The sequence below is a fragment of the Pseudorasbora parva genome, chromosome 17, assembly GCF_024679245.1.
Source record: "Pseudorasbora parva isolate DD20220531a chromosome 17, ASM2467924v1, whole genome shotgun sequence".
Classification (NCBI taxonomy): Eukaryota; Metazoa; Chordata; class Actinopteri; order Cypriniformes; family Gobionidae; genus Pseudorasbora; species Pseudorasbora parva.
In genome coordinates, this window is record NC_090188.1 from 4,672,116 (window position 1) to 4,801,943 (window position 129,828).

The 129,828-nt window shown below is 38.0% G+C and overlaps 2 protein-coding genes across 2 annotated transcripts; one reads left to right on the forward strand and one right to left on the reverse strand.

Moving 5' to 3' along the window:
- Positions 1 to 8,383: 8,383 nt before the first annotated feature.
- On the forward strand, positions 8,384 to 58,669 carry fbxo11a (F-box protein 11a). The gene is made up of 22 exons (XM_067422250.1): positions 8,384 to 8,705; positions 33,507 to 33,634; positions 35,976 to 36,057; positions 36,153 to 36,297; positions 38,546 to 38,675; positions 39,049 to 39,132; positions 42,412 to 42,544; positions 43,004 to 43,110; positions 43,308 to 43,419; positions 45,662 to 45,768; positions 45,865 to 46,002; positions 47,017 to 47,234; positions 49,232 to 49,412; positions 50,420 to 50,542; positions 50,766 to 50,851; positions 51,619 to 51,695; positions 51,783 to 51,926; positions 55,164 to 55,274; positions 55,627 to 55,734; positions 55,818 to 55,926; positions 56,011 to 56,109; positions 57,417 to 58,669. The coding sequence occupies exons 1-22, from the start codon at positions 8,618 to 8,620 to the stop codon at positions 57,544 to 57,546; spliced, it is 2,640 nt and encodes an 879-aa protein (XP_067278351.1). The 5' UTR covers positions 8,384 to 8,617; the 3' UTR covers positions 57,547 to 58,669.
- Positions 58,670 to 58,754: 85 nt separating this feature from the next.
- msh6 (mutS homolog 6 (E. coli)) lies at positions 58,755 to 77,252 on the reverse strand. Its single transcript, XM_067422251.1, has 10 exons — positions 76,844 to 77,252; positions 75,077 to 75,282; positions 74,813 to 74,988; positions 71,590 to 74,149; positions 69,235 to 69,527; positions 66,551 to 66,668; positions 66,386 to 66,475; positions 63,689 to 63,843; positions 62,897 to 63,096; positions 58,755 to 58,842 (listed from the first exon to the last, which is right to left on the reverse strand). The coding sequence occupies exons 1-10, from the start codon at positions 77,074 to 77,076 to the stop codon at positions 58,761 to 58,763; spliced, it is 4,113 nt and encodes a 1,370-aa protein (XP_067278352.1). The 5' UTR covers positions 77,077 to 77,252; the 3' UTR covers positions 58,755 to 58,760.
- Positions 77,253 to 129,828: the final 52,576 nt, after the last annotated feature.

The following is a 129,828-nucleotide window of genomic DNA, read 5'->3' on the forward strand; positions in this document are numbered from 1 at the left end:
TATGCAGTTACTAGGCTGTTCTAGATGCTAGGTGGGCAGTCCGCGTCAATAGAGCGCAACTCTCTGATATTCTGTTTTTTTTTCACTCATTTGATAATCTTTTCTATCCAAATCCTAAATTGAGCCTTTTGGGTCATTTTTAGGTTATTTTTTTCAGTGTTTGGGAAGTTTTTGTGTTATCCAAACGTAACAACCCAGGGGTTGAGTTATTTATTGTGCCATTCTCAGGCTTTTTGTGACCTCTTCATGAGAGAGCAATGTCATAGTTTATTTTGTAGTTAAGTCATGAAATTACCAAAAAGTGTTTTATTCATCAGGATTGTTCATATGCTAGGCTATATTGTATATTCACCATGGTAACTGTTGTTTTTGTTTTTATGGTAACAACATTTTTTGTGAAATAAATTTGCTTGGTTTTTATATATAGGTTTATATATATATATTTATATATATAGGTATATGTATATAAATAGGGTGAATTCAGGTTGACTGTGTGTGAGTGTGTGTGTGTGTGTGTGTGTGTGTGTGTGTGTGTGTGTGTGTGTGTGTGTGTGTGTGTGTGTGTGTGTGTGTGTGTGTGTGTGTGTTTATATATACAGTCCCTGACAAAAACCTTGTCGCTTGTGTACAAATTGACCTAAAGTGCCGCTGAAATATATTTCTAATCAAGATTTTTTTTACAAGAAATGGCTCATTTTAATCCCACCAGCTTTTGTGATAATGTTTCAGTGAAAAACTAAACTTTCAAAAAGTATTCTAATATTCACAGCTTGGTAAAGCCCATTGAGTCAATTTTTGCAAAGACATGAGTGTTGTCACCTTGTCATATGAGCTTCACCTGTGACTAATAATGGATCAATTAGGTCTCAAGTGTGTATAAAAAGAACCCCAGTACACTAGACCTTCACATCAACTGCAACTAGACCTCTGCAAACATGCCTAAGAATCCCCCTGAGACTAAAGTTTTGATTATCAAGAGGCTGAAGACCAGATCCACTGCTGATGTGGCAGACACCTTCAGTGTGTCTCAGCGTCAAGTACAGAGGATAAAAAAAAGATTTGAAGAGACTGGAGACGTTTTTGACAAGCCCAGGTCAGGCAGACCCCGCAAGACAAATGCTCGAGAGGACCGTTTGTTGGCTCGAAAATCCAAGGCCAGCCCATTTTCCACTGCAGCAGAGCTCCACGAGACCTGGTCACCTGAAGTCCCTGTGTCAACCAGAACAGTTTGTCGGATTCTGTCTCGAAATGGCCTCCATGGTCGAATCAGTGCCCAGAAGCCAGCACTAAACAAAAGACAATTGAAAAACCGTGTGGCATTTGCCAAGGCCCACAGCCTGCTAAAAGGATGGACGCAGGAAAAGTGGCAGAAGGTGGATTTTCAGATGAATCTTCTGTTGAATTACACCACAGTCGCCGCAAATATTGCAGGAGACCTACTGGAGCCAGAATGGATCCGAGATTCACCCAGAAAACAGTGAAGTTTGGTGGCGGAAAAATCATGGTCTGGGGTTACATCCAGTATGGGGGTGTGCGAGAGATCTGCAGGGTGGAAGGCAACATCAATAGTCTAAAATACCAAGAAATCTTAGCTACCTCTTATAATCCCAACCATAAAAGAGGCCAAATTCTGCAGCAGGACGGTGCTCCATCGCATGCTTCCATCTCCACATCAAAGTTCCTCAAGGCGAAGAAGATCAAGATGCTTAAGGATTGGCCAGCCCAGTCACCAGACATGAACATCATTGAGCATATGTGGGGTAGGATGAAAGAGGACGCATGGAAGACGAAACCAAAGAATATTGATGAACTCTGGGAGGCATGCAGGACTGCTTTCTTAGCTATTCCTGATGACTTCATCAATAAATTGTATGAATCCTTGCCAAACCGCATGGATGCTGTCCTTCAAGCTCATGGAAGTCATACAAGATATTAAATTTGGATCTCATAGCATCACAACTTAATTTGCTGACATATTTTTGTATTTGCAGTAAATCTGTTCCATTTCTGTATAGGCGACAAAACTTTTGTCTTGCCAAAATTTGACCTTTCTGTCTTGATTGAACGATAAATATTTTTTCTGTGAAAATTATTTATTTCAGTGCATTAAACATCATTTGGGAGGGTTTTAGCTTTTCATATGAGCTATTTCTAACACCAATTAATTAATTAAAAGTCAGGTTAATATAAGGTATTTCTAGAAAATAGATAAGCGACAAGACTTTTGTCAGGGACTGTATATATATATATATTCACACAATCAGGCATAACATTATAATTCAGCACATCCCACAGATGCTCGATTGGATTGAGATCTTGGGAATTTGGAGGCCAAGTCAACGCCTCAAACTAGTTGTTGTGCTCCTCAAACCATTCCTGAAGCATTTGTGCTGGAAGAGCCACAGCCACCAGAATACCGTTTCCATGAAAGGCTGAACATGGTCTCAGCAATGCTTAGGTGGGTGGAGCGTGTCAAAGTAACATCCACATGTATGGAGGACCCAAGGTTTCCCAGCAGAACATTGCCCAAAGCATCACACTGCCTCCGCCGGCTTGCCTTCTTCTCATAGTGCATCCTGGGGTCATGTGTTCCCCAGGTAAGCCACACACACTCCCGGCCATCCGTGATGTAAAAGAAAATGTGATTCATCAGACCAGGCCACCTTCTTCCATTGCTCCGTGGTCCAGTTCTGATGCTCACGTGCCACTGTTGGGGTTTCTATCAGAACCAGCATTAACTTCTTGAGTTTGAATTTCTTGAATTTGAGCTCCAGTAGCTCGTCTGTTTGATCGTAACACACGGCCCAGCCTTCGCTCTCAACGTGCATCAATGAGCCTTGGCTGCATGACCCTGTGGCCGTTTCTCCACTGTTCCTTCCTTGGAGCACTTTTGATAGATACTGACCACTGCAGACCAGGAACAGCCCACAAGAGCTGCAGTTTTGGAGATGCTCTGACCCAGTCGGCTAGCCGTCACAATCTGGCCTTTGTAAAACTCCAAACTCTCTTTTTCCTGCTTCCTAATGTTCACTTGCTGCCTAATATATCCCACCCGCTAACAGGTGCCGTGATGAAGAGATAATAAAAAAAAACTAAATCTGGTAAAACATGGTGCAAAAAAGCAACATCAAGGTCAAGGGTTTGAGGCATGTAAGAAAACACCTGAATGCACAACAAAAGAGTTTGACAAACGTGTCAATGCAATACATTCATTCAAAAGTTAAAAGAGAGAGGGTTTCCAATCATGCCGGTAAAGTCATTTTAAATGGACCTGAGAGGCACCAACCACAGTGAAAGAAATCTCAGTAGATCAGCTGTAGTATAGTCTTGCAGAAATGAGCAGTCTCAGTCACGGCCTTGACAACAAGCAGTTTCGGTTCCTTTAGCGCCAACCATGGGGAACTGTGCATGTGTTCAACAGTTGATGTGAGCCGACATGCCACATCCTGCTTCACACACACACAAACACAAGCAGCTTCCTGTCACTGGCAGCACCAGCTGGAGTTCACTGATAGCCGCTTTGTGTGTGCCACACCCTCAGACGTGTGTGCGGGCAGTATTAACAGTATTCTCTGACGGCAGACACATACATGCATAAAGCACTGACTGCTTCATGTAATGCAATATATTCAATATTTGACCAAAGGTTTCTGTTCACAGTCAGCTGATATATTATGTGCACAAGAGCTGGTTTAAGAAGGAAGTCATTTGCGTGTTCTCAGAGCGTTCTCGCAAGTTTTTTCTAATAGAACAGTTGTTCAGTGTCTTTATTAATGTTCTCACAACATGCATGCATTATTTATACACTGTTCATGGAAACATTTTCCTAAAACGTTTTAGTTGCACAGTCGTCTAACGTTTTCAAAATGTTAATTGTTTCGGAGTTTTCCGAGAACATTCAAAAGTAACACTCCCATTTTTAAAACATTTAGGCTACACAAAATGGACATTTTTATAATAACTTAGTGGGAACGTTAGAAATGTGTTTGCTGGTTCTGCCGCTTCCCCATATTCGAGGAACACTTGAATATATAAAACCTCTAAAACATCTGAAATCTAAAGATCAAATATGTGGTCATATGCACAGTTTCTTTGAGACCAGTGTGACTGAATCTACTTAAAAATATAAAGATACAAACAAGACTTTCATCTGATGAGGACAGAATAACACTGTAGGCTATTCGAGTCTGAAGAGTCCAGAATATCACTGAGAACTTGTGCCACAGAAAGCATACAGGCCTACACATGAGCAAAAATTAAAAATGCTAGATCATTTCTAGTTGGTCTGTTGTAATATAGTAATCTGCAGGGACATCTAGTGACCAAACTATAGAACAACAGGCCAATTTACAAGGTCAGAAATAGTTCATCTAATCTGTAATTTTTGTTTTAAATCATTGAGGCAATATATCAAGTCTATTATTTAATGTTTTTTTTGTTTGTTTTTTTGTAGGCTGTTATCATTGAAAAGGATTTGATTAACTAATAATATTGACTTATGTTACTAATGTTACTTGCATCACTCATCATTACATTTACAAGATTGATTGACTGCTGTGTTGAATGTGTTGTAAACTCACTATAACGCATGTATAACGTTATTTAAATATGTGTCATCAATTTGAAACATCAACAAACATTTGCATATGAAGGCTGTTTCATTATTAATTTCTCTCAAAACATATTGTATGATTTCATTTTATGATTGTAAGGAACTATCACCTGCTGTGCAAATGGGACACAAATGACTGGAACATTAATATTTAACCATTTATGAATAATAATATTACCATTAGCCATTTTCTTTCTAAACATAAGGGTTATGCTAAATTCACAATTGAATAGGTGTGAATTTCAACACAACTCAACACACAGGACATTGATTTTAACCAAATAACGAAAGAGCATTATCATTGTTAAACACAGCTACAATAAACTCAAGCAGCATACAATGAGAAAAAAATGAACACATAATGAGCAATGCCATGTCAGCCAAGAGCAAAGAAATAAACCAGAACTGGACCTTATCTGAGCCACAACATCTGTATATACAGAGTAATATCAGCCTTAATAAGTCTGTTAAAGGGATAGTCACCCTAAAATGAAAATGAGCCCATGATTTACTCACCCTCAAGTCATAAATGACATTCTTTTTTCAGACGAATACAATCGGAGTTATACTAAAATATGGTCTGGATCTTCCAAATGTTATAACGGCAGCCCATAAAAGTAAGTAATGTTTATCGCATGCACCTTTGGGGTCCCAAAGTGCTTTACAATAAAAATAAAATAAAAACCAATAAAATAGCAAGTATACAAATAACATCAGATACCTTAGAAACGTAACAAAAGCCAAACTATATTGTTAATAATTAAAGTCCAAAAAGATGTGTCTTTAGGTGTTTTTAAAGGATTCTACCGAGCCCATAGTTCTCAATGCTAAAAGGACGGAGTTCCAGAGCCTCAGAGCCACAACACTAAAATCTCGGTCACCTCTCGTTTTAGAGACGGGATCTTGGAATAATTAAAAGATGTTGTCCTGAAGATCTCAGAGACCGAGAAGTGTGTGCATGTAACAGATCCTAAATGTAAGCGGTGGATCTATCCATCATATAACTGCTCCACACGGCTCCGGGGGATTAATAAAAGCCTTCTGAAGCGAAGCCATGCTTTTGTTTGAGAAACATATCCATATTTAAAACTTTTCAAACTGTAATCTCTAACTACTCTGAACACGAGAGACTGGCATTCCAGCGCATGACGAAGGACGCAGGCGTAGCTTAACTTCCGGTGACGAATGCGGAAGCGCAGAGGATAGAGCAAAACAAAACTTGCACTGTTAAAAATTTATTGTAAATTAACAGGAAATTCCTGGTAACTAGTTGCCGTAAATTTACAGCAAGTAATATACAGGAATTTTACTGTTTTTTTAAAATACAATATAGTACTGTATTTATACAGCAGTGCTACTGTGATTATAGTAGCATTATTACAGTAAAATGCTGTAATTTATTGTATTTTACTGCAACTCAGTTGCCAGGAATTTCCTGTAATTTCACAGGAAAATTACAATTTAATATTGTAATTCAATATACTGTGTATATATCCTGTTATTTGTAAATATTACAATAAAAAAACAAAAACAGAACATGGTTCTGGAGAAATAGCATGTTATCACCGGAGCGTCCTACGCCATACGCTGGATGTCTCTACGACAGTTAGCATCATTTAGAGCAGGGGTTTTCAAACAAGGGCCCGGGGACCTCCAGGGGTCCTCCAGATGGTTCTAAGGGGTTCTAAGGGTGCAGCAAATTTAAAGTAAAAATTGATAAAATCTACTGAACATTCTAACTGTTTCATTTCTAAAAATTTCTCTCCTGTCTTGCCATATACCTACTTTCCAGACGTTGCGTATGAGTTTTTATCTTGCTCACTGTTTTAATTCTTGACGCAGTATGTAAAATGCTTATACATTTATTGTGAAAGTTGCTAAATCATTTTTAAATGAAAATGTTCCTCTTCAGGTTCATAGATCCAACATTAAGTATAGCCAATTTAAGTTCGGAAACAATATGTTGTATTTATAATGTCACTTACTATTTATCTAACAGTTTGAAGGTTTTTTCATACATAAAAATATATAGATTAGGAAGGGTCCCTCATAAATGATTGCAACTTTAAGGACTTCAAAAACGAGGAAACCATTCTCGGCCATTATAAAGCTCAGACTTTTTTTCTTTTTCTTTTTTTAAGGAAGTGTATGTAAGATTGTGGCCAGAAACCAGTACTGCATTCCCTCTCCCCTCTCCCCCTCCCCCTGACCCGAGGTTGCCAGATTGGCTGCAGGATCAGCAGGAGCGTTTGTAGATCTGCAGCTGTGGTAACTAGAGCAGATCTGGCAACCCGGATGAAATACTACTGACTTTGTGATTGGTCGATAGGTGGAGGGCGGAGCTTCAGGCCAAAACACAACATGTCAACATCAACATCAGTTGAGGGCTGCAACAACAACTTTTAAATGACAATATCCCGGCCGGACTACTGTTGTGTCAGTGATAGAAGTATTTGAAATTAACATGATTTCTTAATGTCTAGACTTATCAGGGCCATTTTATGATTAATTGAAATAAATTTCTTACATACAGTTCCTTTAACTCTGATTGTATTCGTCTAAAAAATACGAAGAATGTCATATACACTAAGAATGACTTGAGGGTGAGTAAATCATGGGATACATTTTCTTTTTGGGTGAACTATCCCTTTAAAAGCAGGGAACATTAACAGGGTCCATTATGGTGATCAGCTTTATTTTTGTCTTCAGTAACAGTTTATACACAACATTTGCCACAGCAAAGAAAGTAGGAGACCAGGTGATATTTGCTGACTATTGATGGTGTAATAATCATATAATAATCATATTCTCTGATCTCATCCTGTCTCAAAACCGATCATAAGAGTGTTGTACCATTAATAGGATACCTTTTGCATTACCAACAACAATGAAATCCAGCAATCAGTTAATATAAGGGATTTTAAACACATTGTGCATGAAAGATTTTTGATCTACTGTATCATCCAGACATCAACAATCAGCGTATGAATCTCAACAATGGTGACAATCAACAAAAAGCCTCATGCTGCAATGCATGCTGGGTTCCAGCATAATACAAAACTCCCAACAAGAATAAATGATGCAGCTGAACTGTCCTATTATTTTCTTCAATTCGTACTATTTGCTTTTACTCTTGCTGGTGTTTTCTTGTGACTTGTTAGCTTGTTTTGGGATGCTCATAGTTGGATCTGTTTATCTGAACGTTCTTTGTTATTATTCTTGATGTTGATATAAACATATGGTTGAAGTGTCACCTCATAAAGTTGCATTGTTTACTAACAAACTAACTGTCCAATGTTTATAAAACATAAAGTATATAGTAATAGGTATTTCATAATATATAATAGCTACATAGCCTATATATATATATATATATATATATATATATATATATATATATATATATATATATATATATTTTTTTTTTTTTTTTTTTTTTTTTTTTTTTACTGTGCCTTTACAATTATTTTACCATGTTTCTGCCACATAACAAAAATGTAGCATACTATGGCACTACTATGTTTTTTTTATTTGTTTTATTACCATGGTATAGGCCTACCATGATGTTATTCTTTGGTAGCCTACACCGATGTAGGTGTCATGGTAGCCGTATATAGTTATTGATATCATGGCACATTGGTGGTTCAAGTAACTTACCAGTATTTACTATACTATGGTAATACTATGGTATAACCATGGTACTTCTTATTAGGGAAAAATCTACTTTGATTGGTGGTGTGCTCCGCCATGTGGTTGTATATGGGAGTGAGTGAGAGTGTGTGAGTGTGTGTGTGTGTAAATGGCTCCTCCTGCCACTGAAAATCGAAATCGGAGCTCTTGGAACGGAGCGCCTGGACAGTAAAGCTTTTTCTCCGGAGCCCAGACCAAGCTGATTCTAAGTGCAATGCACCTGAGGCTTTTATTTACATTTCCCGAGCTCAGCACAGTGTAAGGATACAGAGGAAAGGGCTGCAGCGGTGTGTGTTTTAACCAGAAACCCGTCAAATGAACTCCGTCAGAGCGACTAACCGCAGACCCCGGCGAGTGTCGAGGCCGCGCCCGGTACCGCCGGACAGAAACAACGCAGAAAGGGGTGAATATATCTCTAACAAACACCAACCTGGACTTGATTCACTCCAGTCCCTCATCCTTTAGAAGGCTTGTGTAAATTTCTGCAGTATTCGTGCGGTGATGTTGTATTGTGAGGTTATTTGTGTTAATGTTCATCCGTCAGGAAACACCGAGGCTTCTGATCCCCCCGCAGGCCGCGCTTTGTTTAACGGGGCTTGATTTGCTCTCATATCTGCTGTAAAGCTTATTTAACGTGCACATTTTGACTGCATATTTCAGAATGAACAAGTCGTGATTTAAAATCTAACATGAGACTAAATGGTGGCACTGACGATTATATATTTGTGAGAAATGGCAGCGGTCAGTTGTTTTATAGCCCTGTGATGGTTAGCATCTGCTGTTAGCAGCATAACAGCTAAGCCAACAAAATACAGCACAAACCCGAGTAAACACCACTGTCACAATCATTATTTATTAGATTACAACTTAAACTCTTTATTTTGGGCATTTGCAGAGAATACACTTTGCAAAACCAGAAGTACAAAGGTGTAACTTTTAAATACTGTTGTATATGAATACGTTTTCTTTCAGTACAGTAATATACGCCTATGCACCATGGTGTTTGAACTTTTACCATGGTAATTTCCTTTACAAAGATGTACTGTGGCTGTACCATGGTATTTTGATTAATGGTACTGAAATTGGTGTAATATGGATTCTCAGGGTTGCATCATTGTACATGTCGAAGAAACTTTTGTATTACCACATCATGTCAAATTTACCACATTATGTTGGACATGTTTTATGGTAAAAGCATTGTATTCATGGAGTTACATGTAAAAATTATTATGGTAATTATAAAGAGTAACATTAGGATTATACTATCAAAGCACAATGATTCCAAACTCAATGTGTATGGTCTATCAATGTTCAACACTGTTGCCAGGTTTTGTTTTGGGTATTACAATGGTCATTTGTTTTCAGTTATGTTTTTACCATGGTGGTATTGTTTGAAGTATGTAAGCTATAGTATACATGATACTCTAATGTATTTCCAAGTGTACCATAGTAAAAGTATTGTATTAGTCTTGTACACCATAGTAAAACAATGTTTTAGGTTTTTTGCAAGAACTTCCTGTTTACTTTTTGCCTTGGTTTAATTAGTCAGCTGTGCTGGATGCTGTAAACTTAACGCCCTCATTGACTTGTTTATTGTGGTTGGGGGTTGATTGGCTTGTTGATGAGTTGTAATGACTAGTTAACAGTTTTAGTTGACCAGTACGCCTCTGGTGTTGATATTTGGGTCTTGAACCTTTCTGATGAACAGTGTTGTGTTGGTCCTGTTAATTGATTGGTTATTATAGATTAAGTGCCAGGTTGTTTGACCATCCAAATGTTTTCAAAGTTTGTCCCAACTCTAATGCACGCACAGTCCTTTTGGCCACCCAGTCAAACAGCTGTAATAGTTGGTAATTTGCTATGCAAATCTAACAGCCGGACACCTTGTTTGGGATTCAGGCAATCAAACTTGAGAGCTGGTTGTACTAACCACATCTTAACTTCTAATTAGAGTGTTGTCATGGGACTAGAGCGAGACTGAAATTGAAGGATGGTTTCAGCACATAGAGCAGCTCTGGGTATGTAAATGAATGGCTGCTGTCAGCTTATGGGAATGTTCTGTAATCAAGGTTGAGAGACAGGTGTTGCATTGAAAACGTGCTTTAAACTGCTGCCTTCGTGGAGTTGTTGAGTTGGACACGAGCTACATTTTTAAGATGGGAATGTCACTTCATATGTACGATATAGGAAGGTTGTCCTATGTTTTTACATTTAGTCAAGTGTGCATTAACAGATTCTTACAAACTATTTGCAATCTAATTGCGATTTGTGATGTGATGTAAAAGCTCCAGGTAGGGGTGTCACAGTACCAAATTTAGTATTCGGTATTAATATAAAATTTTGCAGTTCTTGGTACCAAATTTGGGACTAGAACAAAAACTGTTATATGCAGCACTTTAAAATTGTCTCGTTCAGTCATCACAGTTTATGCTTCAGTAGTGCATTTAAATACAGTTGTCAATCCAGAAACTTTGCAGTGTATTTAAAGCTAAATTTGCATTCAGATTGTGATTGTGAATTAGGGGTGGGAATCACCAGAGGCCCCACAATTCAATATTATCTTGATACTTTAAACTACGTTACGATATTATTTGCAATAACATTAATATGGCTGCTATTATGAATGGCCGTTCACATTTTACTTTCACAGAATTAGCCCCAATTCAGGAGCGGTAGTGGCTTGAATGGTGGGTTCGTAGTTGTTATTAATGAAAAACACCAACAAAACGGTACAATGACAAACTCACTTAAATAGGTGCTTACATTTTGTCACACTCAGTGACATTTCATGTCAATCTTGAGTACCTATAGAGTAGTACTGCATCCTTCATATCTCAGAAAAGTCTTTTGTTTTATAATATTTATAAAAGAAAGCTACGCTGTACCAAGTCTTTCCAGAAAAAAATTTGCGGCTGGAGACCTATCCTGTGGGCGGAGCTAAAGAATGATTCGCGCAGCTAGTGCATTGAGAGCGTCTGAAAGCAGTGACAACCTTAAACGTGGAAAAGAAAACATTCTCCTAAATAAACCATGTCTATCAATTAGATTTAACCATACATATATGTTCCAGAGTCAAATCCAGAGGCTGAAATTTAATAGGAGCAACAGCAGGATGTCTCTAAGTGGTAACGTTACTGTAACTATGCTTAGTGGCTTGTCAACATTTCTGTGTGCTTACTCAAAGTTTATGAGGACATGATTTGGTTTATGGACTATTGTATGCGACTAAATGTTAGCAGTAGCAAGCGGACCGCTCCGTCAAAAACACTAGCCTGACGTGGTCATACTCAATTCTAGTCAGAATATGAGTCTTTCACTGCTCCATTGGGCTGTAATTATGGGGCGTGTTTCAACTGAACCAGGAAAGACATCAATTGGATAGACCAATCACAGCAACCAATCACAGCAACGGAGCGATGCATAACGTTAGTTGTCAAATGTCAACAGAGCTCAACTGCTCTGTGTTGCCATGTCTGCTTTTCTTTCTGCGGGTTGTTTTCCATGTCCGTGGGTTGAAGCTAGGGATGGGACGATACACTTAAACTCACGATACGATGCACCTCCATATGCCAGGGTTACGATACGATACCTCACGATACGATATCAAAATATTTTTTTTTCTTTCCAAATCTGTGATATTTTTTTTTTTTTTTACCACCTAAGTAATGTACTTAAACGAAAGGTAGGATTTTTCTCTTTTTTTGCATTTTGGTTCTATGTTGTTTAAAAAAAAGGAGAATTTTTAGAAGTCCACGACCTCATCTTAAACAGGGGTGCCAATAATTGTGGAGGGCACTGTAGGGATGTCAATCGATTAAAATATTGAATCGCGATTAACTGCGTGATTGTCATGAGTTAACTCGCGATTAATCGCAATTTAATTGCACCTTTTTAGCAATTGTAAATGTGTCTTAAATTAAGTTTAAATTAAGTTTTTAATACTCTAATCAACATAGGTATGGACAAATATGCATGCTTTATGCAAATGTACATTTATTATTAGTGAAACCATACTTATTCAATAATAATCAATACAGCATGAAGACTAGACACATCAAAGGTCATAGATATGTTTATCTAAGAAATTGTTCATGTCTCTTAAGCCTAAACTTAAAAATAATGAGTAAGTAGTGATTTCTCACTTAGTTTTTACACTGGCAGTTTAATTCAGAGCAGGGCAAAGTTCGTATGAAAAATTGTTAATGTGTACCAGTGAGCGAACCAGAACCACACCATACCTGGAGGAGGTCCATATTACACGAGTAGGAATATAGTGCGGCCCCTTTAAGAGATCCGCATTCCGTATTGAACTGCCGGTATTTTGCGTGTGCGGGCCGAACTGGGCCGCGATTCACGTGGACAGTGTGAAGAACACGGACGACTCGGGAGCGCGCTTGTTCAGGAAAGTAACCTGTGCATTCGTTTTAGCCGATTGCAATGTATTTAGTTCAATAAAACACGTGTACTGTAAGCGGTGATGGTGTTAATGATTTACCTCAGACATGAGCGAGAGTGAGCTGCAGTGCATCGCGCTCAGACTGCAGAGAATGTGCTCAGTGAAAAAACACCCTTTTCTTTCTGGAGTCTAATAAAAGTTAAACAGAAAATATGGTAGTTTATGTAGGCAATAACTGCATTTTTGGTTTAGAATATTAATGCTAATGTAAACCACTTTTCTTTCATCCTTTGTCTGACTGCTCTCACTTTTTCCAACTACGGGCTATGCCTCAGAACAAACAGAAAATGCGCGCTGCGTTTTATTATGTTTGCCCCACACACACACACATATATTACACTAAATTATTTATTTACTACGCAAATCATGCAGCAGTGCCATCTATCTAGTTATTTCGCGATCCATTTTTTTCGACCTCGATGCGTTTCGTCACGTTTTGTATCGCGATATTTTGTCAAACGATATTTCGTCCCATCCCTAGTTGAAGCGACCTCAATTATGTGATTGATATAGACCCAGGAATGTGAATTTTAGGCAAACTTTCCAAAATTACACACATTACCCCCCAAACGCCATTTATTCAAGTCCAGACCGAACTGCATGAGCTAAAATGTTGTAGGCGGGGCTGAGTTCAGCTGGCATCCAGGATACAAAAACACACTTCATTGGTAACATTTTTTTATTTGGTGAAGTCCTGTGACTGCAGTGCAGCTGGCCTTTCCGAGCACCATTCTAATACTGTGTTTGACCCTTTCGCCTTCAGAACTGCCTTAATTCTACGTGGCATTGATTCAACAAGGTACTCAAGGCGTTCTTTAGAAATGTTGGCCCATATTAATAGGATAGCCTCTTGCAGTTGATGGAGAGCTGTGGGATGCACATCCACGACCCGAAGCTCCCGTTTCACCACATCACAAAGATGCTCTATTGGGTTGAGATCTGGTGAATGTGGGAGCCATTTTAGTACACTGAACTCATTGTCATGTTAAAGAAACCAATTTGATTCGAGCTTTGTGACATGGTGCATTATCCTGCTGGAAGTAGCCATCAGAGGATGGGTACATGGTGGTCATAAAGGGATGGACGTGGTCAGAAACAATGCTCAGGTAGGCCGTGACATTTAAACGATGCCCAGCTGGCACTAAAGTGTGCCAAGAAAACATCCCCCACACCATTACACCACCACCACCAGCCTGCACAGTGCTAACAAGGCATGATGGATCCATGTTGTCATTCGGTTTACGCCAAATTCTGACTCTACCATCTGAATGCCTTAGCAGAAATCGAGACTCATCAGACCAGGCAACATTTTTCTTCAACTGTCCAATTTTGGTGAGCTCGTGCAAATTGTAGCCTCTTTCCTATTTGTGGTGGAGATGAGTGGTACCTGGTGGGGTCTTCTGCTTTGGCTTCACAAATGCTTTGCTGCATACCTCGGTTGTAACGAGTGGTTATTTCAGTCAAAGTTGCTCTTCTACCAGCTTGAATCAGTCGGCCCATTCTCCTCTGACCTCGAGCATCAACAAGGCATTTTCGCCCTCAGGACTGCTGCATACTGGATGTTTTTCCCTTTTCACACCATTCTTTGTAAACCCTAGAAATTGTTGTGCGTGAAAATCCCAGTAACTGGACAGATTGTGAAATACTCAGATAGGCTGGTCTGGCACCAACAACCGTGCCTCGCTCAAAATTGCTTAAATCACCTTTCCCATTCTGACATTCAGTTTGGAGTTCAGGAGATTGTCTTGACCAAGACCACACCCCTAAATGCATTGAAGCAACTGCCATGTGATTGGTTGATTAGATAATTGCATTCAGTGCTGTAATTTGACGTGACTGGTGGAAGTTGGTGGCAGTCCCAACTAATTGAAAAATGATAATTGTTCTCAATGATTTTCATTATCGATTATTATTGATTTTATTGACTAGTTGTTGTAGCCCTAAAGATAACGTCTATAAAGCAATAATTAATAGTAAGTGCATTTTCTTCATTTTTCCAATCTGGTGGTCTTCTCGTAGCAGGTGCTTCACCTTCCGGAGTACTTCCTGGAAAACAATAAAAGCTGAATTTACTGTCGTGGTAATACTCCAGGATACGTTTTTTGTCAGATGTGTTTATTGCATTGGTGGTGTGCTACAGTTCGCTCCGGACACATCTTTAGGGGTTGTGAGTAACATGAATGATGCTACAGGAACTCTCACAAGGTGTGCTAAGGTGAGTCTGGCACATATTTTTATTTAGTCGTCTCCACTGGGGCACTGCGAGGGAATGTTTGGAAATAAGCCGGAATGTGTCTTTCTTACGAAAACTGGGTCAAACTGCAGCGCTTTAAAACAAGATGGGCCAGAATTGGACTGAGAGATACCAATTACTTAGAGGGTGTGTGTGGCGTTTAGTGACAGCAAAGTTTGCAACTGGCCTTTAGGAATCCTTTCTTAAATTAGGGCATGAAGTTCACACTGGGGGATTGGTAACTACTAGTTGGATGTTTCTTCTGTTTCCCAGTGGTAATCGTTTGTGTTTTCACCATTTCGCATGGCACTAGTAAGGTCATGGGTTTGATTCCTGGGGAATGCACGAACTGCAATGCAAGTCTTTCGATAAAAGCATCAAATGTGTAAATGTTTATCAATAACCTCAATTTCCATGCAAGCTCGTAATAATAATGAGTTTGCTGATGAACTGCTGCAGTAATGAACTAGTGAAGCTCACAGGCTTCATTAAGTCAAGCTGATAAGATCTAAACCCCATTCACCATCAATTCATGTGTGTCCTGTAGGGGGTCATATGTGTCTTTGAAGCTTAGTGGATGTAGCCTGAAAAGAATGTTAATGAAAGGTGGGGCGATCCTTTATTGTGATTCAGACGTTACAGATTGTTTAAGCGCTATTCAGTGAAGCTTAACATGCTGTCAGGCGTATTCCCAGCATGAGACTTTCTCAAGAAATTGGACTTTGATAGAAGCTTCTTTAGTCCTTAGGTTAAGTGGGATTTACTTGATTACTCTCCCTTTTCCTTCTGGTTTTGGATAAATAGATTTAAATTATGAAATGTTGCTTAAATAGCTAAAAGAAACAAATGTTATTCAAAAGGTCTAGTCACATGACCTGTGCATCTTTTTGTGTGTGCAACTTTTCAGCACTAATTATGTGGCAGAATAAAAAAAACAAACCTGCATTTTTTTTGCTTTTTTTATTTTATGGAAGAACATAGTTTTGGTTGTGCTTCGGCTTTGCGTGACACTATAGATGAATATGGTCCTTATTGATGTTGACTGATATTGGTTTTGGATCTTAGAGAGCTGGGTGGCCGATATGAAGCTGATATACATAATATAATATAGGCATAAAATTTATATTTTAATTAATATTTAATAAATTAGAAATTAATATGAGAAATTCTTTACAATAAACATGCTTAATACTTTAGATGGCAGCTTCTTGATACCGCAATCCTATTACAGTATTTTTCCACAAATAAAGTAATTGTTTAAAAATATACGAATGAAAAGGAAGTAAACACTGTAACTAGTAAATTTGTGTGCACTGGTCTTTTTTTTTTTTTTAAATACAGACAACGTAGCACTAATTTGACATACAGAACACAATGAAAATGGCTTTAATATGGCATTCAATTTTATATATTAAAATTAAAGATTTAATTTGATTTTCATTTGTTCGATGGCGTCTCCAGTGATAAATGTCCACATTTATTTCACACGGACCGACTGTTACACAGCTAGAGTAACACGCAATCATGCAGTCTACAAAAATCACACTTCAGGATATCTCACAACTGGATTTAATGAAATATGAAATCTGAATGTTATTAGATACACTAAAAAATTATTTAGAAAAAAAGTTCTGCTTGCCTTGGTTGCCTTAATTTTGAGTTCATTGAAATTAAATTTTTCAGTTAAAACAATGAACATTTTTGGAGATTCGACAACCTTTATTAAAAGATTTTGTAAGCATATTGGGTAATTGTGTGTGTTTTATTTCTGATGACGCAGTTAAACATGCCAAATAGTGCTATTTTCATGATTTATCAAATTTTTTATGTGGTTCAGATACAATATATTTTGAGTTTCTATTTATTAAACAAATGTCCTTTATTGTATCAACTCAAATTTTTTATTTCAATAAACTCAATTTTAAGGCAATTTTAAGGTTACTTACTTTTTTCAGTTAAACCAACAAAAAAAAAACAATATTTTTTTTACAGTGTAGAGATTTCTTTGTTGATTTGCTGAATGTTGCCTTTCTGTTACTAATAATATATAAGCAAACGCTATACTTTTTCCACACATCTTTAACTTTCTTTAACAGTTCTATCTAATAATGTATTAATAAATGTTTAATAACATTCTCAGGGCTGCCCAGCAAAATAAACATTCCTCTTCTAACACATCAACCAATCAGAAAAATGTGTTCTCCGATGCCGATATTTAAAATGCCAAATATCGGCCGATATATTGACCATAATGGTCCAGCACAGCACTACAACAACCATAATGAAATGACCCATCACAATAGATAATGCTTTACATATGGCAATTTATATGTTCAATAAAATTCCAACGGCATCTTTGAGTCGCCTTTACAACATTTCAAATCCCTCAGTTTTCACAATCTTTGAAAAGTCAAGCCAACGTTGATTCTTGTTTTAGGAGCGTTGTCTTTTCTCCAGCAGACTTGCGACTGTTGTTGTTTGTTTAAAATGGGTGATTCCCCGGTGGTTAGAGATTTAGCGCGTCAAAGCAGCCGGAGCAACTTTTCTCTATTTATGGATATGACGAATGGGTGAGTGATGTATGTACACAGTTTGCTGTGAAAACTATCCCAGCAGGTCAAAAATATAAATGCATATAATAATATGTTTTGGAAGAAGGATTGATTCAATTTAGTTAATTTTGAATATAAAAGTTACATAGTGCACCTTTAATTAAACTTGGTGGGAAATCTGAATTAATATTTTTTTAGCTCTTTTGCATAAAAACTCTTGCATTGGCAGGATTACATTTTGTTAAAGCAGCACTAGGTAACTTTTCAACCTTCATAATATAGCCTGATGGGGTCTGTATCGTTTTTAATCGTACTTTTAAACTTCGGGTTTCTGGTAGTAACCCGAGAACAAAAAGAACTACAAAATGCGACAAAATACGACTTTACGGCAAATACGTCACTTCCACCAACACCCACACTTCCTTAAATTCGGATGTGCGAGCCCAACTTTGTTCGTCGGATAATATAGTCATGTCCGAAGCAGCAGAGACAAATAAGAAAGAAAAGGTTTAGTTGGAGGAAAGCAATAAGAGGGAACGAAAAAGTGATAGGATTAAAGGCAGGATGAGGATCAACATGTGACCAGCGTTTGCTCGTCGGCGTGAGCTGAAGGAGGCGTGCCCGACCGATGCTGTCCTGCTTGTTATGGTGATTACCGACCACTCAAACATTGAACTGAAGTATCATATAGATTCTGTAAAACAGTAACCAATAGACTACTATAATGACGCTGGCTTGTAAACGTGAGCATCGCGATTATTTGGCGTTTGAAAAAAATAAAACCCATGAAATTATATTCATATGACATGCTGAAACATGCCACTGACTGTACCTGGGCTGAAGACATTTCACACGCGCCGCCAGAAGAACACCTGCATGTGAACTCCTCCTGCAGTGTTCAGGGGAACTGTTAGTGCTGCACCAACCCGCGGGATGCTTTTATGAAGTTATTTGGCCCGCCCCGCACCACTGTATATATGTTTACAACCCGCCCCGCACCCGCGACCATTAAATAGACATACGGGGTCCGCGGGTTATGAGACGACCCGCGCATCACTAGTTCAGGGCTATCAGGGCTGTCATGTCAACAAATGCACGCGCGATGGGATCCCCTGGTGTAGGATTACAGAGCTTACGACAGTAGTTAAGGACATTATTTTTTCCAAACTGTCGGGGGACCCCGAGAGCAAAAGTTGCCAAGTGCTGCTTTAAAATATTGAGTCTTTAAATTGCATAGTAATGATAAATAAATTATCAAAATGTTGTTTTAAATACTTTTTAGATGCCATGTTGGCACGCCGAAGGACACTGCTTGATTTTATTTAGTAATATCAATAATCCACATAATGTTAACAGTTTCTTTAAATGCTGGATCACCTGAGTGTGGATGATCTTTGTTTGGACACAGCATACTGTCTGTTGTGTTAAATTAGTTGGTGGGACACCGTGTTTGTAGTGGTTACTGGACTAGTAGCCCTGGAGAGCCCCCGGTGCAACCAGAGCAACAGCGCTGCGTTTGCAGGATGTGTCTCATTCACAGATGATCCTCCGTGCAGAATGGCATCCTACTTACCTGAAGGTAAACAAGAATTACTACAGGTTATACTTTAAATGCTTTATTAATAACATCCTCCCACAACATGCTTAGTATGATAAAGAGCGTTTCGTGTCACAGCTGAGCATTTGTTTAGCGGCAGTATAGTGGTAATATTGATGTTAATTTGTGGTGTTTGGATGATCATGAATATGAATTTCTCCATTTGATGCCTCTGAGGGATCTTTAATCACGCTGTTTTTAAATCAGCAGTTTCTCTTGAGTTTTTAGTAGTGGATATTATTATTATTATTAATATTATTATTATTGCTTTAAGTGACTACTCGTGCTCTACCTGCACCAGGCTTTTCAATGCACATTATTCGTTGTGTATTTGTTTTCATATGATTTTTGACTCCGTGTAGAGATACTGCCTGAACTCTCTTGCTTGGCTCTTTGAGTGTTACGTGACATCTGATGAGTTTATCAAATGTCAGACTGTCGTGGTGTTATTGATGAGAGTGATGCTACATTCATGTGAATCGCTTTGTACCTCAATCCTGACCTTTGTCCTGACGCTCCTCTCAGTGTATTGAGTTGCAAATGTCGCTGTTGGATTTGAAGGCTAAAAGCTGATAGTGAAACATGTTAGTTGTCTAAATGCACTGAAAACTGAACTTGGCAATCCACAGTACAAATTTAGAAATGCATTATGTGGTGATGTGATGTAAATCTGTGCTAACGGACTTTGGCTCTTAGGTTGTTGTATGGTGTTTCACTGTGTTACTTTTCGCTTAGGAAATCAGTGACCATCATCATGAACAAAATGTCTCTTAAATGCAGAGCCTGACTTTTGATTACTGGTGTAAAGTCTTGCATGAATGAGGCACTTTCATTGAAATAAGTGGTTCTTCTTCTCAGTTACGTCCATTAGGGTTTTTTGTTACATTTCATGTTGTTAAATGATGTGTATTGCATTATTGTCGTGTCAATTATGTTTCCATGATGTTTTTTTTATGTTTGTGTTTGACACTGTGCACCTCTTTTATATTAGTGCCTGTCGCGATTGGTCGATTCAGTTGACTGCGTTAACGCTGATAATTAGTCGACATCAATATTGCTTCGGGTGCTTTCACACCAGCACTTTTGGTGCGCACCCGGGTTCGATTGACGTCAGAGTTCGGTTCATTTGGATGATGTGAACGTGGTCTTCCGAACTTGTGTGTGCAACCGCGAACCATACCCGAGTCGGCTTAAAAAGGTGTTCTGGGGTTCGTTCATGTGAACTCTGGTACGGTTCGTTGCTGATGTGAACGCAATCATACTTAATCGTGGAAGTGAGCTATTACTGACATATGATTTGATACAAATGTGTGTGTTTCACTCATTTACCTGACTAGCATCACGGACATGCTGCAAGCAGAGAGCTGTAGATCTCATTTCTGCTCGCCTTTAGCATTTTTTAGATCCGATACCACAATTCTGGCTTTGGTACGGTACCACAATCTAATACCGAAGTACCGATATTAAATCGATACCACACGGTTTGATATTAGCGCGGGTATATTGCACGCGAATGAGTACAATTATGCAAGTTTTGAGTTTATAAAGTAGGAAATTACCAAAAATGTTTATTAGTAAATTAACCAGCAAAGCTTATCACATCAAATCAGTCATTTGAAAACATTCTTGTGAGAGAATTTCAGCAAAAATATTTTAAAATTAGAAAATTGCTTCTGGTTTCCAAAGACATTGCACTTACACTAAAGGAATCTGCATAATCCGATTCAACATTTCACGTTCGTCTCGGGATGGATAACGGAAATCATTTGAACATGCAAGCGTATTTTATAGCATTTCGTAATAACTGTTACAGGAGACATGAGCTCATAACGACACACACACACACACACACACACACGCGCCTGTAACTTAAAGCTTGCACATTACAAAGTAAGTTTCCTTAAAAAAATCAAATGCACAGAATTATGTACAAATCCCCGTCTTTAGTGAGTATTCACATAAACACAGTCGGTTGTGTCTAACGCGAATGTAAATTGCGCATTGCAAATATTATGAGATCTAAATGTCATTGGTTGAAACGAAAGCTGGAGATTTTGTGATATTCGATCTTATGTTAGGCTTATGTGTGTGCGTTGATCAGTGTATAAAGAAATTAAATGTCTAAGTTAGATGGTTTGAATGATTCACTGACCTGTCGATCTCTTATGAAGTCTTAGGCTGCATTTACACTGCAGGTCTTGATGCACAATTCCGATTTTGTGACTATATCCAACTTTTTTTTGACGACCCGCTTACATCATCTTTTCAAAAGCGACCCGTATCCGATATTTGCATTTACACTGTACACTGGCAAAACAGCCCAAGACGTTCTTAACCGGTGAAAGGAAGTAAAACAGCGTGATGCAATGGATGCAGACAAAATGATTGTACAATGTTTTGCTGTCTGCACTGTTCCACACATCTTTAAAGGTCGGCAAAACATTTCTCTCGTAAGGCGGAGAAAAAGAGGAGAGCCCTTGACAGGGTTGCCAGGTTTTCACAACAAAACCCGTCCAATTGCAACTCAAAACTGTGTTAAAGTAGCCCAATTCCGCCTGAAAACCGCAGACTTGGCAACACTGGCCCTTGATCGCAGTTTACGTCCACCTGAGTTGAAGTCAATCGCCTCAGTCCTTTTTTTAATGACGTACGACTTGCATTTACTGGGGAATATCCGATTTGACCGCTTACATGGCAGACGCTAATGCACGCATCCGAATCATATCGGATTTATTACCACATATGAGTGAGGCCTAAATCCGATCTGAGGATATCGGAATTCATGCGTTTTTTTACTGCTTACACGTTCACATGTCATATCTGATCTGTGCCACATGAGAGGAAAAAATCGGAATTGGGTCACTTGAACCATGCAGTGTAAATGGGGCATACTGAGCTTTTTACACTGTTAAAGACTTGGATTCCCATCCTAAACATAGACAAAGTTTCAAAAACTAATGTTGGACATTTGATGGAGTATTTCTGTGTTAAAAATACTCCTTCCGGTATCTCACAAGTTTCGGAGAGTTTTTTTCGAGTATGGGTCGACTTGACGTTAATAGAGCGGAAGGTCCTTGTACGGGCCGTACGGGCTCTTCTCCCGGTAGGGTGCGCGCGCGTGACTAGAGCAAGAGAGGAAATGCACGGCCGTAAACAGTCTCTCAGGTGCAGATCCAGTCATCCGTGAACACTTATGACGCGCCGCGCTCCACTTTATTCCGATGGGTGACAGTTCTACGTATAACGTTACACTAGTCTGACGTGCAAAACCGTTTTGCTTGCTACTGCTAAGGTTTAGTTGCATACAATAGTCCATAAACCGAATCATGTCCTCATAAACTGCGAGTAAAGACACACAAATGTTGACAGGCCACTAAATACAGTCCATACCACAGAGACGGACGTCCTGCTGTTGCTCTTTCTCCTGTTCAATTTATTTCAGCCTCCGAATCTGATTCTAGATCATATATCTATTAGCTGAGATCAATAGCCATGAGTTTGTCCACGCTTGAGGACGTCACCGCTTTGTGTGTGCTCATCATTCTTTAGCTCCGCCCACACGATACGCCTCCAGGCGCTCGGTTTTTTCCGGAAAGACTCGGTACAGCCCATATTTCTTTTACAAATATAATAAAACTAAAGACTTTTCGGAGATATGAAGGATGCAATACTACTCTATAGGTACTCAAGATTGACATGAGATTGACTGAAACTGAGTGTTTCACCACCCCTTTAAAGTCAGAATAGTGGTAGATGCTTCTTGGCTAGGTTTGATGGTTCTTCATCAGTTTTATAAGCAAAGTAATTACAAACTTCTACTCCTCTCTTTATTTATTCGTTTTGGGCATCTTGAGTGAGATTCAACTGCTTTATCCATTTTGTTTGTCTATGTTTTTGTCACATTTGCAGTTTTTTTTGGGTCAGTTTGGGTAGCGCGCTGCCATCTAGAGTAGGGCTGGGACAACGCGTCGACGCAAAAAATACGTCGACGCAAAATATGCGCGTCGATTCGTCAGACTCAAAATAAAGATGGCGGCGCCGGAGAGTAGTAGCAACCATAGATGTACATAATAAAGTATATTATGTAATTAAGTATATTATTTATTATGTATATCTATGGTAGCAACACGAGTGGCTCCTCAGACTTTCAGAAGTGCAAGGCTTGCGGGTTGGCCAGTCTATGGGGTTGGCGCGCGGTGCGCACGGAGCATCACAGGGATGCGCGCACGCGTTTTGTTGTCACGGCTACATAAACAAATTTCTGCACACAGGAAGACAGATGTTTTGGTAATATTTGATGTATTTTAATCACAAAAACAAATGTTTGCATCAAGTGAAAGCATCGGACACATTGGCTACGTTACCTACATAATAAGCTGTTTTAAACTTAAAATGTTCAATGTCTAATCGCGCTGATGTGACCGAGGGTATCCATCCTCTAAGTGAGCAGTTTCATCCCAGGACTATTCCGGTTTTAAACGGAATATTGGCGCCCATAATGCACGCTACATGTAACTTTTTTCACTGTCATGCCGCGGATGCGCGTGGCGTTTCTGTTGCGGATCATCCACGGGGCTGCGTGGCGTTTTCTCTGCCTTTGCACACTAGAAGCGTGTCTGACGCGGCGCTGCTGCTGCTATTGATGCGGAGGGAAGCCCTATTCCTAATGTTAAACATAAATAGCCTACTGATACAGCAAAGAAAATGTCGGGAGTAGCCACATATCTATGGTATTGACGGCAAAATAGGCTACAGAATATTTCGTTCTGTATTGACAGTTGCAATATTTCAAAATCGATAATTGACGTTTTTTATTATTACAATTAGGCCTATATCTGCATTTATGTAAACCTACATACTTTCAAACATGAAAATGTAATTTAATAATATGTATTCATGTCAAAATTATATATAAGCATCTTTTCTTATTCTATTTTGCCTGGAGACGCTCCCAACACGCGTGAAAAATAGGCGCTCTTCTATTTCTAGCATGCACGCGTTTTCCGCGCGTCACAGGCAGTGTGCAAACTCCAACCTCTTAACATGTGAGCCGAAACAAAAACGGACACGCCACGCAGCCGAGACGCTCATGCTTGCAGTGTGTCCCCGGATTTGATTAACCAACTTGTTGATATTTAATCGATGGGCATAGCCTGTAGGCTGAGTTGCATACATAGAAAAATCGTATAATATGTTTCTTTGTTGTAGGTTAATACTTATTTATTTGTGTGTGTGTGTGTGTGTGTGTGTGTGTGTGTGTGTGTGTGTGTGTCTGTCTGTCTAGCCTACTTTATGTTTTCAAGGTTTTATTGAATGCATTGCTCTTGTATAGTCTTACTTTGGAATTTTAAGAGCAATAAACATATATTGCAATGTTAAGGAATTCGTTTTTTCATTCAGATAATTAAATCAACATGTATAAATTGCTATTAGGCAATTAATGGGGAGATAATCGGCAATCGAATCGCAACCGAATCGGACAGGGAAAATTAATCGTTAGATTAATCGATGCACCGAAAAAAATAATCGCTAGATTAATGGTTTAAAAAAATAATCGTTTATCCCAGCCCTAATCTAGAGGTGAACTTCGAAAAAGCAGCATTTACTGAAATGTGCAAAATTATGATATTTTAAATAAAATATATACCGGTATTTTTCCAGTACTGGTATACCGCGCATCCCTAGAGCCATGGCTGTGCATTTGCGGCAGAAAGTTGAAGTGGTATTACATACTGAAGCTATAAAATCTAAGAGGTTTCTTACATTTACGAGATAAATTGCAGTGATCTCGTCTTTGACATCATTCTCCTGCGCTTTTCACAAAGTAAAAAAAGTGCAGAGCTTCAGGGCTCTACGTCAGAACGTAGATAATATCATTCATTGTCAATGATTTATCGTTTTTTTTTCCGTTTTTTTTTTCCGATTTCTTGTTGTAGCACACTGGTAATTTCATCTGATTCTCTTACTGAAAACGTGTGCCAATCAGATGTTTGCATTATTGAGAAGGCTCATTTTTGTGTCCAATATTTATAAGACAGTCTGTCAACAGATATTTAATTTAATCACAAGTCTTCTGCTTTGGCAGCTCTAATTCTTCATGTTTTTCCAGAGCTCTTGTAGATGTCATATTAGAGGACATGATGTGGTATAGAAACCTATTTGCTGCATGACATTGTGATGTGTTTGAAATCACTTGTAAGTCTAATCATTCGTTTCACAACAGCAGTTAGTTTCACTTTCAGGTTGTTGGAAACCTCATTTCGAGACCGTCGAAAAGGCTTCAGCAGGCCAACATACACTCAAGTCTTCACCCACTGCTTTGTTCACAAGGTTATTATAAGGTTAAAAGACAACATGATATCAGAATTAACCCAGTTTGCTCTCTTTGGTTTCATTTCAACATTTAATATTTTTCTTTTAAGTATCTTAACTAATACCTGATGGTGATTTAGTCATTTGTGGCGTTCTGCAGTTTGCATTTTTGTAATGACTGTACAAGTTTAATGTCTTGTTTTCGTTTGATGAAGTAAAAAATGTAAGCTCCAATTGGTATTTTGTATCTATTGCAATCTCTTGTTGCAGTTTTTGTGCAGTTTCATTTTATTTGAAATCTGGCTATTGTCAATGCAAGTCAATGCTAGAAATGGAGATGCCTGCAAAGATGCTGTCCTGTATGTGACCTCCATCAGAAGGGAAGGGTTACCATAGCAATGACCATTGAGAATATTACTGCAATATTGTGCTGTTGCAAGCAAATGTATTGTCAGATGTGCCCTTTAGATATTGCATCAATTATGAAGCCTTTTCTACTGAGCATTGAGACAATTAAAGGACTAGTTCACCCCAGAAACCAGCATTTACTCAGCCTCATCTTGCACCAAAACTGTATGGCTTTTTTACTTGTGGGAACACAGAAAGAGGTGTTTAGAGTACTGTTTACTTTAACTGTAAAAAAGGGAGTCTTTGATTCATCTTTTGAAAGCATGAAATGAATGAAAAGGCTATATGTATTATTTCTTTTATTTTACAGTTAAATTATTATCATTTATGTAATCAGGGAGTTTTTTTAATTAAATGTCAAAAGCACTTTGTTCCTAATACCGACTACCTCTTTGCACTTCAACAAAAAAAAGACTGATATTTGGCATATTTGTTTTTGCTGTTTTATTTTTCCTGTAAAGATATCGAGATTTATTACGCGGCTCTGTGAAATACTTGATTCTGATTGGTCAATCGCGCATTCCAGCGATATGTTATTTCCAGATAACAACCGCTCATACGGGAACTACGAGTTATCTTGACCGGTACTACCACGGATATGTATACCGGTTCTACTTCTATGCTTAACGCTGGCGCCATCTTGTGGCTTAAACAGCCGTGGGTTACAATGGAAGACTTCAAGGCAGGTTTCCTTTATAAAGTTTTTAATAGATATTTTTTAGGGATGCACGATATTATCGGCACGATATCGGAATCGGCCGATAAATGCTTAAAATATAAAAATCGGCATCGGCCGATTTGAAAACTTTATGCCGATAGGCCTTGCCGATATGATAATGTGTTGATATGTGCCTGCAATAACTCACGTGTGCAAGGAGTGCTACAGCAATAAGACCAGGTCAGCACTGCGGTTATTCTTCAAGTGAAAACAAGAAAATACATTGTATGTACAGTGATTTATATTGACTGTTTTTAAATGCTGCCTTGAATTTCTCAATGCACGTACAGAAGGACGTGACCGTCAGCAGCAGATTTGCCACGTTTTCACAACAAAACTAGCCCAAAACAAGCCCAATCGCGTCTCCCCACTCTCTAGCGCGTGCGGCAGCCTCCACAGCAGCAGAAGCTCCTCCAGGTCCTAGTGCCCGCCCACCAGACCGCTATATATTTATACATGTAGTGGGGGCGCTGTTGTTACAGTAATACAGTGAAAAGTAGAACACACAAATAAATTAAAGTTACTTCTTGTTCTGAATAAACAAATCAGTAGGGCTGTACTAGAATAATCGAATATTCGTTCGGTGAGGTGGCATTCGATTTTCAGTTTTGAGATTCGAATATTCTTTTTTTTTTTTTAACACGTCACTTCCGTCGCGGACTCATTCTCACTCATGCTTGAACCACCCGTTGGCGAACGTAGTGATTTATTTCATCTCATACTGAATAGGTACAAAATGCCCAAGACCTCAGCTGTTTGGGAGCACTTTAAATTAAGTGAGGATGACAAGACAAAGGTAGTGTGTCAAATATGCGATTTGAAACTGGCCTACCACAACAGCACCACAAGTTTGAAAAATCACCTGAGTTCTGTAAGTAGCACGCGGCAAAAAACAAACAAAAAAAGTGTTAAATAAAGCGCTTTTATGCGCTTAATTTGCTATGATAAATAGGCTAATTGCAGATACGACACTATTTAAAAACATACAGCAGCACAGGCTAATAATAATTTGTTTATAGGTACATCCACCGGTATCGCAGCCATCAACATGCTCAACAAAACCCAAACCTTCACAGCAGATCCTGGAATTCCGAAAACCGTTAACAGAGAAAAGAAAGAGAGAGATAATAGATGCCATAGTAGAGTTTGCAGCTATGGATATGAGGCCCGTTAATGTAGTTGAAGGTGAAGGCTTCAGAAAATTCATGAAGATAATGGAGCCAGACTACACTACACTGTGTTTTGTATCACTTGTGCACTGTCCGTTTTCGGAGCATAAACCTGCCCGTGTAATGCGTACCGTAAACTGTTCTTTTTAAAAGATTATTAAATGTTTATTAATATTTAAAGAATGGTTGCCACCTGATCATATTGCAACAAATGCAACACTGCACTCCACTGGGTCTGCCGCAACACATTTACGATGCCGAAGAGTGAAACGTGAAGTCGTGAAAGATGATACAAATGCAAACCAACATTATTATTATATATTTAGCCCCACCCACCGAAGCTTTGAATATTCGATATTGATTGCCACCTAAGCTTCGAAGCTCAAAAAATGGCATTCGAAACAGCCCTACAAATCAGTAATGATGTCATAAATCACAAGCATGACACTTGTAAATTAAATACTTTTATATACAGTGTATTAATCTGTAATAAAATTTTACGAAATGGATGATGGAAAATAATCCAAGGAGCTCTACAATAATTGTAGAATTAAAAGACAGCATCAATGGATGTCATGCCACCCCCACTTCATGTGCACAAACGTTAAATCCAAAAATACAATATTTGGGTTACAGCTGCAGCTGGAAAAATTATAAATTGACTTTATTATTGTTATTTTCAGAGCTTTTAATATACTCTTATCATAAAAAGAACTTTATTAACATTTATTTATCTTCAACAATAGTCCTTTTAGTAAGGATACCTCAGAAATCTGAAACCAGAATGAAAAAAAATAGTTTTTGCTCAAAATGGTGTTGTTTCCAAACAAAGGGAAAAAATAAACATGTATCGGCATCGGCCAAAATGAGCTGAAAAATATCGGCATATCGGATATCGGCAAAAATCCAATATCGTGCATCCCTAATATTTTTCTTACACAAACGCATCGATTGGAATCAGAAGGCTCTATTAACCCATCGGAGTCGTGTGGAGCAAACACAACTACAACTACTGCTTGGATAAACGTTAGCCTGGACTTTTTAAATATAACTCCGATTGTATTTGTCTGAAAGAAGAGTGTCATATACACCTATAATGACTTGAGGGTGAGTAAATCATTGGCTTGGTTTCATTTTTGGGTGAACTAACCCTTTCAGCATTCATTTTCAACATTTAGCAGCAATAGATAAAGGCTTAAAGCAGGTTGGAACTGTTTTTCTTCGTGGAAGCTTTGCGTAAGAGCTAATAAAATATTTAATCTCAAAACAATAATTTGTGTCTAATAATTTTTATTTGAGACTAGTAGCCGTGTAATAAGCGGGATAATGTACACCCGGCCGGTTGTTATCGCAGAATAAACCCCTTCAGAGTGATGCTCCGCTTGGCGTAGGGGTCCTGATAACTCTGTCGGGGTTAATTCTGCGATAACAACCGGCTGGGTGTACATTATCCCTTACATATATCGTATATCGAGATATATTTTTGCTCCATATCGCCCAGCCCTTATTTTTAATAAGGTTGACTCTGGAAATCAATTTAAGGAGTTAGAGGTTGCCATGTAATGGGACAGTTAATTTCTGTCATTGATCAGAAAGTGTTCCTATAAAAAAATGTAAGCATAGAGCCTTAATGGATGCATACTTTAAATATGGTGGTATGTTATACTTTTTTCCATTCAATGTTTAATGCTTTATTATGTGGGATGGTCTAATTCCAAGTTTGCATACTATATAGAGCAGATGTCAACATGTGGCTTGTAAACTACTGGTAATCAAGTTTCTACTGATCAGTGATGCTGCTTAGAAACAAGACAAATGCTGGCAAATGGTGTTTGCATAAGTGTCCACCATGTCACATGTCGTATGTTTGACCATCAGTATAAAATATGGTCCTCGTTGCTTTTTTTCTTTCTAACCAGGAAGGGAGCACACAATGCCATTTAAGTGTGAAGTACGTCTTCAGTCAGACAAAAAAATATTGAGTTCGCCATATTTATTTTTAGGTAACTAGGCTAATACTGCTGTGTGATGTCTACGGTTACCTATTTCTGAAAAGAATTGGCTTTTATGTTCTATCAGCATTCTCTGAAATGAAGCTAATGTTTCTATTTGAAGAGGTGGCGTTCGACCCGCTGGAGTCTGGAGAGGAAATACGGTATGTGTTTGGGCTGTGGCAGCGGGGCGGCTCTGTCTCCGGTTTCAGGCTTGTCATCAAAGGGATGCCACATGGCTAATTCACCCCGGCCCGGACAGGCCCATTCAACCTCTGCCTCTTTTGACCCATGTGTGGGGTCACCTGCTCCGTTTGCTACAGCTGCTGAGGAGATCAGCCTTGTGTTTTTTGGGGGAGGTCACGGCCTCTCCGCTGCTTTCCTTCTCAACTGTTTTTCTGCCTTACAAGCGTGTCTTTAACCCTATTCGGACAGTGATAGTTTCTCGTGGTGTCGTAATGTATTTTCATCATTTAAAGGGGCTAGTCTTTGATTTTTATTGCCGTCTTAATCCAGAACGTCTGTTTTTCTCCCACCTCCTGTGTAAAAATCTCCAGCCAAATGACCTACCGTTTTTTGAGAAGCACCAAGGTTGTGTGGTGATTTATTTGCCGTCCGCATCCACATCTCTGAGTTTTCAAGAAAAGATTGTTTCAAAATTAACTGTTTATATCATTTTTGACCACAGCTGGGCACCGTATCGTCGCGTTTTCCTGTAATTTGGATGCATTTTAAAGATCTAGCCTACACTTTTATTACTGAAATGCTGGGAATTATTTACACGAATATCATCACCGATCAAAAGAGAAAGAAAGAAAAAATCTTGTAAACAATTGAAATAAGGTATTATTACGGCAGTAGTTAACCCGTTTAATCCCAATTTTTTCCCTGCAATGTGAGTACATGCAATTTACTCCTTAGACCTCCCTAACACACAAACATTAGGCCTTCTTTGATTTTATGTTGGTTAAGTTAGTGAAATATTAGGTTTTATACTCGGTCACAATAGTGACCGGTGGGAAACAGCATAGACAAAATCACACAAATTCTTCTATTAGACCTATTTACACGTTTGAAACTTAAAATAACAATAACATATCCAACATATAAGAATGAGACATGATTAGAATTTACTTCAAAACAATTTCTATTGTTCATGATACACAATAAAAAAAAAAACTGGGGGTATGAAAATTGCAACCCATTGAAATAAATACAAAAATCTAGGTAACACGTTCATCTTCACTGAATTAACGTGTACGGCCAAAGAGAGGGGAAGAGGTGAACAACAAACCTTGAAAAGATCTACGCACTTACATGTAGTTATTACTCCTAAATATTAGGAAGAGCAACTTTAAACATTGAAGCCCCAATTGGTGAAACCGAAATTTGGACATTTATAAGGTATATCTTATAAGGTTTATAAGGTATATCTCATAAATATAGATAGACAGACAGAAGTATAGACAGAAGTATAGATAGATAGAAAGACAGACAGAAGTATAGACAGAAGTATAGATAGATAGAAAGACAGACAGAAGTATATATAGGCAGACAGACAGACAGACAGACAGACAGACAGACAGACAGACAGACAGACGTATAGATAGACAGACAGACAGACAGACAGACGTATAGATAGACAGACAGACAGACAGACGTATAGATAGACAGACAGACAGACAGACGTATAGATAGACAGACAGACGTATAGACAGAAGTATAGATAGATAGAAAGACAGACAGAAGTATATATAGGCAGACAGACAGACAGACAGACAGACGTATAGATAGACAGACAGACGTATAGATAGATAGACAGACAGACAGAAGGATAGATAGACAGACAGACAGAAGGATAGATAGACAGACAGACAGACAGACAGACAGACAGACAGACAGACAGATGTATAGATAGACAGACAGACAGACAGACAGACAGACAGACAGATGTATAGATAGACAGACAGACAGAAGTACAGACAGAAGTACGATGGATGGATGGATGGATAGATAGTTTTCAGTTCAGTCTGTGAGAGAGTTCATATGAATAACACAGAATGACATAGAGGGGACATATTCTGTGTTATACTACCGGTCACAATTGTGACCGTCTTCATTTATCTGCATCCTGACAACAGAATAAACCATGTATTAATATAATTTCAATATGTATGTATAGATAACCCTTTCATGATGATGTGTGCAAAAAATTAATGAGCTATTCAAAAATTTACTTTGATTAATTCATTACATTTTCCTGTCATTTCTGTACTTTCACGTTGTCATTGTGTTAAGATGGCAGTACCAAGAAATAAGTGTGTGTGGTCACACGACCAAACTATGCAGCAATGTTAAACCTGCCCAGAACTCATGTAGACATCTCAAATGTGTATTATGAATGAAAATTTGCTTCATAATAGAAGAAATAAGGAAATATTTAATATTTAAAATTAAATATTTTCCTAATAAAAATAGGAAAATTTAGGGATTAAACGGGATTAATGTTATAAAGGTTAAATGTGCAGTATTCCGCTCATTTCCACATTTTTTTAAATTACATAATTATTTCAACAGGAGATTTAAATGAATAATTTCCTATTATTAAATTAAGTAATATTTTATTCCAAGCATATGGCATTTATATAGCAGACAAACAATCATTAGGCTGACCATGTGAACAGTGTTCCCAGGTGCGGATCACAAAACTCGCTCCTTCACCGGGAATAAATCACCATCCGAATGCATGAGTTTCATCACTGAGGTGGCATGCACATGTATTTTTACGGACTTCCACATGAGAAACAGTTACCATTCGAATAGGGCTCAACAGTGGCTTGATGAGATTTCAGTATGCTGTTTAACTCTGAAGTACAAGTTGTTCCACCTTTTGCTGATCTGAGCATTATCTCTGGAAGTGCTTCTTCAGGACGAGGACCGCAGTGTCCTTAATCTTTCATTTGGCTTGAATTATTGAAGTCGCTATTGTTTGAGCTGCGATTGCCACTTTCACTGACACCCTGGGAGTCTGGTTACAGGGAAAACACGAGCTATAACAATTATGCAAATATTGATTATCCCTTCATTCACCATATGGTGACTTAGATGTGTTTGAGTAAATGCATTCTGGAGCATTGAGGCAAGACCCTGGGGATTGATTTAGTAAAAGGTGCATGCTGTTTTCTTGATTCCTAATGACAATTTTATACTAGTGACGAACACAACATCAAAATCCAGCCTCTTGGATTCTGGATGTTTATTTCCCTGGCTGTATGTGATTTATTTGGCCTGACATTGTTTGAAGTTTTACCTCAACTAGTGGTGCATTGAGTATGTTGACATGGCTGTTTGTTAGTGGGAGAAAAAAATGCATCGATGCATATGTTTTCCCATTGTATCATCAATGCTTTATTATCTGGGATGATCTATCCTCATTTTTTTATGCTATATAGAAAATGTATTTTGTGAATTAAATGCTGCTTGGGCATTTAAATAATATAATTTTTTTTTATATAACACAATTTTTATTAAATAATAAAAGTATAGTTTGCGAGTATTATTTTGATCTGAGCAGTTTTCCCCAAAAACATGACTGTCAAGTTAGAGATTTGCTTTTATGTGGATGAATTCCCACTTTATGCGTGTGCTTGGGATTTTTTTTATCCACTGTGACCATGGTGTTAAATGTAAAGGTGCCATATATTATTAAGAAACAAGTTTTTTTTTTAACCAACTTGTATATTTCTCTTTTTTTCTCCTCTTTTACAGATGAGGCAGATCCTGCCGAGATGGTTGCAGAAGAATCCGGTCAAGGCGCTCAAAATAGTCCGTACCAACTTCGAAGAAAATCTCTGTTACCGAAGAGAACAGCTTGTCCAGCAAAGACCAACATGGAGGTGTGTGTAAATGCCGCCCATCATATTAGCAAGTTAGGAAGCGTTTTAGACTTAGAAGTGTAGTATGCAGAAAAATGGTCTGCAATATTAATTTAGTCAGAAACAACAACAGCAGTTTTAATGCAGCGACCCTATGAAATTTTTATTTGACCTGAATTCAGTTTTTTCCATTTTATTTTATATTTTAATATTATATTTTAGTAATTAAAAAGCATGTGTAAAATAATGAAATAATGAAACTCATTCAATTTAACATTTATTTATTTAAAGAAAAAAACAAAAAAATTCTGTAATTGTTTTTTTTTCTCAATCTGTTTCTGTTTTATATCATAAAATAAAATGTATTTTTAATAAAAGCTCCCTGTGGAATGTTTTTATTTTTGCGCTTTAATATTCACATACAGTACAGACCAAAAGTTTGGACACATTACTATTTGTAATGGTTTTGAAAGAAGTTTCTTCTGCTCATCAAGCCTGCATTTACTTGATCAAAAATACAGAAAAAAATGTAATATTGTGATATTATTACAATGTAAAATAATTGGTTTTCAATTTATTATACTTTAAATGATCATTTATTTCTGTGATCAAAACTGTATTTTCAGGATCATTCCTCCAGTCTTCAGTGATCATGATCCTTCACAAATCATTCTCAGATGAGGATTCATTTTCAATGCTGGAAACAGTTCTGGTGCTTAATATTATTTCATAACCTGTGATACTTTTTTATAATACTTTGATGAATAAAAAGTAAAAAATAAAATAAAAAAAAGCAAATGTTTTAAAAATTGAAATCTTTTGTAACAACAATATAAACCACTGGTCAGTAATTTGGGGTCAGTGATTTTTTTTTCTTTGTTTTTTTTTTAAATAATTTTATTCTGCAAGGAAATGTTAAATTGATAAAAATTGATAGTAAAGGAGATTCATATTATTTGAAAATGTTTTTATTTTGAATAAATGCAGTTCTTTTGAACCTTTTATTCATCAAATATATTAGGCAGCAGAACTGTTTCCAACACTCATAATGAATCATCATATGAGAATGACTTCTGAAGGATCATGTGATAGACTGGATGTCACATGTGACACTGAAGACTGGAGTAACAATCCTGAAAATTCAGCTTTGCATCACAGAAATAAATGATCATTTAAAGTATAATACATTGAAAACCAAATATTTTAAATTGTAATAATATAGTTAGGGGTGACCCCGAATAGTCGAAGATTCGATGCATCGATATTCAGAGCCTGATTCGACCACCGATTTCACGGTCGAATCTTCGTGGGTGTTATGAAACGAGGATCACACCATTTTGGCAATATGGGGGTGCTCAATATTTTAAAGACGTGTACACACACCGGCGGCAGCATTCAGTGCCTGTCCCCGGCCACTCGGGAAGTTGTTTAAAATCCTGCTGCACCACAGAGCGCTTTCGTGCAGCTCATCTGTCAGTCAATTCAAAATTGAGCTCGCGTGTATATAATGTGCGCGTCAGGAGGCGGTGTGAGATCCTGAGGTGCGGGGCTGAGCTTTGCGTACGTCTTCACCCGCTTTAGGCACAATCGGCTTAAGAACGTGCATGTAAACACACTCAAAGTGTTCTTTTCCTCTCTAGGCAGGTATTTTTGTAGGTTTATTTATCAAAATGTTCTTTTATATATTTGTGTGATGTTCTGTATTTCGATCGCGGCTTTAACATGTTATGAGAAAACGGTTTATTAATGTTTATCCACCACATTACCTTTTAGGCTATTTAAACCTAAATAAGAAAGTTATTGTCAGTTCGTCTGTCAGTTGGCAGTTTTGGTCGCTTTATTAAAAGTTGTTGCTGTGTGCAGTGTGTAAAGGAAAATAAAAATAGTTTTACCCTTCTGCTGACAAGTGTCGTGCCCCAACCCATTCACACACACAGATGATTCGACTATCAGTCGACCATAGAGAGATTCGACAATTCTGATTCGATTGTCTAAATCCTTCGTCGAGGACAGCCCTAAATATATCACTATTACATTTTTTTTCTTTATTTTTGATCAAATAAATGCAGGCTTGATGAGCAGAAGAAACTTCTTTCAAAAACATTACAAATAGTAATGTGTCCAAACTTTTGGTCTGTACTGTACATTAGTCCATATTGCATTAGATTAATTAAACAACTCTACTTTGGATTAATTTGTCCAAAATGTGCTAAATTCCATGTCTTAATCCATACTTCTAATTCAATTTTCCCTTAAGTTTTTCTGCATTGTGGACATCATAGGTTACTACATGCATGAAATAAAGAGTTCAGTGTGATATGTCTTGCTGTAACTAACAGATGAAAACTCTTTTTGTTCAAAGGGTGCTTCCACATCAACAACAGAAAACTTTGGGCATCGGGCAAAACGTGCCAGAGTGTCGGGGAAATCACAAGATTTGCCTGGTAATGGACTTTAGACTTGATGTTGCCTAGAGTTGAAATGGAGTGATATCAGCTTTAGATGACTTTTCATTAACGCTGGTTCTCTTGCGCCCCAGTCACCCCAGCGGAGCAGTACCTGCAGGTGAAGCTTCCGGACGAGGTGGTCCTAAAAATCTTCTCGTATCTGTTGGAGCAGGACCTGTGCCGAGCGGCTTGTGTGTGTAAACGATTTAGTGAACTAGCCAACGACCCCATCCTCTGGTAAGTTAGATGTTTGGGCTAATGTGTGTGGTTTTCGCAATCAACAAAACAGCCTGTTTAGCCAAAAAGATTACAAATGTTTAATGCGAGACATAGAATGCAGTAGGCCCGTTTACAATAGGGCTGAACGATATGGACAAAATTTCATATCTCGATTTTCATGCCAGATATATTGATACAATACGATATGAGTACGTGTTCGGTGAAAACCAAGCATTTCTCAGAAAAAACAAAAGATTTAAGCCTACATTTAAAAAAATTGTGTCAGAAAATGTATTGTTTTTAAGCCTTTCACACGTACGATCACACAGGTGTAATCAGAGACTGGTCCCTGGAGCGAATGATCAAGTGCATCACATGATCAACTGCTTAATCCAAATGTTGAATATAGCCAGAGACAGGCGTGCTCAGAGCTGTCATACCACAACTTTTCAGTGTTTTCAACCACATACTGTTTATTTTAGTTTTCAAACTTATAAATTCACATAAGTACTAAATAAAAACAATACGTTTAGAGTTTGTAAAATACACACTGATATCTATGGAAGAGGTAATAATAATTCTTTTTTATTATAATTCAACACGTTTTATTCATATCAAATACACATTGTGTAAGTAACTTCAATGTTTACTCTCTTCTATTCCCAGTTCACCAGCCACTTACTTTTAAGTATTTCGGGAGAAATGGATGAATTCACATGTTGCAAACATAGAGGTTGTAAACAGATCCGATTCTCTGAACTGCGTCTGCGGCACAAACTAACACGGCGGCGCCCATCGCGCACACAGCTAAACTAACGCGATCGTCATAAAGGGGTTTAAACAACCATATTTTTCCACTTGCATGTATTTGACAATCGGACTATCAGATATTTCCTGCCATCGCGAACACATTTGTGAATATTCTGAATAAAAAAGGAAAAATAACAAAAGCAGATCATCATTCATTCAGCGCTGTTGCTGCAGTGGTGTGTGTCACGTGACGAGCAATGACGCGTCACCATGGAAATGCTGCCCCCCCACTCACAATATAGTTCCCGGGTCCCTGGTAGTGTGTGCGCGCTGGCTTTAGCGGTGCATTCAAGGGCACACTCGTAAACCTGATGTTTGTTGTAACTGCCAGAGTTGTATGCAGGGCGAGCGCGGAGAGGGGAAATCTATATCGTCGATATCATTGCTTTTTTCGATAGTAATATCTTGAAAGTTCATATCTAGATATAGATATGATAACGATATATCGTTCAGCCCTAGTTTACATGCACTAATTTTTGTTAATCGGAATGAATCCAATCCCATTTCAGATTCTGAAAGTTCTGTTCCAACGTTCCATTATGTTTATTCATATTAATTGACATATATTCCAAATAAAACTTCCAGAACCAAAGAAAGTCACAGTTCATAAGACACAAAGCATAAATAAACATAAGCACATTTGAATAATGTAAGACTTATGTAAATATGTGCATCATGGCATAATCTTTGTTTTTTGCATCTGATTGAGAAAATAGTCACATTCAAGCATTTTTATGCAATTTTTTCCCCCCTGTTGATCAGATTACTTCAGGTTAGTCCTGGACGGTATACCAGTTCATACGAATATTGTTGTTTATTTTTTTTACGATATAAATTTTTATCATACCGCAATACCAGAGTTCACTGTTGCACTGTAGTGAGGACACAGATTGAGAATTTAAACAACACACGGCACGTGCAAATGGAAGTTTGCCAGAACAGGTAGTTTTTTGATAGGTGACAAAAACGCAAACTTATAGTAGATTAAAATGCATCCAGACAGACTGAGCTAGCGTTTTGCATAAAATAAGGACATATATCACAAAGACAGACTCTTTTAAGACCCAGAAAATTGTAAAGTGTTCTTTTTTTTTTCATACAGCAGAAGTAGAAGAGGTTCAGTCAAAACTCTGCATCTGTAACTGCATGAGGGATAATATGAGCCGTAAATCTCCCGCTGACATGTTGCACGCTTTATTTAACATCACAACTAACGTAACATTTGGAAAACTCTGAGTCAGATACGGACATTATTATTTTTGACTTCACTTAAAGGAAATAACCCGGTTTATTAATAAAATCATGTAAACGCGGTTTCCTTGTTAGTCAGTTTACTGGTTTGCATGTAAATGGGGAAAACTTGTTATTTCAATAAGCTGATATTTGTGAGTTATCAGCTTACTGGTGTGCATGTAAACACACTCATTGATCTCGGTTCTTCTCATCTGGTCTGCAGGAAGAGACTCTACATGGAGGTTTTCGAGTACACACGTCCCATGATGCATCCCGAGTCTGGGAAGTTTTACCAGATCAACCCAGAGGAGTATGAGCAGCCCAATCCCTGGAAGGAGAGCTTTCAGCAATTGGTACTATTCCCCTGATTCATGAATGTGATTTGGAATAAAAATCATAATTTAGCATTTAGAAACCATTTCCATGCTCTCTGACATTTTACAATTAAACAGGCTATTTTTGTCCTCCTCATTTGACTGCAAATGCTTGCGCTGAGGCTGTTAAATATTGTGTATTTAATAGCCTCAGAGCAAGCACAACAACACAAATCTGAGAACGAGTGATTTAGTCTTTTCCCCCAAAACCAAAAGCGGACAGATGGTGTCGTAATGTGATAATTAGGGAGATCTTGATGTGTCAGTAATCATTAGTTTAATCAGTGAGCTTTATGAGAGCATATTACTGAAGAAACACAGACTGACGAATCCCTGACCTTTATGTTTGCAGTATAAAGGTGCTCACGTGAAGCCGGGCTTTGCAGAACATTTCTACAGTAACCCGGCCAGATACAAGGGACGAGAAAACATGCTGGTAAGTTCTGGACAATATGTAGATGGATTGATCATGGGTTATTCATTATATGGATGTGGTTATGCGTCATGTCTTATAAACACCCCGAACTGTAGTAAAATCACAGTAACACAGCCTCAAGTGGCAACAAAACTGACGACATTCAATAAATTATTACGCAATAAGCTCCAGTTCACTTAATGGCCACCGTTGTCATTTATAACAAGGGTTTCTCAAATTTACATATCGCCCTTTAAAGATGTCATGAACTGGCTTTTTTTTTTTTACTGTTGTCTGAGGTCAACATATGACGTTTGTGTGATTTTTACATTCAAAAGCATAACTAATAAGCAATAGGCTATTTTCTACACTGGTTTTGAGGCTCTCTCCTGAACGCTGGGTTCTGATGGGCGTGCCGCGCTGGAGACTTGGAAGTAAACGCCAACGGCTAGGATTTAATAAGATTTGCATATTTAATGAGCTTAAGCTCCGCTGTCAGTCCACATGAGGGAGAGATTGTTTTGAAAGCGGCAACTGGAATGATTCTCTCGATCACAGGGCTTGCAAACGTCTTTATCAAACAAACACAATGATTTATTTCTCATCCACCCGCGATTGATTGGACTATTATTTTTGTATTACACATAGCCCACACGATCGGTCGATATAAGTGAGAACCGCGAGCGCGCACGTGCGCGTCCTTCAAATGTCATGTCACGAAAAAGACAACAGCACAGATGAAGAAAGGCATATAATGAGATTCATCGGCCTGCCGACGGGCTTACGTTTTGGTAACCTGTCTGGAAAACACTAAACCCCAGGATGTTGGGCTTTGGGAGCCCTGGCCCATACGTGTCTGAGTCCAGCGTGTTAAAGGTATGTTCTGTTAGACAAGTACACATAAGCAAAATGATCTATAACAATGCAATACTATTACATATAAAAACACATTTTACTCACATCAGTGTGTTGCACCATTCCTGTCGGATCCAAATTCAGCATTGACCGGAGATTGTTTTAAGACGATTCCACAGTGAAATGAAGTGAACACACGGATGTCATCCCCACGTGAGCTGGAACTTGATTAAAAATAAAGTTCAACCACACATTGCTAATATTAGGATCCAAAGGAAACATATGCAGCGACTGTGTTCTTCCACAACCAGGAATACCACAGTATCTTGCGATCTTCTTCGGCATGTTTATTGTTGTTGGCTAGCGCGAGCCAATCACCTTCTTGAGTCGGTGGGCAAGGCTACGGATTTAGACGTGCTGTAGAGGCGTGTTTCGTCACGTGATGACGTATGGATGAAGCACACGATTGTTTTCTGGGCCTGGTGTCTACACAAGCTTTTCTTTGACCAACAAGGATATTTTCAGCTCTGAAAATAAGAGGATATTCTTATATTAACATGACCTTTTATATATCAAAAGCTCAAGGGAAAGTTGATTTCTCAATTCATCACCCCTTTAATACAGGGTGTCTGCGGGGTCTTAAAGGGATCCCATGGTGTTGAGACTTGTATGGCTTAATATAACATAAATGATGTCTCTTACTGAATTATGTGGTAGAAAACCCATGAAAGATCTACGTTATTTAAAAAATCGATTTTATATTTGGACCATGGGTGGCGCCATTTTGTTTGCGTTCTAGGTTGATGACGTAGAATGGTTGCACTCCTCAATCAGCTGGCATTACCCGTAGCTATTTTTACCACAACGCAACTCGAAAATTGTTTCAGAGTTAAACAATACCAATGAATTGCTTTGTAATTGTACTTTAAACACACTCAAACATACATGTGCACACAAACTCACCTACACAAGTCACAAACAGATCGGCGGGCGGGCACACCTGACAGACTGCTCTGTCTCAATCCCATGCATCATCACCAAAACATCCTGCCTCTCTTCCTCACGTTACCTTATCCCATCGTCCTACCTAGATATTTCCCTCTGCTGGTTACATAAGGCATTACAGTTAATCTACTGCATATCAACAGTCTATCTATGATATCAACACAGGGAATAGATTGAGGGTTATGTATGCGTGCACGCAGTGCGTGTGTGTGTGTGTGTGTGTGTTCGCGCCGATCTGTTGGGGTGTGTGTGAGTCTGTGAGAGAGAGAGAGTTTGTGTGCACATGTATGTTTGAGTGCGTGAAGTCGGACAGCTGTTTGTAAATCGGCTGTACACTCGTTATTGTGGTGCATTGTGAGACTGAATCACTGCACTCGAACATGTCCACTATGGTGTCGGACAACACTACAAATGTCCGTCCCTTCAAATAATGCCCTATTTAAGGGTATAGGGGGTCGATTTCAGATTCAGCCCCTGTCGTGGAGACTGAGCAGCCCAACATCTCGATTGAGACAGCGCAGTCTCTCAGGTGTGTGTGCCCGCCCGCCGATCTGTTTGTAACTTGTGTAGGTGAGTTTGTGTGCACATGTATGTTTGAGTGTGTTTTAAGTACAATTATAAAGGAATTCATTGGTTTTGTTTAACTCTGAAACAATTTTCGAGTTGCGTTGTGGTAAAAAATAGCTACGGGTAACGCCAGCTGATTGAGGAGTTCAACCATTCTACGTCATCAACCTAGAACGCAAACAAAATGGCGCCACCCATGGTCCAAATATAAAATCGATTTTTAAAATAACGTAGATCTTTCATGGGTTTTCTACTACATAATTCAGTAAGAGACATCATTTATGTTATATTAAGCCATACAAGTCTCAACACCAGGGGATCCCTTTAAAAAGTATTAAAAGTTGATCCATTTTGGGAAAATTAAGACCCTTAAAAGGTATTAAAAAGTCTTGATCACGATTTTATGAGGTATTACATTTTGTTCAAGCTTTGTCTAAAGAGTTTGACTCCAAAAAGTATTCATGAGTATATTTTCATCCCCATAAGTATTAAAATAACAACAGGGGGCTCAGTCTGTTCTCGGCTCGGGCGTACGTGATTGCGCGCCGTCTCGTATTTTTCGAAATGCACGGTTAGGTGATGTTGCCCTCCATATGTTGCGAAACGGATATGCAATATAAAAGATTCAAATTGGCCTACTATAGAGATTTTAATTCTTTATTCTACTACAACTGTTTATTTAGTTAAAGGTTTGTTGCTGATAAGACCTTAAAGTGAGATGAGGTCTTAAAAAAGTCTTAAAAAGGTATTGAAATAAACTTCAGGATTCCTGCATATACCCTGTAATAGGTAATGCTAGAAGTTTGTTCAAATAACGGCTTCAAATGTGGCTCAATCTTTATTTAGTAATTTTGCTTTTAACTCTTTCCTCAGTATTACGACACGATTGAAGACGCTCTGGGAGGGGTTCAGGAAGCCCACTTTGATGGTTTGATATTTGTCCACTCTGGGATCTACACAGATGAATGGATCTACATTGAGTCGCCCATCACGATGATTGGCGCTGGTATGAGAAAATATGTGTGAATATATTTAAGAAAATTTGTTGGGTCAGTACTATTTCTTAATGTTTTTGAAAGATGTCTCTTATGTTCACCAAGGCTGCATTTTTTTAGTCAAAAATACAGAAAAAACAGCAATATTATTGCAATTTATAATAACTGTTTTCTACTAAAATATACTTTAAAATGTAATTTCTTCCTGAGATGCAAAGCTGAATTTTAAGCCTCATTACTCCAGTCTTCAGTGTCACATATGTCGTAACAGATATTTCAGGTTAAAAAGAAAAGCATTTGAAGTGGAAATATTTTGTAACATAAATGTCTTTACTACCACTTTTCAATTTAATGCATCCTTGCAGAATAAAAGTATTATTTTACTACAAATTATTGACCCAAAACTTTTGAATGGTATTGAGATTTTGCTCTGTATAACCTAAATATTAACCGTGCATGTGCTTTTGCAGCTCCGGGGAAAGTAGCAGATAAAGTCTTCATCGAGAACACTAGAGATTCAACGTTTGTGTTCATGGAGGGGTCAGAAGACGCGTATGTAGGATATATGACGATAAAGGTGAGTTTATTCATATAAAGAAGGTTAAGGAATAGCTCAGCTAAATATAAAAGTCCTGTAATCATTTACACACCCTCATGTTATTCCAAACCTGTATGTTCTTCATGCACAGGAAAACAAAAAGGCATTATTGCAACAGTGCCGTTTTTAGGCAGATGTGCATTGTTAGATGTGTATTTAATGGGTCTCTGTTGCAGTTCAATCCTGATGACAAATCGGCTCAACATCACAACGCTCATCACTGCCTGGAGATCACCGTCAACTGCAGCCCCATCATTGACCACTGCATCATCCGCAGTACCTGCACAGGTGACCAAAGCTCCCCCCACCAAATTAATTGGTTTTCCCTCCATTTATATCATTTTTTCTATTGTCATTGGATGCTGTACCCTCTACATAAGTGCAATCAAACTATTTCTCGGGAGCTTCTTGCAGAGCAAGAAAACATACAGTTACAAAAAGTTAACATGGTTCATTTTACATAGACAATAGACTTAAATACATAAAGGCAGAATGCAAGAAACGTGTATATAGTGCTGTATGTACATGGATGGAGTTATGTATATAATATACACATACTACTAGAGCTGCACGATTCTGGATAAATTGAGTATCACGATTCTGAATAGAAAAACTAAACAAAAATAATGTAATTTACAAGGAGTTATGACAAAATATCAATTGATGAAAAAATGTATTTAATTTGAATGAATATATATTTTTTATCAGTTGAGTGAATGATTCAATGGCTTATGCTACATTTACCTGGGGCGTCGGCGTTAACGTTTCTCATTTGACGTTGTGTTGCCGAACTGAATTGTGGGTTCTGTTGTGTTTGCGTCACTGGCGTTTCTTGTGGCAGAAGTTGAAAAATGACCGTCAACACAGGCGTCTGCAAATCAGATTGCCTATGCAAATACCCTAAGTGCAGATGCTAGCCAATTGCGTTCATGCAACACCAGAAAAATAATGCGATTGGCTGTTGTCACTAGGACGGTCGCGTCAGCACCAAGCTTCAAACACGCCCTCCATTAAGCATTGACGCCTCTTAAAAAGACTCCAGTTGTTTCATTACTGGATGAATCAGTGTTTTTTTTTAACAAATTTCTTTAGTAAATGATTCAATGACAAATACATTTTTTTCAATGGTCACTTATCGCCACCTACTAGTGTGACAATGTAATTGATTCAATCTTTATTTAAAGTGTTAATTTACTTTCAAAAAGTTAATTTACTCTATTTTGATCTATACTGTAGACATCGGTGTTTATATTTGTACTATAAACCTTTATCCCTGTACTTGTGTGATATGAATATTTGTAAGATGTTGAAAAGACTGTTTGAAGCCGTTTCATACCTGTACATGACAGCTTCTCTCTGGCTCAGTGGCAGCGCAAACACAGATCTGAATGTTCGCTGTGATCGTACTTGTCAAAGGTTTTAATATACATATACAAATCCATGCTGTCTAGGTGGGTGTTTGAATCGAGATCCCGATCTTTTAACGATTAATCATGCAGCTATACATACTATTACTACTCATAATAATAGATTGCATGCTTGTCCAGAAGTCAAGCATCATCATTACTATGGCTCATAATTGTGGTTAGAGTTTTTGCGTTGCACTGCTTATTAGGGCTGTGCAATATATCGAAATGATCGAAATATCGCAATATACATATCGCCACGTCATGCAATATCCGAATGATTTTGATAGGTTACTTCATCATTGTGAAAAGTGTACTGGGCACGACTGTTACTTATGTTTCCTTGCAGTCTTGCGCTGTCTGCTATCTGACACACACAGCGAAAAGTGCGCACATCCATGCATTATGTCTTAAAATGACAGATGGCTAATACAGTAAAGCTGCCGCTGTCAAACAACAGAAGAACAGGAGAAAATCACTGTGCTCTTGGCTGAATAACCTTTGTAGCTTTATTATTTATCAGTGTATATTTAATACATATGAAGACTACTGTTTTTTTTTATTTATTTTTTATAAAAATAAAAAGAATCACCCACCCCTAGTTTATGAGTCTTTGTTTACCTGCATGTTTTTGATGTTAAGTTTTAGGTTGATATAACTATATATTACCAAGTCAAGCAAAGAGTTTTTGGTATTTAAATATTTGCATTACATTTTTTGTTTGTTTACATTGATGTTAAAATTATATTGTCAGATTTGTGACATACATTTTTGCTAAAACACTGCGGGTCACTTTCCGAAGTTGTAGCGATGCTTTCTTTTCCCAGAAAGAATGTGAAACAAATAATATCATTCTCAGTTTTTAAATACTTTTTTTTTTTTTTTAAGATTTTACACACTAATAGCAATATCGTACATCGAATATCACATTATTTAAGAAGATATCGCATATCGCATTTTTCTTCAATATCGCACAGCCCTAATGCTTATTAATTGCTTTTCCTGAGTAAACGTGCATATGACCTCAAATCTTGTGCATTTAGAGATTTTGAATTGCATTTGTATTTCTGAAACCCCTTGTGTTGAGTGTCTGATGCTGACGGTGGTGTGTTATCTGTGTGCAGTGGGCTCTGCAGTGTGTGTGAGTGGCCAGGGAGCTTCACCCACTATCAAACACTGTAACATCAGTGACTGTGAGAACGTAGGGCTCTATATCACGGACCACGCGCAGGTAATACGAAGCTCTGTCCTGAACATACCGCCAGATTGGTCCTCCTTTAGCAGCTGAATCACTCTATCGCTCTCTCTCTCTCTGTTTGCTCTGCAGGGCATTTACGAAGACAACGAGATATCCAATAATGCGCTAGCAGGGATCTGGGTGAAAAACCACGGCAATCCCATCATCAGACGGAACCACATCCATCACGGCAGAGACGTCGGGGTGTTCACGTTTGACCACGGCATGGTAAAAACCCTTTGTCTGCACATCAGTATCTGATATGCGTTTGCGCCTCTGCTTTCTCTTAATCATCCACAGACTGATATTAAACATAAAGTCAGGAGGGATATTCAGAATTAAAGAGTTAGCAAATGTATCAAAAATGAGTATTATTTATATACTATTATATTATTTATTTTTTAGTTTACCTGCTGTTTGTGCTTTGCCATTTAAAAAAAAAAAAAAAAATATATATATATATATATATATATATATATATATATATATATATATATATATATATATATATATATATATATATATATATAATATGTATATATATATTTTTTTTTTGTATATTTTTATTTAGCTTTAATAATTTTTTTCCTGTTTTATTAATGTTGGGAGTTCCAATGATTTCAGTTTGTTGCCAAGGCAACATTTCTTATTTTTGTTTATCATCTAATATTTATACTTTTTCCAGCTCTATTTTCAATTAATTAAATGCATTCTGGTTTTTTTGCTTTGTTTAATCTATCATTTTTATACTATTGTAGCATTTATTAATATTTTACCTTGTCTTTTGGTATATATTTTTAGTTTTCATTTAAGTTTTAGTTTAAATTTCTATTATTCCTATTTAGCTTTAATTTTTTGTATTTGTTTTAGTTCTTCAAATTGTTTTAATTTGGTTACATTTTTTGTTAATTTTTTTTGTAAAGTTATATAATATTTTATGATTTTTTTTATTTTATTTCAGCTTTGTTTTCAATGAACTAAAAAAAATTAACAGTTGGGGTTAATACTTCTTATAGGTAATTAGTTACTGTTTAGTTAATAATAATAATAATATTACTGGAATGGAATACTAACTTAATGGATATGATCATAAAATCATCCTAGTTTTGTAGTTTACAGATCTTGAATTCTTGCACAGCAAACTGCATTTCAAGGAAGAGTAGCATGTGATCGTGAACATGGCAGAAGCACGGCTGCAGCTCAGTTGAAGTCTGTTTTTCGTGACTCTGCCTCCCTCTGCAGGGCTACTTTGAAAGCTGCAACATCCACAGGAACCGGATAGCAGGTTTCGAAGTGAAGGCTTATGCTAACCCTACAGTAGTGCGCTGCGAGATCCATCACGGACAGACGGGGGGCATTTACGTGCATGAGAAGGGCCGGGGCCAGTTCATTGAGAACAAGATCTATGCAAACAACTTTGCGGGTGTGTGGATTACCTCAAACAGCGACCCCACGATCAGGTGAGCGAGTGATTTCTGAAGTCTAATGCCCGTTTCACACATACTCCATTTGCAGTGCGTATGCAGTGTGTATATTTTCCGTACCCATGCGATCCGATTACAGCTTTCACACTACATGCGGATGTAGTGTGGCGATCGTTTCCGCAACGAGTCTAATTTTTACGGTGCTGGAGGTGCAGAATTAAAGTGATAGCGCATTGGTCGCATTAAAATAAACATGTATTGATGAGAAAATCTAGTAATTTCACCACAGATACATATAATTTGAATATAAAATCATGTATATTCAAAGTCATCACATGGCTTTTTGCCGCCGGTAAAGCAAGGAAGACAACATCATACCTGTCGTTTAGCTAAATAAGGAGACATAATGGATAGCACTCGTCCTTCCTCCTTTCTTGGAGATGGAAAAACAAAGTTCTTTATGATCCACTGGATTTCTTGTAAAAAAATTTTTTTTAATTAAATTTACAAAATAAAAGACAAGATTTTTTTCATCTATTGTAATGTTTGTGATTTGACTATAACACGTTTAAATGTTTTGCGACTTAACACGTTTAAATGTTTTGCGACTTGTGTTGCGTGAGCAATGTAATGTATACATCTGAAGGCTATGTAATTGGAATAAAGGAATTGAATAAAATTTTGTTTATATTAGTGCTTTTAAAGGGTTAGTTCACCCAAAAATGAAATTTCTTTCATTAGTGTCTCACCCTAATGTCGTCCCACACCCATAAGACCTCCGTTCATCATCAGAACACAGTTTAAGATATTTAAGATTTAGTCCGAGGCCTTTCTGTCCTTTCTGTTTGAATGTAAGTGTATGCCCGCTTTACTGTCCACGTCCAGAAGGTAATGAAAACATCATGAAAGTAGTCCATATGTGACATCAGTGGGTTAGTTAGACTCTTTTGAAGCGTCAACAATACATTTTGGTCCAAACATAACAAAAAATATGAATTTATTCAGCATTGTCTTCTCTTCCGCGTTTGTTTTCAAACCTCAAATAAAGAATCAAACGGTCGCGAATCAGCAGATTGATTCGTGATTCATGTCGCCATATTCATATGTCACACGATTTCAGCAGTTTGCCGGTTTGACACGCGATTCGAATATTGAATCATAACCGTTTGAATCTTTATTTGAGGTTTGAACACAAACGCAGAAGAGAAGACAATGCTGAATTAAGTCGTATTTTTGGTTATTTTTGGACGAAAGAATCTAGCTTAAAAAGTGCTTAGAGCTGCTTGATTTATTTGTTGTTTGTTGATTTTCAAATATAAAACTTGTTGAAATGTTTTAAGTTTGTGCATCTGTTCTTTTTGAACACTTTCATCTTGTAATTTTCATCCGTGATAATATTCGATAACCGTGATCATTTGGGTCACTATAATCGTGATGTGAAATTTCCATACCATTTCATCCCTAATACATAAATATCATACTTGCCGATTGAGAGGAGTTTATTTTAGAATCATATAAAATCAACAATGATAATAATAATAATAATATTAAAGCAAACACAGCTCTGGGATCGGAATAGTATCGGTATCGGCCGATATCCAAATTCAGGTATCGGGATCGGATCGGAAGTGAAAAAGTCTGAATGATAACTTATAACAGATTTCCTCCTGGTGTCGATTATAAATCTATTCTTTTTTTGTATGTTATATATGTCAAAATCTGTGTAAATAATAGAAAGGTCGCTGATTAACACTGGCAATTCAGTGTCGTGATGGTTTTAAAAAATATTCTGAAGGTAGTATAAAAGGTATTTAAAGTAGTAAATTTAACTTAAGGATTGCTGTATATACCCTGATACAGCCGTGGATAAGTTACACACTGCAAACGCGGCATATGTGAAAGCACAACAGCTCGTGCTGCTCCTGCATCTCACGCACCGCAGACGGAGTATGTGCGAAACGGGCGTAATCATATCAGGGCATACTGTAATACTGTTCCTGGAAAATGAAAACCTCTCTTGTGGTAAATTGCAGGGGTAATGCCATATTTAATGGCAACCAGGGTGGTGTTTACATATTCGGCGACGGCCGAGGTCTCATCGAAGGGAACGACATCTATGGCAACGCTTTAGCTGGAATCCAGATCCGGACCAACAGCTGCCCGATCGTCCGGCACAACAAGATCCACGACGGACAGCATGGAGGCATTTATGTGGTGAGTGAACAGATAAAAACATCTACCAGACATGTTCTAATTCAGGGAATCCCAAACTTTTCCACACAATCACATGTTCATGGTTCTCTGATGTTGGTTAATGCTCACATGACATGCAAGTAAACTAAATATCAAATCTTGTTTTAGTAAATCGAGTACAAGGTGCACAAGTGCTACTGGGGTATAAAGCCTGTATCTCAGTGCTTTTTACATTCTCTGTGTTCAGTAACATTTTAAACACACGTGTGTATCTGCAGCATTGTGGCAGATGTGCCATCAGGGTGTGATAACATAATACACTCCCTTTTTTTTGATACTGCAATCGGTTAGTCATAACACACCTGATTAGGATTTTCTTTAGGGAAAATGTTTTTATCTTTAACAATGTCGAGAGAGAGTCTATAAATTCAACACACTTTTAAAGCCAACTGAATGTAGTCCAAAAACACAAGCAACCTATAACATTGAAATATAGAAAACACATTAATATATAAAAAATACACTAATATGATTTTTTTCTGAACCTGAATCTATTTATTGCTGTCAAATAGATTAATCGTGATTTAATCGCATCCAAAATAAAAGTTTGTGTACATCAAATATGTGTGTGTACTGTGTATAATTATTATGTATATATACACAGTACACAGCCATGCATGCATATATTTAAGAAAAATATATATATTGTATAATAATTATACACAGTACACACATTATGTACACACACATTTTTATTTTGGATGTGATTACCTGCAATTGAATCGATTTGACAGCACTAGAATATTATTAAATATATGTGTACACAGATAAATCATTTATTATAAATACTGCAGTATGTTATTTAAAAAATGGGATTTTCATGGTAACCTTAATTAGTAGCTTTTCATCCACTCACGAACACCCTGTAGAGAAACCCGGTTCCAGTCATTATAACCAGGTTTGTTCACTAACCCCCCGGTATAGACTCCTAGTCCCTGATTTTTTCCCATCTCTCTCTGGTTTGGCAGCATGAGAAGGGTCAGGGTGTGATTGAGGAGAATGAGGTGTACAGCAACACTCTGGCCGGTGTGTGGGTGACCACGGGCAGCACACCTGTGCTCCGCAGAAACAGGATACACAGTGGGAAACAGGTGTGTATCTGCCATCCTCTCACTTTATTGATCTGCAGTCAATCTGTGTGAGCTGCTCTAAAATGGCCTGATGTAAAGATTCCTATTTGGCATTTGATGGCTCAAAGATCAAACGTGACATAAGCACGGTGGCATTTGTGACGGACTAGTTCTCAAGATAAAATCCAGATGGCAGTCTCTTGATCTTCTTGCAGTGATGGATTAAATATGATTTTGTCTGCAGGTGGGCGTTTATTTCTATGATAACGGCCACGGTGTTCTAGAAGACAATGACATCTATAACCACATGTACTCTGGAGTTCAGATCAGGTCAGTGGCGTGGTATTATGATTTTGGGGTTATGAGACTTTAAGCACCGTCATGTAGGGCTGGGCAATACTTACATTTTATTTCAGTTATGAGTTTCATTTTCAGTTATGACTTTGGCTTTCGACTAAAATGATAATTGAGACAATGATTATTGTCATATTACATTTTGCAATCATGTTCTCACTTTCAACATATTTTAATGCATTGAATATTTTTTGTGTGCTGTCAAATCAATTATCATCCAAAATAAAAGTTTTTGTTTACATATGTTTTTGCTGACTGTGTATAATTATTATGTATATTTGAATACACACACATGCATATAATATTTAAGAAATATTTGTTATAATATAAATATATGTACAGTGTATACATGCAAATATTTTGTAAATATATACATGCATGTGTGTGTATTTAAATATACATAATGATTACACACATTATGTAAACACATAATTTTTGTATGTGATTTTAATTGCGATTTAATTGATTTGATAATTTGTTTAATTATTAATTTTGTGTATTTCTTTTTATTATTATTGTATTTCTTTTCAAAGTTCTTCTGTTAAAAAGACAATTTTGTATTAGAAATTTACATTGCATTTCCAAAGTAAATTAAATCATGATTTATGATTAATATTCAATCCATATGACTCCCATATTCAATCAGCTCTACTATCATGTACCCTCCACAGACTTATGGGTTTATAACATGACTTTTTAAGAAAGTGGTGACGTAAAATCATTTTTTGTTTTTCTTTTTGTAGAACTGGCAGCAATCCTAAAATTAGGAGGAATAAGATCTGGGGTGGGCAAAATGGAGGAATCCTTGTTTACAATTCAGGTAATATTTCCATCATCTTGATTTGATATAAAGGCTGATATTTGTATTTTGATCAGAAAAATAAGCGTCCTCTGATTCTATTCTCAGGTTTAGGCTTTATTGAAGACAACGAGATCTTTGACAACGCCATGGCTGGGGTTTGGATAAAGACCGACAGCAACCCCACACTCCGCAGGAACAAGATCCACGACGGGAGGGACGGAGGAATCTGTATATTCAATGGGGGACGAGGTGATGGTCTTCTTCATTTAATCTCATACTCTCATAATGCTGATGCTGAGCAACCTAACATTGCACTACATTACTCGTGGTACGACCCTCCTTGGGCTGGTAACAATTTAGGGATTGGAGGAGGGGAACATTTTAAACCTAGTTCTGATTACCACCAATAATGACGAGAATAACGAGACCATACAAACAGTGTAGATTAAACTAATTTAATAAATATTGAACCCAATAATTAACCACAAATGTGTAAACCCATAATGAATATAAAGAAAAACAAACATGCATACAAATAGTATCTGGGGAGAACCAAGAGAAAACTGGATTGTGCCAAAGAAACGAAAATAATATCACAACTCTTCCTAAACAGTTTCAAACAAATCCTAAACTAAGAAAAGAAAGTAAAGAAAAAGGATATCTCTAAAAAGTATAGATGAGAGTACTAAGTTTTCATTCGCTAGAATCACTCTCGGTACTCTGAACAGCTAAACTGAGGTACATTATATTGCCAAAGGTTTTGGGACACCTGCTTTTACGTGCACATGAACTTTAATGCTATCCCATTCTGAATCCGTAGGGTTTAATATGGAGTCCGCCCACCCTTTGCAGTGATAACAGCTTCAGCTCTTCTGGGAAGGCTTTCCTCAAGGTTTAGGAGTGTGTTTATGGGAATTTTTGACCATTCTTCTAGAAGCTCATATGTGAGGTCAGGCACTGATGTTGGACGAGAAGGCCTGGCTCTCAGTCTCCGCTCTAATTCATCCCAAAGCTGTTCTATCGGGTTGAGCTCAGGACTCTGTGCAGGCCAGTCAAGTTCCTCCACACCAAACTCACTCATCCATGTCTTTATGGACCGACGCTTTGTGCACTGGAGCGCAGGCATGTTGGAACAGGAAGGGGCCGTCCTCAAACTGTTCCCACAAAGTTAGGAGCATGAAATTGTCCAAAATGTTTTGGTATGCTTAAACATTAAGGTTTCCTTTCACTGGAACTAAGGGGCCAAGCCCAACCCCTCGAAAACAACCCCACATCATAATCCCCCCTCCACCAAACTTTACATTAGGAACAATGCAGTCAGGCAAGTACCATTCTCCTGGCAACCGCCAAACCCAGACTCGTTCATCGGATCACCAGACAGAAAAGCGTGATTGGTCACTCCAGAGAACACGTCTCACTGCTCTATAGTCCAGTAGCGGCTGCTTTACTCCACTGCATCCCACGCTTTGCATTGCACTTGGTGATGCAAGGCTTGGATGAGCTGCTCGGCCAAGGAAACCCAGTCCATGAAGCTCTCTACACACTGTTCTTGAGCTCATCTGAAGATCACACAAAGTTTGCAAGTCTGTAGCTGTTGAAGTTGGTGACTTTTGCACACTATGACCCTCAGCATGCGCTGACCACTCTCTGTGATTTTACGTGGCCTATATCACTTCGTGGCTGAGTTGCTGTTGTTTCCAATCGCTTCCACTTTGTTATAATCCCACTAACAGTTGACCATGGAATATTTAGTAGTAAGGAACTGTCACGAATGGACCTATTGCACAGGTGGCGACCTATCACAGTACCACGCTTGAGTTCACTGAGCTCCTGAGAGCGACCCATTCTTTCACTAATGTGTGTAGAAGCGTCTGCAGGCCTAGTGCTTGATTTATACACCTGTGGCCATGAAGTGATTGAACACCTGAACTCAATGATTTGGAGGGGTGTCCCAATCCTTTTGGCAATATAGTGTACGGGTCTGCCTCGTTTACATGTGATCCGATCAACTAAAACACATCTTAATACCAGGTGTAAACAGGGCCCGAGGTGTCACACTGCCAGCACAAATACTGGGATATGCACTCGGTTTTTTTTTTTAGACTGGTTATAGTCAGGTAAACCACACCATTGCAGCATTAAGTCTGTGGAAATGTCTAGTGTGCAACAGGCTCCAGTTCGCCTGGCTGAGAACAGGCTGTGTCTCCAGAAAACATGAACCATTCTGGTAGATTAGGGCTATCATGCCACGTTCAGGTCAGTCCAAATCCAATTTTTGTGATATCCGAAATATCCGATTGGAATCTGATCATATTTTGCAAATTTGAACGGCAAAAAAGTGATTTATTTTTAACAGATCCGTTTTTAGCTATATTCAATGTGATTTAAAATTACATTTTTGGAAATCCATTTCCGTCTGACCGCTCTAAAGTGATTTCTCGTGATTTGACTCTTCCTCACGGCACATAAACATGTCAGGCGTCGTTGTAGGAAGTCGCTGTCGTCGAGCAGAAAATGCCAATCCAATGGATACATTTTTTGAGACTAGCAGACAGCAGAGAATAAACAGCCACCTCACGTGTTTCTGCCGCTGCCACAGAAGACAGATGCATATTGTCATCATGTAAATAAGACAACATCTGTATTGCAAACCCCTACAGTCGCTGTTGTTGATTTTAGCAAATGCCTACCAATGCTAGCCTGACAAGCCTGACCCACATCAAGATGTTTGGTCTGGAAACTCACCATTGACAGCTCAATCCGAGGGGCGGATAAACGGTTGTCTTTCAAACTCCCTCTGCACGCGATAGGATAGCGCTACACCAGGGCTATTCAAATCTTACCCTGGAGGGCCAATGCACTGCAGAGTTTAGCTCCAACCCTAATCAAACACACCTGAACATGCTAATCAATCTCTTCAGGATCATTAGAAAATCACAGGTGGGTGTGTTTGATCAGAGTTGGAGCTAAACTCTGCAACGCATTGGCCCTCCAGGGTAAGATTTGAATAGCCCTGCGCTACACCAACCAGAGCAACGAAGGTGAAGCAGAGCTCGTTGACAGATTAAACATTCGCCGTATCCGGTCAGCAAAACCCGAACACATCTTCCCTTCTTAAGAATGACTTCAGTGCCGTTCTTTGTTCTTTTCTCAGAGAAAAGCTTAACTCCAAGTCTTCCAGAGTGGCGGTCAAAGCTGATTCGAAAGACCGCCGCCGTTTGCCAGTTTCTGTGTTTACTAGAAGCACGCAAACGCAACTCGGCCGTCGTCATTATGGCCCCGCCCACCGACTCTATACACGATGTGATTGGCCTGGCAAGAGTTAGGCGAATACAGCTCAGAAGGGTATTGAGAGTTGCTAGACGACACTCGCGGGCAGATTAGATTTGCTGCCGCTAGGGTGCGTCTAGATTTCTAAGCTATACCAATGCAACATCATTGCAGATTTGTGCACTTCAGCATTATGATGTTGAGTTTGTGTTGTAGGGCTGCTGGAAGAGAACGATATCTTCAGGAACGCCCAGGCGGGAGTCCTCATTAGCACAAACAGTCACCCTGTGCTGCGCAAGAACAGGATATTTGACGGATTCGCTGCTGGTAAAGTCATTTTTGTCATTGTCATTTTCCCCCATCTGTCTCTAAATCAAGCGTTTCCCATTTCTATATTAGCAAATATTAACATTTCAAATGAGAAAATTTACATACGCTCTCTACATATTTTTTTCATTGTTTTTACATTTATTTATATATATATATATATATATATATATATGTGTGTGTGCGCCTTTTTCTGCAGATTTGCATATATTGATGTTTATTGATTAAGCTTGACACTTTGTCTGAACTGTTAAAATCTTCACGAAATGTGACATTTTTTAAAACTGAAAATGTTTTTCATAGAAATACATAGATATTGTAATGCAAATAATTGCTAACCTCTCTGTTGCAGGCATTGAGATAACAAATCACGCGACGGCAACATTAGAAGGCAATCAGATTTTCAACAACCGCTTCGGTGGATTGTTTCTCGCATCTGGCGTCAACGTCACAATGAAAGGTAAACTCGAAACATTTCGCATTTGCTCATCTAATGATCCAGTGAAGTGTAAATGAACTGTTTCCTTTTCATCTTCTCTCCAGACAACAAAATCATGAACAATCAGGACGCCATTGAGAAAGCGGTGAGCAGAGGTCAGTGCCTGTACAAGATTTCCAGTTACACCAGCTATCCAATGCACGATTTTTACAGGTAACGCTCCTCAGGAACATCTATTTGAACTGTTGAGTGGAACTTCAGCGGCTCTCCTTCTCACTGCTGTGTTTTTCCGTGCAGGTGTCACACCTGTAACACGACAGACCGAAACGCCATCTGTGTGAACTGCATCAAGAAATGTCATCAAGGGCACGACGTAGAGTTTATTAGACATGATAGGTCAGTCATGCTCTCGAAATCTTACTACGAGCTTGCATTACTAAAATATCATTTTGCATTAAAGAAAATAAAGCCTAATAAGTTGTACTGCAAATAAACCTAAGCTAAAAACAAAAAAAATCCAATATTATGTCCAAAAAAATATTTCTGTTGTTGTTTTTGTGTTAAGATGACATTTGGAGAGATTGTTTGCTTAATGGCCAAGCAAATGTCACAATTTAAAAAAGAAAAATGTAATGGCCCTTAGATACATTTATTATATATATATATATATATATATACACATACATATACATACAGGTCCTTCTAAAAAAGTAGCATATTGTGATAAAGTTAATCATTTTCCATAATGTAATAAATAAATAAAAATGTAATAAAAATTAAACTTTCAAAATCGTCAGTATTAAAACAATAAAAGACCTGAAATATTTCAGTTGGTGTGCAATGAATCTAAAATATATGAAAGTAAAATATTCATTCATCATTACATTATGGAAAATAATCACAATATGCTAATATTTTGAGAAGGACCTGTATATACTCCATTATGTATTTATTTACAAATTAAATAATCGTATTACTTCTAAATAAACGAAATAATATTTTTAATAATTTACTTATGTATTTATAAATTAATATTATTTAAATTTATAAATCTTTATTTAATTCATTTTCTTTTGATTTATAAAGCACATTTACAATAAAATCACATGGGTTGACCAAATTGCTATAAATATTACATTAAGAACATGACAAATAAATATAAAAACTATGTTTGGATAATATTTTACACACAGAAATATTATCCAAACATTTTTAGAGTAAAAATATAGAATGGTCCTACAGTTATTTTATTATATTTTTATTACAATTATTGAGATTTTATATATATATAATATATATATATATATATATATATATATATATATATATATATATATATATATATATATATATATATATATATATATATATATATATATAAAATGATATAGACACACAGAACTCTGGAAAAAATTAAAAGACCACTTAACATTGATAAATTTACCAGGGCTATATATAGCTTTTGTTGCTAAGTTGCCTTGTTTTTGCCTAATTATCATAACTTTAAGTAAAATTAAATCTAAATCAAATTATTAGATTGACCTCTTTTGTATACATCATGACAGTGTACATTACATTACATTACATGCAGGTTTAAAAGGCAAAAAAATGCCCAGACCAGATGATTTTATTTATATACATCTATATCTCTCGTTTTCTACATGTATATCTTGTGTACTAATTGAACGCGTTTGTCTCTGCAGGTTTTTCTGTGACTGCGGAGCAGGGACGTTGTCAAACCCTTGCACACTAGCCGGAGAGCCGACTCACGACACGGACACGCTGTACGACTCGGCTCCTCCTATAGAGTCCAACACACTGCAGCACAACTGAAGCAGACTCTGTGTGTGTGTCAGTCCAGTGCAGATGAGATTACACGCTAGAAATAATTCAATTTTATTCAAAAAAAAAAAAAAACTCTTTGAAAGAACGCATTGTGTAAACGTGGACAGAGAAAACATTTCTATTTAACACATGCAAACAGTCACTCTGCGATCCTGTCTCTCCCTACCGCTGTTTGCAAGCGGGTGCGATGCTCTCGGGACGGTGGCGACTCAGGATTTACGGGATGACGGACGGATTTATGGGATGCGCGTTTGAGCCACACGGACCTAGAGCGTACAGACTCTCAATGCTTCCCATGATGCACCTGTTCTCCAAGCAGCCGTCACCACACTCTTGTATATGTACGGGGGAAAAAATGACCCAGCACTTCAGTTTTGGTTTCGTTTAGTTTTTTTTAAAAGACTGAGTTATCGAGGTTTGATTTTAATGCTTTCTCATGTAGTTTTGTATTTTCAAGCAAAAATCTTAAATGTACTTGAATGTCTTTTTATTTTATTTTATTAAGTATATTAATTTTGGGGTTGTTTATACCTTAGATTGCTGTATTTGTTCTCATGTCGCAGGATGTATGTTCTTTCTGTGAAAGAGATTTGAGGAAAAAAAAGAAAAGAGAAGGAAACACTAAGTATTCTCCAGCAATGTTTTGATTCTGAAAGGAAAGTGTCCAAGTGATGAAAAGCTTTGGCCCAAGTGATTTAAATGATTATCCCCGCCCCTTTATCCTGATTGGATGACATCAGGATGAAAAAAAAAGCAAGCTTGCGAAAGCATGGCACTCCTGCGCCGTTTCACTCCGAATGCTGCGATTGAGTTGACGTGCGAGCCGAAGTGACATTGCTGGAGATTTTTAAGAGGCTTCTTGCTTATTTGAAGCTTTGATGAATATCTGTACAGTTTTTTTTTTTTTTGTGCTCCCCCCTCCATCCAACTGTATTTGGTGACTGTGGGTTCTCATACAGCCTGAATTGTATGCATGTTCCATGACATCTAGACTTAATATATTGTGAAGTACTCAATAACCATTATGTAGCTGGTAGTAATTAATCAAAAGTTTAATTTCCTAGTCAAAGAGGAACGTGTTACATTTTTAAAAATAAACTTTATTAGATCATTTCAGTAGTGAGATGCTTGCCTGCTTTCTACGTGGTGAAAAATAACTTGAATTGTGAACAGAAAGACTCAAAAGAAACGAAACGTTTCCATCACAGGCTGTGGATCATCTGAACCAGTGCTGTGAACAGTTCACGCTCAGCCGTCGAGTCCTCAGCAAATGAGCACAGTTTCCTGTCGAAACAAATCACACTGTAAATACATGCTCTTCTCCAACACACACTAGCATTCAGAGGTTTGGAAAACACATTTATTCCAGCTTTTAATTAATCAATTTATTAGGGATGAACATTTTCACTGTTAAAACTAAATCCATAGTTTAAAGGTCCCGTTCTTCGCGATCCCATCTTTCAAACTTTAGTTAGTGTGTAATGTTGCTGTTAGAGCATAAATAATACCTGTAAAATTATAAAGCTCAATGTCAAGAGAGATATTTTCCCTTTCAAAGCCTACAGCGAGCGGCCGGTTTGGACTACAGCTCTGCACTTCCTGCTGTAATGACGTCACTAGAACCGTTTGTTGACTAACGCTCCGCCCACAAGAACACGCAAAATAGGGGCCGTGGTCTCGTCGCTCTCCCACGTGGAGAAGAGCGCGCATTCAGTGCTTGCATCGCCCCGTTATGGTAAGAGGCGGGACCTTTCCGGGCAACGTGCGCTAAGCTGCTGTCCAATCACAACACGGGAAGCGCTGACCCAATCAGATCTCGTTACGTGTTTCTGAAGGAGGGACTTCATAGAACGAGGAAATCATCAGGCCGTTTTTAGGACAGAGGAAACAGCGCTGTACAGATAAGTCAATTGTGTGAAAAATACTGTGTTTTTTACACGCGAAACACAAACTCATGTTATATTGCACACTGTAAACATAATCAAAGCTTCGAAAACACGCGAAGAACGGGACCTTTAATATTTTTTCAGAGCCTGATTACAAAAACAGAAGTCTCACCATTAAAGCCATGGCCCAAGCACACATTTATGTTCTCATCATTTTATGTAGCCTATATGACAGATGCACGTTGCACCTTTTTGAAGTGATTCCAATCATATTTCATTCATATTTTCAATCAGATTTTGAACATCTGAAGTTTCTCAGCTGAAGGAAATAATCCATTATTTATATTGGCTAATTTGTATTATCGGGCAGAAAACCAACTAAAAATGAACATATCAGCTGATACCGATATGGTGGCGATATTGTTCATCCCTACAAATGTTTTGCATTAAATCATTTTCAGCAGGCAGAACCAGGGCCGGCTCTAGCACTTTTGTTGGCCTAGGTGAGATGGAGTTTTGCGCCCCCCGACCCACTCACTTTTATCGTCTCTAATTCAGCACGTCTGTTTACTTAACCAAGAAACACTTATTAATAAACAAATTAGACGCTTTATTTCCACTTTTCTAATATTTTCTAAATTTTTATTGAAAATAAATGCCTTTCCCAACTGATATGTATTGGGAAAAGGTAGAGCGAGTGTGGCAAAAGGCGGATTCGAAACCTCTGACTGATTTGCGTCAAAACTTGACGGCATCTTACCTCTACTCTATAGCTACGGTAAAGTATTCGTTGATTTCCGTATCAATCAATCGTTTCGTAAACGACAGTATATTTGTGTTTAATGTAAATAATATGGCCTCTATCATTCAAAAAAAAAAGAGGACCCACTTTTTATTTGCTTCCGATGCCCATGTAGAGAGCATTTGTACTTTTCATAACCATGATACGTTATCCACATTTTTTGTTATCCATATTGTAGATTATTGTCAGTGAAGTTATGTTTGTAGCCAAGTGATAGCTTAGTGACAATATTAATACAATTAATATTAGTTGATAATATTGATAATACTAAGTAAATTTATTTTGTTTGACAACTTATTGGCTGAGATGAGAAGACTATCCTCTATACTGGGCTAACGCGGGGTTTAGACGCCTTATTTTTGATAAAAGCGCAAGGGATGAGCACTTGCCTGACCTAACGCCTTAACCAATAACCAATAATCACCATCAATTCAATCTAATAATCAGGTTGATAAGTAATTAAACATGTGGCTGAGGGAGCGCCGTATATGATCATGTTTAATAAACATTATGTTGTATTTCGCTTGTTCCTATGCTTAATGGGAAGTAAAGGGCGGTACTAGAGCGCGCTCGCACCCCCAACACAATTGTCGCCCTAGGCGACCGCCTAGCTCGCCTAAAGCAAACGCCGGCCCTGGCCAGAACTCCAGTCGCCTAAGAAACACTCGCATTATATCCTTTTATAGCACTGCTTTGATACTTGAGAAACTTCTCATGATCACAGCTGTAAATGATTGTGCAGCTTAATGAAGTGTGGAAACGGCAGCGTTGAGTACATATTTGGTTTCAGAAAAAACAATACAAAAAACACACCAAAATGCAGTCTGATACAGACCTGTTCTGTTCAAATCTTAAAAATAAAGCTTCTTATCTGGCATTGATGGTTCCATTTAGAACCTTTAACATCCATGGAATCTTTTAAATGATTTAAATTTTAGATTTTTTTAATTATCTGAAAGGTTCTTTGGGGAAGAAGCAAAAAAATTATATTATTATGAGTGTACACAGAAGCGGATGATGGGTACATCAGTCTCTAGTTTGAAAACACTGATGGTGAGACCCAGACGCTGTTTCAGTGAAGAACACCTGACTAGTGTTGTCACAAAGTTGGAACTGAAATTTTAAAAATGTGACAAAACCAGCATTGAGCGCTGTTGAACAATTCTTAAACGCCTCTGCTTGGCCATTGTGTAAAAACATGTTGCCCAGATACACACGTGAGCATTTAAAAGCAGGATATCCCAAATATATCCGCTGATAGACGCCTGCTTTCAAACGCTCCCGTGTGTATCAGTGTTTGCGCTCGGTGAAGAGTTAAGTGTCATGTTTTTGAAGCGTTGATCATCGTAGCCAATCACAGACATAAATGTTGAGCACGTGAACACAAGAGGGAAATGTTGGTATAGTCATTTTTTTTAATTTCCGACTTGTTACTGAAGTCAATACTTGAGGAGATTCCCCCTTCTATGTAAAGCGCTTTGAGTGCCTAGAAAAGCGCTATATAAATATAATGAATTGTTATTATTAATACTTTAGACAACACTACATCTGACAAATAAGACAAAATTAAAATGGATTTGATGGTAAACCGTTTTATACATTAAAGAATTGAAGTTTGACACCATGGGACGTGCAGCAGAAAGCATCGGCTGAATTTCTTCATAAACTGAAAGATATGAACGCTACACACGGAGTCTGTTAGGAGCAGAGTTTAATAATGCAGCAGAAATAGTGACCTGTAAAATTATTAATGGTTTTACAGTCATTTATGATCAGCTTAATGCATCTTTAGAAATAACATTTCAGTTTCTTTGGAGACATCTTTCATTAACACTTTATTTTAGGGTCCATTTCTCACAATGAGCTAGTTGTTTATTAGCAAGCATTTCCCTAGGATATTCGCAGTTTATTACTTATAAAGCACGTATTAATGCCTTATTCTGCATGATCATATTCTACATCCCTTAATACCTAGACTTAACTACCTTACTAACTATTAATAAGTAGAAATTAGGAGTTTATTGAGGTCACAGTCAATTGTGAGAATTGTACCCTGATTTAAAGTGCGACCCATTTTTCTTTAATAACAGTCAGATGAATAATCACCAAACCTATGAAGAACATGACTGGGTCATATTTCATGATATTAAAAATAAGATCCAATTATTAAAAAATCCAATTATTTTGAAAACCTCCTAATGAGTCTAAAAACAGAGTTTGCGACATTTTCATAATCAATCCATCTGCAGTAGCACTGCATTACAATAATCACAAATCATCTACTAATGGAATTGACATAAAATGATCAACATTGTACGGCATTGGCCGTTTTAGTGTTGTCCGATGAAAATGTGCTTGATAGTAGGGATGCACTGAAAGTTTGGCCAGTGAAAATTGCATTTTTGGCTTTTGGCTGAAAGAGAAAAAAAGCCCAAAACATATGCCGCCCGCCCTTCAGTGTTCAGCGCTACGATTTCACTCTCGAGCAGCAAGAAAAGTCATCGTTTCCGGTTTCGTTTTTTGGCCAAATGCATTCAGATTTTTCGGTTTCAAACCAGATTTTTCATTTCAGTGCATCCCTACTGAATTATTATGAAAATGTCACAATGCAAAATGGTCTAATCTGAACACGGTTCATAAAGTAGCTTACTTGAATGCCCTGAGAGACACGGTGCTCCTCTCGAACTCACGGGCCTTCTTATGCCCAGACTGGATGACTTCCTCCGGGATGTTTGCCAAGCGGGCTGCATTGAAGCCGTAACTTTTGGGACACGCGCCACCGATGAACTTGTAGAGGAAGGTGATGGTCTCCTGACTGGGGTCCTCGCATTCATTCTCCACCATACAGGCCTGAAAGGGAACAAATGTAGATCATCTCACTAAACACTTTCACTTATTTTGTAGAGCTTTGTCATTTCCTAACCAGCAGCGATAACACCTTGTAGCCCAAGACTGGTTTCCCACTGAAGCTAAGCAGGGCTGAGCCTGGTCAGTACCTGGATGGGAGACTAACTGGGAAAACTAGGAGCTGCTGGTAGAGGTGTTGGTGAGGCCTGTGTGGGACCTAATGCCCCAGTTTAGCGATGGGGACACTGTACTGTCAAAGAGCACCGTCCTTTGGGTGAGATGTTAAACTGAGGTCCTGACTCTCTGTGGTCGTTAAAAATCCCAGGATGTCCTTCGATAAAGAGTAGGGGTGTAACCCCGGCATCCTGGGGTTACCCAACTTTGTTCATCATGGCCTCCTAATAATCCCCATATCATGATTGGCTTCATCACTCGGTCTCCTCTCCACCAATCAGCTGGTGTGTGGTGAGTGAGCAATATGGCTGCCGTCGCATCATCCAGGTGATGCTGCACATTGGTGGTGGTTGAGGAGATGAACCCCTTCTATGTAAATGTAACTAATTAATTAATTTCTGATGGAGACAGGAAAACTTACCATGTGTCCGAGTCTCACGGCGGGGTCCTGGACGTGGTCCTCCACCAATGAGTGGTAATGAGTGGAGAAAAGGGTTCGGCAGCAGATCTTCTCCGACAGCTCCTTCACCACTGCACTCGCGATGGCTGTGCCGTCGTACGTGGCCGTACCTCTGCCTGCGGTTCAAGCACAACAAAACGTCTGAACTTATTCTGCTAACACCCAGTGGCCTGTTGCACAAAGCTGGTTTCAGCTGCTACCCAGGTAAGTTTGAGATTAGTTTGAGCAAACTCTGGTTTTTCGGGCTCAAGAAGGTGGATTGGTTTTTATCAGTGTTCATCACCATGGTAACTTAAACTGGACCAATCAGCTGCAAGTAAAGACGCAATAAAGCCACACCCCTGTATCTCTCATTCCAGAATAAAACAATTTATAGTGAAAAAACTTTACAGCTCATCTTTTGGTGCTAATTATTCATTATATTTATATTATACTTTTAATTAATATAGTACATTAATATATTATTATATTAATTGACAAGTAGCCAAATATTAATATAAATATAATAGATGCATTCATAATTCTTTTAAACAACGTGTATTCATTTGCGCTCTCTGTGAACCTATAATTATTAGGCATTTTTCTTTAATTCACATCATGCATTGATATAGTCAGATTCCTGCCTTGTAAGCGCATTTAATTTCATGATCATTTTCAAAACGATCTCAAACTTCAGAAGAGAATTGAATTGCGCCCTCTCTCTTGCGAGAAGTGAATCAAACAGACATTCTGATTGGCTGCTAGCCGCAAACTCTGGATTGACAGAAAACCTGAGTTGACAGAGAACGTTTATACCCAGCTTTGAGAAATGGTTGAACTTGATCTAAACCAGGGGCTTATTGCACAAAACTAGGATATGGGATTAAGCCGGGATATCTTGGGGAGCATGTCATCTGTATGCAAAATTTAGTACACCGCTGTTGTGTAAACGTACCCTGAAGTAGGGCTGCATGATATTGGAAAAAAATTACATTGCAACAATATATATTGCGATATTGAGAGCCATCAATCCAGGCTAAAGTCAATAATTACCATTCCATGATATTAATAATTTCAGTAAAAAGCAAGCTTCATTACAAGTGGCCAAAAGAAATGTTGGAAAGTATGTGCAAACATGAAACTAAACCTCCAGTAGGTGGAAGCAGGTGACTGTCTTAATGAGTGAGTCACTGAGTCGTTCATTCAAACGATTCATTCAAACGCTGAATCGTTCACGTTTGTTGCTATAAGTGAGACGCGTTACGGTTCTGCTGTGAACGATCACTGCTGACATAAAACAAAAACAATAAATATTGCATCTTAAATGTAACTGACTGAATGAATGTTAATTATTTGTTTATGGAACTGTCATTTGAAATCAGTGTCATTTTCATCGTGATGATATTCAGGAAAAGTGTTTGTCCTCGAGTAATTTCTCCTCGAGAGGCTGCACGAGCGTCCACAGTGCGACCTTATTATCGTCAGTTCATTATATATTATCCACTATGGATCGCCACTTACACTAATGCACAATCATTCTTGCATTTTGGTGATTCGCTAGTTATTTTTTGTTTTAATCCGGCTCTTGTCTGTCAGGCAAGTAAAATTGTCTTTCACTTGTCTCTTGTTCTTTCACTGTTAATGTCGAGCCCTGCTTTGTATTCGTTGTAAAGATCTTAGTGGTGCCGTTTAAGTGATCAGACAAATTGGTGGTGTTTTCTTGTTTTGTGGCCACAAGACACAAAGTACCTCTTTTTGTTCAACATCCTCCTTCTTGCAGCCGAAATAGTCCCAAAAAGAGGATTTCTGGTATGAACCTTTTTATTTTTGCAGTGGATCCTTTTCGGCGCACATTTTAGCAGTGAATGTTTGGCCGTGAGCGGTGAACAGCGGCACAGTGAACCAATCACGCTTGCGGAACGTGCATGTCACTCCAGCAGCAAACTCGGTTTACTGTGTGCTTCCGTTCTCTTAATACACCATGGGGTACTACCCTTCACATCGCATGTTCCGGCGATGTGACTATCGCATATAACTATCTAGCGGCTCAACAATTTTATCTCCTACCAACCAAAATCCAACGTACTTCCAGATATGGCTTTTTAGATTTTGGAGTTAGAAAATCGTTTTCTCTGCCGCAGTCGAGTTGGGCTCTGCACTTTTTGCCATCTTCGCTGCAAGACGTGTCAACATTCAGCAGCGACTCCTGTGACCTCTCCCTGAACCCCCATGCGCGCGCTCTCTCGGAAAGCAGACAGCCACGCCTCTATTACCGCGGCGGGTTTTTTCCCCCCCGCTTTAAAAAAAAAAATTTCTTCGAATATTAATTTTCACCTTTGAAATTCATTTTTTAAAACCTATTCGAATAAATATTCGAATTTAGAATATTCGTTGACAGCCCTAGAAGGCACACTCACACCAAGAATGATAAGGATAACTAAAGATAACTGTATATTAGCGGAAAAATTGAGCCAGGATTGCCAAGATATCCCAGCTTAATCCCTTATCCTAGTTTTGTGCAATAGGCCCCTGGTAGGATTTATCTGGATTTGTCAACTCTAAACCTACTCTTAAACTCAGAGTTGGTTCAGCTGGATTCATGCAACAGGCCTCAGATATTCTCTCATAACTGCGGTTTTACATTTGTTTAATTTTACAATTGATGAACAGATCATTTACCTAGCTCATCAAGCAGGACGAGGGAGTGGTTGGTGGCGTGCAAAAGTATGCTAGCAGTCTCGCTGAGCTCCACAAAGAACGTACTTTCACCTGGAAAACATGGTAGATTGAGTATTGAGAGAAAAGCTCACACATGAACGCTGAAAGCAGCAAGAGGCAACTTACCTGACATTATACGATCAGAAGCACCAAGACGAGTGAACACTCGGTCAACGGGAGTGAGGCGTAAACTCTCAGCAGGCACGTAACAGCCCAGCTGCGCCAAGATCACCACCAGACCACACTGAAAGACAACATGACAATAAAGAATACAATCTGAAAGAATACATATTACTTTATAATTAACAGCGAGTTGACAAAAAAAGTGTTTGAGTCTTCTCTATATCAGTCTCAGTGTTTCTGAACTCCCTCAAACGCCTCAATTGTAGTCTTGAGTTTTGTTCCTGGAACAAACTCACAATATTCCTCATTTAAATAATTAATACGCAGAATAAAGGGGCGGGGCTGGTTGAGTTAGTTAGTACTTGAAACTGACGTTATGGTAAGGGGTGGAGCATTTCCCAAACACTCACAAACCACTTGACCAATCACAACACACTGCTCAAGCCGACCAATCAGAGCACATTGAGCTTTTCAGAAGGAGGGGCTTTATAGAGACAGGAACTAAACAGAGCGATACTGACAGACTGGGAAGAGAGGAGCTGCAATAATGGGGATTATGGGAGAATAATGTGTTTTTTGAACATTCAAGCATGAAAACCTGTTCTATTAGAGCCTAAAAAACAACCAAGACTTTGAAAGCGGGCATAATAGATCCTCTTTTAAGGCCACTTCAATATGTCTGCTATTCATCCATCTATCCAAGACTTTTTTCATGATTTTTGAAGATTTTATTAATATAACGTTTTATTATTATGTTCATTGACAGAATTTCCAAGCCTAAACAACTTAACATTCTGAAAACATATTACAGAAACCAGCATTTCCAGAAATAGGAGCTCAAACCACATCCTTCTTCCTGCCTGAACAGCTGCAGAACATGTTAGAGGTTTCTTGACTACATTCAAAGTCATTATTCAATTATCAGAGCTGTAAGGGTGAACTTATTTGCTCTGAAATATTATTTAATTAAAATGATTTACTACATACACAATGAAGTCTGGAATTTGGTCACGATTCAGTTTAAATCAATTATTTTGGGCCGGTTCATTATTATTTTCAAATATACAGGGAGTGCAGAATTATTAGGCAAATGAGTATTTTGACCACATCATCCTCGTTACCTTGACCACATCATCCATTAGGTGATGTGCATCTCTGTAATGAGAAGGGGTGTGGTCTAATGACATCAACACCCTATATCAGGTGTGCATAATTATTAGGCAACTTCCTTTCTTTTGGAAAAATGGGTCAAAAGAAGGACTTGACAGGCTCAGAAAAGTCAAAAATAGTGAGATATATTGCAGAGGGATGCAGCAGTCTTAAAATAGCCAAGCTTCTGAAGCGTGATCATCGAACAATCAAGCGTTTCATTCAAAATAGTCAACAGGGTCGCAAGAAGCGTGTGGAAAAACCAAGGCGCAAAATAACTGCCCGTGAACTGAGAAAAGTCAGGCGTGCAGCTGCCAAGATGTCACTTGCCACCAGTTTGGCCATATTTCAGAGCTGCAACATCACTGGAGTGCCCAAAAGCACAAGGTGTGCAATACTCAGAGACATGGCCAAGGTAAGAAAGGCAGAAAGTCGACCACCACTGAACAAGACACACAAGCTGAAACGTCAAGACTGGGCCAAGCAATATCTCAAGACAGATTTTTCTAAGGTTTTATGGACTGATGAAATGAGAGTGAGTCTTGATGGGCCAGATGGATGGGCCCGTGGCTGGATTGGTAAAGGGCAGAGGAGGTGGAGGTGGAGTACTGGTTTGGGCTGGTATCATCAAAGATGAGCTTGTGGGGCCTTTTCGGGTTGAGGATGGAGTCAAGCTCAACTCCCAGTCCTACTGCCAGTTTCTGGAAGACACCTTCTTCAAGCAGTGGTACAGGAAGAAGTCTGCATCCTTCAAGAAAATAATGATTTTCATGCAGGACAATGCTCCATCACACACGTCCAAGTACTCCACAGTGTGGCTGGCAAGAAAGGGTATAAAAGAAGAAAATCTAATGAAATGGCCTCCTTGTTCACCTGATCTGAACCCCATTGAGAACCTGTGGTCCATCATCAAATGTGCGATTTACAAGGAGGGAAAACAGTACACCTCTCTGAACAGTGTCTGGGAGGCTGTGGTTGCTGCTGCACGCAATGTTGATGGTGAACAGATCAAAACACTGACAGAATCCATGGATGGCAGGCTTTTGAGTGTCTTTGCAAAGAAAGGTGGCTATATTGGTCACTGATTTGTTTTTGTTTGGTTTTTGAATGTCAGAAATGTATATTTGTGAATGTTGAGATGTTATATTGGTTTCACTGGTAAAAATAAATAATTGAAATGGGTATAAATTTGTTTTTTGTTAAGTTGCCTAATAATTATGCACAGTAATAGTCACCTGCACACACAGATATCCCCCTAAAATAGCTAAAACTAAAAACTAAGACTTCCAAAAATATTCAGCTTTAATATTAATGAGTTTGTGTTCATTGAGAACATGGTTGTTGTTCAATAATAAAATTAATCCTCAAAAATACAACTTGCCTAATAATTCTGCACTCCCTGTAAGCTGAAGACACAAATGTTACATTTCATCTACTGCCTTTGCGACACTGAACATTACATCAGACTAGAGTGTGGATCTGGGATCAGAGTTTTTTTATTTAATTAACACACCCTGAACACTGACCCCAGCACTCACCTGTCTCATTAGGGTGGACTTGCCTCCCATGTTTGGCCCGGTGACTAACACACATGGGGCAAGTGCTTTACCATTATCTTGACCCTCTTCTTCATCACCGCCAGGGCAAGCGATGAAGATGTCATTGGGAATGAAGTCATCACCGAAGAAGGTCTTGGTGACACAAGGGTGACGGGACCCTCTCAGATCCAGGAAGGGGAGCGACTGACACCCGTCACCTGGAAGAACTATCTCCGGTCTCACCATGGGCCCGTCGCCGCTCTGACTGTACCGGGACATGCTCAACAGCACATCTGGGGTGAGAACAACAGGAATATATCTTACCACACGTCATTCTAGTATCAATGCCAAAAGTACTCAGTTAAAACTCATTTTTAAAGCAAGCATGGCATTTGTTTTGGAAAATGTCAAATGTTGGAAACATCTGTTTATTAGCTTGTTATTTTAGCTATTTTCAATGGCAAACAATACAACATGCTGCTTTAACTTCATTGAATTGACATGCACAATCAGTAAAGGTTTATTAGCAATCACTTAACTGATTTACACATAAACCTTTAATATAGGTTTTTTCTGTGAGCTGTTCTTCCATCAGCATGTTATGCATTTGTTACTAGAAACTAGCTCAAATCAATCCTTTGTCAACCTAACCATGAATATTAACTGCATAAACTAGTCTAAAATGAAAACATCTTATTAGTATTATTGTTAGTAGGAAAAATATGAATGAATAGAGCATGTTGGAATTAGTAATTTAAAGTTTTTTTTATATCATATTCTACATGAAATAATTTTTAATGAAAGTGTAAAAATAAGTTATGTATATCAACATTTTAAAAGTTTAGACAAAATACAAATGTGACCCGCGCTGGCAAAATGTGTGGGAATGTGCACTGGCTGATTACGAGCTACAGGCAAAACAAGTATCTAGCGACCCCAATGCTCCAAACAGCAATTAAACATCTAAAAGTATCTTTATTTGTGTGTTTTCTGAGAGGAGTACCTTTCCCTTCCTCCATGAAAAATGCTGTTTTTCTCTGCTCGCTTCTGGACAACTGTTGCTTCTCTTCAGCACGTTCGGTATCGGTTTAAAGCACAGCATTGTCACTTTGTAAATACTGTAGCAAATTCTTGAGTCTGAACACAAGGTGATGTAAATAAAATGATTTCACTCATGCTGACTTGCTTAAAGTGTGCACACAAAGACGCCTCAGACAGCGCGCGATCCCGATATACATATACCGTATTTTCCGGACTATAAGTCGCACTTTTTTTCATAGTTTGGCTGGTCCTGCGACTTATAGTCAGGTGCGACTTATATATCAAATGTAATTCATACTGACTTACAAGAATAAATATATAGCCGCGAGAATGCGCTCTATGCTGCTCCTGTAGCCTAATATTTACTTAAAGACAACAACTTAGAAAGACTGAACACAAACAAAATGCCCCCATAAAGAAAATCTTATTCTGCAAAATACAAACAGCATGTAGTAAAATATGCAGCGGAGAACGATTCACACAGCGTTCGTCTTGCGCGGCAGAGGCTTTCCCGGCAGAGAGTTTAAGCATCTGTGGACTCGTTCCTTCAGCTCTGGCCATCTTGCTTACAGTCCGCAAGTAGATTTCTTTTTCTTCTTCATCACAATTAAAGTAACTTCTGCTTTTCGCCAGTCCCTTACAAGTTTCTCACTCACTTCAAACTTTCTTTCTTCTGCTCGGGTTATGCAGTGAAGCGGGCACGAGCGAGTGCACACTCGCATGCGCGCGCGGCTCCAGCTCTGCCCAAATGCGACTTATACTCCACTGCGACTTATATTTGTTTTTTTCCGCGTCATGACGCATTTTTTGACTGATGCGACTTATACTCCGGAGCGACTTATAGTCCGGAAAATACGGTACACAGAATTATGTCTTAAGTGAAAGTTTGAAAACATCTAATGTGTAACATTACATTAGATACGTATGGTACAGTAGGTCTTAATATATAGGCTGCCTGTCTCAATGTTAATCAAACAAATGTGGTATCATGAAAAAAAAGTTGAATATATACAGCTTTCCTATAGATATTTGGTTTTGACTTTGGAGTGTGCCAAATTTGGTAGTATTACCAGGAATTTAAGGAAAGATTGCCAGGTGATTTTGTTTTGAAACCTTCACAAGACTTTAAGACCAATTTTTCTCCAAATTGAATTCGCTGACTCCGTTGACTTCAAAAAGGTTTAGCTCAGTCCAACAAATCATACGTACTTTTTAAGTAAAAAATAAATAAATGGAAATAACTCATTTCTGAACATTTGCTCATTGCAACGTATTTTGCCAGCACAGGTCACATACAGAGTTTAGTTTTCTTACCAAGTACTGCCATGCACTCAACAGCTGTTTGCCAGTCTTTGTAATTCTTGTCAAAATTGTAGAAGAGTCTTCTCATGCAGTCCTTCAGCGCAGCGTCTCTTTTGTCTTCCCAGCTCTGCATTTCTGAAAACAGACGCTCAATCTCTCTGGTAGAGTACCGTTTCCAGCCCTTCTTAGTGGACCTCACCTCGTACTCCTCTGGCACGCTCCTCTCGGAAATACTATCAGGAACTTCCAGCTGGTAGCGGTTCCTTCCTGTTCCCCAGTAGGATAGATTCTTACAGCCCAATCTCTTCTTCTGTCGGTCCAGGTATTCCTGCAGGCCCCTCTCACAGTCTTTAACTCCATTTAGGGCTTGGTCGTACTCCGGATCAAAGCCAGCTTTGGGAGTTATGACACCTGTGGTTCGAGCTTTCTGATGGTCGAAAGCGGTGTCCCAACGTTTGAGTTCAGGCGAAAGGTCAGGAAAAAGCCCATCTTCATTTTCTGTCTTGAGGAGCACCACTTGGCGCATCAGTTTTGATCGGAAGCCTTCGGCGACGGGCTCCATGATCGACGTGATTTCTTTCATAGTTTTAAAGCCCTCAAGTGCTGCGAGAAAGTCAGCGATCTTACGCTTGCTGTAGACGACCTCCTCGTACAGAATGGCTCGGGAGTCCGGGTGGTCCTGGTCTTTTAAAGGAGTGCCCATGCTGTGGATCTTGCTAAGTAGCCTTTCGAGATCTGGAAGCTTTTTTAGTAGGTCAGTGACTTCTGTTGCTTGGGACGGAGCACCCATCAGGTCCTCCAGAGCATCCAAGCGATCGCCGATGGAGGATGGATTACAAAGAGGGGCGCAGAGCCATTGCTTTAACAACCTTTTTCCGAAGGGAGTGCAACATGTATCCAATCGTTCAAGAAGGGTTCCCTCAGGACCGCCATTCGAGCTATTCTGAAGGATCTCAAGGTTAGCAAGGGTCACTCCATCCAAAACCATTCTTTGACGGGTCTGGGCAAAAAAACAAGACGCTCCTCCAGCCTGCTCCATCTCCACATCGACAGGAACATACTCCTCGAAGTTGCCCATGGAAAGAAGCTCCTGATCCACTAGACATTTCTTGAGGTAGAACATGCAGCCACCAAGGGCAGAAAGAGCAAGTTCATAACCTGACTTTGGTGTGAGACTTAAAGCGTCACATTCGGATGTCATAGCTTTGAGAGTTGGAGGCAGCACTGATCCCTTTTCATCATCAGCTGACACTTTGCTTTCTTTGAAGTAGTCTTCCTCAGCAAGGACCTTTAAGGTCTTCTGGGCATCCCAAAACTGCGAACCAGCATTGAGGCCTTCTTGTAAAGTGGATGACAAGATGGCCTTAAAGATTTTCAACGTCTCAGTTGAAGGGTTGCCCTTCTCGAAAAGAACCTGGGCAGGAGAATAGTGTGCCACAAGAGTACGCAAGCGGGAACAATGGCGGTCATCCTGGAATTGACCGATATGAAAACGTCCCACCGAAGTGTCAATGAAACAGACCCCGTAATCGTGTCCATGGCCTGTGCTGTCCTCCTCGCTCTTTTCTTTAATGCTCAACAGATATTTACTTTGAGTTTCAGAAGGGGCGCCATCAAGCACGCTGTACGTCTGAGTCCCTCGCGTGATGATTCTGCAAACCTCTCGCTTGACAACGCGGTCGAATTTGGTGGGACGCGCCAATGTCTTGCATCGTGCTTCCATCATCTCAGGGGTCTCGGTCTGTTCCACACGAGCCACTTTGTAGCCCTTTTGCACAAGTACATCTGAGAAGCGTCCAAAGCCAATCTCAGGAAAGCCAGAATGGGCCCAAGTGCCTTTCATGAAGGTAAGGCCAAGTTCGTTGACGCCAATCACCGCGTCCATATGGTAGAGCTCGTAGAACTTTCCAACTTTATAAAACAGAACGGCATCGAACATCTCAGACTTTAGCTGCCACCAACGGCGCATTCCAGGCGTCGTCCTGTTAAGGAAATCATCGGGAACATAAAGAGTTGTGGGGTCGTAGTTTTCATCCGATTGTCGTTTTCGCTTTGCATCCTTTCTCTTGCCGTCCTGCAGCCAGTCGAGTTTCTCATGGTCCCACACAGTAGATCCTCCCTCTGTCCCATTTGCACTGCTAGTCTGACTTTCAAAGTTGTCTGGGGCAGAGAAAGCAGAGAGTCGAGATTTGGTGTTGGACGTCACGGATGGTAGAGGTGCAGGTGCTCGTTTTGGGGTATCTGGTTTGCTCTTTGATTTAACCGGGTTCTCTGAAGGACGTTTGCGCTTAACCGGTTTCACAGGGCTGTCTGGTTCGGACTCTGGCTCGCTTTCTTGTTCCTCAGCCCCACTATTCACTCCCTCCTCGTCTTCCTCGTCACTGCTTCCTTCTGCTTGATCAGGTTTAAACTCTTCACCGGAGTCATCGCTGTCAGATGCCACCACGATACGACGACGCTTCGACTTCTGGCCCTTTTCAGCTGCAGCACGAGATAAACGACGGCTGGCCTTCACCTTTTCTTCAGCCTCTTCCTCAGACATGTCTACATCTGATAAGGTTGATTTCTCAACCTATAATAAAATGTAACATGAAATTAAGATGGTTGCAATACTGTATGACTATTTCTAACACATTTAAAAGGAGAATTTTTTGGAGAATGTGAATGCTTTTATGAGATAATAAAAATATAAGTGACCCAAAAAAAGACAAAAAAGCAAAATAGTCCAGGCTGTATGCACGCTGACATCTTTTCAGTAAATAATGACTTTAATTTTGGTCTGTTCCTCCCTCATGCAAAGCTATTGCATGACTTCAGAAGATTTTGAATATAGCAAATAAGTTAAGGTGCTTTTCTGTCTTGGTTCTTCCGTTAGACACTTTATGCTGCATGGTTACATTCTTCAAAATCATTGAAGAAGTAAAGTCAAAAAGGTTTGAAAAGACAAGCAAATTATGAGTTGAAATTTGTTTGAAAGATCACCTTAAAACTTAATCCCCCAGTTTCATAGTCCTAGTAGAAAATGCATGTTTGAGTTGTCTTGACTGTAAGTAATTTGCTATGACATATCTTAAAATATGTCAGCGCCATTGTTTTGCCTCAAGATGCACACCAGTAATGTTTTTTTAAGGCATGTTTATAAAGGCTACTTGAATGTCTTAACTGAACTAAGCCCCGTCTGTGAAACCAATGTATCTTTTATGTGAACATCGACTTTAATCTAATTTTTGCTCACCTCCATATCCTCCTCATTTTCCTCTTCTTCATCTGAGGGATCCATGCACACAGCCATCTTCAGTCTCTGCTCAGGACTCTGCTTCATTGCAACATCTGCCATCTCCATTGCTTTACGTATCACAGGCTTACCGCTGAAGAACACGCCTCCGGATTTGGCATCTGCGCCATCAGAGCCTTAAAACACAACAAGAATTGATGCAAGGTGCACCATATTTGATTGTATAATTACAATGTTCCTGTGTATAAATAAAGCCTTGCTCACCTTGGTATTCTCTTATGTATTTTGTGTTAACCCAGCCTCGGGTTGGTGGTTCATCGAAAAAGTGAACATGAAGCCTTTGGTCTCGGCCACGGCCCCTCATCTGCTGTCCGCTGAGAGGTTGAGGAACAACCATACAAGGCCACCAGGGATGTCCTTCCAGCTTGGCCCATACCAGAGTGCCAGCACTAAACATGGACGACTGTTCTCTGGAGAGAAAATTATTCTTGTGATACATTCATTCAAAATGCAGTAAGTGAAAAATCACAGACGCTTAAAGTGTACATAAGTTAAAAAACGAAGTACTTGTATTTTGGCCTACGGGTGAAATACTGTAATACTTTTTGATGGCAACGTTAAGTATTTGAATAGTTTACATACATATTTTATGTAATTCACTTAGTAATAGGAACTCTATGTACAATTTTAAGTACTGGAGAATTGTAAAATAATGTTGAAACTAACTGAAATGAAACTCGTTCGCAAATGAATATGAAATAACTCATAACTATGTATGCATATGTTTAAAACAATGATAGACCTGACAGAGTAAAGACAAGCATTAAATATCACATTAAAAAAAATACAGAACACTCCATGCATTTTATAAAAAAGCAATTGGTAACACTTTAATGTAAAATACAATAAAATTGGTATTGCATGTCATAAAAATAAATAAACGACATGCTTTAAGGGATCTTACCTTTTTTTTCACTTCATATACTAATTTATTGTATACATTGACCTAAAATCTATGTATTATTTTAGACTAGCGATAACGGCAATACCAGAATTAAAGTAGTAACGGAGGGTTGCTTAGAATAATTTTTGTAACTACGCCCAATTGGACAGAAAAAAATAAACAATATGCTTTACGGAATTTTACCTTCTTATATACTAATATATTGAATATAATGATCTAAATTGTATGTATTATTATTGGCTAGCGTTAACTGTAGTGACGGATTTTACCATGTAGTGATCCACAGTTGCTGTGGAGAATTTTTGTAACAGACACTCCAATTGGACAGAAAATAAATAAATACATGTTTTAAAGAATTTTGCCTTCTTTTTCACCTCAAATCTACTAATTTATTGTATATATTGATCTAAAATTGAATGGATTACTTGAGGCTAGTGATAACGGTAGTAACGGATTTTATGTAGTAACAGACGGTTGCTGTGGAGAATTATTGTAACGGACACTCCTATTGGACAGAAAAAATAAACAACATGCCTTAAGGAATTTGCCTTCTTATATACTAATATATTATATGTATTGATCTAAAAATGTATCTATTAGTATTTTAGGCTATCGATAAAGGTAGTAACTGATTTTACCATGAAGTAACGGACGCTCCTATTGGACAATGCTGGCTAGAAAAAAAAAAAATCCCGATAGGCGCAAGAAATCTGATCCGCCCCCTCCACACAATCTCCCGCCAAACAGGCAAAAGCAGCACGTGGACTAATATAAAACATAATCCCTCGGCAAGTGTTCAGTATGAAACTTCTGACAGAACGGATAAACTACACGCAAAACGTAAATATGGCACAACAGTACTGCAGTTGTACCATGGTACAAACCAAAGTACTTTAATGAATACTATGATAAACCCATGGTAACTTTACATGTCCAAATAGCCATGGAACTTATTTGTAAATATAATTTTAGAGCCTGTATCATTGTACTATGATATTTCCATCACGACACATTACTGTACCATGGTACTGGAATGGTGTCACCATGGTAACCAGCAGTTACTGTACCTCTCCTTTGCAGTGTCTGCTTTTCCCCCGAACAGTTTGGCATGTCCAGCTTTAGCATGAGCTTTGACGGGCTTTGCTGGTGTTTTCTTCCCGTTGACTCTGGCCTCTTCTTTGGGCGAGGTGTTGGATCTGCTCACCGGGTCTGCCTCCACTGGAGAAGGGTTTGATTTGGCCTTCTGCGCGGGAGGCGGCGATTTTGTGAAGAAATTAAAAAGGGAACTTTGCTTTGCCATTTCTCCCAAAGGGTGCTGTGCAATATGGTGTTTAATTAATCAAAAATAATTCATATGTATATTCCATACCAACAGACCCAGAACTGTTCTGCTCTGCCGAGTTTTTGTTTGGGCTAAGCTGAGAGTTCGCGCGAAAATGCCCCTGCTGGCGCACGGAAAGGGAAGAGGAGGATCACATCACATGACGCCACGAGAATTCGGACCAATGGGAGCCTCTGTGTATCCTTTTACGCCACCCACGTGGCTGATATCGCACATGCGTTATTTACTACGGTTGTTTAGATTCTCTTTTAGATTTTTCCATCTAAGATTTCTATGTAAACTACATCTTTGCCCTTTCTTTGTAAGCCAGGCATAATATGACAAAAAAACAAGTAATAAACACAATTTAGCCTATAAATGTAAAAATAATAAGGACAAGCGTGTTTACTAGTAATATGTTCTAATGGATGGAATTCCAAAGCTGCCGAAATAATAGATAAATACATCTATAAATACGACAACCAAAAAAAACCGAGTATTTATACTTATTTATGTATTATTGTATTTTTAATTTTTTTTACTGTGTCACATCCGTAATGATTAAGTTTTGGCCTATATTTTATAATAATTATTCATAATTATTAAGCAAATAATTTGAAAATTTGGCCAATCACAGGCCAACCACTGGTCCAGGATGGGCCAATCACAGTCGTTTGTCGCTTCATCAAGAGTACGGACAGCTGATAGTGACACTAAAAAAATGTATTATACAATTATCATCAAAAATACTCTGAACGTTTATTTTGAGACGTCTGACATGAGGGGACTCTGAGGTCTGCGTAGGTAAAAATGTATTTATTTAGGTATTTGGTGTAAAATATAAGCTAAGGCAGCATATTAGTTTAAAATGGATAAGATGGATATGGACTAGAAAGATATTATTACGGTATGCCATTATGTAGTGGTCCTGTCACGTCAGCAGAGTGCACTGTTGACCCATTTAACCTCCCACATCTAATTTACATGATCACACAGCAAATGTTTGGACATTTCTCTTTTAGTATTTTGATTCATTATTTTCTTTAAATGTTAGTTATTTTGTAAAAAAGAAGACTCTACAACATCTAAGTGATTAATCAAATGTAAGCCAAACCAATGTGTTCTCCTACTTCCTACTTTCTCCTTCTGGTCAATTGTAATGTGAAAGCATGCATAAAATATTTGTTTGTATTTTTTTTCTCGCAAATGTATAGAAAGTGTCTAGACTGCATGGATCTGAAATTGCAAATGCAATACAGAAACAACAGGATGTGTCAGAAGCTGTGACCTGTGTTGATTTGTAAAAAAAAAAAAAAAGGGTCTCATACCTGTTCTTCATGTGTTTTTTTAGGCAGGAGGGCTTGGTCATGATTTTGACATCCCCATCCTACTAAAAGCAATCCTGTAACCTATGGACCCTATCCTACACCCATTGCAATGTGACACAGGCAAAATGGATGTGATTTTTTCGCTAGTTTCAGCCTGACACAGTTATCATTTTCACGTCCAGAAATATCAAATGCGTCCATCTGTTCCCTATGGGTGTCTGGTCTAAAAACCAGGTGTGTTCAGGAACATTGTTGGTGTATTGCTATTTAGAGCAACTGAAAACGGCTGACCATTGACCAACACAAACCTGCTCTAAAGTCAATAGTGCAGTATTTGTGTTATTTAAAGGGTGTGTTAGTAATATGAGCCTATAGGCGGGTGCAAAACACGCATACACTCTGCTTATTACACACACACATTTTTAAATATAAAAAAGAAATCCTCCATGGTGCGAACACAACTAGCTTTTAAAGAGAATGGGAGATGAGACTCTGATTGGTTTATTTCACGTTACGCCCAAAACACACCCATGACTCATTAAGAGAAAAGGGACAACCCTTTTGTACCATGTGCCGGGTGTGCCGACCCGTGTTTTTAGTGTTTTTCCATCACTAAACTAGTGAAAGTTGATTCGCACATGCCCTAAGTGCACCTGCTTCAGACCATGTGCTTACTCTCTAAAAAAATGCTGGGTTAAAAACAACCCTTGTTTGTTTTTTTGTTTGAAACCAGTGAATGGACCTGTTCAAACAACCCGATTTCTGGGTTTGTCCATTTTCAACACAACTTGGGTTGTTTTTAAACCAGCATTTTTTATAGTTTAGATTGTTAAAGTAGGGCCCTTTGAGTTTGGGGTCTTGGTAATTATGATAGCCTAAATCTCCTGGGCTGCGTTTCCCAAAAGCATCGTACGCCTAAGTTGATCGTAAAAACGATCGTATGAGTGATCTTAATATTAAGGTCTGTTTCCCAAAAGCATCGTAACTTAAGTATCACTTGAAAATGATCGTAGATCTACGAGTGCTCTGGAGTAATCGTAAAGCTCGAAGTGTATCGTAAGAAGAGAGAGTTATGAGGTCACCTACAGGACAACCAGCAGATTACACCTTTAACTTTATTTAATTGTATTGTGATAATACTATAAGTGTTTTTTTTTTTGTTTTTGTTTTTGATGAGGGCAGGTAACAAACAAAAAAAATTATGTTTTTGAATTAAATGATAGCAAAAAAAAAAGAAAAGAAAGAAAGAATAAAATAAGTAAAGTAGAAAATATATAATATATCAAAGACTGGGAAAAATAGAGATAAACTCAAAAAATGTTGTTAATGACTTGCTAACGTGCACGAAAACCAGCATTGTATTCACACAGATAAATAGGGTGTCAAAATTGTACCTTTAGAGGTACAACAGCTTGTCGCTGGGGCAGTACCCTTAAAAGGACAACTTTGTATCTTTTTTACTCCTAAAAGGTGCATATTAGTACCTTTGAGTACAAATGCGTACCTTAAGGTACTACTATGAACCTTTTTGTGGTAAGTAAGTAAAATTGATTTGTATAGCACTTTTAAAATCACAAAGTGCTTCACAACAAAAAGAGGAAATACACAACATTGCAGTTCTAGTCAAAATAAGTAACAAAAACAATAAGTATAAATGAAAATAAACAGAAATACACAAAAGACCAGCCAAACCACCCTACACTCTAGATAAAAGCCTCTTTAAATAGAAGAGTTTTCAACTGTGTTTTAAAATGTTCCACTGAGTCCAGGCAGCGTAAGGAAGAAGGCAATGCGTTCCACAGTCTAGGTGCCACAGCTGGAAATGAACGGTCCCCTCTTGTTTTAAAGTGTGGTAAAAAATAGGGATGTCCCGATCAGGTTTTTTTGCCCTGGAGTCCGAGTCCGAGTCATTTGATTTTGAGTATCTGCCGATACCGAGTCCCGATCCGATACTTCTATAATACATTAAAAAAAGAATGAAGAGCGAAAAAAAATAAACCAGGATGTTCCTTTTTTTTTTAATTTTATTTTATTTTATTCACCTTATTTTAACACTCAACAACTCTAACAAACAGAGCACTTCTGTGAGGTAGCTTGAACAATCAAGAAAGAAATAACATAAATTCTTCACTTTTGGATTTTAGTGCAACAGTAAACATAAAAAAGTCTGGGACCGGAGTTGCAGATGCAGAACAATTAATTATGTTGGTGTGAAATAAACAGTTATGGAAATTAAATTAAATAGTCTGCTCCCAAAAATCCCGAAAAAAGTCTGTTAGTGCAAGACGACGATCTCAGCTGTCAATCATGACACCACACAGCAGTTTTGCATCAAATAACTAACTAAAACTAAACTTATTTAAAAAACGAACACTTGACATGAAATCATCGTGACGATAACTGCCTACAATGACATAAACTAACTTTGGGGAAAAAATTTTTGAAGTGTAATTTGATTGAAGTGTAATTAACAATGCTTTTCAGGTTTTTATAGGTCTAACATTCGTTTTTAGGTGGAGAAATTGAATAAAGTAGGCTAATCAAATGTAAAATGCATATTTAACTGTTTAAATTAAAGACAAATCCTTACAAAAGCTATTCAATCAAGAGCAGTGAGTGATTCCTTATCTTTTTGTTTTTTTACATTAAACAGACAGCAGTAAAGGCTACTGCCCCTTTAAAACATGGAAGGCTCTGCGTCGTCTTTCTCGACTGTATAAAGTCCTCTTAAGGCATATTCAGACTATGTCTGCTTGGATACTCATCAAGATGGACATGTTGACATGTTGAGTTGGTCCGTTTAACCGCAAGACTTGAACGAGAACTCAATATTTGCGCGCTGTGAGACGAGTGCGCGCTTTCGGATGATGCACAGAGACAGATCAGCGCGCGTGCTCTCATTCGCGTCTTCTGGCGAATATACCCGAGTGATGACTGTGAAAATGACTGCTCATATTCAAACATACGGCAGCACTCGCATGAATTGAACAAAGTTTACACAGATAGAACGTTTTGCCCACGTTTTTCTTTTATTAGCGCTGTTGTAATGTATTACTGAGGAGCCAGCACGTGTATCCATCTACAGAAACATACCCGCTTACATAAAGCATTATTTTCAAGTTACAACCTATATTATTGCGTCATCAGATGTGAGATGAACCGCGGTGCAAGTGCTCACTTTGTCTCTCACCCCAGAATATATATATCCGAGTCCTGATCGGGATGTAACGTCCGATTCCGATCGAGTCTGAAATCACGTGATCGGGCCCGATTTCCGATCACGTGATCGGATCGGGACATCCCTAGTAAAAATGGTACAAAGATGTCCTTTTAAGGGTACTGCCCCAGCGACAAGCTGTTGCACCCCTAAAGGTAAAATTTTGACACCCTATTTTTCTGTGTTTTGGACATTCCTCTGCAGTGACCTCAGGTGTGTTTGACCCCTTATCAAACACACCTGAGCAAGCTAATCAAGGTCTGAAGGTTTAATAGAAAGCTGCAGGCAGGTGAGTTTTTTCAGGGTTGGAACTGAACTCTGCAGGACTGAGGCTCTCCAGGACCGGAGTTCGCCACCCCTGCCATAAAAGGTTATATTTCAGCATTATGCAAATGAACAGCGACTCTTAAGTAGCACTTATTTCTCGCGCGTTCATGTTAAGTACATTTTTGGGAAACGCATGTGGAATTGCTGCGAGTGATCGTAACTTCGCTCGTAGAACGCGCTCTTTATCTTTATAGCTAAGATACATCGTTATTGGGAAACTCGGCCCAGATCTGTTTGAGGAAATACATTCATTGCAGTGGTGTTTGTATAGCGTTTGAGGTGTTTGTAAGACTCCGGCTCTGTTGAGGGCTGAACAATGTATTACTATGGGAGGAAGAGGTGTAGGTTTCTTCAAGTTAGTCATCATCTTCATGACATTCAGTGTGTTCAGTAACACGGATTATTAAATCTGACAGACTGAAGTATAATAGCACAGTGTACATGACTTGTTAGCAAGCTGATCTTTGAAGTGAACACTTTCTGTGCTACACGCTCTCATTTGTTTGGTCAGGATAATTCCCAATCTCTGTTGGCTCTCTCATTAAGTGCTCTGTGATTACGGCTCCCTGTTCTTACTATTCTTACAGTCGAAGGTGTTTGTCTGTCATGATGTGTTGAATGAGTTTTATTTCTCAAATAGAGCACACTTTGTGTCTTTTTTTTTAACCTTGACCCTTTACCACAGAAAACTCCGAAACAGCAGTTTTAGCTCCAAACGCGTAATGCTCCATTTGGCAAATTAATAATCGATCCATTTAAGTAAATAGTGTATGCAGGAAAAACACATACGGAAACAAAAGTCCAAAGAGCTCTTTGGCATATGGATATAAAAAGCCCCATAAGGTTTACAACAGGTAAAAATAACACAAGCCATGATGAGTCATAATTTACAGCCTGAATCAGCATCGAATCACAGCCTTCAGCATCATGTGTTTAGATATTACAGATCACATTATTCTTTATCTCTATCTATCTATCTATCTATCTATCTATCTATCTATCTATCTATCTATCTATCTATCTATCTATCTATCTATCTATCTATCTATCTATCTATCTGTCTGTCTGTCTGTCTGTCTGTCTGTCTGTCTGTCTGTCTGTCTGTCTGTCTGTCTGTCTGTCTGTCTGTCTGTCTGTCTGTCTGTCTGTTCGTCCGTCCGTCCGTCCGTCCGTCCATCTGTCAATCACTCCATCCATCCATCCATCCATCCATCCATCCATCCATCCATCCATCCATCCATCCATCCATCCATCCATCCGTCAATCACTCCATCCATCCATCCATCCATTTGTCCATCCATCCATCCATCCATCCATCCATCCATCAATCCATCCATCCATCCATCCATCCATCCATCCATCCATCCATCCATCCATCCATCGATCCATTTGTCAATCCATCTATCCATCCATCCATCCATCCGTCAATCACTCCATCCATCCATCCATCCATCCATCCATTTGTCAATCCATCCATCCATCCATTTGTCAATCCATCCATCCATCCATCCATCCATCCATCCATCCATCCATCCATCCATCCATCCATTTGTCAATCCATCCATCCATCCATCCATCCATCCATCCATCCATCCATCCATCCATCCATCCATCCATCCATCCATCCATCCATCCATCCATTTGTCCATCCATCCATCCATCCATCCATCCATTTGTCCATCCATCCATCCATCCATCCATCCATCCATCCATCCATCCATCCATCCATCCATCTATCCATCCATTTGTCAATCCATCCATCCATCCATCCATTTGTCCATCCATCCATCCATCCATCCATCCATCCATCCATCCATCCATCCATCTATCCGTCAATCCATCCATCCATCCATCCATCCATCCATCCATCCATCCATCCATCCATCCGTCTATCCGTCAATCCATCCATCCATCCATCCATCCATCCATCCATCCATCCATCCATCCATCCATCCGGAAAATAGGCCAGATATAGATTACCGACATGCGATATTAATAAAGATCATTTAAAATGTTCTTTGGCACAAACATTTTGTAGTTCTGCGCCGTGATAGTGTCTGATATGAGAGGCTTTTACTGGGTTTCTTTATTGTTTTCGAACCATTTGTTGCATCTTATTTTTAAAACTATTAAAATACTTTTTATTGAATTAAAGCTGAAATAAAATATAAATGTTTGTTAAAAAAAAAAAAAAAAAAAAGCTAGAAAATTTAAATTGCAGCATTGGCAACTAACTGAAATAAATTAAGTTTAAGGACTAAAATTAATCAAATAAAAAAAAACTGACCAAAAAAAAAGCAAAAAAAGAAAGAAAGAAAGTGCTTTATAAACTCGCTATTTAATACCAAAACCTAAACTAAAATTAAAATATGAAAATATGAGACTAATATTTTCAAATTAATAAATAGTATAAAAGTGTATAAATAATACTAAATTAAGACTGATATGTTTCCCAGCTCTGCATAATGTCATTAAATTGCATGTGTTTTTATTAGGTAATCTTTCAGCACTGTACCTTGACTCTCTGTAATGATGTTATTGTTTTGTCTTTATAGCCTGCCAACAGTAATAATAATTATTACAGTTATGAGGGAGTATTTGATTTGACCTTGCTTTATATTACTCTGCTCTCTCTATGGATTTGTATGGCATCATTGAATCTTAATTGCTGTTTGTTTAATAGGTTTCCCTGTAACAGTCAAAATGACACACAGCGTCTGGCCACGGAGAGAGAGAGAGAGAGAGAGAGAGAGAGAGAGAGAGAGAGAGAGAGAGAGAGAGAGAGAGAGAGAGAGAGAGAGAGAGAGAGAGAGAGAGAGAGAGAGAGAGAGAGAGAGAGAGAGAGAGAGAGAAGAGAGAGAGAGAGAGAGAGAGAGAGAGAGAGAGAGAGGAGAGAGAGAGAGAGAGAGAGAGAGAGAGGAGAGAGAGAGAGAGAGAGAGAGAGAGAGAGAGAGAGAGAGAGAGAGAGAGAGAGAGAGAGAGAGAGAGAGAGAGAGAGAAGACTTTCCCTCATCCTCCAGATCGTTCTGGTTCTCAGCCTTTTGGCAGATGCTTCAGCCAGAATGACTTCCAGTACACTAATTGCAGAGAATATAATTATGGAGCAAACTGTAGTTAATACTTAACTCCAGGTCTCAGTCATGACGGCATATTGCAGCTATCTCGGGAACTCTAGTTTCTGGGTGATTGCAACATCCTATCCCAAGTCACGGCCCATATCCTATCCCAAGTCACATTTTTTACATTCAGCTTTATTATTACTTCATAGTTAGATACAGTTTCAGCTGTAAAGCACCTTAAAAAAGATTATAGTGTCATTATTCGGTTCAGTGTTGATTCAACTTAGTTTAATAAAAGTGTAAATGTTGCAAGTTTATTAGTTATGAAGTGATCTCAGTTCAACTATAAAGTGCTGTACAGAAGATAATACTGTAGTGTCGTTATTCATCCCAAGTGTTGATTCAGTTTACCGTAGTTCAATAATTGTCAGGTTGTCAAATTATGAAATGAGCTTAAATGAATAGTTCACCAAAACATGAAAATTCTGTCTTTATTTACTTACCCTTGCTTTGTTCACTGGTGCGCAGTCATGTTCGAACAGGAAGATGCCATCCTCAAACTGTTCCTACAAAGCTGGGAGCATGACATTTTCTAAAGGTTCTTGGTATGCTGAAGCATTAAGAGTTCATTTCACTGGAACAAAAGGGCCAAGCCCAACCCCTGAAAAACAAGCCCACACCATAATCCCCCCCTCCACCAAACTTTACACTTGGCACAATGCCGTCAGGCAAGTCCTGTTTTTCTGGCAATCAACAAACCCAAACTCGTCCATCGGATTGCCAGACAGTGAAGTGTGATTGGTCACTCCAGAGAACATGTCTCCTCTGCTCTAGAGTCCAGTAGCGGCTGCTTTACTCCTCTGCATCCCACGCTTTGCATTGGACTTGGTGATGTAAGGTTTGGATGAGCTGCTCGGACATGAAGCTCTCTACACACTGTTCTTGAGCTCATCTAAAGGACACAGAAGTTTGGAGGTCTGTAGCTATTGAATCTGCAGAAAGCTGGCGACTTCTGCACACTGTGACCCTCAGCATGCGCTGACCCCACTCTGTGATTTTACGTGGCCTATATCACTTTGTGGCTGAGTTGCTGTTGTTCCCAATTGCTTCCACTTTGTTATAATAACACTAACAGTTGAACATGGAATATTTAGTAGTGAGGAAATGTCACGAATGGACCTATTTCACAGGTGTCAACCTATCACAGCCCCACGCTTGAGTTCACTGAGCTCCTGAGAGCGACCCATTCTTTCACTAATGTTTGTAGAAGCGTCTGCAGGCCTAGTGCTTGATTTATACACCTGTGGCCATGAAGTGATTAAACACCAGAATTCATTGATTTGGAGGGGTGTCCCAATCCTTTTGGCAATATAGTGTATGGAACTTGACCTTTCTGAGCTTTTTTTGTAAAGGAAAGGGCATCATAAACATGTCCTTTAGTCGTTTGCATAAATAAGTAACTCACACAGGTTCGGAACAGATGAATAAATTAGCAAACTCATCTTTAAGAAGCTTATCTTAAAGTCTATGTAATTAATTATAATTAAGAGTTCAGAATTTCAATAGCATTCAGGTTTACCAAGCGTGAATGTGCATGTCTCAGACAGCTTCATCATCTCACTGTCTGGAGTGTAAACATTTCCCGCACGGCCCGCTGGGAAGACATTTCAAAGAGAGAAAGACTGAAAGGACTGGGGGACGAGAGCTAATCTGAGCGTTAATTGGAGATCTGAGACTTGGACGTCTCAGCAGAAAGAAGGTAATTATGAAGCGGCACCTGTGGACGAGGCTCTGTTAACATGGTCCAGCTTCACACTGACCTTCAGCGATACTGAATTCATCTTCGCTTAGTTCATGACGGAGGTTTAGCTCATAGTTCATGGGTTTGCTTTTATGAGATTTGCTTTATAGTTGATATTTAATAAGTGCTTTTATCCGAGGCGACTTGTATTATTCTGATTTCAGGGACAGATGTCTTGGAGCAAGCTGAGGTTAAGTGCTTTGTTCAAGGGCAGCCATGGCTGTTATCTCCATTACTCAGGTTTCTAGGTCACCCCGGTTTGTGATTAACATTGCAGCCTTTGTGTTAACAAAAACCCAACAATCCAGAATAAAGATTCTGACTAAAACGGTTCTAGCAAAGATGCATTATTTTAAAATTTCCATTGTAAATATAGGGATTTAAAAGCAGAACGGACACAAGCAACTTTCCAAAAAAATATACGTTGGATTTACTTAACTTTTTTATGTTAACGGATTCCACGTAACTCGATTATAGTGCATTTAATTAACATTAGTTTTTCAGTAAATTTAAGATTTGTGCATGTGATAAACTTTATTTTTATATTTTCAAAGTGAAAAAAAAAAACCTTAATGTAGCAACGTTCCAGCCATTGGCGTAATTTGCGGGTGGGACGGATGGGACATGTCCCCCACCACTTTTTGAAACATCTTGCTTCACGGAAGAACCTAACTAATGCAAACACAACATCTCTGGTTAATTTGAAGAGTATAATTTCATTCGTTTGTTAAATAAGAGGTGATCAATCGCTCGTTGCCGCTGTTATCAGTGGTGCAGATTTCTCTCGTGGCTCGTGCAGTCCTCACAATGACGAGTGCTTTAATCTAACGCTTAACGCCGTTGCAAAGACTTTCTTTTTGTTCCGGTGAAATCACGAAACAAAACGCACAAAAACTGTCCCTCCTCTTGATGTACAATCACTGTTGATATTCGGTTTTGATGAGAAAAAAAAATACGAGGGCAGATTAGAAACGAGAACTTCTGACAAGTTTACCAGACTAGACCAGGGATTAAAAGTGTGTAAATCTATGCCTTTATTCACGTGAAAAAACTTGACACTATATTATGATTAGATTAAACGAGATCTACAGTGCCTTGCGAAAGTATTCGCCCCCCTTGAACTTTGCGACATTTTGCCACATTTCAGGCTTCAAACATGATGATATGAAACTGTATTTTTTTGTGAAGAATCAACAACAAGTGGGACACAATCATGAAGGGGAACGAAATGTATTGGATATTTCAAACTTCCATCTTCCCATCAATTTTAACCATCTTCCCTGTCCCTGCTGAAGAAATGCAGGCCCAAACCATGATGCTGCCACCACCATGTTTGACAGTGGGGATGGTGTGTTCAGGGTGATGAGCTGTGTTGCTTTTACGCCAAACATAACGTTTTGCATTGTTGCCAAAAAGTTAAATTTTGGTTTCATCTGACCAGAGCACCGTCTTCCACATGTTTGGTGTGTCTCCCAGGTGGCTTGTGGCAAACTTTAAACGACACTTTTTTTCTTCTTGCCACTCTTCCAGAAAGGCCAGATTTGTGCAGTATACGACTGATTGTTGTCCTATGGACAGAGTACAGAGTCTCCCACCTCAGCTGTAGATCTCTGCAGTTCCTCCAGAGTGATCATGGGCCTCTTGGCTGCATCTCTGATCAGTCTTCTCCTTGTATGATCTGAAAGTTTAGAGGGACGGCCAGGTCTTGGTAGATTTGCAGTGGTCTGATACTCCTTCCATTTCAATATTATCGCTTGCACAGTGCTCCTATGAATGTTTAAAGCTTGGGAAATCTTTTTTTTATCCAAATCCAGCTTTAAACTTCTCCACAACAGTATCTCGGACCTGCCTGGTGTGTTCCTTGTTCTTCATGATGCTCTCTGCGCTTTAAACGGACCTCTGAGACTATCACAGTGCAGGTGCATTTATACGGAGACTTGATTACTCACAGGTGGATTCTATTTATCATCATTAGTCATTTAGGTCAACATTGGATCATTCAGAGATCCTCACTGAACTCCTGGAGAGAGTTTGCTGCACTGAAAGTAAAGGGGCCGAATAATTTTGCACGCCCAATTTTTCAGTTTTTGATTTGTTAAAAAAGTTTGAAATATCCAATGAATTTCGTTCCACTTCATGATTGTGTCCCACTTGTTGTTGATTCTTCACAAAAAAATTACAGTTTCATATCATTATGTTTGAAGCTTGAAATGTGGCAAAGTTCAAGGGGGCCGAATACTTTCGCAAGGCACTGTATATCAATAAATGAACTATTTAATTGATTTCTAGACATCTTAATAAAAAAAATCTGCAATTGCTATTGTACATATTTTACATCTGATATAATGTTGTATTAGCAGTGCTACCCCACCCCGCCATAAAGTGCGTATCATATGCACGCGAAAAACTGCGTACCATTTGCATGAGCAAAAGCTCATTTTGACGTATACATTCCACGAGATTGCATACTTGTACTATTTATAGAGACTGTCCCAACCACTTTTTAAAACAAAGTTACGCCACTGGTTCCAGCACATAACTTTCTTCAGAGCATTAGTGTTGTGCATTATTCAATGTGTTGATGTAATTTCCACTGAAACAGGTAGACAGGGCGGGGCATATTGAACAGCCCCTCCCCATTTTAAAATCAAAGCACGGGCAGAGCCAATGAGCTCGGTAAAGCCGCAGTTTCTTCCTAATCTCGAACCGTTTCTCTTCCTGATCTCCTCTATATTGTTTTAAAAATATAATTCTGTGCAGAATTCAAATAGGTCTGATATGTTTTCTGGTCTCCGCTGTCTCAATCACATGATCCGCTGTGTGCTATCGTGTCTCTTGAATGTGAAACCAGACTTCATTCACCCCAATGGTAAGCAAATTTACACTCTCTGATCGCTCTCTATCCCTATATAGTGCACTATGTGCCGTTCACCATGTAGACAATAGTAAATGTGTGAACAAATGACCGATTTCAGCTGCAGCTTCAGCGTCTGTTTATAATGTAGGGGGCGGGGCTACAGATTCTAGAGAGCATTTGATTGGACAGAAAATCTGATGAGAAGCTGAAGTGGAGGTGTGAGACTGTATGTCTTCTCAATGTGAATTTTGTCATTGTTTTAGAACACAATGCTTATAGATAACAGTAAGACTAAAATATTCATACTAAAAGCCTAAAAGCTTTATATGGTGATTTTAAACCAAGCATTTGTTAACGTAGGTCTTGAAGTTTATGTCATAGGGTAATTTGCTCACTTAGTCCCTCCTTTAACGTCAGTCAGATTTGTTTTATCATCTGCTGGTGAAAATGATAAGTCAGATTTCTTATTAAAGCACATTACATGAGAACTCATTTTAAACGGAAAAAATGACACAATTCACCTTTAATCTACACCTTAATCTGTTCAATTAAAACAGAACGGATGACGTCCTTCTCTCGGTCAGCGTGTTTAATGCGGACGCACGCTCGAGGACTCTCATCATAGCCACTTGATCTGGTAAATGAGTCCCTGTAGGAGTGCTGGATTATATGGTTATCACTGCACTAAGCCTCGGTCTTAACCTGCGCTTTGCTCTTACAGTCAGCGGATAATCAGCGGTTTCATCCACACCACACCTCTGAAGTGCACAATCCGTCACAATAGTCATAAAGATGTCCGACGTGAGTAATATACCTTCTAATTAAGAGAAAAGGTCAGTGATGAAACGTCCTCCTCACACACTCTTCGAAGAAAAGCTTCCATTTAGAACCTTCAAGAGTTCCGACAGGTGCATTATATTCAGAACCTTTCTGGGGTTCCATCATGTGATTAAATTATTCATTTAGTTCTAATTTTTACTTTTGGATTTCAAATATAAAGAATGATCAGTTATTGGATATAGATCACGTTCAACTTTTTTTTCAAGAGTGTAGGACTGGAGACAGTTGTGTCGATATTTAGCAGATTTTATTTTGTTTTATACTTTTATAAACATATTAGTATATGCGCGATATTATAGTCAAAGTTTGCGATTTAAACAAAAAGCAAAATTCATCCCGCTGAGGGATATACATAAATGCCTTCCGTCGGGTCATTTTGACCCGAAACTTTTTCTTTTCTTTTTCTTTATTAAACATTGAGCGTTCTTTGGAGTGGTCCAAGACCCTAGGACTTTTCTCACACTTAAACCACAAATACACAACAAAAAATTACTGGAATTAAACAGTTTTGTGGTTGATATTGAAAAAAGTAACAAATCCTTCCCTCATGGGTCAATTTGACCTCCATAGGAATGAATGGAATGTGAGGAATGCTTCAGTACACATAGAAAAAAACAAAAAAATGCTCAAAATGCAAACAAAAAATGCAAAAACTTTACCAAAAAAATTATTTTATAATGTCTACATTTGTATCTGAAAGCATACTAAAGTTAACTGCCTTTAGGACCCAGTGGACCCAGAGCTATAAGGCCATCTAGTGGCAATAGTCATGAAATATTCAACCTGATCTTACAGCAATTCGTACGTATTTTACGGCATGGCTAATTCGTACGTATTTTACGGCTTGGCTAATTCGTACGTATTTTACGACATGGCTAATTCGTACGTATTTTACGGCTTGGCTAATTCGTACGTATTTTACGGCTTGGCTAATTCGTACGTATTTTACGACATGGCTAATTCGTACGTATTTTACGACATGGCTAATTCGTACGTATTTTACGACATGGCTAATTCGTACGTATTTTACGGCTTGGCTAATTCGTACGTATTTTACGACATGGCTAATTCGTACGTATTTTACGGCTTGGCTAATTCGTACGTATTTTACGACATGGCTAATTCGTACGTATTTTACGACATGGCTAATTCGTATGTATTTTACGACATGGCTAATTCGTACGTATTTTACGGCTTGGCTAATTCGTACGTATTTTACGACATGGCTAATTCGTACGTATTTTACGGCTTGGCTAATTCGTACGTATTTTACGGCTTGGCTAATTCGTACGTATTTTACGACATGGCTAATTCGTACGTATTTTACGACATGGCTAATTCGTACGTATTTTACGACATGGCTAATTCGTACGTATTTTACGGCTTGGCTAATTCGTACGTATTTTACGACATGGCTAATTCGTACGTATTTTACGGCTTGGCTAATTCGTACGTATTTTACGACATGGCTAATTCGTACGTATTTTACGACATGGCTAATTCGTACGTATTTTACGGCTTGGCTAATTCGTACGTATTTTACGGCTTGGCTAATTCGTACGTATTTTACGACATGGCTAATTCGTACGTATTTTACGTCTTGGCTAATTCGTACATATTTTACGACATGGCTAATTCGTACGTATTTTACGGCTTGGCTAATTCGTACGTATTTTACGACATGGCTAATTCGTACGTATTTTACGTCTTGGCTAATTCGTACGTATTTTACGACATGGCTAATTCGTACGTATTTTACGGCATGGCTAATTCGTACGTATTTTACAACATCGCTAATTCGTACGTATTTTACGGCATGGCTAATTCGTACGTATTTTACAACATGGCTAATTCGTACGTATTTTACGTCTTGGCTAATTCGTACGTATTTTACGACATGGCTAATTCGTATGTATTTTACGACATGGCTAATTCGTACGTATTTTACGACATGGCTAATTCGTATGAATTTTACGACATGGCTAATTCGTACGTATTTTACTACATGGCTAATTCGTACGTATTTTACGGCATGGCTAATTCGTACGAATTAGCCATGCATTAGCCACGAATTAGCCAGGCATGGCTAATTCGTACGTATTTTACGACATGGCTAATTCATACGTATTTTACAGCATGGCTAATTCGTACGTATTTTAGGACATGGCTAATTCGTACGAATTTATAACCTCACTCGTACGACCTCACTCACACGAATTGGTACAATTTTTGCTGTTGATTTTGTACGAATTACCTAACCTCAAACACTGCCCCTAAACCTACCCATCATTGCAGTTTAGACAAATTTTACAAATTCATACAAGTGAGGGCGTATAAATTCATACAAACTAGCCACCCCATACAAATACGTACGGATTGGTTGTGAGATAGGGTTGGAAATATCATGTTATATAATTTCTTTCATCCAATGTAAGATATTTTGAGCTTATGCATGAAATTGTGAGTTATTTTGAAGAAGAATGTGCTTAAATTATTATTTATTTATTATTTATTGATTAAAAAAAGTAATTTAAAAGGTAAATCAAAAAATCAAAAAAAAATAAAATAAGTGCAATACAAATTGAAAAAATACAATTAAAAAAATGAAATAAGCTTTTGTAAATGTTTTTTTTTTTTTTTTTTTTTTTTTTTTTTTTTTACGGTTGGCTTCGGGTCATTTTGAGCCACAAGGGAAGGATTTGTTACAAAGTGTGAGGGAAGGATGAAGGTTAAATCACACAGCTTTTTGAGCTTGTAACTTAGTAATACGAACACTTTATAAAATCCATAAACCATAGATTTATAAATGCAACCTGGGGTTAAGTGCCTTATTCAAGAGCACAGCAATGAAAAAGGATCCATTTCATGGGGTTTGCATTAAAATCCTTGCACTAACCTACCATAATAATATTTTTAATGATTTTTTTGAGGATTTATAGCATGTGTATATTCGTTTCATGTGCTCCAGGCAGATCTGCTTGTGGAATTGTCCTGCAAGACTGATTTTCTTTTGTTTTTGTGTGCTTTATATTTGGAAAAATCCCATTGGTGTTCATTGATTTCTTTCCTCAGTTTGCAAATCAAAGTCCTTTTCAAGCAGTTGGAGACGTTTTGCCTGGAGAGGCACTGGCTTTGGTCATAAATAAGAATGCACATCTCATCTGGGCCGTATTCGTAATTCATTCGCAATTTATGAGGAAATTATTGCTTGCAATTTATTGTTTCTACCTCATTTTTTTAATGCATTTTACAATTGCTTTGTCATAGCTCCAGAGTTACTTTGATTAGATGCACAGATATAAATAAATATTCTGTTACAGTGGATATTAATGCTGAAAAATTGTGTTATATTGTAAGAGAACCTGAGAGTTTAGACTTTTGGAAGTACATTGGATGAAAGCGGTCCAGACTGGATGCAAAAAATCTGATCTGATATTTGCATTTGCATAAATATCATTTCTGAGATTTGCTGAAATGCAGCCTATGGTATTCTTGTGTTCCTCCAATGCAGATACTGTATTTCTCTCTTATTTATTCATCACTGGAAAACTAACAGCAGACCTCGGCCACGATTTAAGGAGTCATTCCTGTCTCTAGCAGAAGCACTAATAGATTAGGACAAGTTGCGTCTAAACCATCGTTTTAGGGGTTTGTTCAGATCACTAACCCGTACAGCTGTAGCCTTGCCTTTCATCAACAGGAGAAAATGAGAGGAACAGAACGATAGAAAATGGAGTGAGATCTCCAGCCGAGCTCTGCGGCTTTGATGATGTCTCTGTACTCGGATATGTAGTGGTGCTTCACTCGTCTATAGAGTCGCTGAATCATCTTTATGTTCCTCGGAGGCTGGTGCAGCTCCAGCGCTGCGGGACGCAGCAGAGGTTATTATAGTTTGATTTATTCTGAGAATTGAGATGCTCTGCATGTACAGCAGCCAAATGTGCCACCAGAAGCATCTAATTAGCCAGAGCCAGCGTAAATGAGCACATGCAAACTAACCCCACGCTCATTAGAACAATGTTTGGCGGCAGGTTTTGTGCTGAAATCGATTATATTCTTCTCCATTGAATTTTCTTGAGTGGACGGATACTTATGCAGCATTAATTTACTGTATTAAAGGAACACTCCACTTTTTTTGAAAATATGCGAATTTTCCAAGGCCCTTAGAGTTAAACAGTTGAGTTTAACCGTTTTTTTAATCCATTCAGCCGATCTCTGTATCTGGCGTTATCACTTAGCATAGATTAGCATAACTCATTGAGTCTTATTAGACCATTAGCATCGTGCTCAAAAATGACCAAAGACTTTCTTTTTTCAAAGATAATAATTTTCCTATTTAAAACTTGACTATTTTGTAGTTACACCGTGTACTAAGACCAACGGAAAATGTAAAGTTGGGATTTTTTAGACTGATATAGATAGGAACTATTTTCTCATTCCTGCGTAAGAATCACGGAACTTTGTGGCCGTACCATGGGTTCAGCGGCGCCATGATATTACGCAGCGCCTGAAAGTAGTCCTCAGATAGGTCACTTTCAATGTGACCGGCGCTAAGTTTGTGTAGTTGCAGATAATTTAGAGTTGCAGCCAGCAAATTTCGTGGATTTACTGTGCGATTAGCCATGGTTCTGTGTCGTAAAGAGCTGTGATAGTAAGTTGAAGGTGTATTCTACCATCATGGTACATAGAATACCAATGAAAAACAAGCAACAGATATCAAAACACTGGTAACTTAGATTCAAACAAGAAACTGCGTGTTTGCTCAAAGCATTTGGGACCAGATGACTATTTGGAAAACATGAACAGCGTTACCACGGTATGGTGTCTAAGGATATGGCCAGACAGGGTGGAGTGTATCATCACCCATGGCTGTAAGTATTACATTATTATTTTAGTTAGCTTGAACCTTAAACAAATCAAGAAATCTTGACTAAATATTACTAGTTTAGTCCAAAAACTCAAAAATATAAGTTAGTATAACTTATTAACCTACAAAATACATAAACTTAATATTTCAAGTTGAATGAACTCAAAATCATAATTAATTAAAATATCTCACTCTGGTCTTGCTTTGATGTGATTGGCCATGCAAAGAGTTCTGCCTGGCAACAAGAACTAATTCACTGATTGGAGGACATTTACAAAAGGCGGTCCTTTTCTGTTGCTGATTCAAATTAAGATGGAGACCTTTTCATTGTGAGCAATCTTAAAATCAGTAAGTAAAAATTCGTAAGTTACTAAACAATCAGTGAAAAATAAAAAATTTTTAAAGATTCGACAACCTTTATTAAAATATTATTTAAAGATTTTGTGTGTGTTTTATTTCTGATGACGCAGTGAAACATGCCAAATAGTGCTATTTTCATGATTTATCAATTTTTTGTGGTTCAGATACAATAATATTTTAGTTTCTATTTCTTAAACAAATGTCCTTCATTGTATCAACTCAAATTTTTAATTTCAATAAACTCATAATTTTAAGGCAACCAGGTTACTTACTTTTTTAAGTTAAGCCCAGCATGATGTACTGAACTTCTGGTGTGCCCAGTTTGGTGAACTTAACAATTTAAGTACAGTGATTGTGAGCACCAAGTTAAGTGAACTTAAATATACAAGTTTTGGGAGACGAGCTTACTCAAATCAATTGAGTTCAATCAACTTATTAGGGTTTTTAGTGTGTTGTCTTTAGCTAATGTTACCTGTGAATGCAATCACTAAGCGTGGGGGTTTGCGTTTGCATGGCCATTTGGTTTAAAAAAGTATATAACGTAAGTAGTTTAGTGGTAGAGTTCTGGTGAGTTAGTGTATAGTTGTGGAGTTATCTGTATTGTTTATCTACAGTTTCTATGGTACAAAATACTACGATAGTGATGTTACGTTCTGTGCCGAGGCCTCGGAGTGTGTCTCCTGCATTGAAAATTATTTGGCTACCGCCTAAAAATTTTGTGTCCCGTCAAAGCCTTATTTGATCCGTTTTTTGTGTGATTTATGAGTGATGTAGATAACAGGGCGCATGTTAACTGAGTGACAGAAAGAAGGACCGGAGCGCGCACACTCTCTCTGTCTTCTCAATAAGCAGCACTGTCTTAACATATTTCATTCACATATTACATTAGTCAAGAGTTAGACTCTTCTCTGACTCACCAGTTTGAATCTGCTCTCCTCGTCCCTTCTGCCCCAGTCTGTTCAGCCACACTTTCTCTTTCACATTTCAAAAGCTCATCTTCAGTGTATTCCGGTTCAAATTGATACGGTTCGGGATCTGCACCAAAGTAAATATCTCTATGCAAGCAGATTGTCATGCTGTTATGTTGACAGAAGTTTGCCTATTTTCAGGCGCTGTGTAATATCATTGCGCCATTGCAACCATGACGGCTGCAAAGTTCCTATGCAGGAATGAGAAAATAGTACCTAACCATATCAGTCTAAAAAGAAAATCGCAACTTTTCATTTTCCGTTGGTCTTAGTACATGATGTAACTTCTGTAGTTACATCATGTACTAAGACCAACGGAAAATGAAACTCAGTTTGAGTTGAGCTCAATCGGCAGAATTTGAGGCTTATGATGCTTGGCAACAATTTTAAGAGAGAATTTAAAGGAATTTGAAAGCTAAAATCTGATGCTTATAATTGTACTTTAATTCTTCAGTTTAAACTTGTATTGTTTAGATTATTTTTTTTTTTTACAGTTGTTTTAGGGTTTATGGTATTGCATTCCCTTGTGAAAAAAAAGTGCACTTTAGTGTACTTTTATAAAGTGTACTTATTACACAGATAATATACTTATACTAAATACACTTAATTGTGCAATTAAATGCAATGTTTTCGGTGTACTTAACACACATTATATGTAATTGATTTCAAATTTATCACATATTAAGTTGAAATAAAATACAATAAGTTGCAATTAAGAGTGATTTTTTGGAACAACTTAAGTGGTACTTAAATACAACTTTATATGTACTTTCATAATCGCTTCTAGTGTATTAAAATTGTAATTAAAGTGCACTGCTCAATGTACTGACAAGCAATTAATGTGAACTAAAACATACTTTAATGTCAGCTAAATATACACTTAAGTGTGAATTAAATGCAATGTTTTCGGTGTACTTAACACACATTATATGTAATTGATTTCAAGTTTATCACATATTAAGTTGAAATAAAATACAATAAGTTGCAATTAAGAGTGATTTTTTGGAACAACTTAAGTGGTACTTAAATACAACTTTATATGTACTTTCATAATCGCTTCTAGTGTATTAAAATTGTAATTAAAGTGCACTGCTCAATGTACTGACAAGCAATTAATGTGAACTAAAACATACTTTAATGTCAGCTAAATATACACTTAAGTGTGAATTAAATGCAATGTTTTCGGTGTACTTAACACACATTATATGTAATTGATTTCAAATTTATCACATATTAAGTTGAAATAAAATACAATAAGTTGCAATGAAGAGTGATTTTTTGGAACAACTTAAGTGGTACTTAAATACAACTTTATATGTACTTTCATAATCACTTCTAGTGTATTAAAATTGTAATTAAAGTGCACTGCTCAATGTACTGACAAGCAATTAATGTGAACTAAAACATACTTTAATGTCAGCTAAATATACACTTAAGTGTGAATTAAATGCAATGTTTTCGGTGTACTTAACACACATTATATGTAATTGATTTCAAATTTATCACATATTAAGTTGAAATAAAATACAATAAGTTGCAATTAAGAGTGATTTTTTGGAACAACTTAAGTGGTACTTAAATACAACTTTATATGTACTTTCATAATCACTTCTAGTGTATTAAAATTGTAATTAAAGTGCACTGCTCAATGTACTGACATCCATTCTACTGTCTTAAAAACAAGCAATTAATATGAACTAAAATATACCTTAACGTAATTTACATGTACACTCTAATATAATGAAATACATTCATAATTACATTTTTCAAATAATACAGCTGCAATTTCGTATAATAAACACATCCAAATTTAAATCCTCTTCATTTATTGACAAAACAATCTGTAAAACAAATATACAAAAAAAACTTTTTTTTGATGCCCAAGAAAAACCCAAAAAACTATTTACACAAACACAAGAACATATGTATTCTGTCAATTTTATCATTAAATTCAAGTGATGCCATATTGATGCTCTTTAATGTGACATGACAGATCACTGTAAAGACATCAGTTCAAGCAGCACTGCGGCACGAGTGAATGTGATCACCTTGTCATAGTCAAAGAATTAACATGAATTAAAATCAGAAAGTATGTTAAGGATACATTACAACTTACTAAAATGTATCACATTGTGTAATCGTTCAGTGTTTCAACAGCAGAAAGATGTCGATAAAACACGAGAGATGAACTCTTTCACTAAATGTATGCATTATATTAGCCTATATATTCATCATATTCTACTTAACCTGAAAACCTGAAAAAAAATCTAACCTATAATTAGATTTATAAGTTAATGCATGAGGAGTTTACACGTTTGCATACAATGCAAGTGCAAGTAAGGCCTCCCTATATAGTCTACACTATACAGCATTCTTTGTCGTTTGATTAAACAAGAAACAACAAGGCAATTATATATTACATTCTGAATCAAATTATAATCTTTGTGTGCCCTTTGTTAGAGTTAAGCTTGGTAAAACGTCCTTCAAATATGTCGCAGCCTCAGATTGGAATTTGCTCCAGACTGAGTTGAAGCTAAAAGATCTGGTGACATTTAGTCATTTTAAAATTTTACTTCATCATTTTGAGAGTAAATTAATGGTGTGTAATTGTTTTTGACTGGTTGTATGTTTTATGTTTTTTATGTGACTTTTTATGTATAACTGTACATGCAAACAGAGCTGCCTATCTTGGCAAGGACAGGACATTTTAATCTCAGTGAGTTTTTCTCCTGGTTAAATAAAGGTAATAATAATAATAATTAGTAGAGATATTTTTTATATTATATTTTTAATTCTTTAAGAAACCTTTAGTTTAGGACAATTACAATTTGTTCAGTAAACCAATAAAAAAAATTAAAAAAAAGCATTTTTATATTTAGTGTTCCTCCCCGAACTGTCAGCTTTGTGTACTGTTACACCCCTATTATTAATGCAATCTTAAAATCAAAAGTTGTATATATGTTAATTATTTAATGCATTTTTAACTTGCATGAACAATGACTATAAATTTAATTAACCAGCTTTGAACTATAATTTATTAAGCAAGGTCAACAACTATTAATAAACACTGTAAAAAATTAAATAAAATAAATAAATAAAAATAAATCACCGTTAGATCATGTCGGCCAATACATTAAATAACGTTAACAAATTAGATCTTATTGTAAAGTGTTACTGAACTTATAAGCTCTTAAACCTTTTCTAGCACCATAATTAGGACCAAAAGGTTTATTCTAAAATCTTATTCCAGCATTAGTGAAAGAAAAAAAAAAAGAAAAGAAAAAAAACTGAAGAACTCCAAAGGCACACAAAATTGTTTGTCACCAACTATTTTCAAGTTGTTTGGAAAGTGCTGTTTATGTCAATGTCTCCATCAGTAGGAAACTGGCGCACCATCTCTCCACAGTAGATGTGAATGGACATGTTCCAAAGAGGCAGAAAAGCAAAAAAATATATACCTTGAGAAAAGAAAAAGAAAACGCAAAGAAAAAACTTGTTTATAAAACAGATCTATCCATTATTATAATTGGCTCAATTAAATTAAAACGATAGATGTACAGTTGTGCTCCAAAGTTTATATTCACAGCAGCAGTATCTGTATGAAAAAAAAAAAAAAAGAAATCATAAAAATGAGCATGTTGTCTCTTTTTTATCTAGTACTGCCCTGATGAAGCAGTTTAGTCTGCACGTGTGTGTAAGCTTTTGACCACAACTGCATCCCCTATGTGATGAATTACCTCAGTGGTCAGGGTAGAATGATTGGAGAGGTTCCTTCACGTATCCCACTGAGCACATCATCTTCACTGACACTGGACTTTAAAAAGAGAGAACATTTTAATAATGGTTTTTATTCCTACTTTACAGGGAATTAAACATAACTTAAATATAGATAAATAACCCAAGACCAATGTAAATTGAGAAAAGTATTTTTGCATTTTTCCTCATCTTGCCTTGCTAGTTTATTCTTACCTCGCACCATCTCCATGAAGGATGTTCCTGTATTTACCACGCCTGGCACAGCAATGCTGCGGCTCCATTCCTTTGGGTGTGTGGCCTGTAAAATATATAATGATTAGGGGATCTGTAAATGCACAAGTGGTAATGTATTACTTACAAATGGACAAGATGCAAAGCATTTGAAAGCTAAAGACTTGATAGCAAAGTTTTAGCTTGTGTGATCAGTGTCATGGCTGGGCATAAATTCATAATTAACATTAACTTGACCTCATCAAGATGGCTCTGTAATTCCACACAGCTTGCACTGGATCTCCAATAACAAATCTGTATTGATCCTACAAAATAAAAAATAAAATAAGATAAGCACAAAATATTAAAAACACAAATAGTACTTTAACATCTTACTCTCCAAATGCAAAAAGAAAAGAACATATTAAAATCATTATTTCATTACTGGTTGTTATAAGTTAATATATGGAATAAATGTATATAACGTTAAATGTCTTCTGTCCATTTAAAAAGTAGGAGTTCGATTCAAATATTGTATTTACAGCAGGCAGATTCATTGAACATGCCCACACCGGCGATCACATTCCGATTTAAGAAATTATTATAATGCAATCTTAGATACATGAATATGAATAATTCAATCTTAGATACATAGGAAACATGATTAATTCACCTCCCGAGTCCATAGTGCGTCTATCCTATCTGCGATTAAACTAAATAACTACACCGTAATAGAGAGCTACATGTTACGGTGAAAATGTAAAATCAAGAGAGCTTATATCAAGATATACTTACTTGACTCGTTATTTGTAGCATATAACGTCTCATCTGTAATGATCCAAACGGTTCGCTCCTCTGTTGTCCTTCTTCAGCTTCATTATGCATCGCGATGACGCAAACATGACAGACCGCGCATTTTTCAAAATCATGACGTAGTATTTTTGGCGCATGCGCATTGAAATATTAAGTATAAATATAAAATAAGATATTTCGTGCATTAAATGTTGATTATAAATGACGTATTAATTATCCATTTCTGTTCAGGTTGTTCTAAAACACTGTGTAGTTGGACTGTATTTCAGAGAACTTGACTCATTCACCTAACTAAAAGTCAATCATGTTTACAGTGAGTCTGATTAAAATGAAATGTAGCCTATTTTAACTGAATTTTAATGCAAATTAATTTGGTTTAGATTTGTTCAACTTTTTCTTGCAATTAATGCAATTAAATGTGTGTTTAATCGCCATACAACAACATAATATTTAAAGTAGGTTATTCTGTACACAGATGTAAAGTAGCCTACAGTACATTAGGTAACTCCTCTCATAAAGATTGACAATGTCAAATTATGTAGAAAACTGACACTTGTAGTTGAGTTCATAGGAGCTATGTTATAACATTTCAACAGTATGTTGTACTGGAGTGTAAGCGAGTGAAATTTTGAAGAAAAATAAATTAACCAATGTAAATTTGGACAACTCATTTTTTTTAAAAATCATTTATTTTCCATGTGCTTTGTCATTAGTAAAATAAGTGCACTTTATGAAACAAACTCATAATTAAAATGTTTTAAGTAAATTTAGGTGTAGACATTATTACAAGGTGCATTTTTAAAAAGTGCACTTAAGTGTGTTTATAAATATTGTCATACAAGTGTACTTTCTTTAAGTGAAAATTAACTAGATATTATTACAAAGTGCACTTATTAAAAGTGCACTAAAGTGTGTTTGTAAATATTGTCATGAAAGTGTACTTTTTAAAGTACAAATTAATTAGATATTATTTTAAAGTGCACTTATTAAAAGTGTACTAAAGTGTGTTTATAAATATTGTCATGAAATTGTACTTTGTTAAAGTACAAATTAATTAGATATTATTTCAAAGTGCACTTATTAAAAGTGTACTAAAGTGTGTTTATAAATATCGTCATGAAAGTGTACTTTGTTAAAGTACAAATTAATTATATATTATTACAAAGTACGCTTATTATAAGTGTACTAAAGTGTGTTATTAAATATCGTCATGAAAGTGTACTTTGTTAAAGTACAAATTAATTAGATATTATTTCAAAGTGCACTTATTATAAGTGTACTAAACTGTGTTATTAAATATCGTCATGAAAGTGTACTTTGTTAAAGTACAAATTAATTAGATATTATTACAAAGTACACTTATTATAAGTGTACTAAAGTGTGTTTATAAATATCGTCATGAAAGTGTACTTTTTTAAAGTACAAATTAATGATACATTATTACAAAGTACACTTATTATAAGTACACTAAAGTGTGTTTATAAATATTGTCATGAAAGAGTACTTTTTAAAAATACAAATTAATTCGATATTATTACAAAGTGAATTTTAAAAAAGTGTACTTAAGTGTGTTTAGAAATATTGTCATTAAAGTGTATTCTCTTTAAGTACACTTAAGTGGCACTTAATTTTAATTATATCATATTATCTACAAGTGCAGTTTTTAAAAAATATACTTTAAATATATTAAGTGCACAAAAAATACACTTTCAATACAATTAAGCACACTTCTTTTTCACAAGGGTTGTAATGGCAACAAAGTTGTAAAATTAGATCTAACTACATAGAAAGGGTTAGCAAGTCATCAGTGTTATTTTAGTATCATTGAGATATAGTTTTTATTAATATTTTGAATTATATTTGTTGATATTTTCTGCTTTCATTTTATTTTCAGTTAAAGTTGTAGTAATGTTGTTGTGTTTTTGTCATTTGTCATGTAATTTTGTTCATTTTTATTTGTTTCATTTTTTAGTACATATAGGATGGATGATAGATAGATATGGATGGGTGGATGAACAGAGAGATTGATAGATAGATGGATGCATGGACGGATGGATGGACGGACAGATAAGATACAGAAAATAGATAGATGTTTATGAAGCTTAACTTGCACTGACCCTTAAATATTCCTTTACGCTTCTTTATTCTTTAAAAGAAATGATCATATGTATCCCTGTTTTATAACATTCATACTCTCATCCTCATATGGTCATTAAAGATCAATCTGAGCGAGTCGAGTGACTGAATTCATCATCTCCTGAATATGACAACTGTAGAGTAACTGCTGTGGATGACTGGGTGTGACTGAGCAGTGTTGAGTTCTGTCAGTGAGTGATGTCTGCTCCACTGATACAGCGCAGAGGGAAAGAGCTGCACAACACAGTCAAAAACAGCTGTCTTGATAGTGACTGATGTTCTTCATTCCCTGTTATCCTGCACTGCAGACATCAGCATTGTCATCATGTATAGATCGGAAATCCTGGATGCATTATTCATGGGATTCTCCCTCTTAAACACTCACGACCCGCTCGTTACTGCGCAACATAAAAAGGGGAAAACGGACAACGTCTAGTAAATGAAAACTAGTTTATTAATGTGAAATGAACACAACAAATAATGAATATAAACAAACTGAAGTCTAGGGATAACAAATAAGCATATAAACATATAATAGAACATATGAATACACTACATGACTTAGGAAATTGCAAACAAACATGAATGAGAAATAATAAGCGCTTACATCATTCACAGAGCCACCTCTTAGAAGGTCTGTCACACAGAGGAAGCTACTGATAACGATACACATCCCTCTTATATACGCTCTAATTAATTGTCAATTAGCACAGGAGACTAATCAGAAACTCCTCCCATTTTGCCCAATTAGGAAAACAGGAGACTCAGGGTCGTCACACTCATGGTGTGAATATGGATAAATCTCACGTATTCTGTCTGTAAATCCATTTACACAATGTAAAAGTTTGATACAGTACGTTTTTTTAACGTTTTTGTATCAAAAATACAGTAAAATTGTGAAATATTATTACAATTTAAAATAGCTGTTTTCTATGTGAATATATAGTAAAATGTAATTTATTTCTGTGATCAAAGCTGAATTTATCATCATTACTCCAGTCTTCAGTGTCACATGATCCTTCACTAATCATTCTCATATATTGAAAACAGTTGTGCTGAAATAGAAATTTAATAGAAATAGAAATCTTTTGAAACATAAATATCTTTACAGTCACGTTCGATCAATTGAGTGCATCCTTGCTGAGTAAAATAACTAATTTATTTAAAACCTCTTGAGTGCTATAGTGTGGTGTTTAAAGTATCCCCCAGACTTACTTCAGTGGGATTTGCTCTCATTTTGTGACCTTACATTTACTCAACGCAATGTTTTTGTCCTCTGAGATCATGTCTTGTTCTGTTCTAACACTTCCTGCTCCTATATGTAGAAGATCAATGAGACCCTGCTCAGATTGTTCAAAGGGAAGCGTCTGCAAAGGTTTAACTTTGAAATATACTTTATGATTTTGTATTCAAGGGTGCATCTGCTGAAATGTTCGTCTCCTTTGAGGAATTGGACCAAAGGCGGGCTCCAAGTTTTCTAGGAACAGAAGCTGTATCAGCAAACAGTGAGTTCTGATATGAGGAGCATACATTTTAATTTTTTTTGGTGGGTTAATTAGTGGTGTTTGCTAAGATAAGCACTATTGCCGCCACTTAAAAAAATGTAGGCCTAAAAACATTATGATTTATGTATTAGCAGTTTTCTTCTTGGCCAGTTTTTGTATGACCCTGCTGAACCAATGAGCGTTTTGCTGTCCATAGGTCACATATTGTGTCCTTCTAATTAGCATTTAATAATTTTAAGTGCAAGTTAAATCTCTTTTTTGGCCCATTTTAACTGTAAAAGAAAACCTGCTTAATAATTATGCACACCTGAATATAAGGCATTTTTCACTTCTAGCCTTCCTTAAAAAATATGTCACTTATAAATAATTAAATACAAAATTAATAGTAGTTATTAAGACTGATGTGGTTTGGAATTGGTAAAATGTGCTTGAAAAAAAAAGATCAGAATAACAACTTGCATAATAATTATGCACGTGCTGTACACTAATCAGGCATAACATTATGACCACCGGCAGTGAAGTGAATAACACTGATGATCTCTTCATCTCGGCTCCTGTTAGTGGGTGGGATATATTAGGCAGCAAGTGAACATTTTGTCTTCAAAGTGCATAAACTTGAATTCACTCTCTGAGATTACTGCATATTTGAAACATTTATGATGAAATTGCAGTGTTTCACATACTATTTTACAAGAGTAGGTAGCAGTGTATATTGCGCAGTGAGAAGTGCACTAAGTGTTACTCACGCTTGTCTGGGTCTTCAAGGAAGTGTTGCCAATTAAAAATGTGTCAGTATGATGCATTGCCAAATATTACATATTGACAAACCTGGTGGTATCTCACTTAGATGGCGTTTTGTATGTATTATATTGTGCTGTTTGTGTCATGTGTTATCGACAATGAGCACTTTCCATTGATCCACTGAGTGAGTGCAGCTTTAGATCAATGCATTGCATTAAACGTGTTCGTGAAGCTGAAGTGGGAAAGACCAGTCTGACATCACGGTGACGCCACACTTCGCTTTTCAGTCTGTAAACAGAATTAATCGGCAATTCGCTTTGAAGCACTTACTGGTTAACATGACGCATTGTATCAGAGAACACTGCTTGTATTGACTGAAAAGACACTACAGACATTAAGATGAACGCAGCACTGAATTACGTTCTCTCATAGTTTGCCGTTTCACTTCAGTAATCCCTGCAGATATTGGTGGATTATCACAGCACGTCCTTACATGATAATCCTCCGCTGGCAGAGTGCTCATCTTCAGTTATTTCTTATTGACAGAATGAGCAAAATGTCTTCAACGTGAACTTGTAATATGCCATCTAGAGAGACATTTTCAGACACAGTTGAGGATCTAGAAGAGATCGAACACTTGTCTTTTGTTAATGAATCTGGTCGATTGGAAATGGGAAGCTCAATGAACTGAGCTCAATTTGCGTCACTCAGGTCTTTTACTTCGTGAAATGATAAATAATTATTAAAATGAACTCATTATTGTAATGACGTAAATAAGGGAGTATGTAAATCAGATGCTTCAGGCCTGCCGATAGCATAATGAAGTACTGTGGGAGTTAGTGCTATAGGTAGAATGAGTGTTGTCCTCATGTTTTAAAGCAGCACTTGGCTACTTTTGCTCTCGGGGTCCCCCTACAGTTTGGAAAAAATAATGTCCTCAACTGCTGTCGTAAGCTCTGTAATCCTACAACAGGGGATACCATCGCGCGTGCATTTGTTGACATGACAGCCCTGATAGCCCTGAACTAGTGATGCGCGGGTCGTCTCATAACCCGCGGACCCCGTATGTCTATTTAATGGTCGCGGGTGCGGGGCGGGTTGTAAAAATATATACAGTGGTGCGGGGCGGGCCAAATAACTTCATAAAAGCGGCCCGCGGGTTGGTGCAGCACTAACAGTTCCCCTGAACACTGCCGGAGGAGTTCACATGCAGGTGTTCTTCTGGCGGCGCGTGTGAAATGTCTTCATCCCAGGTACAGTCAGTGGCATGTTTCAGCATGTCATATGAATATAATTTCATGGGTTTTATTTTTTTCAAACGCCAAATAATCACGATGCTCACGTTTACAAGCCAGCGTCATTATAGTAGTCTATTGGTTAGCGTTTTACAGAATCTATATGATACTTCAGTTCAATGTTTGAGTGGTCGGTAATCACCGTAACAAGCAGGACAGCATCGGTCGTCACGCCTCCTTCAGCTCACGCCGACGAGCAAACGCTGGTCACATGTTGATCCTCATCCTGCCTTTAATCCCATCACTTTTTCGTTTCCTCTTCTTGCTTTCCTCCAACAAAACCTTTTCTTTCTTATTTGTCTGTGCTGCTTCGGACATGACTATATTATCCAACGAACAAAGTTGGGCTCGCACGTCCGAATGTAAGGAAGTGTGTGTGTTGGTGGAAGTGACGTATATGCCGTAAAGCAGTCAAATTTTGTAGTTCTTTTTGTTCTCGGGTTACTACCCGAAACTCGAAGTTTAAAAGGACGATTAAAAACGATACAGACCCCATCAAGCTATGGCAGACGTGTCATTCAGCCTATTGTAAGTCGATTTATCATCACAAGAGTCTTAAAAAATATATTATGAAGGTTGAAAAGTTACCTAGTGCTGCTTTAATACAATATATAATATTAAAGGAACAATCTACTGAATAAAAATAGGCTTAGTTTCCAAGTCCCTTAGAGTTAAACAGTTGAGTTTGATCATTTTTGACTCCAGCTGATCTTTGTGTGTGGCGGTAGCACTTTCAGCATAGCTTAGCATACATCATTGAATCAAATTAGACCATTAGCATCTCGTTCAAAAAATGACCAAATACTCTCAATATTTTTCTATTTAAAACGTAACTATTCTGTAGTTACATCGTGTACTAAGACCAACCAGTTTCGCCACTGAACCTGTTCCGTGATTATTATGCAGGAATGAGTAAATAGTTCCTATCTATAGCGGTATAAAAATATAAACTTTTCATTTACTGTTGGTCTTAGTTCATGATGTAACTACAGAATAGTCAAGTTTTAAATAGAAAAATATTATCTTTGAAAAAAGAAAGTGTTTGGTAATTTTTGAGTGCGATCCTAATGGTCTAATACGACTCAATGGGTTATGTATTGAGTACTAAATAAAAAATAACATGCGTTTTGGATGATTGTGTGTGTGTGTGTGTGGTGTGTGTGTGTGAGAGTGTGTGTGAGTGTGTGTGTGTGTGTGTGTGTGTGTGTGTGTGTGTGTGTGTGTGTGTGTGTGTGAATATGCCCTATTAAACCCTTTCCAAGCACACCTTTTAAAGTGCTTATGTTCTTTAATCATTTTTCATTAATGAAACAACTGCAGTGGGGAAGGATTTTAAGACTTTAATGCTTTAAGCTGGGCTTCAAACATTTTGACTTCACAAAGAATTAACTACAACATTTAAATCAATGCACATTCCTGCATAAAGCACATCAGGACAATGATTTGATTTGTTCATACTCTCAGCACTTGTGTTCTGGTACCGGAGTTGATGTTTCGCAATCTCAAATGCAGTCTTCATGGCTTAAGTATTCATAGATGAGAAATACACTAAAGAATAGCAGACCAATTTCCATTTGATTGTCGCCGCTTCTTTAGAAATCCCAGACTTCATTTTAATTTCCACACTCGTTTGTGTATTTGTTGTGCAGGTTTCAAGAGGCCAATTCCTAATGGAAATGTATCCGTTGTCTCTTTCGGAGTCACGGTGGCTGTAAGAACGCTCTGTCCCGGTCCTTTCTAAACATTTTATGGGTTACTGAGATTCATAGAGTGAAAGATTTTGATGCAAATTACAGAAATTCATTTCTTTGGCCAGGACATCGTTATACCTGCCTGTTAAAATCATCTGAAATCCCTTTTGCAACTAGTTTTATTTCAGTAATGTAATGTAAATTAGTTTGAATCAAGACGATGAGAAATGCTGGCTGAGGTTAAATTTGTATCCATTAGGAATTGATTGGAATTGAAAGTTCAGTCAGATTTGATTGTTCTGTATGTGAGCAATGGCCTTGTTTCTGTCTATTTTCTCCTATGAGAAGTGTCTGAGACTGAGAGAGAGTTGATGCTTCAATTAAAAGCCTGAGCTCTGGAAGAGCTTGGCTTTTCCTTCGACTTCAAATGTTCCTATTATCAGCTCTGAACCTGTGCCTGTTTATTTATTGTGGGAAAATCATTAGCGTGCCTGTTGACTTGAATTGATATCTGTCTTAATTCAAGTCTGTACGACTATAAACTTCCACAGGAAGTTGTGAAAGCTGGATTAACCAATCCAATTTGCAGATAATATGGTATCTCTTCTCAATAAATGGTCCTGGAATTACTTCAGTCAAATTCTAATTTGCTCGTAGAGAAAGTGCTTTGTTTGCAGCGCTACAGTCCGAGAAACATAAGCTCTCTTCCAAATATGTGCCGCCTGTCTACATTTATATTTATGCATTTGGCAGACGCTTTTATCCAAAGCGACTTACATTGCATTCAAGGGACACATTTAACATTATTGTCAATTCTTGCTTTCCCTGGGAATCGAACCCATGATGACCTCGGTGTTGCTAGCGCCACGGTCTACCGGGTGAGCTACAGGAAAGCCAAACGTCATTTTAAGGCATCATAGGCAAACTCCTGATGTATATTAACACTGCCTTGGTTGCTTATTTTTAAAATAAGGTGGCATGGCATGTAACAGCAAAAAATAGAAGAATAGAATAGCAGAATAGCAGAATAGTTCAACGAGTCAGTGTTTCTCGAAACCATCGCTCCAACAATCATTCGCAAACCGCATCGCAAAGTGTTTGGAACAACAGCTCTCGACCTGTGGTTTCTTGTTTGCATGACATGTGGACTTAAAGGATTAGTTCACTTTAAAATGAAAATTTCCTGATAATTTTACTCACCCCCATCTCATCCAAGATGTTCGTGTCTTTCTTTCTTTAGTCAAAAAGAAATTAAAGGGTTACTTCACCACTTTTTCATATTAAACTATGTTATTCCCTTAACTAAGACGAGTTGACACACACCTCTCTCGTCTCAGTGTGTGCTCTTAATCTCTCTGACGGCGGTGATGATCTAAGCTAAATGCTATCAGATTGTCACCACGCGTCAGAGAGATTAAGAGCACGCACTGAGACGAGAGAGGTGTGTGTCAGCTTGTTTTAGTTAAGGGAATAACATAGTTTAATATGAAAAGGCAGTGAAGTATCCCTTTAAGTTGAGGAAAACATTCCAGGATTTTGCCTAAATGGCACCCAAAATGTTGAAGGTCCAAATCAATGCAGTTTCAAAGGAAGGGCTTCAGAGGCTCTGCACGGTCCCAGGCGAGGTAGAGGGTCTTGTCTAGACAAACCATTGGTCATTTTCAGGAAAAAATAAACATTTATATACGCTATATTATAGGTTATATTTTAACCTAAATTGCTAATCTTGGCTGCTCAGCAACATGCCACAGATTGTGCATTCATGTTAGAAAGGTCATGCTAGATGTAGGTGGAAGTACCGCTTCAAACGAGCGTGCGAAGACTAAAACAAACGCCTTTTACAAAAAAAAAAAACACCATCTCCAACGTCAAAATCTCCCCGAAATCATGTTTAACCTTTTTTTGCTAAAGGACATTTGTATTAGTCTTCACATGTGGCTTTGTAAACACGGGGCGGTGCTTCTGCCTATGTCTAGCGTGACTTTTCTGACTTGATTACGCAATCATTGGCACGACACAAAGCAATGCAAGATGAGCAATTTGGGTAAAAAAGTATATAATTAAATGTTTAACACTGCTGTCACGTCTGTCGTGTTGTGTGAGCACATAGCGTATATTTGTCTTTGCTGGCCATGTGCTTGTGTTTGTCATGTTTGGTGAGAGCACATGGCTTGTCTCGTGTTCCTCATGCCATGTGCTCTCTTGTCTATTGTCTTGACCCCGCCCCTCTTGTTACCTGATTATTGATTCATTTGCCCCACCTGTTTTCCCTTGTGTTTGCAGTTCTGTTCTGAATCGTTGTTTCGGTTCCTGACATGTGCTTCCTGTCTGCTTCATGTTCCTGCTCCTTGTTTTATTGAAGTCAGATTTTGTTTTATTTTATTATTAATAAAATCACTGTTCTCCCTGCATTTGAGTCCTCGCTCCTTTTCACCCATACCCGCTGACATCTGCTTATTACACACACAGCAGCACACAAACATGTTAAATATTAAAAAATAAACGGTTTACAATGTAAAAGATTATTATTGTGTACATAAAGATAAAAATGCCTACACATTAAATGTGATAGTCTTTGCATGTATCAGAGTTACCTATCTGCAGTAATGATGAATGAAATTGGCTAATTATTTGACCAATCGTGGTGATACACACATGTATTTAAACGGACTCGTCAGGTTGAGAGTGTCTTTATTCCGCCTTAAAAACAGTGAATCCTCTATGGTGCGAGCACAGCTGGCTTTTAAAGGGAATGGGAGATGAGACTCCTATTGGATTATTGCACGTTACGCCCAAAACTTGCCCATGACTCATTAAGAGAATAGGGACAACCTTTTTTGAGCATTTTTCCATCATTACACTAGTAAAAGTGGATTCAGACATGCCCTAATTTCACCTTTGTGCTCAGATTGTTAAAATAAGGCCCAAAGATTTCTGTAAATTCTGACTGAATGAGCCAGGTTTCTAAGCTGTTATAAAGTTTAAGTATTTTCCACACTAAACCCATAGAAAGCCCATGGGCTAATGAACTATATTTGGCAGAAGTTTGAATATGATTGAAATGAATTATTGAACATTTTCCAGAACCATCAATCATTTAGGTTAAACAGCAATCGTGGCAGATGCAGACTTTTTCCCCCTTTTCATTTTTTTTCAACAAGATTAGTTTGTTGTAAACAAAGACCTTTTGCTAATCCCGTTTATCAGTTAACATCCAGGAGTTTTACAGACTGCTATATCTGTATTTTTCTACTACAGAAGTGTTTTTTCTCAGGAGATACGTCTGAGAAATGTTCAGTGCAGCCTCCATTTAATCTGATCGGTATCTAGGTGAAATAATTGAGATTTTAAAGAAATCTTTGTTATTTTTCTTTCCTACAGACTAATGACAATGACAAACCACACAAGATCCAGTCTACAGTCTAAAGCTTTAATCTAAGCAAATGTGCACAAACATATTAATATGTTATGGTTGCTCAGTTGCGACACATTATTGTTCTTCAATTTAACAATCACAAATATACTGAGTTATACAAGTATGTTGATTAGTGACAGCGGATCAGTAATTATTTTTACCACCTGATCGATGATATTTGTGTGATAGTTTGAATATTTACTGGCAGACATCTGTTTTCTTCATTTTGCATCATTGATTCAGTGTTAACTCCCAGTCTTATTCATTTAATTGGCTTTCTCATTCTGGATGCTGTATTGAAATGTTTTGCACAGCCTGATTAATGCTGCAGTTTTCCTGAAGAATGCATTGTACAAACAAGTAAATAATGACAGTAATACATCAGTCCAAGGGTTATAGTAAAGATAGGACATAAACGATTCACACAGGCGACTGCTGAAGGACCATTGGTTGGGTCATTGCCATTTCTGATGGCATTAATAAACCATAATGATCCGTTCACGACACTAGTGACCAATGAGATGCGGTTAAAATGCATTTATTTCCAGTAAGAGGCCTTTTATGAGACATTACTGTAAATGAAACTTCAGTCAAGGCTGCGGTTTTAGCATTTTCTCTTTATTTTACCACTGGTTTCCTAGTGTTAAGGTGGCCATTATTTAAAATGTTCTTCCACTGTAGCTTGATGCCTTTCAGATAGTTTGGCTTAATAAAATCAAATAGCATTTATTAATCTGCTATTTCCCTGCTGTTTCCTGAAATGAAAACAACAAATTGGTTAGTTTTCAGATAAAGCTGTGAAATAGTTTGAGGTCCCGACCAATACTGAGGCATTACAACAGTAAATCACACATAAGCTCATTATATGGGTGAAGGGAGTTATGACGACGAGTCACCAAATTATTCATGAAAACATCATCTGGGTATATATATACACTTATGATCAGGCATAACATTATGGCCACTGAAGTTGAAGTGAATAACACTGATTATCTCTTCATCACGGCTCCTGTTAGTGGCAGAGATATATTAGGCAGCAAGTGAACATTTTGTCCTCAAAGTTGATGTGTTAGAAGAAGGAAAAATGGGCAAGCGTAAGGTGATGCACGTGGGGACCGAAGGCTGGCCCGTGTGGTCCTAACAAACAGTCGAGCTACTGGAGCTCAAATTGCCCAAGAATTTAATGCTGGTTCTGATAGAAAGGTGTCAGAATACACCCAGCATCTCAGTTTGTTGTGTATGGGGCGGCATAGACCAGTCAGGGTGCCCATGCTGACCCCTGACCCCGCCGAAAGCACCAACAGTGGCACGTGAGCATCAGAACTGGACCACGGAGCAATGGAAGAAGGTGGCCTGGTCTGAGGAATCACGTTTTCTTTTACATCACGTGGATGACCGGGTGTGTGTGTGTGTGTGGCTTACCAACACATGGCCCCAGGATGCACTATGAGAAGAAGGCGAGCCGGCGGAGGCAGTGTGATGCTTTGGGCAATGTTCTGCTGGGAAACCTTGGGTCCTAATTGACTAATAATGAGAAATTTGATGTCAAAATGCACAATTCCTATTTTTAATGGAATATTGCCGATTGAATTTTTTTTATTTATCTGTGCACATTTTTAAATCCATGTGCCTCGTTATCTTTAATCAAAATATCTTCCCCTTTCTCTTGCAGCGACATCTCATCTTCTCTGATGACGTGTTTACTGGCATGAGGGCGGGGCAACTTCCCACAACCTGTCACATGACTGACCAATAGCAAACCACAACCATCCAATCAATTCAAGGCAAAATCAAGTCCCGCCCTACATCTGTTCTCGTTCGAGAAGCTGTTTCACCTGTATACACGTCACAATAGGGAAGAAAGGCAAGCGTAACCTCTGTTTCATGCCGACTTTAATGAAGGTAATGTCATTTTATATATACACACATATATACACATTTGCGATTTTATAGTAAAATTCATGTGATTCAGCCAGTGAACTTTTATCTGAAGACATCCAGGTGGAAGAACATCCCCTTAATAGGCTTTATTTTAAAGCTTTCATCACTGCAAGAAAAAGGGCACATTCTGTCCATTCCCGGGCACTGGATATGCCTCGAGTGTCAGCAGCCGTGAGGAAGAGGGCCATTGGCATGCTGCAGGCAAAGCCTGTCAGGTGCCAACATAGACAGACATTATGGAATAAATCATTCCACTGCGTCCCAACTGACTTCAGCAGAGTTGATGACCTTCCAAGATCTGATCAGCCCCCAGTTACCAAACCAGAGCAGACCGACGAATCAGAACGCTTCATCTAAGAGAGTTCAGATCAGTCTCTGATCAGTTTCTTTATCACGTCCTTCACATCTATCTATCTATCTATCTATCTATCTATCTATCTATCTATCTATCTATCTATCTATCTATCTATCTATCTATCTATCTATCTATCTATCTATCTATCTATCTATCTATCTATCTATCTATCTATCTATCTATCTATCTATCTATCTATCTATCTATCTATCTATCTATCTATCCATCCATCCATCCATCCATCCATCCATCCATCTATCTATCTATCTTGAATTATACATTTAATCTAACCGTATCTTTGAGAAGTTTTCCATAATCACAGCACTTTGTTCTTACCCTTTTGTCCCAGAGGTGAAGTTACATTTATGTATGTTTTCATGCATTATTAATATATCACAGCAGGGAGCAAAGACAAGTACAGTGTGAAGCTGTCATCTATCTATCTATCTATCTATCTATCTATCTATCTATCTATCTATCTATCTATCTATCTATCTATCTATCTATCTGTCTGTCTGTCTGTCTGTCTGTCTGTCTGTCTGTCTGTCCGTCCGTCCGTCCGTCCGTCCGTCCGTCCGTCCGTCCGTCCGTCCGTCCGTCCGTCCGTCCGTCCGTCCGTCCGTCCGTCCGTCCGTCCGTCCGTCCGTCCGTCCGTCTACCATTCTTTCATTCTATCTATTGTCTGTTTATCCAGCGAACATATGGTGCTCTATTTATCATACACGCGGCTCAATGCGAAGGCGTCATCAAACTACGCCTTTATTTTGAATGGGCGCCCTCTAGCGGATGGAAAAGTTACATAGTGCAGCTTTAAACGAACTCGTCAGGTTGAGAGTGTCTTTATTCTGCCATGTAAACAGTGAATCCTCCATGGTGCGAGCACAGCTGGCTTTTAAAGGGAATGGGAGACGAGACTCTGATTGGTTTATTGCACGTAACGCCCAAAACACACCCACAACCCTGCCTTTCCTTTTCCACCCTAACAAAACCTATAAATAACGGATAAAGGAAGTAAATACATGTTGTCAAACATTGCAGGGACTGTGGTGCAAAAGCATCAAATCTTCAGTCACCACATAACCGCACGATATGACTTTATGAATAATCCATCAGACATCCTGCCTTGATTTATATGCACATACACTTACACAGCACTATTATATAAGGTTAAATCCTGCTGATGCTGACTGTCCTCTGCTTCTCTTTCTCCACTCACTCAGTTTTGTCTTTATTCTTCCTCTACAGCTGATCATCATGTTTGTGTGTGCTGTGGTCATCTGAGGCGAGTGGAGATGGACCACAGACTTCAGAGCTTTACAGATGAGTTTATGGGTGGCTGTCATGGTGTTGCTAGGAAATTCTGGGTGGTTGCTAGGCGGTTACTTATTGGCTCAAGTGAAAAGAGACTGTGCTATTCTGTTCATTATAGTATATATGCCTACAGGCTATACCTATATAGAGTTTGAGATTATTTTTGCCATTTTAAGTCAAATATCAGACGTTTGTCCATCTATAATAACACACCTCTTCCCACGAGTTGAAGTATTTGTATTTTGTTCTATCATTCATGTTATCGTTATCTATCTATCTATCTATCTATCTATCTATCTATCTATCTATCTATCTATCTATCTATCTGTCTGTCTGTCTGTCTGTCTGTCTGTCTGTCTGTCTGTCTGTCTGTCTGTCTGTCTGTCTGTCTGTCTGTCTGTCTGTCTGTCTGTCTGTCTGTCCGTCCGTCCGTCCGTCCGTCCGTCCGTCCGTCCGTCCGTCCGTCCGTCCGTCCGTCCGTCCGTCCGTCCGTCCGTCCGTCCGTCCGTCCGTCCGTCCGTCCGTCCGTCCGTCCGTCCGTCCGTCCGTCCGTCCGTCCGTCCGTCCGTCCGTCCGTCTATCTATCATATAATTCTGTCTGTCTGTCTGTCTGTCTATCTGTCTGTCTGTCTGTCTGTCTATCTATCTATCTATCTATCTATCTATCTATCTATCTATCTATCTATCTATCTATCTATCTATCTATCTATCTATCTATCTATCTATCTATCTATCTATCTATCTATCTATCTATCTATCCGTCCGTCCGTCCGTCCGTCTATCTATCATATAATTCTGTCTATCGTTCTGTCTACCTATCTACCTATCTATCTATCTATCTATCTATCTATCTATCTATCTATCTATCTATCTATCTATCTATCTATCTATCTATCTATCTATCTATCTATCTATCTATCTATCTATCTATCTATCTATCTATCTATCTATCTATCTATCTATCTATCTATCTATCTATCTATCTATCTATCTATCTATCTATCTATCTACATTTTAAGTCAAATATCACACGCTATGCACCAATGCTAAATACATTTTTCTATACCCTCTGTATACTAATGTTAATAATGTTTTCTTACTTCAATGAGCCCATTGTTTCTGCCTTAAATATCAGATTGTTTATTAATACAATGTTAGTTAACTGTATATATGTACTTTTCTGAAATCCATAACTTGGACAGAGTCTGGGAACAGGATGCGGCATGACTCATTCATTTTCTGTAAAGCTGTTTTGAAGCGATATGTATTGTGAAAAGCACTATACAAATGAATGTGAATTGAATTGAAAGCTTGTTCACATAATCGCTCCCCTTAAGGGCGAGCAACAGTAATAGTGGTGGTTGACTCAGAAAGCACCACTAATTATGGATCAGACCCTCAAAGGTAATTTGCATTGGTGCAACACATCCTGATTTATTAATAGACTCCAGTTACTTTGCCCTATTTTCTTCTTGAGCTGTAAACTTTTGTGTGCCATTTCCAATCTGAGATGTCAGTTTTGAGGTCGGTGATGTTTTGCAGATTGTTCAGAGGGAAGAAGACAGCTCAAGTTGTGCATATTTTAGTTCGAAAGCTAGTGGTTAATATAGTCTACGTTTACTTTTACGGTTATTATATTAATTTTACATTCTTGCATTTGGCGGATGCTTTTATCCAAAGTGACTTACATTGCATTTAAAGCAGACATGCTATCAGTTCATGCATTCCCTGGGAATCAGACCCTTTAGGATTGTTTGTGGGGAAAAGGTGCGTGGTTTTTCCATTTAGTAAATATTTGTCCAGGTCTGTGCAAAGGCTGATAAAAGTGAGAGAATTGTGTCTAGCCTTTGTTGAAGGTCGTTTGAGGATGCAGAATCAGCGAATCAGAGAACAGTGTGGATGACAGTAATTGTGCTCAAGCAGGAAGTGCAAAGGTGATTTTGTTTGAACACTGAATGGTGTTATTATCAGTATGAACACCAATTTCCACCACTGCATCTCTGCAATATATTTGTAATATTTAGCTAGTACCCAATTATTTTGAACTCTGTAATTCAAAATAGCTTTTTTTGAACAGACCGTATCATGATGACTACTCAAAAATATCTCTGACGTCATTCTCTGGTTGTGAATGAACATTAAGGTCAGGAGACTCGAGACTATGTTTGACTATAATTATTTGAGATACTACTGGCTGGAACTTTACTTTAAAGTTTTAAATATGGATATTTTTCTTCCACAAATGCATTAATTTGCTTCAAAAGGCCTTTATTAACCCCCCGGAGACGTGTGGAGCAGTTATATGACGGACAGAGCAGTTTTATGATGGATGGATGCAATTACTGCCATTATAAAGCTTTGAAGAGCCAGGACATTTTTAATATAACGCTAACTGTATTCATCTGAAAGGAGAATGTCATATACACCTAGGATGACTTAAGGGTGAGTAAATCATTGGCTAATTTTCATTTTTGGGTAAACTATCCCTCTAATGTCTCTGTATTTGTATTCATGCTCCTTGTCATATTCCGAGTTTTGTCATGTGTTCCTGTTTGTCATGTGACTTTCTTGCCCTAATGTGATCATGAATAGAGGGTATATGCATCAACGTCACTTTCCCGCCGGAGCACTCCTCAGTCGGGGCTGAGTGGCAAAAGAGCTGCTGCGTGACTGCAGTTAATAGAGGAAAACGTGAGTAGAGCAAACCATTATCAGTTTAAACTAAAGGTTGGGCTTGATATTGTGATCCTTACAACTTACCACAGATTCAGTGATCCATGGACAATGACATGCAGCCAGGAATCGGGTTTTCCTGATATTTTTATGAGCCTGAGTTCGACATTTATAATTTTGTAATGTCAGTCATCACATTTTTCGAGTGAATCCCGCATGTATATGAGGATGGGTCAGTGTAGTGAAGCGTGTATGTGGCCGCTTGTCAAGAATGGAAAACAAAACTTTTATCCCTTTATAATCACCAATAGCTGTCACTTATTCAATAAACACAATCTTACAAAGTTCTGCAGTGAAGTTGATATACAACGAATCCTTTATTTTCACAATGTCTGCACTTTGATTGGCCAACTGCGTTGTAGAGATCTACAAACATCCCTCTGATTGGCTACATTACTCACCGAAACGAAAACACGTTGGCCATTTAATCATTTGATGAGTACAAATACAGATACACACTGGATCTTTTGCTAGCTCCTTTTCGCTAATAATACACTATTATTACGAATTCTTACAGAAGATTACGAGGATTACAGATCCTACACAAGCAGTTATGGGCAGCTTTTCCCTCTAAAAGCAGAAGCGGCAGCAGGTGGCAGTGGTTTGAGTGAGAAAATTACACGCTATTATCAAGTCCGTCTCAAGCTCGGAACAGCGATGTCCATGGGGTCCGTGCACAAGCCTTCCTGTACGGGGGCCGGGCCTGGTTTTGTGTGTTTTCCCTGCATTCACGGTGTAAACTAATGCTGCCTCTCAGTCTTTTTGCCACTCAGTAAAGCGTAATCGCAGTCGCTCCAGCTGATGGTGATGCCACGTGCATTCCCTCTGTAGTGCGTCTCTTGGTTTATCGTCTTGATTGTTCACAGGTGTGTCTTGTTAGTCATTAGTCTCTTGCTGCATCCCAATTTGCCTACTTATTCTACGTCCTAAAAGTATGTACTCTTTTTGTGAAGAAAAAGTATATACTTTTGAGTGTGTAGCATAAAAGTATGCAAGCTTCGGGACATACTACTTAGCCATCTTTAATGGACTCTTTCCCTTAGTTACGTGCATCCCGTCACCGTTTAACTGCCCTCTAAGGCATCGTCAGATTCATCACAGTTCAAATCCTCCACATTCAGTTTAATTTCCTATCGTATCGGAGAGAAATGTAGCCGCTTGTTGATCTGTCATTCGTGGGTCTTTAATGCAGAGACTCTCCTCATGTGTTTGCAGTTTAAATATAATGATGTATTTAAAAGTTAATGGCCAAACGTGTCATTACAAAAGTTCACAATGCTGCTGCAGATGAAATATAATGTGGACAACACTGTATAAATATAAATAAATAAATAAAAAGTATAAATATACTTTTGTCAGGTTAAATATTGATAGTTGGTCACTCAAACCCCTTTATCTAAACTTCTCTACTTAACCATCGGACTCGCACATCCGCCATGTTTGTAGTTTTTTAACACTTTTTATCCGCGTTTGTAGTTCCGCGTTTGTAGTTCTGCGATTCCTCGTCCAACTTGCAATGGGTTGTGGGTAGTGGTGTAACGGTTCACAAAATTCACGGTTCGGTTCGATACGATACACTGGTGTCACGGTTCGGTTCGGTACGGTTCGGTATGTTTTAGATACAGCAAAAAGAAAAAAATGGCAGATAAATAACCTTAGTATGAATTTTTTTTTAATATTTTTTTTTACATTGAACAATGAATGATGGAGCTATACTTTATCCATCTTCTATGTAGTTACAGGAATAAGACATTAGCTCTTTACATTAGCTCTCTCTACACTTTTTTCACACACTACTGCTTCTGTCATCCCTTTGGCCAAATCCTCACTTGTGTGACTCTCAAGGGGGCGTGTCTGAAGAACGTGGCTGTTCAGCTCCCATTCATCGGTAATGTAATGTGCCGTTACATTCAGGTAGCTTTGTTTAGTCTTTGACGTCCAGCCATCTGTTGTCAGAGCAACCGCTGTTGCTTTGGCCAATTGGTTCTCTGTTTGTGCTTTTGTTTTTTGGTACAAAGCAGGAATTACTGGCTGAAATGGGCTCGTGAAGGAACATTGTAACGGGGCTCAATTACTTTAAGCATGTTCTTAAAATTCCGTCTGCGGTGCAGGAGCCGCACGCCCTGTTGTCCTTTCACTTATGCTGCGTTTGCAGTCCGCAACCGTTAAAATGGGTACGGAACAAATACGCACCGCATAGACTACGCACTGCAGACAGAGTTTGTGTGAAACGGGGTAAGGTCTCATATCCGCGGCTATAAATGGACCACTCGCCGCGGTGATGTCTTTTGCCATTTGAATAAGTTGGAAATGTCTGTCTAAATGCTGCGGGGATAGTTTGTGGCTGTTTATTCTTTTTATGGTCTTGTTGTCGGCGTAAATGAGTTGATTGACATGACATGAATTATTCCCGCTGCTGTACCATCATGTAACAAATTTTTGTTCATCACTCTTGCCAACACCATCATAGCTTACAAATAATCCAAAGTTCACCAACACACCAAACCTGTTGGTTAAGCGAGCACCTGACTGAGCAGCCTAAAACATATTTGTTTTTTTGTTTTTTTCTCTTCGGCGGTGTCAGGGGCATTGCCTGTTAAGTCTTTTTGGTTATTGGGCTATCTTGTTGAACGCATATTTTTATATTTCACACACTTTTTTATTTTCCAAATCTAATTAATTAGTCCAAGAACCGTTCGGTACATAATGCGTACCGCGTACCTAACCGAAAGCCTCGTACCGAACGGTTCAATACGAATACGCGTATCGTTACACCCCTAGTTGTGGGTAATATCAGCCGTTAGAGTGCCCATCGTTCCATACTTCGAATTCGGACCAGAAATAGGAAACCATCCGGGAATCTTTGCAATACTCTTTTCAACATACTACGATTTGGGACATACTAATTCTATTTTCGAATACTACTTAGTATGGATAGTATGCGAATTGGGACGCAGGGTCTATGTTTTTAAGCCCTCATGTTTGCCATGCGCCTTTGACTAAAATATTGCCTGTGTTGTTTGCGGATGTCCTTGTTTTAGCCAAGCCAAGGCAGGGCTTGTTTGTTTGGTTTTATGTTAATAAAATGGCACTTGGGTTCATCACTAAGCTCGGCTCTGGTGGATTGTTGCAGCTGCTGCTTATGAAGAGTTTTCCAAATCACACATTTTCTGCAGCAGAAAATATGCAGAATGTATTTACGCATAGTAAAATGTTTAAAGGATGAGGGTGATGTGTGACTTTGTGAATGATAACTTTCCAAATGTGTGGGAATCTGAGGTGCTTTTTGAGGGTACAGCTCCTCTGTGGGCCTGCCAATATGGATTATTTTCTGTTAGGATGTCTTTGAAGGCCGCTGCCTACTTAGGCAATAGACAGCAAGGCAGTTCACTTAATTTGGAACAGCGCTATAAAGTTGTCGTTTATAGTCAAACAGCATTTATCCTGTCAGGAAGTAATGTGTTTGTTCTGCAGGTCTCGTTTAAGCTCCCTGTGGGTTGATGGGATTGTTGCTGAACAGATTGTGCAGGTGTAAGCGGAGTGCTATTCAACGACGTGGCACCTGTCCAAAGCACTCAACAGCGACGCACAGGCCTCAAGACACGTCCTGCTACTACAAAACAGCATCGCATCTGACCAGATACACATGCTTGTGGTGGAGAAATCATTTTCACTGACCCTCGAGAGGTGCTGTAGCCATTATATTGATGACAGAGTGTTTACTGCAGGAGCGTGGCGAGCCAGCAAGGTAATCCCTGTGTATTTCAAGCCTAAATTCATTTTTTTTTAAAGGGCTAACATCATCTTTGTTTTAGGAATGCCCACAATATACAAGTTTGATACTGTAACAAATACTATACAAGCCAATCAAGGTAGCAACCCGATGCATTTACTCCTGGACCACACTGGACAATTTTTAAACCTTAACTAATTTTAAAACTGCGGGAGACCACGCACAGACATAAGGGCATTATAATCCTTCGAATGCACACTAGAAGATTCATCGGGACTGCGAGACCACACACCTGTCGATTGTAACATTTGCACAGTGAGACGAGATCTTTCAGAGACTCACAAGATCAAATGTGGCCTGAGAAGAAAAATAAATGGAGGACGATCATCCTCGTCAGCCGGTTCTCTTGGCGTGACGAGTTTTGTTTTACAGGAAGAAAAACAAAGGAGAAAAAAAGATTATGCATGATCTTCTTTCTTAATACTCTACTTTCATGGCATGTTTGTGGCTGCCAAGTTTCAGCTATTAACGTACGCGACATCTGGTTGGTGAAGTTTGCGCGCTCTCATTGGCTATCTTCAGTATCAGATCCGAGGCAGCCTGATGTAGAGTCCGAAATATCAAACATTTGAATATTCATGATTTAGGATCGTGCGGGCTCCAGTGCGATCAGTAGCAGTACAATAATCATAATGGCATGAGACCACACAATTGAGGACTTTTGGGACAAAAAGTCGGTTGCCAGAAGCCTTGAATTCTCTAAATGAAGTGATTGGGTTGATCTGCGTGTTTATGTCACAATCTTCAAAATGGAATCAATTTCTTTTGACATGCGCACACCGCACAAATATGCTCCTGCTCTTTACGCATAATAAATATTCTCCTACACTCTTAGAAGAAAAGGTTCTATATAGAACCTTAAAAGGTTCTATCAGCGCTACATATTTGGAACATAGTTTTTAAGTGCCAAAAGGGTTCTTTCTTGTCATTATAGAACCTTTTTAGCATAAAAGGTTCTTCGGAGTTAACTCCAAATGCAAACATTTTTTTTAACCTTTTTAGCATAAAAGGTTCTTTGGAGTTCAACTCCAAAGAACCTTTTATGCTAAAAAGGTTCTATAATGACAAGAAAGAACCCTTTTGGCACTTAAAAATGGTTCTATATAGAACCTTTTAGGGGTTCCAAATTCATAGTGCCGACAATAAGCAATAAACAACCTCTTACAATTTAATTCAGATCGAGCTCAGTCAGATCGATTAGGCTTACATGAAGGCCATCAATCCGATTACTAATGGATTATTTGGTTACTTGTAAACATAGCCAGTATGGGGGCTACAAATCGTGCCCAAATCAGGCTTAAAATCTTCAAGTATGTGGCCAGCATGTAGACATGCACTGCATCCAAAATTGAATACTTACCTATATAGTATGCGAAAACAATAATCCAACAGAGTTGAATGTCCGAATGCATAATTTTCGAAAAACAGTAGCCAAAAGGTCCCAGAGTGACCTATTACTTCTAGCGAGATTCTGAAGTGTGCATTTGATGGACACTTTAGTGTCCCATACGGTCAGTAACTTCAAATGTAGTACACACTCAGACATTGTGTGATTTTTGGATGCAGTGCTGCTCCATTGATGATCTGCTGAAGTTGAAACTGAGCATCAGAATGGGTAAGAAAGGTGATTTAAGTAACTTTAAACGTGGCATGGTTGTTGTTTCCAAACGGGCTGGTCTGATTATTTCACAAACTGCTGATCTACTGGGATTATCACACACAACCATCTCTAGGGTTTACAGAGAATGGGCAGAAAAAGAGAAGATATGCAGTGGTTCTGTGGGCTAAAATGCCTTGTTGATGCCAGAGGTCAGAGGAGAATGACCAGCCTGGTTCAGCTGATAGAAAAGTAGCAGTAACTCAGTCAGGACCACTCTGGCAATGAAACAACATTATATTTTGTTAATTTACAACATTTGTTTTAGAGGTATGGTTTTCCTGTGGGGGTTCAACTCACAATAAATCAAGATTAGCAGGCCCTGTAATAACCCTCCTGGAACCATCAGCATGACATTAGGAAAAATGACTGTACATGAGATGATGAATAAGGCGATGTTCAAGGACTGCTTGCAAGGCTTGAGTTGATGCATTGATCTGGAGCCGAGAGAGAAAAGAAAAACAATGACAGCAAAGGCGCAGAACATACAGCTATGGAATGAAATACTGATGTCAAGGAGTGGGGGAGGGAGGGTTGGTTGCGAGCTATGGCTAAGCTGGAAGTGAGTAATAGTGCCACGTATATACACGTACCTCAGATGGGAGAATCGCTATGATTGGAGAGATTGAACAGCTGATAGTCCGTTGAGTCAGCTATGCCTACGTGGCCTGCCTGAACTAACACTTGTGCTAAATCTCAAATAACCACTTCAGGAGAGCATCACTTAAATGCTCAACACATCAAACCTTGAAGCAGACAAGACACCCCTGTAGCTGAGAACAGGAACCGAGGCTACAATTCACACGCCCCCACCAAAACTGGACAATAGAAGATTAGGAAAAAGTTGCCTGGTCTGATGGGCCCTGATTTCTGCTGGGACATTCAAATGGTCAGAGTCAGAATTTGGCGTAAGCAACATGAAAGCATGGATCTGTCCTGCCTTGTATGAGCGGTTCAGGCTGCTGGAGGTGTAATGGTGTGTGGGATATTTTCTTGGCACACTTTGGGCCGCTTAGTAGCAGCTGAGCATCGTTTAAACGCCATAGTCTACCTGAGTATTGTTGCTTTCCAGCAGGATAACATGCCATGTCACAAAACTAAAATCATCTCAAACTGGTTTCTTGAACGATCTCAATCCAATAGAGCAGCTTTGGGATGTGCTGGAACGAGAGATTCCCATCATGGAAGAGCATCTGACATCTGCTGCTTTTCTCTATCTAATTATCAAAGTCGTTATTGAATGCCATGATAGGAGGCCATTACAAAACAGAACCACAAGTTCAGAATATATCCGCATATTAAAGGGATGGTTGATTACTATTTCTTTTTTTTTTTTTTTTTTACTTTAGTTAGTGTGTGATTTTGCTGTTTGAGCATAAACAACATCTGCAAAGTTACAATGCTCAAAGTTTAGTGCAAAGGGAAACATTTTCTTTTAAATAAATCACTTTTTAAGGACTACAACAAACGTCTGGTAGGGACTACACAAGCTGGTGACATCACTAACCCTGAAATTTACATAAACCCCGCCCCCGGGGCACGCAACAAAGGGGGTGAGGCCATGTTGAGAAGAGGAAGAGTTGTTGTAGTCGAGGACATTGGGAGTCTTCTCAAGCTGTTATCTGTCTTTCACATTTATTGATACAGTACAAACACAAATGAAACAGCATGTCATAAAGCAAGATGACAACATGTTATAACCAAAATTAAACTAAACTATACCCGTTCTATCTTCATGCAGCATATATTATCTGGCTCTGTACATTTTACAACAGTTCCCACACCAGCAATTTATAGATTATCATGAGAGAATATGGTAATCTATGGCTTGAAGTTAGTTAACTCCACATCAGCTACATAAGTGAATCCATTAACCCTTCAGAAACGCCCTGTCTCATTCTACATGTTGTCACTTCTTCTTGAGGCTTTCCAACATTGTCCGACTCCGGTTTGAACATAAAAGGCTGAGCAGTAATTGGAGCTGCTAACACAATCTTTTGAAGCTCCGCCCTCTTCTAGAAAGTAGGCGGAGAGCAGCAGCTCATTTACATTTAAAGGACACTCACAAACGGAGTGTTTTTGTTCACCCTCAAAAAAAGGGCAGTTTTAAGATGCTATTAAAAAATTATCTGTTGGGTATTTTGAGCTAAAACTTCACATACACACTCTGGGGACATCAGAGACTTATTTTATATCTTGTAAAAAGGGGCATTATAGGACCCCTTTTAATTTGTATTAATTCATCTGGACACAATGCATTCTAATAAACAGAAAAATACATTGTCACATTTTTACAGTAATTTACTTTACAAAATTGAAAAAGGCATAAATCACTGTAGCAGTGAATACATTTTTAATTTAAACAATTTGAAAATAATTATATTTTTATGTGATTACTTGTTTTTCTATTTTGCCCATATATAGCACTTTGAATTACCGTGAAATGTGCTTTATCATTAAATTGCTCTTGCCATGCTACCTGGAAATGAAGGTCTGATGTAAGTACTGGAATACTTTTTTATTGCTTTCCCAATATGACTATTTTATGAAATATATAATATGATTTGCACAGTGTTGATTTACCGCAGTGGACCCACCCAGAGGACGGTCTATGATCCCAGCCCAGTGTTTTCCTGCAGTGAGTATCATTTACACAGAGACATTCACCACAATGAGAAACCTCAGCTTATTACCTGCTAATGATGATTATTGCTCTTTTGTGGTTATGTACAGCCAGCGGAGCATCCATTTCACTTATGGCTGACACAAGCAAACCCATGGCAATTTTTTCCCTACTGTGCAAAAGGAAAAAACAAGTAATCATTGTTCAGTTTTACTGAGGTAAAATAAACCGCATCTTCTTTCACTTACATGCTAAACTTTTCAACGTTTGCTGAATAAAAAGAACAATACTCTATGCATTTCAAAAATAGATGTAAATAAGGGTATTGAGGGTCTTATGAGAAACTTTATAAACACACGAGCTACTTCTTTACCAGTTTCTTTATAGAAAACAATGGTTATTTTGCCCCATGATATAGAGACCAAGTGACTGGGATAAAATCCCATAATTAATTGATGTGAGGTTATTTTTCAACTGCTTTGACGACACCTTATCTAATCTGTTTTATATAATGTCACCTATTATGCTGGGGATGGCCTTACTTTTATATCCATGTTATTTTAATACATCTAATTTAATACACCATTTTACTCTTATTTTCACCAAAGCAGCATTTATTTGATAAACAAACGAAATTAAAACAATTAAATAATTGTGAAATATTAGTACAATAAAAAAAACCTTTTTTCTATTTTAATATATTTTAAAGTGTAAGTTATTCCTGTGATCAAAGCTGAATTGTCAACTTCATTACGCCAGTCTTCAGTATCACATGATCCTCATAATATGATGACTTGCTGCTCAAGAAACATTTATGATTATTATCAATGTTGAAAACCGTTGTTGCTTCATAATTTTGTGTAAATAGCATTTTTTCAGGAACATTTGATGAACAGAAAGTTCAAAACAACAGCATTATTTGAATGATAGATTAAATATTAATAATATATATTAAACTTACAATTGTTAAAGATGGAAATAATATATTTTTGTTACAATATTACAATTAGGGGATTTTTTTAAATAATAACTGTCATTTTGCCATGTCCTCGTGCGCTAAAGAAATATATATTTTTCCTTTCTTTGTATTGTGTTCCTTTAATTGATCAATTCAAACATTTTTCTGATGTGCTCGATAAAATGATTTGATTGGTGCACTGTAAAAAATTATTTAGAAAAAAAGTTACCTGGTTGCCTTAATTTGGAGTTCATTGAAATTAAAATTTTGAGTTAATACAATGAAAAATTTTTGAGATTCGACAACCTTTATTAAAATATTATTAAAAGATTTTGTAAGCATATTGGGTAATTGTGTGTGTTTTATTTCTGATGATACAGTTAAACATGCCAAATAGTGCTATTTTCATGATTTATCAATTTTTTATGTGGTTCAGATACAATAATATTTTGAGTTTCTATTTATTAAACAAATTTCCTTCATTGTATCAACTCAAATTTTTAGTTTCAATAAACTCAAAATTTTAAGGCAACCAAGTTACTTACTCTTTTAAGTTAAACCAACAAAAACCAACACATTTATTTTTTTATTTTTTTGCAGTATATGGTAATGATTAAAATGATTGTCTAATGAGAACCACCAAACCCTGTCCGATCTACCGGCAATTTTATTTCTCCCTGCAGCTCAGGCCAGAAAACCTGTACATACTTTTGTCCTGCTTCTGATACAAATTACTGGGGACCCATCACAAACTGGCTTATCCACCTATTGAGAAGCGAAGGATCATTGGTCTGATTGGTTGAAGGACTATCCAATTGCATACAGAGTCATTTGAACTATGTTCGTTGATCACTCCTCTTGTGCAGTAGAAATACAGAGCAGTCTCCCCAGACCAATGTTACAATCTTAAAAGAAACAACCTATAAATCCAACCAGTCACAAATTCCTTGATTCAGATTAGAGGGAACAAACTGGTGTCATTTTTGGACATGGAGTGAATGAAGCTTTTTGTCTCCTCCTTATCTATTCTTGATTCTGGGATGATCGGTGGTCGGTTCAACCGGATCTTCAGAGATCGTCTCTCTCACACATTTAGAAAATGAAGACCCATGGATAGGACACAACCAACATTGGATTTCTGCCAGTCAGCCATAAGATAATGAGTTCTGTAGGCGTTTACGGGTGGAAAGGAACCCTGTGCTCTACAACTACAAGATATTGATCCCCGGAGAGAACTAAATGGATATCATGCAACATATGTTTCAGCCAATATAACTAATTGATAATCTGATGTCAAACTGTGCCATTTAAGTGAAAAGTTTTATTGTGAATATGACTAATTAATCCCTTAATGAAAGACGCTGTCAACGACACTAAGTAAAGTGAATCCCAACTGCTATGTAATTAGCTCAATATGTTCATTTTATACGGTAGAAAAGCAGTAACATTTTATCCAGCATATGGGACTTTGAGTCACTAAGAAATGAAGTACTTCACATTTTTATTAACTCTCATGTGAATCTTCATTAAAACACATGTTAGACCCACATGTTGTGGGTTTTTTTATTTGTTAAAGCCTTGCGAGCTCCTAGCATGCATTGCAGAATGAATAAATTATGCGGTTGCTATTATTATTTTCAGTTTGCTGACTTCATGCTGTTGTTGTTTTTGTTATTACACTGTAGCCTTTTTATGTTGTGGTGATTTTCAGACTTTTTACTTTATGTTTGTTGTCACTGTTGTTGAAGTTTGTGTGCTACTGCTATTAATTATAACAATAACTATAAAGACATATTTCTAATAATCAGCAGCGCAGTGATCTTTATAGTTATTGTTCTTGGTGTGAACGGGCCTTAAGAGTGAGTATATCAAACTATTGTGTAAAATAGCAAAGGCTAAATACGTATGGCAAGCCATTTTGACCTTTATTCATTCCCAGGATATGAATTCTTTATATCAACAATTCAGTTTTCATTAGTAAAAACGTTAATTCTTGACATCAACAATGTCATCACTCACAGAAATATGAATTCTTGATATCAAGAAGTAAAATTGATCTAGTACAAACTTGATAGGCCTAATTGTGTCGATAATTAATTTCTTACTAGCTGAAATTTCTATTCTATCAGAAATGTAATTATTAATATCAAAAATTATGATTTTTTTTGAATGGC

Bases quoted from the DNA above. Each gene is read 5' to 3' on its own strand.
- fbxo11a (XM_067422250.1), top strand. From the start codon at position 8,618: ATGAACTCCGTCAGAGCGACTAACCGCAGACCCCGGCGAGTGTCGAGG. The intron at 43,420-45,661 runs GTGACCAAAGCT...ATCTGTGTGCAG, and splicing joins CATCCGCAGTACCTGCACAG to TGGGCTCTGCAGTGTGTGTG. The intron at 49,413-50,419 runs GTGAGTGAACAG...CTGGTTTGGCAG, and splicing joins AGCATGGAGGCATTTATGTG to CATGAGAAGGGTCAGGGTGT.
- msh6 (XM_067422251.1), bottom strand. From the start codon at position 77,076: ATGGCAAAGCAAAGTTCCCTTTTTAATTTCTTCACAAAATCGCCGCCT. The intron at 75,283-76,843 runs GTACAGTAACTG...TTTTCTCTCCAG, and splicing joins GCAGACACTGCAAAGGAGAG to AGAACAGTCGTCCATGTTTA. The intron at 63,844-66,385 runs GTAAATGATCTG...CTTGAACCGCAG, and splicing joins CGTCCTGCTTGATGAGCTAG to GCAGAGGTACGGCCACGTAC.